This window comes from Geotrypetes seraphini, chromosome 13 (assembly GCF_902459505.1).
Source record: "Geotrypetes seraphini chromosome 13, aGeoSer1.1, whole genome shotgun sequence".
In the NCBI taxonomy this organism is placed as follows: Eukaryota; Metazoa; Chordata; class Amphibia; order Gymnophiona; family Dermophiidae; genus Geotrypetes; species Geotrypetes seraphini.
Window position 1 is genome coordinate 81,099,334 of NC_047096.1, and position 144,179 is coordinate 81,243,512.

A 144,179-nucleotide genomic window follows, 5' to 3' on the forward strand; every position below is an offset into this window, starting at 1 on the left:
CCCTTATCTTGGAACCCTCATCCCCTATGTATAAGAATAACCTTTAGGCCATACAGTGCAGTTGCCCTCAGCCCCGTGGCTTTAGGGCCCCCCCGCAAAGGACGGCATGCTTACCCTTTATCTCCATCCTCATCTGATGACCCCCTGACCTTTCCAGTCTAAGTTTAAAAAGTAATTACTATGTGCAGAGGATCACTGGCGCTGCAGCCATTCTAACAGGCTGCCTGTGCCTCCGCTGCACTTTCCCTCTGCCGCAGTGTTGCCAGATACTTTTTTTATAATCCTGCCCAATTACCTTGAAAGCGCAGCCCAAAAACAGCCAATGTATGAGGGGGTGCTTAAAAGTTCTCAGCCCAACTAACAGTCTCCATTGAGGGCTATATACTTAATCCAGCAAGTTTCTACTTTTTTCATTCAGTACTTTTCCGAAGGAACAAAAAAAGGGGAAACTCGCTGGTCTACTTGTATAGCCCTCAATAAAGACTGCCCCAACTTTGTCACAGTACCTCAACTTTTCCAAGAATGAGTGCGAGTAAAAAAGAACAGGGGTATGAAGAGAACGAGAGAATAAAAGAATATAAGCAGAAGGAAAGAGTTAAAGGGGAGAGAACAAGAAAGCAGGAAAGGGAAGAAAAAGCCAGAGGGGGAAAAAAAGAAAGCACATGGGAAATAGATTAATAATAATAACTTTATTTTTTATATACCGCAATACCACAAACAGTTCAGAGCAGTTTACAGAGGAAGGGACTGTATATAGACAGTGATATTACAAAAAACTTTCAAAATTACATTAACATGGTGATTAATCAATTTTTCCTGGAAGTATTTTAGAAGTACATCATGGTAGAAATGGAGTCAGAGGAATTTGTCAATGAGATAAGTTTTGATTGACTTCCTAAAAGTTTGGTAAGAAAGAGCATTTGAGATAAAGTTGGTTAAACATTTATTCCATATGCCTGCTTGGAATGATAATGTTCTATCGAGGAATCTCTTGTAGATATAGCCCTTCAAGGATGGGAAAGCGAACAAGTAGGCGTTACATGTACAAGTTGTGCCTGGAAAGTCGAAATGATGAGATAGATAGATTGGGGATGAACCTGTTATGGTTTTCAAGCAAAGTTAAAAATAACCCTTCCATGGGCAGTCAGTGTAGTTTTTTGTAATATGGGTTTACATGATCTGATTTCTTGAGACCGTAGATGAGACGGACTGCAGCGTTCTGAACGATTCTCAGTCGTTTGATGGTTTTCTTAAAGAATCCCAAGTATATAATATTGCAATAGTCTAAGATACTTAAGATCAAAGATTGAACCAGCAGTCGAAAAGAGAAGAAGTCAAAATAGTGTTTAATGGTACGAAGTTTCCATAAAGTGAAAAAACATTTTTTAACCTGAGAGTTAGTGTAATCTTCAAAAGTCAAGCTTCGGTCCAAGATGACACCCAGGATTTTGATGGTAAAATGAATTGGGTGGTCTGACCCATTTAATCTCAAAGAGGTATTCGTGATCTTGTTATTCGGACTTGCCAAAAAGAGCTTAGTTTTATCCAAATTCAGTTTTAATTTAAATTGCATAGTCCATTGTTCTACCTTAGTAAGGACAGATGAGATGAATTGTTCTGTCTCTTGAGTCAGTGAGGTTATGGGAATAATAATTGTAATGTCATCCGCATATATATATATGATTTCAGTTTTAAATTGGATAACATATTTCCCAGTAGTGCCATATAGACATTGAAAAGTGAAGGGGAGAGTGGGGAGCCCTGTGGAACTCAGCAAGTTCCTTTGCTGTAAACCTGGTAAATACAGGTTTTTTTTTAAGAAACCCGTAAAACAATTTAGTACCTATCCGGAAATGCCAATAGAATCAAGGCATCTGAGCAAAATGTCATGATAGCTTGAGGAATTGGTTCCAGTCTGGATTTTCAAAATGATTTCAGATCATATCAACAGCCAAACTTTTTTTTCCTAAAAGAATTAAAGTGATTGGTAAATCTAAGCTTGAACCTACAAGAGATTATCTCAAATTATGAATTTTTGTAGCAAAATAGTTGGCTAGATTTGCAGCCAAAGGTGGAAAATCTATATTAGAACGTTTATGTCAATCAGTATCAAACAAAGAGTTGACTATTCTGAAAAGTTCTTTACTATTTAAAGTAGGAGAATTAATTTTTTGAAAGTAATGTTTGCAACGCTTTTCTATGATCATTCTTTTCTATTCTTTAACCTTAAGTCACCAAATAAGTCTGTAAAGGGAGAGAGAGTGGCGGAAGCAAGAGAACTTGAGAGGGTTAAGGAAAAGAAGGAACAGGAGGAGCGGAAGAGCAAAGCTGAGAACTTTGTCTCTTTGTTGTGTTCTCTTTTGCACAATCTGCACATGCTGCCTGTCTCTTTCGTTTGGTCTGTCCCTGCTCTGTCTCAATGTGCAGTTCTTGGGCTTTCTCTCTCAATGCAATAGTGCAGCTCATGTGCTGCCTGGCTGTTGAGTGTTGACAGCATTAGAGATAAGGGACAGCTCAGGAGAAAGCTAGGCTGTGATTCACCAGTCTGCATTTTAAAACTTTTACTCAGATAATTTCTAAAAGTAGTTGTTCTTGAATCAATTTTTTATGTTCATTCTAGAAATTACTTCCATTTTTGCCTACCACGTCAGATTTTTACACAAAATAAGAAGTTATGTTTTCACGATTTTAACTACTTTAAGCACAAATGTATTCAAACACCATTTTACACAAGGTTAATTTTTATTACAAACACATTTTAAAAATACTGTAAAGAACTGCCCTAATTTATTTCTTGACTACCCTGTAACAAAACAAAAAGCAAACAGTGTTCCATTAATTTTCAAACTTTCTCCTCTTTGACTTCCTTGCAGATCTTTATTTATTTTAAAATTTTCTATACCATTTAAAACTAAACGGTTTACATAATTTACAAACATAATTTTAAAACAAAAACATGATAAAATAAACATACAAACAATCCTCAGAAATCATGACTACAAAATAATATCGTAGCTTGCATAGTAAAGATCATGAATAGTTCATCAACTCTGCCAGAGAGGAAAATTATTGGCTAAAGAAAGGCATCTACAAATAACTGCATCTTAAGTAATTTTATAAACATGCCCTTTTCACGGCAATTTCGTATCTGTCTCTCTTCAACATCCAACAGTAGTCGGCCATCATAGTTTCATTCCATCTCCCCTGATACCTCCTCTCCATCTCCTTAATATCTTGGTGAAAACATTCACCTTGCTCTTCACTATAATGTCCCAGATTTTCCGGAAAGTAGTCGATATGGGAATGTAGAAAGGGAACTTTTACACTCATGTTACAACCCAACTTCTTGAAATTTTCCAACATGGTTTCAACAATGGCCATGTAATTAGGATCTTTGTTATTCCCTAGAAAGTTTTCAGTAACAGATCGGAAAGCGGTCCATGCGTCTTTTTCTCTCTCATTCATTGTTTTATCAAAATCTTCATCCTTCATTGGTTTCTTTATTTGAAGACCAACAAAAATTCCAGCTTTCAATTTTTCTTGTATGATGGGAAATTTCTTAGAAAGGTACAGTGGTGCCTCACACAACGAACTTAATTGGTTCCAGGAGCAAGTTTGTTATGCGAAAAGTTCGTTATGTGAAACGCGTTTTCCCATAACAATACATGTTAAAAAAAATTATTCGTTCTGCAGCATAAAATATGCTAAGATGACATAAAAAAAGATAAATTTGTCAAAATGGTGAAAATGGTGGTCTTGCTGAGGCCAAACTCTTTGACGAGGTCACACTGTTTTACCCCACATTCACTCCTTCTAATTATTTCCCGTTTCATTTCAACAGAAATCACCTTCCTGCTTTTTTTAGAAGCCATGATATATAAAAAATATTGAGTTTATCTTAAAAGGACGACTGTATACAGTGAGAGAGGGCAGTTAAGCACAGTGACTAACGACTGCCTGCAGTGCCTGCGCGGAAGGATGCAATACATCGGCAGCTCGGGCGACTTCGTTGTGTGAAACGAAGTTCGTTGTGTGAAACGAAGTTCGTTGTGTGAAACGAAGTTCGTTGTGTGAAGTTCGTTGTGTGAAACGAAGTTCGTTGTGTGAATCAAGACATGAAGTTCGTTGTGTGCAGCGTTCGTTGTGCGAGGCGTTCGTTATGCGAGGCACCACTGTACTTTAAGTAGTGCCCATCCTGTGGTAGAGCCCTTACAAACTGCTTCATCAAGCCCAATTTGATGTGTAGTGGTGGAAGCAGGACTTTTGGGGGGTCTACAAGCGGTTCATGCAGGATGTTTTTAGTTCCAAACACAAATTTTCGTCGCCGCTCTGGCCAAACTCTCACACTCCAATGTCTTTGCTTTGCCCGACTGTCCCATTCACATAGAAAACAAGTCATTTTTGTGAACCCCTAACAGTATTCCTATAACTCTGAAGTCACCGCAGATAAACCATTTGTGTTCCTCATACTGAATACTTGTTAAAAGTAGCTTCATGTTCTCAAATGTCTCATTTGAACTGATTGGGCAACAGGAATGGACCCATACACATTCCCATTATGCAGTAACACGCCTTTGAGGCTCCTCTTTGATGAGTCTATAAAAAGTCTTCACTGAGTAGGATCATGTTTAGTGCCATAGAAGTGCATTAACTTGTTTATGATATTTCAGTAAACCAAGGAATTGTTCTGTGAGAATAAAGGAACTAATTCTTTTTCTCTGTGCCTGAGTAATGTGTTCCTGATTCCAGAAAATTCTTGCTTTTAAGCCGGGAGCCAAGTAGTTCTGTAGATTCCTTAGGCAAATTCAAATCACGTACTATTTATTTATTTATTCAATTTTCTATACCATTCTCCCAAAGGAGCTCAGAACAGTTTACATGAATTTATTCAGGTAGGTATTTTTCCCTGTCTGTCCCAGTAGGCTTACAATCTATCTAATGTACCTGGGGCAATGGGGAGATTAAGTGTCTTGCCCAGGGTCCCAAGGAGCAGCGTGGGTTTGAATCCACAACCCCAGGGTGCTGAGGCTGTAGCTTTAACCACTGCACCACACACTCCCCCATTGTACCTAGATCATTACGTTGGTGAGTAAAGTCGTATTCAGGCTGGTAGACATCATCAGTATCGTCTTTGGTGATTGTGTCAAGTTCACTTACAACAACATCTTCTGCCAGGTTCTCTAAAACAGCTGGAGAAAGACAAGCATGCAGGTCTTCTCCATGAGGAACTGGCTTAATGGCTGAAGGAATGCTTGGATATGCAATCATCTGAGATAAACAACACTTCCAAGGTCACACAGTAAAAACTAGCAGCAACAGTTGTGACAGCCTAAGGCTTACGGGTCTGTATTGAGAAAGGGAAAGAAGGTACCAAGCCTCGAGGCAAAGCAAAACCAACAAAGAGAGGCACTGGAGACGTCAAATCTTTTATTTGCAGTTTGTATCAAAGTTTTATAACAAGTCTTAAAACAAGCAAAGTTCCAAAAGACAAAGTCCCGACCAGGATCCAATTTTCAGGTGACTGTTATGAACTGAAAAACATATGAACATTGAAACAAATAACATCTGAGCAATTATTTGCTTTATTCATATTCTTGTCGTAATAGTTAATTGCTCAGATGTTATTTGCACCACCAAGGAGCCTACCCAGCTTGCTTAGTTGTCTACACAACCGCCATTCCCAGTTGTTATCCATATGGTACCCTAGTATGTGATACTTTTTAGGACCCCTGAGGAAGAAGGGTTTCTTCGAAACACAGAGCATGTTGAGTCCCGGTTCATAAACTTCTTGGACCATATTTTGGTACAAACTGTTTTATGCTTATATTTAAGTTTGTTGATTAAAGTCTTGCAATCTTGTACTCCATTCCTGCATTTCTTTCCTTTTGTTCGCTGTTCAACATATCACTGCAGTTCTGTTGGATTTTTTGAAAGTAAAAAATTAAGTACATTTCTGGGGGGTTTTCTCCGAGTTTACCTTCTTGAAGTTCCCAGTTTAATTTTGGTGATTTGTATTTCTAATTTGTGATACCTTGCTCTATATTTGGTGAAGATCTGTCTGTGTTTTGTGTGTGAAGAACTCATATAAAATTGTTTTATCTGTGGTAGTAGTGGCAAGTCAGGAAATAAGGGGAAGAGCAAGGAGAAGAGGGGATTGGGGGCCCTCTACTTAATTTCTGCCCTGGGCTTCCACATGTCTAACACCGGCCAGAGACCAGGATCCCAAACTCTGCCCCACTGTATTCAATTTCTAGTCTTCTGCTATAAGACCACATCTCCCCTCTACCACTCATTAAACCCAGACAGTCACTTAGGGTGCCAGAATTCTGGGGAACAGCCGGGTGGAGCTGTATGGGTAGTGGGGAAGTGGGAGCCTAGGCAAAATTCCCCACTGCTCTTCCTCATCTTCCTTAAGACTAGAATTATAAACACATTCTAAATACAATTGAAGGGTTGAATTTCCTGAGCTGATCTTGCAATGGGACCTGCTACTTCTGAAGGGCAAGAAACTCAGGATGAGCAAGACAGGATGGGTACATGGCTACCTCATGCCCTTCCTCACCAAAGTCCTTTTTCTACTGCTTTACTGATCAGAGAAGGCCAATCATTTGTTCTGACTCAAAGTGCAAATGACACAAACTGCTACAGACACCAGGAAGCTCCCCCTCCATTCTTCTCTTTTCCAGGGGCAGGAGAGAAGCCCAGCCCAGCACTTAGCAGATGGTCATTTAATTCCTGCAGCCTCACTAATCTCTCAGCCTTTGAATCCATGTCTGGAGTTATGTAGTCTTCTCCACCTGGCCCTCTGCAAGCCACGGGAAGGTGGGCACAGCTTCCCCTCCTCCGCCTTCCCTTTCCCCCATTATAAATCTTGTCCCCAGAGCTACCAAAGCTTGTCAGACAGAAGTGCTCTGACGGAGACTCGCTCTTTAATTCCAGCAGGGTGCATTGAAATGGAAATGGGACTATTATCAAGCCTAACCCAGGGGTTGTCCTTTTCAGGGCACTTCTTTTCTCAAGCAAAGAAGGCAAATGCTGCACCAGGGAGTTTGGATTTTTTTTTTAACAGCTGGGTTTTTTTTTCTTAGCCAGGGCTTAGCCATGATGTCATCTATGAGGAGAAGAAAAGAGTGGGTTACATCATCCCTGCAAAGCTGCATTGAAGCCTGGTGCCCTTTTTGCATTCAGAGGAGACATGAATAGCTCTGGTCAAGTCTCTCTCACCCTGCAAACATCTCCTGTGGCTGGAACTGGAAGATGTAGAGGAATTCAGGTCACAGCCAGCAGGGAAGCTGCCACTGAGCAGCTGGAGGAGCCTAAAGCACAGTTCTGCCTTAAGGACAAATTGTCAAGAAGGGGCTGAACAACAAAAGCATGGGTAGACTTTTCAGCTCCCACAAATCAACAACTACTGATAGGCCGATATTAAATGACTAATCTAGATATTGCATACATGGCTGCATTTTGATTAAAAATTGTAATCGCGATTAATCAAGTGACTAAAATCACACAAACGTATTTTATTTATTTCTCACTGCAGATTCTTGTGACTCTGGGCAAAATAAGTACCTGGATGTTATATGTAAACACAGAAAGGTGGTATATCAAATCACATATGTTCAAGACACATGGAATTGACGTACAGTTAAATGAGAGGTAAGAGGGGTGAACTACAATAAGGTATAGTAAAGAGCACCCCAGCTCTGGAACAACTTACGTAATGAATCCTCACTAGAAAAATTCAAAAGCTCTTTAAAAAGTTTATTTTATAAGGACGCATTTGAGTCATAGATAGGATAACTCATTTAGCATTAATGCTTATGCTCTAATACCTAATTTCAATCAGACCTTATGTATAGGTCGAAATCTTCTATGATCAGTAGCTGTGAGAACGACTTTGACACATGGCTAGAGCCGATTTGGGGAAACCCAAACAGCTGAGTAGCAGAGGAAGCCCCAAAACAGCCTCCTGCCACTCAGCTGCATTTTTCTTTTTTTTTTTTTTAAATGGCACAGATGTTGCATGTGTGTTACACAATATCAGCCCCATTGAAAAAACCCCATGAGCTGCTTCCACCCCCTCCCCCCCCGATAACGGTCCCCCCGCCAACCCCTAGAACTAAAAAATTGGCAGGAGGGATGCCCACTCCCTTCTGCCGTAGCAAACCACCTGCACTGATGACCCCCTCACAAGGACCCCCCCTCCCCCCCGAACCAACATCTTCCCTCCCCTTCCTAAAAAAAAGAAATCAGCAGGAGGGTTGCCCACTCCCTCCTGCCATTGGATACCCTGGTCCCCCGAACCTCCCCCCAAACATCCCCATACCTCAAAACTAGATGACAGCAGGAGGGGCCTTTAGTATCTGAGCCAGTCAGAGCCTTAGGCCCCTCCCTGTTCATCCCAGGATGCACCTGGAAGAGGAAGGCCCACCATTTTGGCGTGGTGAGCCTGTGAGCAGGAGGATCTGGGCATCCCTCCTGCTGTCATCTAGTTTTGAGATACAGGGGAGGTGTAGGGGTTTTGGGGGGCCAAGGGCATCTGGTGGCAGGAGGTAATGGACATTCCTCCTGCCAATTATTTTTTAATTAGGAATTGGAGTGAGGAAGGGGAGGGGAGGAGTTTGTTCATGTGGTCCTTGCGAGGGGGAGGGGCTGTCAGTGCAGGGGGTTTGCAGCAGCAGGAGGGAGTGGGCATCCCTCCTGATTTTTGGGAAAGGGGGGAAGGGGAGGGATCTGTTTGGGGGTCCTTGTGGGGGCACAGTGCGGGAGGGTTTACAGTGGCAGTAGGGAGTAGGCATCCCTCCAGCTGATTTTTTGGTACAGGGGGTCCAGCAAAGCACACTATATCTTTTTTATGGGCACAACATATGTGCCCATAAAAAAAGAAATGAAAAAAACAGACAGACCTGTTGGGTTTTCTGAGTCGGTAATACCAATCTGATTCTGGCATTCAAGGTTATGGCTTTGATTGGGTGGCTGGTATTAATATTAATGACCTTATTTGCATGCCATTATTGGAGAATGTACGACTGCACAGAAAACCACGTGGTGAGCTGTTTTGTGCATAGGGTCAGCAAATTGTTAGATGATTGGAGACTTTAGTGCATGTAGCCCTAAATGACTTGTCCAAGGTCATAAGGAGCAGCCTGGGCTTGAACTCATAACCTCAGGGTGCTGAAGCTGTAGCTTTAACCGCTGCGCTACACTCGCCCCTCCCCATATAGAGAGGCATATCCAGTAGAAGAAATGAGGTGTTAATGCCATTGTACAAGTCATTGGTGAGGGTCCATTTGTTACATTGTGTTCGGTTTTGGAGGCAGTATTTCACTAAGGGCATGAGAAGACTTAAGGTGGTTCAGAGGACAGTGACAAAAAGTTTCCCCAGCTCTCCCCCTCCCATCCTTGATAAACAAAAATGGAGTTTTCTTGTGCAATATAGGGCAAAACTAGAATTGGATCAGTCATTCCTAGATGTAACATTGGACATTGTAATCTCATGACCCTTTTCCAAGGCCTCTGGGGCTCATTAGTAAGTGCAGACTCACAGTTTAGCATCCACTGTGTAGTAAGAGCTGTCATCACACCATCTGCCGCATCTATAGATATAGCCTGTGGATAGACGGATTGTGCAGCTTTTTCTAATGCTAATGAAGAGCGCCTGTTTCTACTTTTAGAATATACGTATGTGGTGGCAGCAGTCTGTGGGATCGGCTATCCTCGGAGCTCGTATGGACAATGAAGTTATTGATGCACATTCTGTTACTCAGTTTGGTTCCACATGATTTTCCAGACAGGGCTGCCATTCACTTTTTAATTTAATTTGCACATTTTAAATATAGCATCAGCTGAACAAATTGAACAATTTGAAGATCTCCAAAGTATTACTTCAACCATCCATATGGCTTTTAGTGTGATCAACAAATTTATGTAAAGTGGATTTTTAACACTATTTCCTGAAGTAACTGAATGGCAATTGTAAAAGCCCATTTCTAAACAGTCTAATGGAACTCCTGGGACAAAACAAAATGATGACCTACTTGTACTTGTAACTATGTATTTGTAACTACAACCTAACTGCATTAAAAGTTGTATTGATCTACTAGTAACAATAGGCATTGGAATGGGGGCAGGGAGCACAGGGGCCATGACCTTCCCCCAAAATTGGTGGTAGGCCCTTTTGTGTGGCTCACAGCTCCCTGCCAGGTTCCAAAGCCCCCCTTACCTCAAAAACTGCAAGGAGGGTGCTGGTGCAACACCAATTCTCCTGCACTGCCGATGTCCTTCTCTGCATTATTTTTCTGCTGTGGTCCACCCCCACAGTGAAGCAACTTCCTGTTTATGGTTGCCGCTACCTACGGCAAAGGAACAGTGCAGAGGAGGCTGCGGGTAACACAAGAGAATCGCTCCTGTGTCAGCGATCTCATTGTAGGAACTGGGTAGGGAGGTTATTTGGTGGAATGCAGGGGATGGGAAGGAGGGAGGAAGAAAGGAGAGATGCCGAATTGGAGGGGCAGAAAGGAGAGGTACGAGAGACACATGGATGCTAGATAGATTGTGAGCCCACCGGGACAGATAGGGAAAATGCTTGAGTACCTGATTGTAAAAACCACTTAGATAACCTTGATAGGCGGTATATAAAACCCTAATAAACTTGAAACTTGAACTTGGATAGAGGGGAGGGCAAGGAGATAGTGGTGCATGGATGAAGAGGAAGGCAAGAGAGGAAGGAAAGGAGATGGTGCACATGGATGGAGGGAAATGGAAGAGAGGGAAAAGATGGTGCACATGGATGGAAGGGAAGAGAGGAGATGAAAGAGATGGTGCACATGGATAGAGGAAAAGGGAAGAGATGGAAAGGTAGATAGATTTGAGATGGAGGAAGAAAAATGGAAGAAAACTGAATATGAAAATCAGTGCCAAAGAAGGATATAGTGCAAAAGATGAAGGAGATAAAAGAAACAGTAAATGCATAAGGAGGCCTTGGAAACAAGAGTTAAGAGCACAGATGGAACAAGATGACCAGAAAAATAAAATTGCCAGATAACAAAGGTATTTTCAATTTAGTGATTGAAATATGCCAACTTTGAAAATTTACATCTGTTGTTTTTATATTTTGCACTGTTCAGGAAGAAATGTGGTGTACTGTGTGCAGAGTCTGACATGTTAGGATTTCATTTGTGTACAATAGTATTTTTGTGGTATTTGAAAAGGTTTTTTTTTCCTGTATTCTGAATGTGTGACTGAGGCCAGGTGTTCTGGTAAGGATGGATGTCCAGAAACTGGTTGGTGTTGTGGCCCCAAGTAGGAAGATATTTGTTGGTTCAAACATTTGGTGATTAAGCCGCTTCTCAAAAAACCCTTGCTGAACCCCTCCTGCCCATTCAACTATTGCCCTGTCTCTCTTCTTCCTTCCTATCCAAGAAACTCGAGCGTGCTATTCTCTATCGCTGCCTGGACTTCCTTTCGACTCTACAGATTCTTGATCCTCTACAATCTGGTTTTTTTCCCCCAACACTCCACAGAGACTGCCCCCACTAAGGTCTGCAGTGACTTGTTCTTGGCCAGATCTAAGGGCCTTTACTCTATCCTTATCCTTCTTGACCTGTCTGCTGCCTTTGATACTGTAAATCACAGCTTACTCCTTGATACGCTATCCTCGTTTGGATTCCGTGAATCTGTCCTCTCCTGGTTTGCCTCCTATCTTTCCCAATGCACCTTTTGTGTATGTGTTGGTGGGTCCTCTTCTGCTGCTACCCCGCTAGTGGTTGGTGTACCCCAGGGTTCTGTCTTAGGACCTCTTCTCTTCTCTCTCTACACCTCATCCCTTTATTTAGCTGACAGATTTTCAATTGCTTCCCACAAGAATACACTTCCCCTTCGTATTCACGGGGGTTAGGGGCAGAGCCGGCCCGCAAATATGGAAAAACTGTGAATAATATTCGGGCCGGTTCTGCCCTTATTCCCCACTTCCCCTGGCTATTTTTAGCCCTGTGAGCCCCCCTTAAGCCTTACCTGGTGGTCTAGCAGGTTTTCAGGCAGGAGTGATCTTCCCACGCTCCTGCCCCGTGCAGATCGCTCACAGGAAATGGCTGCCTTGAGCTCCTGAAGTCTCTTGAGCCATTTCCTTTGAGCAATCTGCACGGAGCAGGAGTGTGGGAAGATCGCTTCTGCCCCGAAAACCCGCTAGACTACCAGGTAAGGCTTAAGGGAGGGCTTACAGGGCTTAAAATAGACTGAAAAATGAAAGTAATTTTTTTCGTTTAAAACCGTGAACAAGCGAATCCGTAGATACGGAATTCGCAAATACGGAGTATTAGAAAATCACATGCTCTGTTTGCATTTCCCTCTGATCATCTGCTTTCATTTTAAGCAGCTTTTCATGACAGACTTTCGTTCACTGTTACTTACTTCTCACTCTCATGAACACTTTAGGAAACAAGTCTTATCTTTTCCCTAAGTACTTGTCTGAGTAGTTATCTATGGCCCTTTTTGTAGATTATGTAATTTTTGTAAACCGCATTGCAGTATAGAAATACGAAGTTATGTTATGTTATGTTTTCCCCTGGTCTGGCATCTTCCCTTCCCTCCCCCATGTCCTGGCATCTATCTCCTCTCCTTCCCTTCCATCGTTCCCTCCCCCTCCATTAAAATGGTATGTGGTCTTCGTCATAAGGCATATGGGGACAAACTTAAAGATCTCAATCTGTATACTTTGGAGGAAAGGCAGGCGAGGGGAGATATGATAGAGATGTTTAAATAAAAAAATTACAAAAAATGTCACTCACCAGCAATGAGTTACCTCTCTAAGATCTAACATTAAGATCTACAACAAGTGGAGAAAAAGCCTCAAAAACTTTTTTCACGCAGCAATCTTTGATGATTTTCAGCTGGCGTTCTTATTGTCATTGGCAAAAAACTCACACCCACAACACAATGTAAAGAGATCTAAAGAGGGAAAACCCACTACTGTGCACAGTAATAAATCGTTTTCATAAACAATTTATAAGTTATAAAGCTTCAAACTACAAAAAAGCTTGTTGTGAAGGCTGCCGCTGTGGGAAAGAAATTCACAGTGCCGGCCATTGGCGTACCACCTTATGGGCTGCACCTGTGGTGGAGCGCCCCACCTCCACCACCGGCAGCACAAAATGCTTTATTAAAGGAGGAAAAGCCTCAGAACCCCATTAGGGAAGGAGCCTTCTATAACTAGAGAGGGTAAGTAACAAGTCGAAAATGATTAGGTGAAGAATTAAGCAAAAAAAAACCAACAGTTCTAATTTTCTTGGGGCCTTTAAGCCTCCAACTAAACAGCATTCTGGTGTGTACATCAGATCTGTCCTATCCCATGATGCAATGGTGACTTCTGCTCATGCTGCATTATTATCGGAGGACTCAGTAGACTTGAATGCTTCTTAGTGAGGGACGCACCCAGAAAATGTCATGATTTACTGCATGTCATTAATCATCAGCTCAGTGGTGCAGGGTACAAATATGGGGGGGGGGGGGGGCTCATAAACTGCTTCCAGTCCCATCTCTCCTCTTAGTGGTGGGGGAGGCCCAGCGTGTAAGTTGCACAGAGTACTCAGTACAGACCACAATCACTTGCTAGAGATTGTGAGACATGATCCACAGTTTAGAACAGATCTTCCTAAACTATGGAGTAGGACCTCAACCAGAGTTAGAACCCCCACATTTGAGGTCATGACCTAGGTGGGGTCTCCATAGCTGCACCCGATTTATTTAGTCACAATTATGGGATTGAAAAATACTGATTTAGGGTTATGAGATATTTTCTGGTCCATGAATGCAAACTCTTCAGCCTCCTCTGTGAACTGGGATCCAGTTACGTCATTGATGCTTTGTAAGCCTTGATGGCGGTGTGCAGATTGAGCAAAAACCAACAGTGAGGCCTTCCACCGTAGATGTGTCTGTATTTATAGTTCTAATCTATTTTAATTATAAAGGACACCAATATCTCATTTGGTTAAAATGTATTACATGAATGACTACCATGACCAGTAAAGAACCAAAGAGCAGGAAAGGTAGATATTATCTCTGCCTTAACTTTTGAAAGAGATATGAACGATTCAACCTGTACTCAAGCACAAAGTACCATATTAGTAACATAAGTCCAAACTAGTTAACTTGGAGGGAGCCATCTTGTTTACTAGCTGACAAGTTGTACTACTGGCAACCAAAATGGCTGGATTGTGTAGTGAAATTTCACAGACGGTGTCAAAATGTCTGCGTATGGTTGCTGTGGTCAAGAAGGCACATGATGACAGCAGACACTTGTGCTTATGAAGCTTTTAAATGGGCCCCAACTCTGGAAGAAGTCTGGGTGCGCCTTCTTAGGTGACCTACATTCCAGTACCGTGGGTGACACACCTGTTTTCTTTTTGTGATGTTATTGTGTTCTTTACGTTTTGTGTTTTTATAATTGCATTGTGGTAGTTAACATAATTAAGCAATAACAATAGCACATTGATACTCCACCAGGATCATATTGGAACAGTGTTGTCAGTATAACTTAGTACATGATGTTATTTTATATATAAACTCTCATATTATCATTTGTTCTGAACGCTGAAGCTCCTGTGGGCTTTGTTCTAAATGTTGATAAAATCATGGCTTTTATACAGGTTCACGGTATCCTTATGAATGGATGGGACAGAAATAGCTACAGCATAAATCATCTTGTGGATAGCAGTTTTATAAGAAGACACTGAGGCTACCAAAGTACATAGGGGGGGTTAATATTCTTGCTGATTGCCACCAGTGTTATGCCAGGTTTGCAGAACCAATTGCAGCATAGATGGTTAAGCAGTGGGCGGTGGCACCCCTCTGCTCCCCCACGCCACGCGCGCGCCCTCCCTTACCTCTTGAAATCTTTGCTGGTGTGAGCAGCTTCTCCGGCCTGGCTCCCCTCTGAAATCAGTTCTTAGTGACATTAGAGGGAAAGCCATCGCCAGTGCGAGCAGCAGGCCGGAGAAATGAATATTTAGTGGTGTGGGGGCAGGAAAGGAGTGGGACGTGGCGGAAAGTGGGGGCGCCTCCTACCCTTGCTACGCCATTGTGGTTAAGGGTGATATTCAGCATAGAGATAGGTCCTATTTATGTGATTACCATGACCAATTCTGTGCTGCTAACCCCGCCATTGAAAACAAGTGATTAGCCCCAAACAAGCAATTTATCTGCTCTGGAGCCATTTCTGGCTAGTTAAATCACGTTGAATTTCAACCCGAAGGTATAATTACGTGCAGAAAGACTAGGCACTTATTTGATCAAGTATGAGCCAAATTCTTTACCTGTCAACTAAAAAAAACGAGTGCTAAAAAGAACAGCACTGCAGTTCTATAAATCGCCTCCAGAGTTAGAAATCATGCAGAGCGCCCATCCACGTGACTAACATTTAGGCGCAGACATTTATGCTAATGAAGACCACACCTAAGTTAGGAATTCTCAGGAAAAGGATGGAAATGTTTTATAAAGCCCTTACACCTCAGATACTGCGTGCAGTTCTGGTCACTAGATCTCAAAAAAGATAGAGCAGAATTAGAAAAGGTACAGAGAAGGACAACAAAAATGCTAAAAGGAATGGGATGACTTCCCTATGAGGAGAGGCAGCTCAGGGGTGATATGATAGAGGGCTATAAAATACTGAGTGGAGTGGAAAGGTAGATGCGAATTGCTTGTTCACTCTTTCAAAAATACTAGGTCTAGGGGACATGCGATGAAGCTACTGAGTAGTAGATTTAATTTTCTTGTATACCGCTATACCGTGAGGTTCTAAGCAGTTTACAGTAAAGATGCATTAAAGATACAAATGAAATAAAAATAGGTACTTGGAAGTTCTCTAACTGTCCCGAAGGCTCACAATCTAGCTAAAGTACCTGAGAAAACAATAATTAAAATGGTAAAGATTGAAAAAAATAAAAACAGAGATAGAGACAAGATATCAACATCCCAACAAGAATTCAGTGAATAAATGAAATTAGGATTAAAAAACGAGTAAAATGTATAAAATTAAAGTAAATTCCAGTCAGACAATAGGATCTGATGTTATAAGGACGACATGCCAAGGAGTGTAAGCTAGTAAGCTCCTTGAGTCCTGAAGTGTAAAGCCCAGCCACCAAACAATATTTCAGTCAAAAGGTTTCCCAGGATGTGGTGATGAGTGTCAAAATGCAGGCTATTTAAAAAGACTGGAGAAAATATTTCTTCATACAACGTGTAATTAAACTCTGGAATTTGTTGCCGGAAAATGTGGTGAAATCAGCTTAGCAGGGTTTAAAAAGGTTTGGATCATTTCCTAAAAGGCTTGGGGAAATCCACTGCTTATTCCTAGGATAAGCAGTGTAGAATCTGTTTTGCTAGTTTTGGGATCTGCTAGATGTTTGGGACCTGGGTTGGCCACTGTTAATATACACATAGCCATTCCTGGAGGCTGAGAACAGGGAGAGAGGGGGTGGGATAGGCACTAATATACCCACTCTCCCTGCTCTCAACCTCCAGGAATGGCTATGTGTATATTATTGTTTGCCTACTTTGTATGCACATATACCCCCACAGGAAATTTTACAAGAGCCCTCTTGAGCGCATAAAATGCCATCCATGCACACAAATGCCTTATAAAATTATTTCCATATTGTGCACACATTCTCATGTACGGATGGAACCAAAGCAAATTGTAGAGGCCTTGGTCTGATGGCAGAGACCTATAGTGGTTCTACTAAAGCAGTATGCTTTGTCCTGTGAATACCCCTGCAGTTTCCTTAAGAAGGGGAGAGCTCTCCTGCCCAGTGAGGAAGCTGGCACTGATATAACTCTGGCCTTTGGCTCCTGTTTCCCTGGCCAATGTTCTGTTCTGTGAGGGATCAAGATCTTGGGCTAGCCCAGCCTTTGCACCAGAAGGTGTGTAGAAATAGTGAGGAGTGATAGGGTTCCTTAGGCTTCTGCTCTTCTTTAAGATCAACAGGGAAGCCTCTGGTCCTGGAACAGAAGTGGAGACATTGGACATCCCTTGAATCTGAACAATAAGGCCAAGCAGCTAAAGAGAACGGCATCTGAGACCATATCTGAGTCTAGTTCAACTCTGAAGGTGCACAAGAGAAAGAGGAATCCCTTGGGATTCAGAGGATGAAAGTAGAAGTGGATTTGGATTTTAGTTCTATTACTCACCTTTTTTAAAATCTCAAGTTACATAAATTATGTCCCTGTCAAAGTGAACTCACCTAGAGAATGACTTGGAGCCAAAGTTTATCCCCATCCCTACACTTCCCCCAAGGGCTCTAACTCCATCTCTGCGAGTTCTCTCCTCATCCCCACCCCATTCCCTATGGACTCTGTCTTCATCTTAACAAGCCTTGAGCACATGATTTTATATTTTTATATTTTATTAAAGTATAAAAACAAACAATATTCTCTACAACTGTTTGTAAATCACAAATAGAGCTTTCCATTTCAATCTGGTTTTGGCACAACCTTCCCAAAGATTTGGTTGCCTGTGTTACATCATCTGGGAAGATAATTGGATTGTCTTTCAGACATGGGCGTAGAAGAGAACCAACACTGTGTAGTGGATAAACAGAAAATAAGTATCTGTTAAATGCTGAAAATGTTCCTTGATGCCAGCAACAACAGTAACAGTAACAGTGAGACGCTTGAGCAACTGGGCACGTGATGGAAGGACATTGCAGATGGCAGACAAGACACAAATTATGTCATTTAACAGTTGCTCATTTAAATCCAAAGGCAGCTTCAGCAGTTTTTTAAATCACTGAATTCAGTTGCTAGTTATCTAAGATGTGCTAAGTAACATAATAACATAGTAGATGACGGCAGATAAAGACCCAATAGTCCATCCAGTCTGCCCAACCTGATACAATTTAAATTTTTTTTTAAATTTTTCTTTTTAGCTATTTCTGGGCCAGAATCCAAAGCTCTACCCGGTACTGTGTTTGGGTTCCAACTGCCAAAATCTCTGTTAAAACCTACTCCAGCCCATCTACACCCTCCCAGCCTTTGAAGCCCTCCCCAGCCCATCCTCCACTAAACGGCCATATACAGACACAGACCATGCAAGTCTGCCCAGAACTGGCCTTAGTTCAATTTTTAATATTATTTTCTGATTCTAGATCCTCTGTGTTCATCCCACTCTTCTTTGAACTCAGTCACAGTTCAAAGATGTAACACAACATAAAGATACTAGCATCTCTATGATCAATGTGGATGCGGCACCCCCTCCAAAACGACGGAGGTGATCAGTGGAGTGCCGCAGGGCTCGGTCTTGGGCCCAATCCTATTCAATATCTTTATAAAAGACTTTGCAGAGGGGCTCCGAGGCACAATAACATTATTCGCCGATGACGCCAAACTAAGCAATGTAGTGGGCAAAAGCACAACAGAAAAAAACTCAATACCGGACAACATGATGCACGACCTACTCCTGCTGGAGCACTGGTCTTGGACCTGGCAACTCAGCTTCAATGCCAAAAAATGCAAAGTCATGCACCTGGGCAGCCAAAATCCATGCATGACTTACACCCTTAATGGTGAGATCCTAACAAGAACGGTAGCAGAACGAGACTTAGGGGTGATCGTCATTGAGGACATGAAGACTGCCAATCAAGTGGAGCAGGTTTCATCCAAGGCTAGACAAATCATAGGTTGCATACGCAGGAGTTTCGTCAGCCATAAGCCTGAAGTCATTATGCCATTGTATAGATCCATGGTGAGACCCCATCTGGAATACTGTGTACAATTCTGGAGGCCACATTACCACAAAGATGTGCTGAGACTAGAGTCAGTCCAGAGAATGGCCACCCGGATGGTCTCGGGACTCAAGGATCTCCCGTACGAGGAAAGGCTAGATAAATTACATCTATACTCACTCGAGGAACGCAGAGAGAGGGGAGACATGATTGAGACGTTCAAGAATCTCACGGGCTGCATCGTAGTGGAAGAAGATATCTTCTTTTTCAAGGGTCCCACGGCAACAAGAGGGCATTCGTGGAAACTCAGGGGCGGGAAACTGCACAATGACACCAGGAAATTCTTTTTCACTGAAAGGGTGGTTGATCGCTGGAATAGTCTTCCACTGCAGGTGATTGAGGCCAGCAGCATGCCTGATTTTAAGGCCAAATGGGATCGTCACGTGGGCTCTATTCACAGAGAAAGGTAGGGGAGGGACATTAGGGTGGGCAGACTAGATGGGCCGTGGCACTTATCTGCCATCTATTTCTATGTTTTTATACTTGCAACTAGGCTACAATGAGTTATTCCACACCTGATTGCCATGGATCAAACTGGATTTATTAATGGCAGGCACTCTTTTAATAATTTCCGTACACTATGATAAAGGGGATGGAACTCCTCTCGTATGAGGAAAGACTAAAATGGTTAGGGCTCTTCAGCTTGGAAAAGAGATGGCTGAGGAGAGATATGATTGAAGTCTACAAAATCCTGAGTAGAGTAGAACAGGTATAAGTGGATCGATTTTTCACTCCGTCAGAAATTACAAAGACTAGGGGACACTCGATGAAGTTACAGGGAAATGCTTTTAAAACCAATTAGAGGACATTTTTTTTTCACTTAGAGAATAGTTAAGCTCTGGAACGCGTTGCCAGAGAATGTGGTAAAAGCGGATAGCGTAGCTGGTTTTAAGAAAGGTTTGCACAAGTTTCTGGAAGATAAGTCCATAGTCTGTTATTGAGAAAGACACAGGGGAAGCCACTGCTTGCCCTTTATCGGTAGCATGGAATATTGCTACTATTTGGGTTTTGACCAGGTACTAGTGACCTGGATTGGCCACCGTGAGAACGGGCTACTTACTGGTCTGACCCAGTAAGGCTATTCTTATGTTCTTATGAATATAATTGCTGCATCCCAACCTTCTGATCATAAACTTGCACTTATAGGACTAGATATCGAAAAGGCGTTTGACAGAGTAGAATGGCCTTTTATCTATGCCACTCTATGCAAATTTGATATACCCCCTCAATTTATTAATATGATAGTGGTACCATACTCTGACCTAAGTACAAGAATATCCATTAATGGCCATCTTTCCGACATCTTTAAACCCACCAGAGGCACTTGTCTAGGATGCCCTGTGTCCCCACTACTTTTTAATCTAGCATTGGAACCGCTATTGGTGGCCATCAAGGCTCAACCGGATATTCATGGGATTAAATATAGTGATGGTGAAATTAAACTCTCTGTTTACGCAGATGACATCATGCTCTACGTAACACCTGAATCTATCTCTCAATTATCAAAGTAATTGAGCAAAATGCACATGTGTCTGGATATAAAATGAACACTTACAAGTTGGAATTAATGCCTCTTAACTGCACTGAAGACAAGTAAATCATTGAATCCTTTGGATTTATCTGGAACACATGTAAATTGAAATATTTAGGTCTTCTCATAGGTCCAACATTTTAGCTTTGATAAAAGACTTAACATATAGATGGTCACCACTAAAAATCACTTGGTGGGGCCGACTCGCTAAGGCTAAAATGATGATTCAACCCAAAATTAAGAACATAAGAAGTTGCCTCCGCTGAGGCAGACCAGAGGTCCATCTCGCCCAGCGGTCCGCTCCCACGGCGGCCCATCAGGCCTATTGCCTGAGCAGTGGTCCCTGACTATTTCTATAACCTACCTCTACTCCTATCCCTATAACCTACCTCTACTCCTAACTGTACCCCTCAATCCCTTTGTCCTCTAGGAACCTATCCAAACCTTCTTTGAAGCCCTGTAACATGCTCCTGCCTACCACAGCCTCCGGAAGCGCATTCCATGTATCCACCACCCTCTGGGTGAAAAAGAACTTCCTGGCGTTTGTTCTAAACCTCTCCCCTTTCAATTTCTCCGAGTGCCCCCTTGTACTTGTGGTTCCCATAATTTGAAAAATCTGTCCCTGTCTACTTTTTCTATGCCCTTCAGGATCTTGAAGGTTTCTATCATGTCTCCTCTAAGTCTCCGCTTCTCCAGGGAGAACAGCCCTAACTTTTTTAGTCTGTCAGTATATGAGAGATTTTCCATACCCTTTATCAGCTTAGTTGCTCTTCTCTGGACTCCCTCAAGTACTGCCATGTCCTTCTTGAGGTACAGTGACCAGTACTGGACACAGTATTCCAGATGCGGGCGCACCATTGCACGATACAGTGGCAGGATGACTTCCTTCGTCCTGGTCGTGATACCCTTTTTAATGATACCCAACATTTTGTTTGCTTTCCTTGAGGCTGTGGCGCACAGTGCTGACGCCTTCAATGTTGTGTCTACCATCACTCCCAGGTCTCTTTCAAGGTTACTTACCCCTAGCAGTGATCCCCCCATTTTGTAAGTAATTATGTGTTAAGCATGCTGCCCTACCTTCTAAATAAGAAAATATACCATTACATTGAACAAGCTTTGAGTAAATTTTTATGGAATAACAAGCAACCACAAATCGCAATCCATAAACTTAAAAATGAAAAGGCAAAAGGTGGTGTCAACTTCCCAGATTTCTTTAAATATCATCAGGCATTTATAATGCGTCAGGGCTCCTTATGGAGTCTTAATAAAACTATACCTAATTCCCCTTCATGGTTTACTTTAGAGAAAAGCTTACTTGGCGCCAACACGCTTGCACTTCCTCTGTCAATATCTTCTCTAAAACAACAAAAACAATCGAATTGCATTCTTTGCTCAACGAAGGCAGTACTACAACATTTCGACAGTGTTATGGAAATTAAATGGAAGGACACCTCGATGATATCATTATGGAACAATGACTCCTTTAAAATCCAAAACACTACTTAACTGGCCTATATGGCAAAAATGTGAGATCTTAATCATAACAGCTGGATGACTTTTGAGGAAATATGCAATAAATATAGTTTACCAGATACCCAATATTTTAGATGGCTCCAACTAAAACATTGTGCTAGGTGCAGCATTTCCAGATCTACCAAAACTAAAGTCTGCACCTGATCTCCTTCTTCAAAGTGTTACTATTGCTCCTCTCAAAGGTGTTTCATCTAAATGGTATGGATTACTGCATCAAGCGCTTCCTGTGTCCATATCACTGCTGAGTGCTTGACATCCCAACTTAGATATATCTGCAGATGATGAGCTATGGCAAGAAATGTGGACCAGAGTATTTAAGTCGATTTGATCGGCTTCATTCCTTTAATCGATATACTTCCTTTTACATCGGGTTCACTGGATTCGCTGAAGCTTGCTAAATTTCCACATAAAGTCTCTAACTTATGTTGATCCTATAGGAAATCAGTGGATACACTGCCTCACATGATATTTCAATGCTCTCATCTCAAGATATACTGGGATAAGGTTTGGAACACCATTTCCTCCATATTAAAGATTCACGAACCGTTACATCTCAAAATCATTGTTCTAGGACAGGGGTGCCCACACTGTTTTGGCTTGCGAGCTACTTTTAAAATGACCAAGTCAAAAGGATCTATCAACAATAAAATTTTTAAAAACACAAAGCACACTGTACACAAAGAAAATATTAATTATCATTTATATTCAGAAGTTTTTTCAAAGAGGTCAAGGCAGATGACTTTAAAATATCCAATGTCACCTCAGTAACAACTATACATAAATATACCCTCTCTCTTTTTACTAAACCGCGATAGCGGTTTTTAGCGCAGGGAGCTGCACCAAATGCCCCATGCTGCTCTCGACGCTCATAGGCTCCTTGCGCTAAAATCCGCTACTGCAGTTTAGTAAAGGGGCCATAGTGCAAAATATAGACAGCAAATATAAATTCTCAAAACGGACACATTTTGATCACTAAATTGAAAATAAAATCATTTTTCCTACCTTTGTTGTCTGGTGATTTCATGAGTCTCTGGTTGCACTTTCTTCTTCTGACTGTACATCCAATATGTCTTCTCTTCTTTCTGCCTCCTGCATACTTCATCTCCTCCAGACCTCATTCCATTCCCCCAACCAACATCTCTGTCCTTCCATGAGTCCAACTTTTTCTTCCTCTCTCCCTGCTTGCCCCCTGCCATCCGACACACTCCATTCTATCCCCCAACTTTTTCTTCCTCTCTCCCTGCCCCCTCCCCTTTCTTTCTTTGTTTCTCTCTCCCTGCCGCCCTTTCTTTCTCTCTGTCTGTCTGTCTTTCTTTCTGTCTCCCTGCCCCCTTTCTTTTTTTCTGTCTCCCTGTCTTTCTTTCTGTCTCCGCTTTCTTTCTCTGTCTGTCCTTTCTTTCTCCCTAAGCCACCGCCGGGACCGTGATCTGGGAACAGGCCCCCAAGTCACTGCTGACATCTGGGAACAGGCCCCCAAGCCACTGCCGATGTCTGGGAACAGGCCTCCAAGCCGCCATTGCCGCAAAGTTCTCCCTTTTCCCTGACGCTGCAACAGGGCAGCAGCGACTGCAGAAGTGCCGGGAACACCAGCCTACCCCCCAACATTGGAAGTTCTCTTACATGCTCGCATGTATATCATATAATAATAATAATAATAATGTGTGTACTGCCCTTGCCATATACATTTGACATGAGATATCTGGTTGTATTATTTCATACATGCTATTGATGATATTTTTTATATTACTCATGATTTGTACAGTTGGATTGTTTCATGTTCTAGTTAATATTTGTGTACTTTGTTTATTTATCTTATAAAATTAATAAAAATATTTGAACTAAAAAAGATATTAGCATTTTATAGATATTGTTCCATCTAGTTGTAACAGCCTATCTAAGCCCCCATCCCTACCTTGTCCCTTCAAGCTCTGCCCCTGCCCCGTCCATGTGGGCTCTGTTCCCATCCCTGCCTGCTGGTACCCATCCCCCATGTCATTCTCTAACTCACACTCAAGGTTGTACCTGAAGAAATGGAGGGTGAAGCAACTTCCCCAAGGTCATAAATGCATTACTGGAACCCTAATTCACAACCCCTTAGGCTGCTCCTCTTTCTTAAAATATGGATGAAACATAAACAGGTTCTATATATCCGTTTCCCATCAAGTGAAAATTTTATTCTCCCTCATTATGTTCATCTTTCCCCTGGTTATCTAAGAATGAGAATCAAATCTTTATCTCATGGACTTCCATTGGACTTGGTTCATGTCTTATGTATTCCAAGTCTCAATGAGATTGTTTTGTATGGTTTTAGTTTGACTATAATTCTCAACGTGCCACTGTGACGTAATTAACCACTGTGAAAACACCTGATTCTCACAGCTGAGGTGGTCTCTTTTCTTCACTGCATTCCAGAGAAAGGTTTGAAGTTCCAAAAACAAAGAGGTTTACATAATGGTTGTTAAAGTAGAGGATGTTAGTGTGGATACTGAACCCACACAAGGAAATAATGTACCATCCAGATACGCCAGGGAGATCTAAATAGTATTCTCATTTACACACAGAGTTTGGGAGGTAGTGGATGATGCTAGTGTACAGAGTCGCGAATGACACGGGGACAAAGTTTGTCCCTGTCTCTGCCCTGCCTCCACAGGCTCCATCTCTGTCTCTGCCCCATCCCCACAGACTCTGTCCTCATTTGCACAAGCCTTGAACACTTAATCTTTTTATTAAAGTAAAAAAGGGACAATATTCTGTACAACTGTCTCATAAATCTCAAATAAAGCCTTCCATTTCTATCTGATTTTGGTACAACCTTCTCAAAGATTCAGTTGCCTATGTTTTTGCAATACATGGGAAGGCAATTGGATTGTCTTTCAGACATAGGTGTAGAAGAGAACCTAAATTGTTGATGAACAGGAAAATACCATATATACTTGAATATAAATCAAGATTTTTGTGGGGATCTTGGTTTATATTTGGATCCACCTTAAAACCTGGTGGTCCAATGGTGTGGTGAGTCAAGCTGGGTTGGAAGCAATCCCTCCCTCTCCTGATGTGAGGTGTTGGGTCCTATCCCATCTTGTCAGCCAACTGTAGAATCATCGTGTTCCCCTTCCTTCCCTCTCTTCTTCCCTGCTGCAGAATCAATGTGCGCCGCTTTCCTCCCTCCCTGCTGTAGAATTACAACAGGTCCCCTCCCTTCTTCCCTCCCTTGAGGAAGTAGTGTAGGACTCCCCCTGGGTTTACCTTAATTACTGGTGGTCCAGTGGGGTGAGTTGGGATAGGAATGATCCTCTTACGCTCCTGCCTGTGCTGTCAGGTAGGGCTAGTCTCAGTTAGGGTGCTGGTCTTTGACCAGAGGGCCGCCACGTGAGGAGACTGCTGGGCATGATGGACCACTGGTCTGACCCAGCGGTGGCAATTCTTATGTTCTTATGTTCCACAGTATTCCATCATGACAAGGTGTTCCTCCATACTCATCCATGGCGGCATCAGTAGCTTTCCTTAGATCTTCTCCTATTGAGGAAATCTGTAAAGCTGCCACTTGGACCTCGGTTCATGCTTTCACCTCTCATTATTGTCTGGAGGCCCAGCAACGTGTAACTAGGGTTACTATCTCCTCCTTTCCCTAAGAGATCCCACGTGCCTGTCCCATGCTTTCTTGAATTCAGACAGTCTTTGTCTCCACCACCTCTACCAGGAGACTATTCCATGCATCTACCACCCTTTCTGAAAAAAAAGTATTTCTTTAGATTATTCTTGAGTCTGTCACCTCTTAACTTCATCCGATGCCCTCTCATTCCGGAGCTTCCTTTCAAATGAAAAAGACTTGCCTCATGCACATTTATGCCATGTATACGTCCCCTGCTATAAGGTGGCTTAATTGCAATATCGGTTAGGGAGTGCTCTTCACCATACCACCCACTCTCTCCCACTGCCTTTGTATGCTGTCAGGAGTTGGCTGGTGCCATGTGGGAAATGGGTTAAGGCCAACCGTGAATGTAGGTGGGAAAAGAAAAGGCCAGAAAATAAACCATTAAGTTTTGAATTAGTCCTGGAGGATGACAGCAAAGGAGCCAGGTGTTCAGTTCACCTCTTATCTTATGAATGTTAATCCTGCCATCTCTTAGGAAAAGCCTTTTAATAAAGTTGTTTCCTACGTCTGCCACATCCTAGGGTTTGGGTCTCAGCATGACTTTATGACATCAGTGGCTTCCTGGTTTACTGGATCCTGGCCTCAGTACCTGTCCTGTCAGCACATGCCGAAAAGCTGACGAGAGCAGCACAGAAATTACAGCTTCTTCAGATCTCCTTCATAAGTAGGTCAGTGACTCAATAGTTTGGGGACACTAAGGTTAGTAGAGCTAAGGTGGGATGGGGTGTGGTAGGTAAGTTCAACTCTTTAGGGCAGTGCTTTTCAACCCAGTCCTTGAGGCATTCCCAATCAGTCAGGTTTTCAGGATAGCCAAAATGAATATGCAAGGAGGCAGTGCATGCAAATCTTTCCTACATATTCATTGTGCATATATTGAAAACCCTACTAAGAAGCATTGCATGGGGGGGGGGGGGTGCAACACCTATGTCAGCAGTATATTGACAGTATGAACACTTTTGAACATAGCAGACAAACTTTTCCAAGCCACGGCACACTAAACTCAGGGCCCTGTCTGGAGGATCGTCACACATGCGCAGATGTTGACATGATGATGTCACGGGCATATGTGATGTCATCACATCAATGTCTGCGCATGGAGGGCCTTGAGCTTGTTAGCCCCTTCCTTGTTTCAAAGCAGACTGAAAACCCACCTTTTTGCTATAGCCTTCAATCCATAACTCTACTCCCCATTGCCCACTGCTCAACACCCTAGCCAGCAGACTAACCATCCCCCCTAACTGTATTCCCTACCCTGGCAACCTGTTTGTTTGTTTAGATCAGGGGTCCCCAAAGTCCCTCCTCGAGAGCCGAATCCAGTTGGGTTTTCAGGTTTTCCCCAATGAATATGCATGAAATCTATGCGCTTGCACTGCTTTCAATGCATATTCATTGGGGAAATCCTGAAAACCCAACTGGATTTGGCCCTCAAGGAGGGACTTTGGGGACCCCTGTTTTAGATTGTAAGCTCTTTCGAGCAGGGACTGTCTTCTTTGTGACTCTGTACAGCGCTGCGTACGTCTAGTAGCGCTATAGAAATAATTAATAGTAGTAGCAGGAACAGTGATTCTGTACTATCCATATTTTCTGCTATGCAACAACCTATTTCTGTCTACTGATTCAGATAATTGATTCAATACCACTTTTTCCAGAATTTTTTGTCAACAAAGATAAATTTGAGACTGGTCTGTACATACTATAATCTACAAATCCAAAATGTGGCCCTGCAAAAGGTTTGAGTTTGAGACCCCTGATCCTTAACTGAATAAGTTGCTTGCAGAATGCTATCAATCATCTTTGAACTCCGCCTCCTGCCCCCTCAGTTTTTTCCTGCAAGCCTTTTTCCTATACTGCCTTGAGTGAACTCCTTCTAAATGGTGGTAAATAAATCCAAATAAATAAATCTCATAAATGCTCCTCCAGATGTCTCTATAAACTGTCACTTTCTTACCATCTTAATGTGGGCAACCTATTACAAAATTCAAGGAGAAACCGGAAGATTTTTAATGATTCCAACTGGGAACAAGAACTAAAATAAGTGTTCCTAGCTGGTTTCATGGCCTTTCCAGTGCTAACCTTTACCCTTCCCTGGCTACTGGCATACTGGAAAGAATGAACAAATGAATGTGGGCGCAGAAAACCCACAGACTTCAAAGGGCTCCAGCCTGTGAAGCAGTGAGAGAAAGCAGAAATGTCAGGTGGAGGGCAGGGAAGCGGAATCTGCCCCATTCCCTAGGCTAATGGCCTGGCCACCTGATTAGGAGACGCTAGCTCCAGAATCTCCTATGATGCTGGCAAGAGGGCAAAGATGGGAAGCAAGTCTGGAAATGGCATCCACAGCACATAAATCTCAGGATGCAGCACCTGTTGCCTGAGAGAAAAGTTCTCTAAATGCTGTTCCCAGCATCCATCAATTCCAGGCCACCTAACCCCCCATGAAGCCGAGGTCCCTCTCATGCATCACCCACACAGTTAGCTCGGGCTGGCAAGGACTTTGAAGTATTTGTGCTCATTCATGTGTCATTGTATCCTGCTGGAAGAAGGGAAGATTTAAGCGCGTTTCTGTTTGACCTAAGATCAAATGGATCGGGGGGGGGGCTTAAAACATAATTTTTATCGTTAAACTACATAAAAACTTGGAATGAATAATCCTGAACCAATGAATAGAAAAAGGACACCTGCCTGATAGCATTTTAAGCCCTGACCCCTTCATTTAATTTATGACGTACAGTTTGTAAATCTCTCTAAAAAGGCAGCAACAGTCACACAAGGACTGTTGAACTAACAATAAAAGCAGAATAGTGTTTGGGACCCCCATCATGCTATACTGGCACCAGTGATCACCAAGAGAAAACAGCTGAAGTCCTGTTTCCCAAAGGAACCATTATAATTAGGGTGTAGCTTATGGCCAGATAGCCATAGTTCTAATTTCCCTCAAGGGCCCAAGAATACATCTCCCCCTTTATAAAATCATAGCTCAGTTTTTAATGCCCGCCATAGCGGTAACAGTTCTGACGCTCATAGGTATTCTTTGAGCGTCAGAGCTGTTACCGCTGCAGCCGGCACTACAATCTATGATTTTATAAAAGAGGGAGGTTAGTGTGAAACCCAGACATGGAGCTTTTTGGTTATACTATATTTCTAGTAAGTGTCAGAGGGACCTTTTCCTCTGACAGACCTTCCGTATTACAAAAGTATTTATTTATATGCCTCTAAGAGCTGACTGAAACCTGGATCTGCCCAGATGACTCTACTTCAGCTGCCGCCCTGTGTCATGGAGGCTACCTGTTCTACCATATGTCTCACCCGATGGTGGTGAAGGTGGTACTGGTCTTCTGCTCTCACCCTCTTCCAGATTTCAACCCCTTCTTCCACCTCAAGGAAGATAAACAAATCGCAGACAAACTAAATTCCTTCTTTGCGTCCGTCTTTACGAAGGAGGACACCTCAACAATACCTGAAGCGGAGAAAGTGTTTGCAGGAGAAATAGAAGACAGCCTCACCACAGTTGAAGTGGACTTAGACCAGATATACTATCAGATCGACAAACTTAAAAGTGACAAATCCCCTGGACCGGATGGAATTCACCCGAGAGTCTTAAAGGAATTGAAGGTTGAAATCGGAGAGTTATTGCAAAAACTTGCAAACCTGACAATCAGAACTGGACAGATACCGGACGACTGGAGGATAGCGAACGTCATGCCAATTTTCAAAAAAGGATCGAGAGGGGAACCGGGCAACTATAGGCCTGTAAGTCTTACGTCTGTCCCCGGCAAGATGGTTGAAGCACTGATCAAGGATAGCATAGTCCGGCACTTGGACGCACACGACTTGATGAAACCCAGTCAACATGGATTCAGGAAAGGGAAATCATGTTTGACGAATTTACTCCAATTTTTTGAGACCGTGAACGAGCAAATTGATAGTGGGAAGCCGGTGGACATAATATACTTGGACTTCCAGAAAGCGTTCGACAAAGTTCCACACGAAAGACTTCTCAGGAAACTACAAAGCCATGGCATAGAGGGAGATATACAAAGATGGATAGGCAAATGGCTGGAAAACCGAAAGCAGAGAGTGGACATAAATGGGAAGTTCTCCGACTGGGAGAAAGTGACTTGTGGTGTACCCCAGGGCTCGGTACTTGGGCCGATCCTTTTTAATATTTATATCAATGGCCTGGAGGAAGGAACATCCAGTGAGATCATCAAGTTTGCAGACGATACAAAACTATGCCGGGCAATCAGATCACAGGAGGATAGAGAGGAACTCCAGAGCGACTTGTGTCGGTTAGAAACATGGGCGGAGAAATGGCAGATGAAGTTCAATGTGGAGAAATGCAAGCTAATGCATTTAGACAATAAGAATAAGGAATACGAGTATACAATGTCAGGTGCAACTCTGGGGAAGAGTGAACAAGAAAAGGACCTGGGTGTACTGATAGATAGGACCCTGAAGCCGTCGGCACAATGCGCGGCAGCGGCAAAGAAGGCAAATAGAATGTTGGGCATGATAAAGAAAGAAATCTCGAGTAGATCGGAGAAAGTTATAATGCCGCTTTATAGGGCAATGGTCAGACCACACTTGGAATACTGCGTCCAACATTGGTCTCCCTACCTAAAGAAGGATATAAAACTGCTGGAGAGGGTGCAGAGACGAGCAACAAAACTGGTGAAGGGTATGGAGAAACTGGAATACAAGGATAGACTTATAACACTAGGATTGTTCTCCCTTGAGAAAAGGAGACTGCGTGGGGATATGATCGAGACCTTCAAAATACTGAAAGGAATCGACAAAATAGAGCAGAGAAGATTATTTACATTGTCCAATTTGACACGGACTAGAGGACATGTAATGAAGCTAAGGGGGGACAGGTTCAGGACTAATGTCAGGAAGTTCTGCTTCACTCAGAGAGTGGTTGACACCTGGAATGCCCTCCCAGAGGAGATTATTGCGGAATCGACCGTCCTAGGCTTCAAGAGCAAACTAGATGCATATCTCCTTAAGAGAGGCATATAAAGATATGGTGGACTATAAATTACGCCAGGTGTACACCTGGCAGGGCCTCCGCGTGTGCGGATTGCCGGACTTGATGGACCGAAGGTCTGATCCGGAGATGGCAGTTCTTATGTTCTTAATTAGTTAAATGTGGGTGCTTTGGTTACGAGGCGAGACAATTGCATGGGGACAATGCCAGGCAGACAGTCGCGTGCAGGACTTCAGCATGCTGGATTAAAACACAATTTTAAAGCACTCTGAGGGTGTGGGGAGGTACCCCCCCCCACTTTACTTAGAACTGTTGGTGCTTCCATTGGGGTAGGGGGAACCCCCTCATTACAGAGATAAAAGAGGGAAAGGCTATTTTCTCTATAAAGGGGGTTCCCCCACACTTCCCCCCACAACAGGAGCGCCAACTGTTCTAAGTAAAATGGCGGGTTCCTCCCCACACACCCCCTTGGAGCGCTTTAAAATTATGTTTTAATCCAGAGAGGAGAGTGTGGTGTAGTGGTTAGAGCTACAGCCTCAGCACCCTGAGATTGTGGGTTCAAATCCCACACTGTTCCTTGTGACTCTGGGCAAGTCACTTAATCCTCCACTACCCCAGGTACATTAGATAGACTGTGAACTCACCGGGACAGAGAGGGAAAAATGCTTGAGTACCTGATTGTAAACTATATAATACACCTTGTCTTAGCGGTATATAAACCCCATTCTCTTAAATTTAAAAAAAAAATCAGATCCACTGGTGGTAGCAAAGGCAAGCTTTGGAGACTACAATCTTGAATAGTCACTGCTGAGTACAGTAAATGTTATGGTCTTCCACATGTGGAGGTTTATCTGACCTATGGCCAATACTGTTTGAGTACTTGTGTTAGCAGTTTGCTTGTATCCCTGATGGGCGTTAATGAGGTCCTTTTCTCCATTTATAATTTGTGTTGGCTTCAATGATCCTATTCCCCCCCCCCCCGAATAACAGAAGAGAGCAGAATAATTTTTGTAGATTATTCACTTCCATATAAAACCCCATTTTCTCTTTGAAAAAAGCATCCACTGTTAGAAGTGACTAATATCTCCTGCTTCATTGAAGAGCTCCAGAACACACATGTTATTTCCGTTAAGCTCCCTCCATCTGTTCACTTACTGTGGTCGGTGCCAAAAAAGCTGCCTGAGTCACTAGTGCATCAGAAGATCACTTTGCACCGGTGATTTCAATCAATGCTGACGGCCTCCTTTTGAATCCTGCCATGTTCACCACTGAAAGAGAAAGTCGTCTGGGTATAAAGATGTTTCTTTTGACGTGAAAATAAGATGGTTTGAAAAGAGTAATGGAGGTGCCTTACCAAGAGGTAAGTAGGCTACGTTGCAGCTTAAGCAAGGCCTCTTAAAGTGAGTATTTACACTTAGGGTGCTCAGTTGATTACCATTAGCAAACCAGATTCTTTGTTTGGTTTACATGAAATGCATGGACAGATTTCTTTTTTATTTATTTCTTTATTAAGTTTCAAATTTTTACATGATCAAAACCAATCATATACAGAAAAAAACCCAGTATGAGCAGAATAATAATATAAAGAGAATTTGCCAAATAAGTAATACAAAGAAACTTTGTTTTGCATATACCGTTAAGTAGTCCTCAATATAGGGGAGAAAGCTTATAAAATAATATAGAGTAATTAGTTTCTAGTAATTATTAAAGGAAAAAAGAAGAATCCTGAAAAGAACCTGATTCATCCATTACGAGCTTCATTCTTATGAAATAACAGGTGTACTAGACAAAATCACCTCCTTACAATGAATCTAGACGGCTGTAAGGATTCAAAAAAGACATATGTGTCCTTGAAAATTAACCAAACACTTACAGGGAAATCTTAAAACAACGGATGCACCCAATTTTAAGACTTAAGGTCGAAGTAATAGGAACTGCTTCCTTTTTTTCTGGACACGGGGGCAAAACATCGATCCAGAACGACGGCCATGGCACTGAACTTCCAAAAAGGAAATTATGAAGCAATGAGACTCATGGTGGGGAAGAAGATTAAGAAGAGGATAAGAACTGTAAAATTGCTAGAGCAAGCATGGTCCCTTTTTAAGGACACAGTTACCGAAGCGCAAAATCTATATACCGCATATCAACAAGGGATCCAAGAGGAAGAAGAACAAGGAACCGATGTGGCTCACTGTAGCAGTGAAGGAAGCGATCAGAGACAAGAAGACTTCGTTTAAGGAATGGAAAAGGTCAAAAACGGATGAAAACTGGAAAAAGCACAAACATCAAAGCAGGTGCCATAAGGCGGTACGAGGGGCCAAAAGAGACTACGAGGAAAAAATAGCCAAGGAGGCAAAAAAACTTCAAGCTGTTTTTTCAATATATTAAGGGGAAACGACCCACGAAGGAAGTGGTGGGGCCGTTGGATGACCATGGAATAAAGGGAGTGCTAAAGGAGGGCAAAGCTATCGCCGACAAACTAAACACATTTTTTGCGTCTCTATTTACTGAAGAGGATATACGCAACATACCGGAAGCCGACAGGCTATACGCAGGAAACAAAGACGAGAAACTGACAGGGTTGACGGTCAGTCTAGTAGAGGTATGCAGGCAGACTAATAGGCTTAAAATCGATAAATCCCCAGGACCGGATGGCATCCATCTGAGGGTAATCAAGGAACTGAAAGGGATAATAGCTGAATTGCTTCAACTAATAGCCAATCTGTCAATCAAATTGGGAAGAATTCCGGAAGACTGGAAAGTGGCAAATGTTACACCGATCTTCAAAAAAGGTTTGAGGGAAGAACCGGGAAACTACAGACTGGTGAGTCTGACCTCGGTACTGGGAAAGATGGTAGAGGCGCTGATAAAGGACCGCACTGTTGATCACCTAGACGGACACAGTCTGATGAGGACCAGCCAGCATGGCTTCAGCTAAGGAAGATCTTGCTTGACGAACATGCTGCACTTCTTTGAGGGAGTAAACAGGCAGATAGACAAGGGTGACCCGGTTGACATTGGATATCTGGATTTTCAGAAGGCATTCGACAAGGTCCCGCATGAACGACTACTTTGAAAAATTGGGAGCCATGGAATCGAGGATGAAATACTCATGTGAATTAAAAATTGGTTGGCGGATAGGAAACAGAGAGTGGGGTAAATGGACAATACTTGGACTGGAAAAGTGTCATGAGTGGAGTGCCTCAGGGTTCAGTGCTTGGACCCGTGCTTTTCAACATATTTATAAATGACCTGGAAATTGGTACAACGAGCGAGGTGATTAAATTTGCAGCTGATACAAAATTATTCAGAGTAGTGAGGACGCAGAAGGATTGCAAAGACCTGCAATGTGACGTAAACACGTTCGAGAAATGGGCCGTGACATGACAAATGAGGTTTAACATGGGTAAGTGTAAGGTGATGCATGTCGGTAAGAAAAATCTTATACACGAATACAGGATGTCTGGTGTAGTACTTGGAGAGACCCCTCGCCCAGAAAAGAGACTTAGGAGAAGTGGTCAACAGGTCAATGAAACTGTCTGTGCAATGTGCGGTGGTGGCGAAAAGGGCGAACAGAATGATAGGAATGATTAAGAAGGGGATCATGCCGCTGTACCAGGCCGTGGTACGCCCCCACCTGGAATACTGCATGCAGCACTGGTCACCTTACATGAAGAAGGGTCCAGAGAAGAGCGACTAAAATGATTAAGGGGCTGGAGGAGTTGCTGTACTGTGAGAGATTAGAGAAACTGGGCCTCTTCTCTCTTGAAAAGAGGAGACTGGGAGGGGACATGATCAAAACATTCAAAGTACTGAAGGGAATAGAATTAGTAGATAAGGACAGGTTGTTCACCTTCTCCAGGGTAGAGAGAACGAGATGGCATTCTCGAAAGTTAAAAGGGGACAGATTCCGTACAAACATAGGGAAGTTTTTCTTCACTCAGAGAGTGCTGGAACGCTCTTCCGGAGTCTGTGGTAGGGGAAACCAACCTCCAGGGATTCAAGACAAAGTTAGACAAGTTCCTGCTGAGACGACCTAAGGGCCACCTGGTGAGCGGACTGTTGGGCACAATGGACCATGGTCTGACCCAGCAGCGGCAATTCTCAGGTTTCCATCTGTAAAGGACAACAACAGCTGGTGCAAACCTTGAATCTCTCTTGACATGCTGCGCTTGCCGGAAGGCCTCTAGGGGGAGCCCTTGGGAAGCTGTCACTCGGCCATTGGCTCCCAGAGGCGTCTGATGTCAGGGGCTGTTATTAAAGAGCCTTAGACGGACGGATTCTCGCCCAGAGGCAGCCTTGGTTTGCCTTCCTTGCCACTGCGAATCGGGTTTGCATTCCCTGGATTACTTTAGCCGTGATGAACAGGAACGGGATGGTGAGCCATATCCAGAGTCGGCTACGGACGGAGCCCTTCAGCAACAACTACAGCCTGGTGGGCAAAGAGCTGGGCAGGTAAGGACTGGCTGGGAGCCGGAGCCGGAGCTTCTTCCAAATACTAGGCATGAAAGTGCCAGGCTAGGGGTAGTGCGATTTGAAGAAGCAGATGCTTTTCGAAATCACGGCTTTAAGGACTTCAGAGGAAAGCTTGCAGGAAGGCAGAGGATTCATTCTGGGAATTCCTCTGCTTATTTTCCGGCTTCCCTTCTAAGTAGAGTTAAGAGTCTTTCTGCAAGTCCCACAGACATGAGAAGGAGATCTGTGGCCTGAATGGGCTCCTAGCCCAATCATGCAGCTGCCATTTGAGCTCCTGATGCTTGAAGGAGTCTCTTCCAGGTTTGCCATAGTTCCAGTGCAAAGTTTTTCCCGAACTTGACACATACTAGGGTGATGGCTCTTGCCAGGTGGAAGGGGACTTTGAGGATCCTTGGTATTAAACCCTAACGGACTCTAAAGGCTATGCTATTGCCCAACCGATTTTGCTGAGCTAAAAGAGAGCTACAATGATATAACCTACTGAAACCCAAGTTTGCCTTTCCCAGACAGTAGTTCACAGGTTGCTGTGAAAATACTCTCTCTACAACCAGGCTTACTGGTCAGGCACTAGGCCAGCTTTCTTCCCATCAAGAAAGTCCTCAGAGTTCAGTCTTTAGGCAAGATTAGGCATCGCCTAGGGGGGCAGCAGACAAAACAAAATCATAGGTCTTGAGAACCACAAAAACTCAAAGAACCATCAGCCAATCCTTTAAGCTGCCTTTTTGGCTGGTGATCATGATTGTCAAATTGAACTATCAAAATCATGGGGATAGTGGTAAGGCTGAAGGTTTGTTTAGGGCACCCAGTACCCTTGCACTGGCTCTGCCCACATCCCAATAGAAGCAGATTCACCCAGGTCTGAATGCTAGTAGCCTGGAATGGTATATTGTTCTGGAAGGGGTCCTGATGCATGACCTCATGTTGGAGGGGATAAAAAATGGGAAGAAAGGGTAGTTAAGATTTATGGTGTTGGACCCAAGCTGGCTAAAGAAGCAGAATAAATTTGATGGATCACAATTAAAGAAACAAAACATTATCCCCCGTCTGAAAGCTGTTATGTAGCTCAGATACTCGACCACTGCTGTACTCTTCATCCCTGAGATGGCTGTATATGCTCATGAAATTCACTAATATCAAAAAGCCTAAAAAAGTATATATATGTATAAGGAGGGGTCAATCTCGTATACAGTTCAATTCCAAAGACCTGCTCCTAGTACTCTGTATTCTATCTTTGCACATACAAATCTACTTTTCAAATGAAGAAAATTAATTAAAGACCAATTTAGTATGGTATACACAGGGTGACCAATCAGTTCATGGGAACGTCCTAAAAATTTCATAAGGCGTTCACCTGGGTATATCCTCAGCGCATGAGCCCAGCAAGCACCCTATAAGGTCTTGCCCACTACAAGCCGCGGAGAGAAGAGCAAGGATATATTTCTATGTAGTGGGATGTGCCCCTGAGGAAGAGAATGAAACAGGGGACTCTGTAGGGCATTCGGCTGAGGCACCCCCAAAGAGAAAGAGCTTGCACTCCTTGTGGACTTAGGAAAGCTAAGTTTTCCTTTACATTTGATTTAGTGGAGGAAACAGCTATCATCAAGAACTGTTTGATTCAAACGTTTTTATTGTTACATCGATGATTTATTTGATTCTAACTTTGTACATGGCACTTTATTATTTATTTTCTTATATATTTAAAGGGCACTTTTGCACTTAAAGATTTCCAGGTTGACGGAAGGTGATGTTTTGTGGGTAAGACCTTGTAGGGCACTTGCTGGGCTCATGCGCTGAGGATATACCCAGGTGAACGCCTTATGAAATTTTTAGGACGTTCCCATGAACTGATTGGTCACCCTGTGTATACCATACTAAATTGGTCTTTAATTAATTTTCTTCATTTGAAAAGTAGATTTGTATGTGCAAAGATAGAATACAGAGTACTAGGAGCAGGTCTTTGGGATTGAACATGAAATTCACTATACATGCCCAAGGTCAGAGTACGCCTGTCAAAATTGGTGTCAATGAAGGGAGAGGATGGGAAGGAGGATATTTATAAGATGCTTCATAATTAAGCAAAAATAAGCTCTGTTAAAGCGAGTGAGCTCTTGCAGAATGAATCGTGCGCTTGTTTTAATAGCTGATGTTCACAAGCTGCTAATGACACCCTGCTCAAAACTAGTTTTTTCTAGCAGCTTTGCTCCCTGGGAGGCTGAAGAAAAGAAGGGGGGGGAGGATGAAAGACGGAAGGCTATTTTCCTTCTGTTCTATGAAACACTGCCATGAAAAGAAATAGAAAGAGACGGATGCAGCTGGAAGGAGAAAAAGGAGAGAGATGATCTAAGCCTAAGATATAATGTAGGTGAGTAAGAAGAAGAAATTTAATTATTATAGTTCAAATCAAAGGGGCCTGTCTGGGCTCCCAATTCTGACTCATCCTTGCGATTTTCAGGCTTTTTAAATTGCTCATCAGGAAGTCAGCTCATTAGGGCAGAGACCACCTAGCTCATCTGTGCTGAAAAAGGCAGATGACAGGTTTCAGTGTGTCTTAACAAATTCAGCTAGTGAGCAGTGAGACCGTGTTCTGGTGTGTTGGGGATCAGAAGTGACGGGTGCCCCAGTTGATGACTCTGTTTTCTCTTTGGCTTTACCTATCCAGGAATGTGGGATTAGTGCAAAATCTTAGGCAGATATTCTTCTTATCTTCCCAACCTCACCATATTCTGTTGACTTGTGACCACCTGGCTAAATGATCATAAGCTAGTTCAGAGCCCTCTACTGGCTCACAGGGCATTTGAGGCCCCCTTCCTCTCCCGTAACTCTCTGGGATTTTCCAGTGCAGCCAGTGAATTCTCTTCAAGTGGTCTTCATACAATCCATTATTAGATTTTCAAACATTTCACTTATAATACTCTTCATTTTTCCTGCCTAGATTACTGTAATGTGGTCTTTGCAGGGGTCCTGCAATATCAAATTAGGTGACTGAAACTTCTACAAAATACAGCAGCTAAATTTCTATGTAATGCCCAAATCTTTGATCACATGTGGACCATTCGGGTCTCATATTTGCCGTTTTCATCTATGTTATGTTACATACTCCTTTTCTCTTAAAACTTAACTGGCTTCCGGTACAGTTTTGCTATCAATTTAAGATTTTTATGCATACCCACCAGGCTCTTCATGAATGAATCCCCTCTTATCTGTCTAACCCAGGGATGGGCAACTCTGGTCCTCGAGGGCCCAAATCCAATCGGGTTTTCAGGATTTCCCCAATGAATATGCATTGAAAGCAGTGCATGCAAATAGATCTCATGCATATTCATTGGGGAAATCCTGAAAACCCGATTGGATTCCGGCCCTGGTCTAACCTGATTTCCTCTACTGTGTCTAGTTATTTTTTGCATTCCACTTTGAAACAATGTCTGTCTCTAGTGGAGGAGTGGCCTAGTGGTTAGAGTAGCTGCCTCGGCACCCTGAAGTTGAGTTCAATTCCTACTTTGGCCTCTTGTGACTCTGGGCAAGTCACTTAACACTTCATTGGCCAAGATACAAAATAAGGACCTGTCTAAAATATGTAAACCATTTTGATTGTACTGTTTATTAGGTTCCACCCTCTTTACCCTGGAAAAGTGGAGACTTAAAGGGGACATGATAGAGACTTATAAAATCATGAAAGGCATAGAGAAGGTGGAGAGGGACAGATTCTTCAGACTAGCGGGGACAACAAAAACAAGAAGGCATTCAGAAAAACTGAAAGGAGACAGATTCAAGACGAATATTAGGAAGTTCTTCTTCACTCAGAGGGTGGTGGACACCTGGAATGCGCTTCCAGGAGAGGTGATAGGACAGAGTACAATAATGGGCTTCAAAAAGGGACTGGGTGACTTCCTGAAGGTGAAGGGGATTGAAGGATACAGATAGAGGGTAACTATACAGGACACTAAATGAATAGGGAATACCCGATTTAGGTAAAGGATCACTTACAGGTCATGGACCTGGGGGGCCGCGGCGGGAGCGGACTGCTGGGCACGATGGACCCCTGGTCTGACCCGGCAGAGGCAATGCTTATGTTCTTACCCCACTCGCCGGAAACATTTGAAATGAGTCTTGCATTCAGCCGTAACTGTCCATAAAGAATTATCTTTGAAAACATTCAAATTTTTCCTAAACACCCATTTCTTTACCCTGGGTAAGTTGACTTTTTTGGGTGAGTTATGATTCTTGAGTAGTATCTCCTCATCAATATGAATGGAATTTGTTTTCATACTGTCGCATACCACTTCAACCTGTAACATAAAGAAAAACGTCTGTCCCGTGTGTCTCCCTGAATGGGTGAGGAAATTCTGGACTTGGTCGGCCTCTTGGTAAAAAAGGATGCAGTAGAGGCGACCCCTTTCCAAGCTAGCCCAGGAGACCTGGAATTGCTTCCGTCCTGACTTGTTGAACTTTAAGCTAAGTGGAAGTGATGGCACTGAAGAGAAAGAGGACATCGCCTCTCCTACACACTGAGTTAGTGCTGCGCTGGGAGAGCAGGAGAACAGAATCCTGAGTGGATCGATTTTTCCTTTTACTGTATCAAGATTTATAAAGACTAGGGAACACTCGAAGTTACAGGGAAATACTTTTAAAACCAATTGGAGGAAATATTTTTTCACTTAGAAAAATAGTTAAGCTCTGGAATGTGTTGCCAGTGGTTAATGTAACTAGTTAAAAAAAAAAAAAAAAGGTTTGGATAAGTTCCTGGAGGAAAAGTTCATACATTGGACATTGGAGAAGCCACTGCATGGAATGCTGCTATTATTTGGGGTTTTGCCAGGTACTTGGGACTTGGATTGGCATCCATGAAGACGGGATACTGGGCTAGATGGACCCAGTAAGGCTATTCTTATGTTCTTATATAAATTGCTGCAGAGTCCTTTATCAGCTGAATTTGTGGTCCCTGCTCAATTGCCAACTTGCTTAGTAGGCGAAGGGCAGAGCCAGTACAAAGGTATTAAAATGCCCTAAACAGACCTTCAGCCTTGTGCCCCTCCCACTGTTCAAGCAATTTTCAGTCCCAAAGTCCCCCCTCCCCATCCTGAATCCTTAAAAATAAACCTGGCAGTCATGATCTTCCCAGCCACTGTACACCACACCTCCCAATCGAGATTAGGGCAGCTCAGCATCATTTGAAGTTCTCTAAATGAGGCTGGTTCCATTTATATTATTGGATTTCTTGTTACTGTAAGTATTGCCGAAAACTGAGAGTTGTTTCGAGAGCCAATCTGTGAGAATGACGTGGATACAAATTGGCACTTCACAAAATCGGCTTTTCAACTGCAGTGGCAAAGTAATGCTCAGAATTGAAGAAGTTGGTTGGGCTGAGAACTTTTCCGCACCCTCTCGTACATTTACATTGTAGGTTTCCTTTCGTTGTAATTCACTTTGAGTCATTATAGAAGAAAAGTACCAAATACCAGAATAGAATTTCTTCAATGTATTAGTAAATCGTCTCCCTCCTCCTTATGTATCTGCATACAAAACTAATTCTAAAATCTATTTGTCTGGGTAAGTGGGTTACATGAAAATTCCTCCCCCTTGGGTTAAAGTGCACAATGAAGGTTCTTTGTGAGTTTATAATATGACTCTCAGGACCTGCTTTGTTTTTTGTTTTTGCTGCCTAATCTGCCCACTGGTTAAGCCAGCCCTGGAAGTGGGCATATGAAATGCCAGTGAACCTATGCACATATTCCTAAATTCAAATGGTCCCAGTCTGATTCTCTGTGTCCTTTCTTGGGTAATATTTTTGTGTTTTAGTGCTGGAAGGCAACAAGTTAATCAGCTGGGGAGGGGATGGGGGGCTTTTTCTGAGCCAGACAGCAGCAGCCCTGTAAGCTGTCATAGCTTTCTTCCACCCTGACCTTGGAAGGGAGCCAAGAAGGTGTTCTCTTCCTGTCTGGAGAATGGAATTTGAAAAGAAGCAAAAGAACCCCCCTTCCCCCAATTCTGGTCTCGAGTCATTCCACAAATTCCAGGCAAATCAATCTCGCATATCCCAGGATCTACTGCACGGTCCTGAAAGACCTCTATGAGAGGTTAGACAGACAGGATTAGAGTCCAAGATTCATGAAATAGCAATGCATTAAACTAACCCTTTGAAAGTCCTTTCCACTATTGCCACTTTGTCATCTTCAAATGTGGGTTGTTTTTTTTCAATTTTATTATTTGTTTGTAAGTTGATTGTAAAATGCTTTGCTATGCAGGGCAGGATAGTCAGTATATTAAGATTCCTAATAAACCATATTATGGTCTCTCTATCGCTGGGTTTTACTAAACAACGGTAGAGGATTTTACTGTGGGCCTGTGAGGTAAATGCTCCAATGCTCATAGAATTCCTATGATCGGAGCATTTACTTCACTGGCCCATGGTAGAAACCTTTACTGCCATGTAGTAAAATGAGCCCCATGTTAGAGAATGACATGGGGAAAAATATTTATCACCATTCCCACCCTGTCCCTGTGAGCTCATTCATGTCCCTGCCCTTCAAGCTCGGTCTCCGTCCCTGCCCTGCAGATTGTCAGATCCCATCCACACAAGGCCTCGAATAGTTATGATTTTATACTGAACTTATTTTATTAAAGTACAATTGTCATTTTATAAACACAAATTAAACAGAGCAAGGATCAACAAAACCCTTGTCTCTCCTCCCTTTCACAAATCCCCTCCACTATTGTGAAAACTGAAGAAACCAAATTACTACAGAATGATACACAGAAAAATCAAGCTAACAGAATACTTCAGTCACACATGGCAGGAATAGTGTTAGGGGAGAGCAACTAGGGCAACTGCCCCCTAGTCAGAGAGAGAGCCCTAAGCCAGCTGGAAGCTAGAGAAGCACAGCCTGGACTTTGCGGACCCCAGTTATGTCTAATACCAGCTCTAGCAGGATACATAATTCAAATCTGAAATATTCTAATCACAAAATATTAAAACCAATTTATTTTTTTCTTTTTGTTGTCTGGTAATTTTATTCTTCAAATCACACTGGTCTCAGGCTTTGGTTTTGGGTTCCTTCTGTCTTCATCGTGGCATGGCTGGTTCCTGAAGGTAAAATAGGGCCAAGAGTAGCTGGGGAGGAGATGCCGAGCCTGACATAGGCGCAATATTTTTACCACAGGAGCAAGACTTTTCACTGCTCCCATGGGGTGGTAAAAGGTCTTGTCCCCATTCCTGCGGTAAACCAGTTGCAAATTTCTCCATTCCTGTGGATTTACTGTGGTGATCACGGTTTACCGCGATAAACGGTCACCGTGTCATTATTTACCCCATATGACTTGCAGGGAATCAGGAGACAGATTCTCAAATACCTCACAGTATTTGTCTCTGGGAAGGAAGCACTAGCAGGCCGATTCTCAGAATTGCGGTAAAACCAACAGCGCAGAAAAATAGCCCTCCAGTGTGCATATGATATGAAACTATATGCGCACTGTAAAAGTGAAAGCAAGGCAGAGGAACATGCTTGGCACATACAGGGAAAGGGGATGGGGACTTGTATACCACCTTTTTGTTGCGTTGGCATTTCAAAGCAGCACCAGGATTTGATCTAAGTGCAGTGCCAGGCAAACCCGACAATGCAGCACATATTAGTGCCACTCTTCTGTGCCTTTTTTTTGTTTCTTTTTGTTTTAAATATTTTTATTTAGAAATTTGTGTACAAGATAAAAGATACAATACTCTGAAAACAAATACAACCATTAACCAAAACTCAGGATAAGAGTCTACCGTGTGGTTTCTTCATGGAGACTAAATGAACCCAACAAGAAAAAACAGATCAATATCTGCCCTATTCCTCCCCCCCCTCCCAAGCACTCCAGTGTCAAAAATTCAAAAGAGCACTTCAGGCTCCATGGGACAAGCTATCCCAATCGGGAGTCCAAATGGACTGGAATTTTCTCCAACGGCCAGGGCCACAATTCTTAACATCCAAATAGTCATACTTTAACAAGGTAAATAGTTCATTTTTCCACATAGTAATGGTAGGCATCTCTGCTTGCCACCATTTCCTAGCCAACAAAGAAGCTTTTTGCAGCAACAATGAATTACCCTTAGACAATCCCAAAGAAGAGATCTGAGAAAAAAGCAGGACATTCGCCCGCAAAGGAACTCTTCTCCGCATGATCGTCTATAGATGAAGACCAACAAATGACCAAAAGGTTTGCACTCTATCACAGGACCAAAACATATGAGATGTAAAGTCATAACAGGAATTTGTAATGCTGTTCTTGCAGAGCAACTGAGCAAGTCAAGCACGGGAGATGCTTCATAAGAATACGCAAGCCATCACCAGTAAGCTGCTCAGAAGAAGCGAGGTCCTGATTCCACACCACCGCCACACCATCATAGTCCCAGGGAAAACTGAAACTACCCAAACTGACCTGGTGAAAGGACAAACTGGTTCTGAACCATATCTGCCATCTCTTCATTTAAAGTACTATGGTCCAAAGAGTGTAGGTAATGGGTGACTTGGCAATAAGAAAGCCAATCTCGAGCCTGCAAGATTCCCTGAGCTTGAAGATCCTGAAAGGAATCCCGCACATAACATAAACCATGGTCAGTCCATCTCCACAAATAGAACTTAGAGCCATCCAGGTTCAAATCTCGTTTTCCCCATAAGGGCAATAGTACAGTAGAGGTAAAAGGCAAATGCATAGATAGATTGTGAGCCCACCGGGACAGACAGGGAAAAATGCTTGAGAACCTGATTGTAAAAACCGCTTAGATAACCTTGATAGGTGGTATATAAAATCCTAATAAACTTGAAACATAACCATTGCCAGCACTGTTGCATAGATTTCAGCAGAGGATGAGAATGAGTAGGAAAAATCCGATGAGGTCTTTTTGCATGAAGATAATATAACAAGTGCGTCGGTGCCATCAACTGCTGTTCAAGAGAAACCGGGGTATAGTATTGAGTGTTCTTTAATCCAATCGACCAGAAGTCGAAGGAGACAAGCGATATTATATCTTCTCAAGTCCGGCAATGCCAAACCACCTCTTCCCACCGGCAGAGAGAGTTGCGCTAGGGTCAATCTGGGTTTTTTATTGTTCCACAGAAATTTATGCAAAACTTTGATATTGACCTACATCTTTATTGGTCATATACATAGGAAAAGTTTGCATCCAGCACTGTTCGCCGTACTTGAAGAAGAACACAGTACTACTCGAAAGGGTCCAGAGAAGAGCGACTAAAATGGCTAAGGGACTGGAGGAGTTGCTGTACAGTAAGAGATTAGAGAAACTGGGCCTCTTCTCCCTTGAAAAGAGGAGACTGAGAGGGGATATGATCGAAACGTTCAAGATAATGAAGGGAATAGACTTATTAGATAATGATAGGGTTGTTCACCCTCTCCAAGGTAGAGAGAACGAGAGGGCACTCTCTGAAGATAAAAGGGGATAGATTCCGTACAAACGTAAGGAAGTTCTTCTTCACCCAGAGAGTGGTAGAAAACTGGAACGCTCTTCTGGAGGCTGTTATAGGGGAAAACACCCTCCAGGGATTCAAGACAAAGTTAGACAAGTTCCTATTGAACCGGAACGTACGCAGATAAGGCTAGATTCAGTCAGGGCATTGTTTTTTGACCTAAGGGCCACCGCGTGAGCAGACTGCTGGGCACGATGGACCACTGGTCTGACCCAGCAGTTGAAATTCTTATGTTCTGGTCAGTGCCTGAGTGCTGATTGGCTCAGCCATTGACAGGAAAATAAAGCTTGACAGCTCAGATATAAGAACATAAGATTTGCTGCTGCTGATTCAGTCCCAGTGGTCCATCGTGCCCAGCAGTCCGCTCATGCGGTGGCCCTTAGATCAAAGATCAGTGCCCTATTTGAGCCAGAAAATTTTGCCCCTCCCCCTGACACACCTGGCAGGGGGATACCCACGCCTCTTGCCACTGCTGTCAAGCAACCCCCTCGTCGCACACCCCCTAGTGGCAGGAAGGATGTCTATTCCTTCCCACCACTGTCATAGGAGGGGCCGTAAGCAATCTGGGCTAATCAGAGCCTTAGACACCTCCCTGGCACATCCCAGGATGCGCTGGGGAGGGGAAGGCCCACCATTTTGAGCAGGCATCCCCTTGTGAACAAGGTGGGTGGGGGGACTTTGAGGGTACGGCAGCGGAAGGTAGTGGATATCCCTCCTGCTGCTGGGGCGGTATGTGTGTCGTGGGGGGGGGGTTTGTTTGAAGGCAGTGGAAGGAGGGAGTGGGCATCCTTCCCGCTGCTGGAGGTGTGTGTCCGAGGGGGGGGGGCTGTTGCTTGACGGTGGCAGCAGGAGGGAGTGGACCTGCTAATCTGCAATTTGGGTTTGTTTTTAAATTTGTGGGTGTATTCTGCACATGTGCCGATTTGATATCACCAGCGATTGGCACATACAAATTTAGCAACCTTCCGCAAACCTCATTTGCATGCGCAGTTTTTTAAGAATGAAATCATTATGAAATCATTACATTAGCAGCCCGTCGGATTTTACTGCAAACTTTAGAGAATCTTCCCCCTAGTCTTTATCTCTAGGCCTTAATTCTTCCAACAAGTGTGACAGGAAAAATATCCAGCTGAGAAACAACAAACTTATCCTGTACTTGAAAACACAAGAGTAAGACTGTTATTCTTCTGAAGTTGCTCAGCTTTCTGGAATGTGACAAGATAGAGGATCTGTGACTAGACAGATGGTAAGGGCAGGGTTCAAGGTAGCCAGAAATATGTGACTGGTCTATGGAGAAATCTAAAGCCTGTCTCATTTCACAGCTATGCTGCCTTTAGAGGTGGAAAGGGGAAGAGTGTCACCCACTTCCTTTAAAATAAAGGAAAGTAGCGGCAGTGTATTTAAGGCAATCTGTCAGAAAATCTTTGTACACTCCCAGCTCCTGCTGATGTCTCGTGTGTTGGAGAAAAACAAGGAGAAGTGACAGACGGGAAAAGGCATACATTGTAGCTCCTTCTGCTTAACTAGGTGTGCAAGGAGTATTCCTGGACTGATAGAACTTCCTTGCGTGCAGAAGGAATACTGTAGTCGTTGAGCAGATCCAGTTTCTGGGCTAAACATGAGAAAAGGATGATAGCTCTTGTGCAACTACAAATCCCCCAAAGCAGTGGATCCCAGAGCAGGCCTGAAGCCATCTGCTAACCCTTCTCCAGCTTCATGGTTGGCTACACAAAAGCAATCTAAGAGGGGATGTGGTTTGGTTTGGGGGAGGAGAGAATGTGAGAGATGAATGAGTGCTGTGTGGTCCCATCCTCCCTACCTCTGGCAGGCTCACACAGCTGGTCCTGTCGTGCTAATTTGTCTTTTAAGTGATTTCCTGACGTGAGAAATAAAAGCCTGAAAGCAGTGAGCAGCTTCCTGCTTGTCACATCTTAGCAGCGTGTGTCCCCCCCCCCCTCCCGCCCACTACTCCATAAGCTACTGCTGCAGAACAGTATGTAGAGCCCAATCACCTGCCTCAACTGGCCCATGCAGCATGCCATTGGTGAACTGATATAATTGTGCATTTCTTGCTCTCCTGCCCAGCCCAGTAGTAGGGGAGATAAGCAGGGTGGACCAATGCAAGACATACTATAGTTGAGTTGAAAATGCTCTGCCAAGCTAGTTCTCCATGTCATAATCTGATGGAGGAATTGAGGAAAGCAGCCTGCATTTGAGTGTCTGTCGCCGAGTTAAAAGTAGGTAGCACTCTCCAGGGGTCTGTGTGGCGTCCAGCTTCAATCTGTGCAGAGAACACACTTCAGCAAACAAGAGAGCTCTCCTTGTCTGAGCACGGTCTTCCATTTCACTGTACAGATACTGAGCATGATAAAACTGACTGTTAACTGGTACACGTGTAGCCACTATGGGGTGGTGGTGGTTGCTGAGCAGAGAAGGCCACACCGCAGGCATTATGGGAAAAGAGAAGAGGGTCACTTTTCCATAGTGAGCTCACTAATCAAAGTTGAATGTGGAAAGTGGTGCTAAATGAGTCTATAAAGGTCACTGAGCTCTAAGCAACCTTTACAGAACTGATACGTAGTTCAAATTTGAACAGCACTTAACTTGGGCAACATCTACTGAATCTGGATCATACACAAAAACTGTTTTTCCTGTTTAGTCTTGTTATTTCCAATATAAGACGTTGTGTTCAAATAATCTATTCCTATTGTTCTCAAACATTTTGGTTGGATTGGTCTTGTGGAAAAGGATTTTTTCTAAGTAAGCCATGTTGTATAGCTGAAAGAGTCGGAGTTAGCAACAGAAATGTACACCTTCATCGCTTTCTTGCTCCTAGAGCTCCCAGACTTCTTTGTATTGTAGTGAGAGATTCAAAGACTTCTCCTCCTGCTTCTTACGATTCAGATTGCTCCTAAACACTCACCTAGAAGACACTCCAATATACCATGCTCCCTGCCCTATAGTTCTTTGTGCTGATGCACCATTGGTTACAGAATCAGGATAGACATAGACATAGGCAGTGGCATAATGTGTGTGTGGGGGGGGACAACGACGACCACCCCAGGTGCCATCTTGGTGGGTGGCACTGGCAGCTCTCCACCCCCCCATGCCAAACTCGCACCTTCCCTTCCTCCTCCTGTACCTCTTTAAATCTTCACCAGCATGAGCAACTTCTCTAGCCTGCTGCTCGTGCCAACCTAGCTCCCCTCTGAAATCATTTCTGGGTTGCAGGGCCAGGAAGTGATGTCAGAGGGAAAGCCAACGCCAGCACCAGCAGCAGGCCAAAGAAGTTGCTCACACTGGCGAAGAATGAGAGGTACAGGGGAAAGGGAGGGTACAAGTGTGGCGTGGGGGCGGAAAGGAGGGTGCAAGGGGCACCACCTACCATCGCTGCACAATTGGAATTGGATAACCTCTTCAGTTTGTTTTGTTTATCTATTTAATTTCTTATACACTGAACATAAGAATTGCCGCTGCTGGGTCAGACCAGAGGTCCATCCTGCCCAGCAGTCCGCTCAGTGCTCTAAATGAGTCCAGCCTCACCTGTGTACATTCCAGTTTAGCAGGAACTTGTCCAACTTTGTCTTGAATCCCTGGAGGGTGTTTTCCCCTATAACAGCCTCCGGAAGAGCGTTCCAGTTTTCTGACACTCTCTGGGTTAAGAAGAACATCCTTACGTTTGTACGGAATCTATCCCCTTTTAACTTTAGAGAGTGCCCTCTCGTTCTCTCTACCTTGGAGAGGGTGAACGACCTGTCCTTATCTACTAAGTCTATTCCCTTCATTTTCTTGAATGTTTCGATCATGTCCCCTCTCAGTCTCCTCTTCAAGGAAGAAGAGGCCTAGTTTCTCCAATCTCTCACTATACGGCCTGCTGTACCTGAGCAGAACAATTGTTTAGTGTCTTCATTGCCATGGGTGTCTCTGCTTCACATTTGTAAGGTGGCTCTCAGTGCTTGGGTACTAACTGTAGGTGGAGCTAGAGAGCAGTCTGAAGTAGAGCAGAGTCACAGAGAAAAAAAAAAATCTGGATTGGATTCCTTCTGCATAAGGCATGCAGCCCTTGGGATACTACCTACAAGTCCTGTGATGTAAACCAGGGATCTCAAAGTCCCTCCTTGAGGGCTGCAATCCAGTCAGGTTTTCATTGCATATTCATTGGGGAAATCTTGAAAACCCGACTGGACTGCGGCCCTCAAGGAGGGACTTTGAGACCCCTGATGTAAACCATTTTAGTTTTTTTGTAAATGGTATAAAAAAAGTTTTAAATAAATGTCTCCCTTATCTACTGGAAAAGAGCATACCAGGGTTAGTACGTAATCTCTTTATTGTAGCTATACTAATAAGAACATAAGAAGTTGCCTCCACCGGGATCAGACCAGAGGTCCATCTCACCCAGCGGTCCGCACCCGCGGCGGCCCATCAGGTCCATGACCTGTCAAGTGTTCCCTGCCCTAAAAAACCTATCCTTACTTCTATCTGTATCCCTCAATCCCCTTTTCCTTCAGGAATTTATCCAAACCTTCTTTGAATCCCTGTAGTGTCTTCTGCCCCACCACAACCTCCGGGAGTGCGTTCCATGTGTCCACCACTCTCTGGGTGAAGAAGAACTTCCTGGCATTGGTTCTAAACCTATCCCCTTTCAGTTTCTCCGAGTGCCCCCTTGTACTTGTTGTTCCCCACAGTCTGAAGAATCTGTCCCTGTCTACCTTATCTATGCCTTTCAGGATCTTGAAAGTTTGTATCATGTCTCCTCTAAGTCTCCTCTTTTCCAGGGAGAACAGCCCCAGCTGTTCTAGCCTGTCGGCATACGAATAAATGTTTATAAATAGAAAATGTAAATAAAGTAATCTTTTTATTGGACTAATTAATACTTTTAAATTATTTTTTTACTAACTTTCGGAGACCAAAACCACCTTCAGGGCAGGGCAGGATACTGTATCAACAGTATACTGTACTGACCTGAGGAAGGAGGTTTTAGCCTCTGAAAGCTTATTGAAAAATGGCATTCTGATTTTCAAATTTTTGTTTTCTTTCTATTTGTTAATTTGTAAAGTGGTGGTAGTGTTTTCAAATTTCCATCTTCTGACAATCTTTATATTTTGCCCAGTATTAGGGGACATGTGTTGCATCATGAAGTTAAACTATTTTTAGTCCGTAGATACTTATCCCATGCTTGGGGAGGGTCTGTTTGTATGAAAGAGGCCAGTTATTCTACATAGACATTGAATGCTATCTGTATCAATCCAGTCTGTAGAATTTTTATTCTTTGGACTGTTTGGTTTCTCATAAGCCTTGTGCTATAGGTTAATGGTAAGAATTGCCTGTATAGGTTTCAAGGTTCCTGGGAATGACAGAGAATAGCACTCTTTTACAAAACTGTGCGGTTGGTGCACTTATTGCAGCAACATCACTAGCGTGGATTTGTAAAAGAAGCCCTGTGTGTAATACTTGATATATCTTCAATTATGTCTTTTTCGCTCACAATTTTTTTTTAAAAAAAAGCTTTTTTTTATGTTCTTATTTTGGGAACTGAATAAGAACTAACATTTTTGGGCGAGCTGGACTAAAATATCGCTAGTATTGAGCTGATGTTTGGGTTTCTGTGCGCAGTGCAGAACTTGGCGTACCTCACAAGTTGTACTTTATTGATCTTTCAATCAAAATAAAAGTTAACACCCCCACCCCCACCAATTCTCTATATAAAGGCATATCCCAAAAGAAAATAAGGCGTTTACAAATAGTCCAAAACACTGTAATAAAAATCATTACAAATTTTGAGACATATGATCATGTCATGCCACTCCTTAAAAAAAAACAAAAAAAAAACTTTTTGGCTACCAGTTCCTCACAGAATTACAAACTAGCCCTCTTAACATTTAAAATCTGACAGACAAAATTGCTGGTATTTTTGGACAGGCTTCTAATTCTGTATGTTACTTCAAGGACTCTTAAGATCCACAAATCAGCAACTCCTTACAATACTTTCTTTAAAGGTCATAAATAACGAGGCGAACCAAAATCTTTTCAGTAACAGCTCCCCAGCAATGGAATCGCTTCGTAACTCATCTTAGAGAAGAAAGGGCATTAGATTTCAAAGTTCCCTCTACTGTAGATGATCATTATTCTGTGACATTTATAAATTAGCCTTTTTAAGCAACCCATTACCCTTCCCTTTAATGTTTTTTCCTTATTCGTTTCTCTTTTCAACCCTTTTACCTGAATTTCAAGTTTTAGTCATGGTCTCTGTCAATTATATGTTTCTATTCGCCTTTTTAAAAAAAAATTTTATAAGCGTTTAATCAAATTTTAAATGAAACTTGGAAACCACCACCACAGGCTTAAAATGTTTATTTGCAATAATAATAATCATAATAACTTTATTTTTATATACCGCAATACTACAAACAGTTCAGAGCAGTTTGACTGTATACAGACAGCAATATTACAAAAAACTTTCAAAATTACATTAACATGGTGATTAAGCAATTTTTCCTGGAAGTGTTTTTAGAAATACAGCATGGTAGAAATGGAGTCAGAGAAATCTGTCAAAGAGATAAGTTTTGATTGACTTCAATGTCTTAGCCCCATAAAATTGCATCAAATAAACTTTGTTTTTGAGCGGGAAGATGCAAGATTGTGGAGATAGTGAGGGGATGGGGATGAAAAATGCCTTTCACTGCTGGGATGGTATGGGACGGGGATGAACCTTTATCCCCACGTCACTCTCGACTTTAAACCCAAGACTGCAGCAGCATCTTTTCTGCATCCTGCTCTCTGTACCAAGTAAAAGAATCCATAAATACAAGGGTACAGTCGTATATGTCAAGCCAAAAAATTCAAAAAGAAAACATACTGTATATTAGTTTAACAGAAAAATCCCATTCATACCAAATCAATATCAATTATCTGTCAGGAATAGAAATAAGCATTCTGGACTATCGGATGAAGAAATTACCTGCTCTGAGAGAAGCATTTTTCAAGATAAGTGTGCCAAAGCCTTCACATGCTTGAATATGAAATTGATATAATCTTTTGGTTCCTGACTGTAGTCATTGCAATTTGTTTTATGCAGAATTAACCCTTTGCTCATACATAGCGATGAATATGACACCAAATGAAAGATTGACTGAATATATATGTATGGAGTTTTTTTTTTTTCAGACCAGTGATGATACGGGTGGCTTAGGGTACTGTGTAGTCCCAGCTGCCCGTGTATGAGGCCTGTTTTTCTCTGTTTTTTGTATTTATTATTTTTCTGTCTATTTTGATATTGATTTGGCATGAATGGGGTTTTTCTGTTAAACTAATATACAGTATGTTTTCTTTATGAATTCCAAGTAAAAAAATACCCAAGCACATTTAAAAGCATAGATAATGTAACCAGTTACTAAACCATACTGGATGTCCAATTTGTTCATCTGAATGTCAGATTACATTCAGAGATCTCAAAGTCCCTCCTTGAGGGCCGCAATCCAGTCGGGTTTTCAGGATTTCCTCAATGAATATGCATTGAAAGCAGTGCATATACATAGATCTCATGCATATTCATTGGGGAAATCCTGAAAACCCGACTGGATTGCGGCCCTCAAGGAGGGACTTTGACACCCCTGGACAACATAGTAATATTTGAGGCGCTTTAAATATCTAGCAAAACAGAGAATTAGCTAAGTTTAAATCACAAGGCCCACCTCTAGACTGCTTCTTTTAACTTTGATGCTTAACTCTCTTTTTTTAAATGTAGCTTATTCTGCTTTAAGGCAATATTATGAAATATAGGCGGTAGGAAAAAAGTTGTCACATATATGCTATATGAACCCATTTATATTTGGGAGTCGAAAAGGGAGGTGCCATTTGATAGTGATATGAATTTTAAGGAAGTTACTAAGATTTTTTTAATTTTTCTATGGATCCTGGGATTTTACCTAAAGATATGCTTAAATATTTCTTGAAAGTTTTGCATTTTTCCTCGGAAATGGCTCCTCCTATGAATAGTGTTCTAGTTGAAAATGCTTATGAGAAATACCCAGGAAGGTGATGTTCCATTGCAATTTTCTGTTAGTCTTGAAAGTCAGAAATTGGACTCGAATAATTTATCTGAGATTTTGGAGCAATCGGTGATGGAAGGTGTTCAGTGAGTTATTCTAGTTGCTGCTTTTGTTTTTGAACAGGATCTGAATAATGTCTAAAATTAATCATGTCCAAGATGGCAGTGAGTCATCAAGGTAGCAGTGTCATACAAGCAGGTTGAAACCTGGGACTGAATGTTATTCAAGATTTCAGGTGTAGTGAGAGAGACCTGTGAGTAATTGACATAGAGGTGATACTGAAAGCCATTGGAGGAGATTAGAGCATCAAGGGAAGAAGTGTAGGTAAAAAACAGACGTGGTCACACGATAGAGCCCTGAGGTACACCAACCAACAGTGGGATGACGGTAGAGGAGGATCCACCAAAATGAATGCTAAAGATGCAATGGGAAGATAGGAAGAAAACCATGAAACAACCGAGCCCTGAAATCCAAGCGAGGACAGCATATCAATGAGTAGGTTGTGATTTACCATGTCAAAAACTGTGGATAGATCAAGGATGAGGATGGGCCTTTGGATTTGGCCAGGAGCAGGTCATTGGAGACTTTCATGAAAGCAGTTTCTGTAGAACAGTGAATTGCAAACTGGGTGCCGCGGTGAGATACGAGCCTGTTGCTGCTGGCACAAGTGCCAGCACCTCTCCTCCTCCTCTCTGTCCCCACCCCCAATGATGAAGGGATTTCCAAAACCTGGCAGTTTGTCTGGATTTTGGAAGGCCCTTGAGCTCAGGGCCACATGGTTTATGGTTTATTAATCTTGTTATACCGCTAGTTCATTTTACTGGTCCAAGTGGTTTACAGAATACAATAAAAGTAAAAATAAAATAAAAAAAGAATAAAAAAGATAGGATAGACCTGTCCCATACAAACAGCAAACATACTAAGAAACTCCATTATTAAGCAGGATAAATCTAATCATACAAAGAACATACATAAAAGCAACATGTGGAGGGCCTCTGAGCATGTGCAGATGTTGACATGATGACAACATTAGTACCGAGGGAAGGGAAGGTGTTCAATGTCTGCTCGTGCTCGGAGGTCCTCTAGATGTGGCCCTGAGTTTAGTGAGCCATGGTGAAAAATGTTTGTGAGACACTGATGTAGAATGAAGAGGGCAAAAGCACGATTGAAGCAGGTCAAGGAGAGCTTGAAGTGAAAGAAAGTCAAGACAATGGTGGTGAAGAAGGGGAAGAATTAGACAGGATGATAGGTAGTGTTCAGCGAGGGTTTTTCTGAGGAGTGGTGTAACAGCATGTTTGAAGGCATCAGACACAGTTGCGGTGGAGAGTGATAGGTTGAGGATGTAGCAGATAGGAGAGAGAGTGCTAAGTAAATGGGGATGGGATCAGAGGAACAGGTGGCGAGTTTGATGATCACTTAAGCACAGTGTCCAGGAAAGGAGGAAGGAGAATCGAGCAGTTCAGTTGGGTTGTTTAGGAGAGGAGAATAAGCAAGTTCTCCTCTGGTTTTTCTTCCAAAGTTAGGATTGCATAGAGTGGCTATTTGGGCTCTAGAATGATAAGACTAAGTGAGCCAACTTGCAATGACCGTTCTGGGCCACTTTCCACACAGAGCCATGGACAGCTATTCTGACTTGTTAGCTGACAGGCTAATTGACTTATCATGTATTGGAAGTGGGAAGGAATGGCTTTCCCTGAGCTGCAGGATTGGTTAAGGATGTAGTGTAGGGGACATTTTTAAAGGTTTGTCTTGCGTTTCTCACCTCCCTCCTAGATCACTGTACAGAGAGCTATTCTGCAGTCAGCAATTTGGACCCACTCGCATTCTGGTCTCCTTTCATCCTAACCAGCTAGTCAATTCTACTCCCTATAAATGGTGCTTAACAGAGGCTAATGACACTAGTTCCAAACTTCCAGTTAAAAGTAAGCACCATCAAGGATGTCTGGGGAGAGACTGGCTGGCTGCCTCCAATGGCTCCTTCACAGGCTGTCTGATAAAATATGATATGAGAATCGCTCATCTCTGTGTCCGCTGTAACAGAAGAGCAAACTAAGCCAGAAGCCTGGGATTCTTGAATGTCTGCCTAGTTTTCCTCCCTCCATCCTTCTTTGGAGGATGAAAAGGAACTTGATTATAGCATATTAAGCCCTGGCTTTGGGTAGCGATTTCCTTCTGTTTGGCTTTCATTTCCTCTCACAATTTGACTATTTACATTTCAGCAGTTCTGGTCTCTCTGGCAACCCACCTGCTCTTGGTTAGTGATTTTGAAATGTTTTATGAAGCTGCTTTTTTTTCTTTAATGGGTTCTAATCAACATTATGTGCTAAACAGGAAATAGCCAAAGTGGGCATTGGAAGTTCCTAGATATGCTGCGATCTTCTGTAAGGCAAGAAAGGAAATGACTGTTCTAGAAAATTCTGTCCCTGTCCCTGCAGATAACTGTGGGAAACCATCCCATGTTATTCTTTAGTGTCTTGGTGGCATACCAAAGGGGGTGCTCCGACAACTCCTCCTAGGGAGGGGTGTCAAGAACTTCTTCCCAGTAGCATTCACAATTTGCTGCTCTTGCCGGCTTCAGGCCTTCCTTTCTGTTGGGTTCTGCCTTTGCAAAAACAGGAAGTAGGCGGGACCCGGTAGAGAGGAAGGCCCGACGTCGGCAAGAACAGAGAGTTCTGAACGCTGCGTTGCCAACTGTACGATGACAGGGGGGGGAAATGTTGCACCTGATCGGGGAGGGGGGGGGAGAAGGAAGACCAGGGAAGGGAGAGGAAGGGGAAGAAAAGATGCCAGAACATGGGGGGGGGAGGGAAGGGTAGGTGATAGATGCCAGACCAGGGAGAAAGGAGGGAGGGAAAGGAAAGAGGAGATACCAGAGCATGGAGGGGGGAGGGAGAGGAGAGAGATGCCAGGGCATGGGGGAAGGAGTGGAGACAAAGATAAAAATGGAAGGGACAGAGAAAGAGGATGGACACTGGATGGAATGGAGAGTGAAGAGAAGATGAGGAAAGCAGAAACCAGTGATAAGTAGAAAAATTTTTCTTTTTGTTGCTTTAGAATAAAGTAGTATTGTGGCTGTATTTATAAATAGAAAATAGAAATCAAGCAATCTTTTTTTTTTTTTTAATTAGCTTTTGGAGACCAAAATCCCCTTCCTCAGGCAGTGGCATACCAAGGAGGGGGGAGGAGCATGGGGGGGAGTTCTGCCCCAGGTGCAGTTCCTAGGGAGTGCTCCGATCCCTTTTTAGATGGGAAAGTTAAAACTGATCATCCCTAGATGTCACATTCCCTGGGTACGCCACTGGCGTCTATCTCATCCTTAGTCCTTCTACACCAGTGTTCTTCAATGCAAGGCTAGAAAGCCGATTAAAGAAGCTTAAAAACTATGAATAAAACACCTGAAAATAATCTGAGATTAATGTAAGCCTTAGAATGTGGTCAAAACACTGAAGGAAACCAATCTCACAGGATATGTCATTTTGCATAATTGGGAGAAACAGTTAACTGTAAGCATAAACCGACACTTGAATGTCTTGTCAGAATGTCCAAGTGGGCATTTTCAAAACTGACTTTTTTAAAAAAAGATGTCTTTCTGGTCTTTTGTCTCCAGTGCATCTAAATCTTAAGGGGTTATAGTGAGAGATGTACCTGGCACCCTTAATGTGAAGTTCACAGCAGTGCCCCTAGGGTGCCCCACTGCTTTGCTGGCATGTCTGTGAGGTCAGCCAATTAAAAATGCTGGCCCTTCTACATGGAAATAGTTCAATTTGGACTTTTTTGATAATGGCAAAAAATTTAGATGTCTAGCTAGACAAAACATCTAGCTGGGCCATTTTTGAAAACAAAAGATGTCTTGCGGGTTCAAAAAATGGCCACTTTTTCCACCTGATATTTGGACATTTTCTCATGCTTGTCATGCCCAAATGTTTTAACGCATTTTGCAGCATGCTAAGCACTTTGGAAGACACTCCCTTGTGTGTCTCTGGATAAGTCTTTGCTAAGAATCTGCCTTGCTGGGACATAGAAAAGTTTGCACTGAATGGCTGAATAGATTTCTTCATTTCTTTTTCCTGCTCATCCTGTTTAACCGCTTTATTCTCCTGCTCTGTCTGCCTTCACTCATACCTGCAGTAGTCACTTGGCACAAAGATAAGTTGTTTTCTGTGAGGAGTAAACTGACTGACATTATTATTTTTTTTACTTCATCAAGATTTACAAAGACTAGGAGCAACTCGGAGTTAGAGTAATACTTTTAAAACCAATAGGAGGAAATATTTTTTCACTCAGAATAGTTAAGCTCTGGAATATGTTGCCAGAGGATGTGGTAAGAGCAGTTAATGTAGCTGGTTTTAAAAAAAGCTTAGGACAAGTTCCTGGAGAAAAAGTCCCTAGTCTGCTGTTGAGCCTGACACGGGGGAAGCCACTTCTTTCCCTGGATCGGTGGCATGGAATGCTGCTACTATTTGGGTTTTTGTGGCCTCCGTTAAGATGGACCATTGGTCTGACCCAGTAGGGCTCTTATCTATATCTTATCTACTCTTGTCTATATTTCCATGGCATTGACACTGCTAGTGCAGTGATCTTTCTTTACTCCCGGTCCTCAATGGTTACCAATGAGTCAGGTTTTGGGGATTTGCGATCAAAACTGTGGAAGAGGTTTGCGGTGCCGGACGGCGTGCTGAATGCCCTGCGCTGCTCCAGTGATCCGAGTTCTAAGAGCGTCGGAGCAACATAAGAGGAGTGAGCACACTAGTTGGCACTAAAAATGTCTTTTGGGGTAGGTTAGAACTTGCTGGTGTCCTATGTTTGGCTTATCAGTAGCCTCAGTTCTGAACTTCATTATTATTTATGGATTTTTGATATATTGCCTTTAGCAATTAAGACCCTAAGCGGTGAATATAATTACAAAACCAAACCATAGAGAGAAAGGAATGCCAATATTTATTTATTTAATTTTCTATACTGTTCTCCCAGGGGAGCTCAGGTACTTAAGCATAATTCTTTGGGCTCCCAATCTATCTACTGTAGGGGAGCAGGTGACTTGCATGGGCCAGATCTCAGGGTGTTTCATGACAATATAGACAAGATGGTAAAACATCATATGACATGACGAATAGCAAAAGAAATTCCAGAGAACGCACATAATCATTCGATCTTGGAATTAATCTCTCAATTTGGGTTTTTTTTAATCTGTGTCTCCAGGGGACCTATCGCTGGGCCCTCAACCAAGTCTATTCAGTTGGGAGACAAAATGTTTATTAACAGAGCCTTGAAATGGGGAAAAGATTGTTCAGCTCTGAAATAGGATGCTGAATTGAGCAGCACTGACTCTCTTTGCAGCGCTCAGCATCCTAATATTTAGGTGCATCATATTTTATGCCAAGGCAGTGTCTCGCAAACTTTACCAAGCCGCAGCACGCGACTCAAAGATGAGAACTCTAATTATAGAAGGAAGCTCATTCCAAACTTTTACGACAAAAATTGGCCATAGTTTTGATTCCTTTAACAGTGGGAAAGCCAAATTTTATATTTCTGAGAGCTCCTAGAATTAGAGATTTGTTGTGGACCAAAGATTGAATAAATTAATTCCCCAGGTTATTCATGACCACGTGAGTTTTTTTTGTTCCAGGATGCTGAGCTTCAATGAACTTGAGTAAAGTTATGATGGCTCTACATGAAAAGAGAGGGAAGGATAACCAGGCAGTCATAGCCAGTTTAGATATCAAAAAAGGATTTGACAAGTGCTCTATGGCCTGTTTTGGGTTTGTAGAGGCTCTCTATGGCCATCTCAGGCCTAATTAAGTACTAATGGAAAACTCTCACAGAGCTCTTTAATTTGTTGTGAGGTACCAGGCAAGGCTGTCCTTTTATCATCACTCTCATTTGTACTTGGCCTCGGAACCTTTAGTAAATCTGTATACATCAGGATTGGAGTTTGCAGGGCATCTACACGGAGGCCTCAGAGGTCCAGGTGGACATGTTTGCTGATGATATGCTTTTGTATGTAAATAGTGCTACTAGAAATTTGCCAAAGTTTTTAGAATTGGTTCATAGAACCTTTTCGGGTATTCATTTGAATTGCAGTAAGTCAGAAGGCCTGGCATTAAAAGGTGGGGGATAGGAACTTAGAAATCGGAGTTTTCCCGTAGACTCGGTATCCCAAACTTTTGAAATATTTGGGCATTTAATTAAATTCATCCATCTCTATCTTGTCCAGCTCTCTTCACTGTAAACCGCCTAGAAGTCGCAAGATTGTGGCAGTATAGAAAAAAAAATAAAGTTATTATTATTATTATTATTACCTTGTACCAATATAATATCGCAGACAGCAATGGAAAAATTAAGATTCTTTATGAGAAATGGAGTGACTTAGCATTGCTGCTTATGGAGCAGGTAGCACTTGTCAGAATGGTTATGAATCCTAAATTGTTGTATCCTCCTCAAGCTTTACCTATACATGGGTACATAAGAAGAAGTTGTCGTCATTTGGAGAAATAAAGCAGCAAGAACTGGAGGGAGGGCTGACTCTTCCAGATCTGAGGATTTTCAGTGGATCCATGAGTTGGTTTCAGGGGAGCAGGATCCAGTGTTCCCAGGCATGTTCAAATGTAAGCCTGGAAGAGATGGAGGGAGCATAAAGTTGCCTAAACTTAATTTGGTGGGGAATTCTGAATTTCCTACTGGTTTTCATCTGTGGACTCAAAGGGGATGTTCTTCCTTTCTTTAGGTTCTGAAAATGGAGGGTTTCCACCTTTTGTTCAATTCCAACATTTTTTCAGGTTATACTTTTTATTTCTATTCCCCTTTTATCTAGAGTGGATTACAGCATTATTAAGATAGTCTTTAAGTGGAGATATGCTGATGTTTGCACCAACCCTGTTTTTGACACTAAGGCATAGATTCTCAAAAAGTTGCGTTAAAAACAGACAGGCCGCTATCGCAGCCGTTATAGTAGCAATTTTAAAAAAGCAAGCCATTCTCCCAAAACCTCTTATGCAAATGAGGTTGGTGGAGAATAGTGAAGATTTGCTTTTGTGCCCATTGCTGCTGATAGCGACAGGCACATTCACGGAATAAATGCAAAAACCCCCAAAAACAACAAATCAAGCTGCCAAAGTCAAGTAGCCCTCCCGCAGCAGAAGAGATGCTTACTCCCTCCTGCTGCCAAGCAACAGACACCCCTGACACCCCACTCTGCCGCCACCAAGCAACACCCCCCCTGCAGTGGGAGAGATGCCTACTCACTCCTGCCACCACACAGCCTCCCCATGTCTCCGACAATCCCCGTCCTTTCCCCCCTACCTTACTTAGATGGCTGGCTGGAGGGATTCCTACTCCCTCTGGCCAGCAGGCCCGCCTCTTCAAAATTGCAAGCCTTCCCCTCCTGGGAGGGGCCTAAGGCTCTGATTGGCCCAGGTTGTTTAAGGACCCTCCTGTGGGACGGACCTTAGGCATCTGGGCCAATCAGGCACTGATCAGAAAGTAAGACAATGACAGCTCAGACCTGTGGTAAATTTTGGATGCAAATGTGGCACAACAAGGTTAGGGAATCGCTCGGTGATTATTTCAATATTAATGACCTGGTTGTACTACATTTGGAGACTGCTAGAAAACTCGGAAAAGATCTCCCTAAGTCGTTTTGATAATCCGCCGCTGAAATATGTGCACGCTAAATCAGCTGGAACCTATTTGGTGAGCATGTTAAAGGCAGATTTTTGTTTTGAGATTCTGGTCCTAAATGTATTGCCCTACCTCTGGAATTTAATAGACTTTCAACCTGGAGTAGGTTGATAAAGAGCACATTGGACAAGGACATGGAGAAATTATTGGAGAATTGGGAAGTTGGACGTAGTGCAGGATATTCAAGAACCCCAATATTTTAAGCAGTTTTTCCAATACTTTTCTGCTATTAAATTCTGTGCGACATTTTCATAGATCTTATATATCTAGAGACCAGGGAGCTAAAGTACATTTGCAAGATACTGCTTGTTTTAAATGTAGAAGTAGCCCAGGAATCTCAATTCTTTCATTTTTTTAGAATGTCCCAAACTTGTTGGTTGGAGGGAAGCCCTGTTGTCACTAGAAGCAGCAGAAGATGTATTCTGGGATTTTAGTATCTTTATTATAGGGGACTTGTGGATCAACATGTCTCTCTGCCCACATGTAGAGTTATAGCTATAGTGTTAATCAAAAAAGTTATTTTACATTATTGGATGACAGAGGAAAACTCTGGAGAGAGGTTGGTTCCCATGAAATTCCGATAAGAGTAAAAAGACAGGTGCATACGCCTGTGGAAGCAATTCCTCCTTCAAGCTAAAGGGTCTGTTTGGGAGTTTTCATAATTATAAAAATTGATTGTATTAATCTTAGGGTTTCAGATATACTACCTCTTATATGTGGTTGTAATTTGGGTTCTGCTTTCAGGGCATGTATGTACCTTTCTCGTGTAATTTGTCTGGTGTATCCTCGTGTTGTGTTGTATGTTTCGCTTGTCACAATTTGAAAATAAAGTAGAAAAAAAAAAAAGAATATCAGCATGAAACATCACTAACAAAGTAGCACATTTAGTAATAAGGCCCTGAAAAGACTCCAGAAATGGAAGAGAGTGTGGCACAGTAGTTAGAGCTACAGCCTCGGCACCCTGAGGTTGTGGGTTCAACACCATCCCCCCTCCATGTGACCCTGGGCAAGCCACTTAATCCTCCACTGCCCACAGGGACATAGAGGGAAAATGCTTTTGAGTGTGGTTGCAATATACAAATCCCTTTCCCCTAATAGAAATGTTGAGACTATCTGCTGATGGATTTAAGGCATTCTTGGCTCCTCAAGAAAACCTAAGGCATTGGCATACAGACCCTATGGTCCTTGCGCTATTTTGTTGTTGGTTTTTAAATGTGGATGCATTCATAATGAAATGGAACAAAGCTTTCTGGTGAGCCCAAATCAATGCGTTCTCTGCAGCGTTCAGCTTCTGCATGTTGTGATGGTTTTTCTCCTCCAGCCGGAAAGTATTACCAATGCAAATACATGAAGATCTAGTTTATTCACTGCACAAGGTTAATGCAATTTTCATGGTGTGTCTTTCTTTCCTCCCAGGGGGAAGTTTGCAGTGGTGAAAAAGTGTGTGGACAAGTCCACAGGCAAAGAATATGCAGCCAAGTTCCTGAGGAAGAGGAGGAAGGGCGAGGACTGCCGTATGGACATCATCAATGAAATTGCCATCCTGGAGATGGCCAAGTTCAGTCCCCATGTTGTGGACCTGCGAGAGGTGTACGAGACCAACAGTGAGCTGATCCTGGTGCTGGAATAGTAAGTGTGTCTCGTTCCCTTGTTAAAAGGTGCTCTTGGAAATTAAGTGCTCATGAATGGTGATGGAACTGGTAACTGGATTCAGACATTTACTGTATAACTTCTCCTCTAGATTCATCCATAGGACAGAACTATAGAAAAATGAGGCTGAAAGAGATTACTAGTCCATTCTTCTGCTTCAGGCAGAAAACCTTGTGCCTAAACCAACCTGGGCAGTATCGATACAATTTTTGTACATTTCTTTTGTTCATTTTTTTTTTTAATAATTGGAGAGAGGCAAACTGATTAGTAATACAGCTTGTTTCCATGCACTACCTTGCCAGTATATCTCATCTTGTATTCCACAGTAGTGGTGTAGTAGGTGCCGTTTTGGTGGGGGTGCTGGCACCTCCCTTCCCCCCACATCTTTAAATCTTCACCAGTGTGAGCAACTTTCCAAGCCTGTTGCTAGCGCCAACCTGGCTCCCCTCTAAATCACTTCCAGGTCATGGGGCCAGGAAGTGACAAAGTGAAAGCCAATGCTGGCATGAGCATTAGGCTGAAGAAGCTTGCATTAGCAAAGATTTAAAAGATGTAAGAGGTATGGGGAGAAGGGAGGGCGTGAGTGTGGTGGGGGTGGGATGGATTGAGTAGGGGCAGAGAGGAGGGTACGAGGGGATGCCACCACCGCAGGAACCTCCCACCCTCGCTACACCACTGGGTCAGAGAACCATTCAACACACATCCACTCACTCTCTACCATTGATGGCCTCATTATGAGAGAAGGTTGTACTGGTGCTCATTGATTGGATGTTCTGTTAGTGATATGCCCAATAGGAACCAAACTAAGATCATGAACTGCGCTGCATTGAAGCTATTGGTGGGGTTTTTGGTGTATTGTAAAAGTTTCTGATGAGAACGAGCCAGAGCCAAATTAGAACCAATGAGTACCCCAGAAGTGAAATGCTTTGTATCCTTGCGTCAGCATCACATTTGTGCTCTCTTTGCCCATTATTAGACACCTCAGACCTTTTAGAAGTTCTCTAAATAATTATGCTGTTCCCCTCCGATGTTCAGTGGTACTTAGCTGGCTATCCCCTGCTGAATATCTGGCTCATTGAATTGGCCAGGACCAGCTATGTGGCTAGATAGACCTAGGTGGTCTTTCCTTGGGTGGCCAGCCGCTGAATATGGGCTTGGCTGGCTAAGTCTGAGGCAGCAAACTTGACCTGGCTATTCAATGCCAGTGGTTGGATATGACCTCAGATAGAATATCTGGGATTGCTGCAGATCGTAGGAAGGAGCCGGGCTACCTCGCGGTCTGAATATCAGGGCCTAATCTCAGGCAGACGTGATCTCGGGTATATGAGAGACAGACATGGGGTGAAGTCAGACTACCAAAGTTTGTTGTCTGAACATATAGCTTCCTGCGAGCAGTAACTACCCCATTCCACGTACACCAAGACTTGGTGGTGGTGTTGAAGGGGAAAATGTGATTTTGACCCAAACCATCTATACAATGGGAGTGGTTGAAATATTGCATTGAGTCTTAGAGATTCATTGCCTCATTTTTATGGCTACTTTTTCATTCATGACCTCTAAAGTTAGCCATTAGGAAAATATACAGAGAACGCTAAGCATTGAGGACAATAGTTAGGCTAGGCATTAATACGTATTATAGAGACATCCTAATTGGAGGTAGTGACACGCTCAACATAGTTCCAGAATAAGGCAACCCAGATCCTTTGTAACACTAACATGATAAGAATATTTCTCATTGGAATACTAGGAAGGTGTACGAGATTAATCTGTCGCTTCCCTAAAGAACATGGACATAAGGAGGTTAAGAATTACTAGGGGGGAAATTAAAGTATGGTGTCACTTTCATATTGGGGGCCAAACTGTTAAATTGCATAGTCAAGACAAAAGAAAAATAAGGTATAGTGGTCCATTAGGTAGGATCCAGGAGGGAGGGGGAAGAAGATTTGCCAAGACAGGCTAGGGATTGAACTGTTCCACATAACCAACTGAAGTGCCCATGGAAATTCTCTGAACTTTAATAAAACATTAAACTTGTTCTTAGTTTCTCATTACTTTCAGGTACTTTTTTAAAATTTATTCAATTTTCTATACCATTCTCCCCAGCTCAGAATTGTTTATATGAATTTATTCAGGTGCTCAAGTGGGCTCACAATCTGTCTAATGGGGGGGATTAAGCGACTTGCGCAGGGTCGCAAGATGGTAGATTTTTATGCCAGGCCCCAATTTGAACCCTTTCTGAATAGTAATAAATTGCTGCCCCTATATCCCTTTTACCCTTTTCAGAAAGTTCACACTTTTGAGATGAACATGTTTATAACCAAGCAAGTACATAAACGTGTCGGTGGAAATTCTGAAGAAATATAAGTGAGCTTCTAGGATACAGGAAGTGGGCCCAGTGAGATGCTGGGTTGGGGTTTTTTTTAGAAACTAGGCCTAGTTTTTGAGAAACGGTCTAGAGGTGTCTTCAGCTACATCTCTACCTGTCAGCACAGAAGGTAGCCACATCCTGCCCCCAGGGCTTAGTCACACAGCAACCAGACTGTTTTGTGTTGGCGGCTGCATCAGGACTTCCTCTTCCTCTTCCCCCCACCCCAAACCCCCAAGATCTTTCATTTTATTTCAGAACCTTATATGGCAATGCAACAGTCAAACCAGAATATTTACTTTTTTTCAAAAACCTAATACCAGTGTTAAAAACCCCTTTAGATAAAACGTGTAGTGTGCATTGGAAATTACCATTATAAGCAAAAACCACTGTGTTAAACGTTAGTCTTTAGATCAGACTCCTTCTTTGAGTTTGCCATTGCTTGAGCTAGTACAACACATAGAATGAGTGGTACAGGGCCTGTGTGTTTCTGTTCTGTGCCTGAACCCAGCATGATCTGGGTTCACCGAGCACATGAACCGATGATGCTGCAGCTGTCTAGCAAGTCGGAGATGGCAGGAGCCCAACAGTAGCGGGATCGTTCATTTTGTTCCCCGTTTGGTAGGCCAGGGATCTCTGCTCTGGAGGAGAATGCTGTATCTGCTCTGAGGTTCCTCCAGAGCAGCTTGTGTGAAGAGTCCTTGCTCCACCATGCCTTTAAGGCAGGGGTGTCAAAGTCCCTCCTCGAGGGCCGCAATCCAGTCGGGTTTTCAGGATTTCCGCAATGAATATGCATGAGATCTATTAGCATACAATGAAAGAAGTGCATGCAAATAGATCTCATGCATATTCATTGCGGAAATCCTGAAAACCCGACTGGATCGCAGCCCTCAAGGAGGGACTTTAACACCCCTGCTTTAAGGTGATCTAGTCCAGGGGTAGGTAATTCCGGTCCTCGAGAGCCACAGGCAGGTCAGGTTTTCAGGATATCCACAGATATGCATGAGGGAGATTGCCATCTCAAGGAGGCAGTGCATGCAAGTCCATCTCATACGTATTCATTGTGGATATCCTGAAAACCTGACCTGCCTGTGGCTCTCGAGGACCGGAATTGCCTAGCCCTGATCTAAACAATAGAAAGCATGAAGGGAGCATGAGATATTATCTATCCTGTGTCTTCAGCAGCGGTCTCAAACTCGAACCCTTTGCAGGGTTTGGATTTGTTGGTACTTGGAGGGCCGCAGAAAAAATAGTTAATGTTTTATTAAAGAGATGCCAACTTATAAGGTAAAACTCATTATAGTTTTACACTTTCTGCTGTGTATAGCTGAAATGATCAGAAGCAATTAAGGAAAGATTTATAAACTATAAAGAGTTTTACTTCATGCAAAACTGTGATTTAGATTCTAAAGTATCAACTGCAAGAGACAAGATTTTGTGTAGACCTCTAGGCTTTTTTTGTAGAGGGGAGAATCAATATCCGACTTGTGCCTGGAAAACTTGTGTCTTAAATGTCTGGTGGTCGTGTCTGCAACCGCCTTCAGCTCTCAACTGCCATCTTACATCAAGCAGTCACTGCCAGGAGAGGTGCCGAAGTTCATGAGATTACGTACACACGCACAAGCTGCACTGCCTCCAGTGGTTACCTTATGTTCTGGAACGTTGCCCACCTCACTGCTGTAACCTCACACGAGTGCTTTCCTGCGTCTGTACGCGATTGTCCTCTTTACTCCACCTCACAATCGCATACAGACGCAGGAAAGCACTTGCGTAAGGTTACAGCAATGAGGCGGGCAACGTTCCAAAACAATGGTAACATACCAAGGGCCTCAAAGTTTGAGACCACTGATCTAAAGCCACTGCTGCATCTTTTGCAAGCTTTGTCTCATTCACTTCCGTGGTCTTTGGCTCACAGCAACTATTCATTCCATCCTTGTCAGACTGTGTCAATCAAATATCAGTTTCCAAAGCCTCAATACTATTCATCTATGGCACAGACCTTGCTGGGATCTGAGTAATGATAGGCGTACTGTGTCCTGCTGATGCACACACTTGGTCATATTAAAGTCTTAGGCTAGCTAGAGTAGAAGGGGGTGATTACATGCCGTTGTGCCCAGACAGCATAAACAAGTGCTGAAATATAGAATGCAGCTTCCTTGAACATGGAAAGATTGAATGGCAGGAGGGCTAGACTGAAAGTGCTCAGCAGTTTAATCTCTTCACACCACTCTCCCTGGCATGCTAGGTTATAAAGGGGCAAAAATTCATTGCATGGGTCATATGCTTGATCCTCTGAAATACATGAGATCAGATTTTCGAGATACAGAACAACCCCTCTGTGAAAGTATGTAGCAAGATGCCAAAATGTGCTTTTCTTGCAGAACCAGGAGGAATTCTACTTCTGGGGGCAGGCATGCTGTTTGACGCTGAGTGGTGGATGCTGAAGATTTAAAACTAAAGTGCTGGGAGGAAGTGGGTGGGGGACTCAGGAGCTCCTGGGCCCTCCCCACTGCCTGCGAGTAGTGCTGATTTCAAATAGCTTCAAGTTATAGTCACTTAAGAGGAGCAGGGAGACGCAGGAGTCTATCGGACATGTCTCCTTACACAGAAGAGAGATGCTAGAGAGCAGAGAATCCAGAAAACCAAGTGAAATCAGAACTGGGATCATGTTTGAAATCTTTGCTATTGTTTTTACTCTATTTCTGGTGGACCATATGGCTAATTGTTTATATTGGCCGCCTTCTTAAGTTCAAGTGAGGAATACTCATTGAATAGGCATTTTAATTCAATCACTACCTGCCTGCTTTGTATTTTCCAGTTTGAGTAACTTGCTGCTGCCCAAGGAAAGCAAGTAGTACGTCCAGGTTGAAGCCTGCCTGATTCCCGCCCATAACACACTTCCCAACACGAGCTTTTGCTCTCTGGTTGCATAGCAGCTTAGAAGTGCTGCTGTACGTCCAGAAAGTTAGTTTTGATTATCAGCGCTTGGATGTCCCTGCTATTAGGATGTCCAAGTGCTGACTTTGGCTGGTTTTTGGACATCTTAAAGTTTTGATTGAGCCCCATAGTGCTCATTTTCTTCAGAGTGACACCTAGTGGCCAGACTCAGGATTCATGCCTGGAGTGTTCCAGAAGGTAGTAGGATGCATTTCACATCGGCTTTCTGTCAAATATTGTTACTGCAGAGATGGGGGAGGAGTAAGATCTAAAATAGGAAGTTTCACGATTGCAGTCCCAGTCCTCGTTCTGATTAAGCTGGAAGTACAGTGGAGCAGGAGGAAACAGCCAGGACCAAAAAGATCCCAGATCCTATACTGCAAGGGATAGATGCTAAAATACCTGGTTAGGGGTGTGGACCTGTGAGTGAGGTACCTATGCCTGTATCTTAACAATCCTCTCTGCTACCCACCATGACACCTGATCTTAACTAAAGTGCTCTGAAGGTCTTCCTCTGGCCCTGCCAATTTATAGGTTTCACTGTATACACTGCTTCTGACTCTTGTGGGTATTGGCTGACCTCCTAGTCTAGCCCTAATGAGCCCTATAGGTCTATAGCAGGGGTTCTCAACCCATTCTTCAGGACATGTAACGATTCAGGTTTTCATGCTGTCCTTAATAAATATGCATGAGCTAAATTTGCATATTGTGAAGGCAGTATAAGCAAGTCTAGCTCATACATATTCATTGGGGGATATTCTGAGTTGAGACCCTTGGTCTAGGGAAATAGACCCCAGCAATCTGGTGATAACTGGCACAACTTCCAAGGTCCAACTTTTTTTTTTTTTTCTTTGTTTTCATGCTGACATAACACCATCCAGTCCTGCCTGGGAAGATTGTGGTGCAATGATTAAAGCTCTAGCCTCAGCATCCTGAGGTTGTGGGTTCAAACCCACATTGCTTCTTGTGACCTTGGGCAAGTCACTTAATCTCCCCCTCCCATTGTCCCGCTGGGACAGACAAGGAAAAATGCTTGAGTACCTGAATAAATTCATGTAAACCATTCGGAGCTCCCTGGGACAATGGTTTAGAAAATTGAATGAATGAATAAATAAATAGGCTGGGCTGAATAGGGCAGTGTTTTTTCATTGAGGAAAGGTGTTGCCTGTACCAGGTTTAATGTTCACACGGGGTTCATAAATAAGCCCTCTGAATTCAGCATCTGCAGTTCAAATGAGTGATTGCATTTGAAATAGCTGATGTAACTCAGGCTGTTTGTGTTCACTTGCCAGCTGGCTGCCAGCCGTGTTTGCCCACCCTCCCATTGAGGTTTAAGGCACAGCATGTTGACTGCTTGAAGAGAGGACAAAGCACTGTAGTTTAGTGGTAAATAAATAACCCTAAATGCTACCAGTGGCCAGAGCTTTTCATGAATCAGATTTCCTTGTTTGAGTGGTATGAATGGTATTGGGATGGTGGTAGATGCCAGCTACCTGGCGCCCTTTTCAAGCTTTGTGTTAAAGTCAGCATTGCCCCTGGATCTTGGGAGCCATGCCAAATTCAAGACCAGACTGAGAGCGCTGCTCAAACAAGCGCCCCACAAACTGGATGAACCTGCCCTCCTGCTAAAGTTACCCCTCTTCTACCATTGCTCTAGGAGCAAAAATGGGTTCTCGGAACGCTTTGTACTTTAGCAGCACAGAGCTGATGTCCTCGGGGCCTCTTGAAGCATCAGCACAGGCCTTGTTGAATACAGTAGGTATTAAAGAAGTAGGGTTCAGATCCCAGTTCTGCCACTGACCCTCCTTGTGACATAAGGGCATAAGAGTTGCTATGGTGGAACAGACCAACCGAGGTCACAAGCCTCTGGCATGATCTCAGAAGAACAAAATAGATTTTTATGCTGCTTATCCTAGAAATAAGCAATATATTTTTCCCAAGTCCATCTTAATAATGGCTTATGGACTTCTTTTAGGAAATTATCCAAACCTTTTTCATACAATGCTAAGCTAACTGCTTTTACCACATTGTCTGGCAATAAATTACACATTGAGTGAAAATATTTTCTCCGGTTTTGTTTTAAATCTACTATTCCTTGCAGGCCCCCTAGTCTTAGGTCAGATAATTTTAGGTCCCGGCGCCTCAGGTATCCACTTACATTATGTCCCTGCCCGAAAGAACTTGAATCTATCTGGATAATTAGCACCATTTGTATAGTGCTGCATATGTCCAGTAGCACTATAAAACTAAATAGATATATCCTGTTGGGCTCATGTGTCTGCAGGCTCCAACTGACTCCAAAGGGCAGCTTAATATCTAGGGTTGTGTCATTCTCCATCTGATTCGCCTTTACCAGTTAATGGGGATGTCTTTAAAGGCCTTTCGAAGAAGGCAGGGAAGAGACCCTAGTGGTATATAATTGACTCTGTCTATTATGATTTTGTTTTTAAATTATGTCTGTAATTCTGTAAACTGTTTAGTTTAACGGTATAGACATTTTTAAAATAAATAAATTTCTCAGGCTATTATCCCAGATTTGCACAAGCAGGTTCAAGAAGGTGGTAGACCTGAGTCACTTTAATTACTGCTGGAGCTGAGACTTCATCTTCCAAATCTCCTCTAAGCCCCAGTTTGAGCCCTAATGATTGTAAGGGACAAAATGGATAAGAGGGACCATTCCTCCTATTTGTACGTGGAAGGACTACAGTCGTTAAGAATTAGAGAATGACATGGTGACAAAATTCATCACCATTCCCGTCCCCGCAGATAACCGCGGGAAATAATCCCATGTCATTTTCTAGTGTCTATTTCAACCTCAGTCCTTCTACACCAGCATTAAGAGATGTTACTGTTTTTATAAAAAGGAGGGTATATCGAGAAAATTGTCAAAAAAAAAAAAAAAGGAACATGACAACCCTAACAGCACAAGAAAATCAATCTACAGTAAGAGAGATCATACAGTGAAACAGTCAAGCCACAAGTTGTTCTGGAATCCAGTGGCACATTTCCAGTATAATCATAACTCCTAAAAATTCATCAGTCTGTTACCAAGAGGCCATATTTATCATTGTCACAAAAAATACCTCAAATGCTCATGGGAAAAAAGAAAACACAGGTGACTTGCAGAACAAACTTCAAAAATAACAACTTGCACGTCAATGGTGGTTTTCTTTTCTGAGCTCAAGTAGAAGTAGGACACTGTATTTTTCTACTTTGGTGTCATTTTCCTTTGAAATATTGTAAAGCACTCGTTCAGGCCTTTGCCAAAATACTCCCCCCCCCCCCTACTCATAGGCTTAACTTCGTTATCTTGTTTTGTTTGCTGTATTTTAAGAGAGGGGTTTGTTAAGGATGACTGGCATCAAAGCAAAGAGCCTGAGAATTTCTGAACAGCCTCATCACTAATAAAATTGGGCATCTTTATTGGAGTCTGGAGACCCTCATCCCTCCTGCCTGTGTCTTGATCTGAGTAGTGATATCAAAATCTGGCCTTCAAGTCCATGCAGGCAATATGGTAAAAGCAGGACTGGACTAGCCGATTCCTCATTGACAGTGGAGCCAGGTGATAACTCCTGCTTGCCATAATGACATGCTTCCTCCGTAGTGAGAAAACTTGCCTTTCCACCCACATCTAGAAACTTCTGCCCAAAAAGTGACTTGTCTCTGCCAAAGAAATAAGGCATTCTAGGGCCTGATGTTTGGCAAATGCAGATGTTGAGCCTATCTTGAGGTATCCCAGCCTGCAGTGATAAAGCACAGTGACTTATTTCTCCAAGAATGTCGAAATGTTTTCTTATCCTGAAATGGAGGATCCTCCTGCACTGAGGTGCTGCGGCTGCTGGAGAAGCAAATAGAATAAGGCTTTTCAAGAGGAATTAGGCAGTAGAACTGGACGCTGGAGTCATTGTAAGGAGCACATCCTCTTTTACAGATAGATGCACACATGCCTTTTTAGCGTCTCCTCATTCCCATGTCTCATAAACTCACAGGAGTGTCTGAGGTGTACCTGGTGAATGTAAACTTGCGATCAGATCTTTAAGAGTGTTCTGTTTATTGTTCTATTTATTTAACCCCAACTCCCCCCAACAACATGTACATGGAGTAAGAGTGTGTTGAGTGCCGGCAGGAAGCCACTGCTAGTGATTCCAGCACCTGGAAAAGGGGAGGAGTGGTGGTGGAGGTGGACTGCCTGAGACACCGAGTTGGTCCAATTATTGCTAAAAATCCACTTGATAGTTGGGATTTAGAATGGAGCTGCTTTGATGTACTCAAGGACAAATCTTGAATGGTCTTTCTGGGCCAAAGGAACTGCTTTCAGTTCCTGCCTTGGAAGAGATGAGCCCATTAGGGATGGAGAAAGCATCTGCATATAATGTGTACAGGGCTGTGTAGGTCTTCAAGGGATATAGAAATGATTAGTAGAACTAGTAGAGTAAGGTACGATTGTCTTCCTGGAAACCTCTCTTGTGATCTGAGACTGGAAGGAAAAAGTCAGAAAGTGGAGGGTGGTGATAGGGGGATTGCTGTATGGGCAGATTCTGTTAAAAGGGATTGAGAGCTTGCAAGCAGGAGTGGATTTTATGTCATTTAGGATGATTTTATACTGTAGTATTATAAACTTGTGTTAAAAATTGCTAACTGCCTTCCTGTTCACTGAGAAATGTGGGATGATCTAAAACAATGTTAAATTAAAAAATAAAATGAAAACTTCCCTGAGCAACTCATCATGGGGCTGAGAAGGTCACCCGATTCATAGCTCAATGCCAGTAAACCACACCCCAGGCCCTTTGGTTTCTTGTGAATTTTCCAAGAATAAAGTCATACCCGAACCATACCATATGGGACACAGGGAGAACTGGGTCAGACCAAAGGTCCATCAAGCCCAGTAGCCCATTCTCACGGTGGCCAATCCAGGTCCCTAGTACCTGGCCAAAACCCAAGGAGTAGCAACATTCCATGCTACTTATCCAGGGCAACCAATGGCTTCCCCCATGACTTTCTTAATAAAACTATGCACTTTTCCTCCAGGAAATTGTCCAAACCCTTCTTAAAACCAGCTATACTATCTGCTCTTACCACAACCTCTGGCAATGTGTTCCAGAGCTTAACTATTGTCTTAGAGTGAAAAAATTTTCTCTTATTGGTTTTAAAAGTATTTCCCTATAATTTCATAGATTGTCACCTAGTCTTTGTAATTTTTGATGGAGTGAAAAATCAATTCACTACTCCACTCAGGATTTTGTTGACTTCATTCAAATCTACCCTCAGCCATCTCTTTTCCAAGCTGAAGAGCCCTAACCTTTTTAGCCTTTCCTCATATGAGAGCAGTTCCATCTCCTTTTATCATCTTGGTCATTCTTCTTTGAACATTTTCTAGTGCAGCTATATCTTTCTTGAGATAAGCAGACCAGAATTGATCACAACACTCCAAAAATACAAAGAAATCATAGTCCACATCAATTTGTCAACAGTCTGCTGAGAGAAACTACAAAGTTGTGGAATAGTAGCTTTTGTGAACTCTTCAGTCCTCACCACCGCTTGCTAAATATTTTTCAAAGTAATATCCTGAGGTTGATGAATCGTTTTAATCAGGTTAGGACAAACCACTGCTGTCGGAACCTTTCAAACCTCATGAGACTGCAATGAATAGCATACTGAAATCTATAGATATCTTGTCAGAAGGGCAACGCTATCTTGGGAAGATGCTCTGATAGGGACCAACAGGAGTAAAAGCCTTTGACAAGGTACTCCATGAACTCATACTACGGAAACTGAAGAACCATGGGGTGGAAGGAGACAAACATAGATGGATCAAAAATTGGTTGGCAGGTAGGAAGCAAAGGGTAGGAGTGAAGGGCCACGAGTGGTGTTCCGCAGGGGTCAGTACTCGGACCTCTGCTGTTCAATGTATTTATAAATAATCTAGAAACAGGGATGAAGTTCGAAGTAATAAAATTTGCAGACGACACCAAACTATTTAGTGGAGTTAGGACTAAAGAAGACTATGAAGATTTACAAAGGGACCTGAACAAACTAGGAGAGTGGGTGACGAGATGGCAAATGAAGTTTAATGTAGAGAAATGTAAAGTCTTGCATGTAGGAAACAGAAACCCGAAGTACAGCTATACGATGGGAGGACTGGTAATGGGTGAAAGTACCCTAGAAAAGGACTTGGGGGTAATAGTGGACAGGACAATGAAGCCATCGGCACAGTGCGCAGCGGCCTCTAAGAAGGTGAATAGAATGCTAGGTATTATCAAGAAAGATATTACAACCAGAACGAAGGAAGCTATCCTGCCGTTGTATCGGGCGATGGTGCGCCAGCATCTGGAATACTGCGTCCAGTATTGGTCGCTGTACCTTAAGAAGGATATGGCGATACTCGAGAGGGTCCAGAAAAGAGCGACACGATTGATAAAAGGTATGGAAAACCTTTCATATGCTGAAAGATTAGAGAAACTGGGGCTCTTTTCCCTGGAAAAGTAGAGACTTAGAGGGGACATGATAGAGACTTACAAGATCATGAAGGGCATAGAGAAAGTTGAGAGGGACAGATTCTTTAAACTTCAAAAACTACAAGAACAAGAGAGCATTCGGAAAAATTAAGAGGGGACAGATTCAGAACCAATGCTAGGAAGTTCTTCTTTACCCAAAAGGTGGTGGATACCTAGAATGCGCTTCCAGAGGGTGTGATAGGACAGAGTACGGTATTGGGGTTCAAGAAGGGATTAGATAATTTCCTGAAGGAAAAGGGGATAGATAGAGGATTACTATACAGGTCCTGGACCTGATGGGCCACTGCGTGAGCGGATTGCTGGGCATGATGGACCTCTGGTCTGACTCAGCAAAGGCACTGCTTATGTTCTTATGGATCTTCCTTCCTCACTTAAAGAAGCACCTGAAACAGACAATTCACTTTGAGATACAGAAGCTAACTTCAGCTGAATATGTTTATCCACAGAAGCTAACTTCAGCTGAATATGTTTATCCATAGAGCCTGTTGACTTAGGGGTACTTGTACCTTTCATCTTCTTGATCATTTCAAATAAAAAAAAGCAGTACCTCATAGAAGATAACAGATCAGAGATTCCGGCTTCTTCAGGCTTTTGTGGCCATGACACCATGATAGCAACCAGATCAAATTGTGTGATCCCCCCCCCCCTCCAATGCATTTATGGAGAGCCTGCCCAGATTGTAACCCCAAATGTGGGTTGACCTTTGCTCTAGAACTTCTTAGAAGCCTAAAATTGAATTGGAGGAAAATGAAGACTTGTACCAAATTCACCTCTCAGTGAGTTTTGCACAAAAGTTTTGTTTCCCTTTTTGTTAGGGGGAGGAGGGGAATGTTGTGCGTGATTTTTGACCTATGCAAGTTTTCCCCTTTATAAAGTTGTAAGAATTTGACACATCTGTTGCTAATATGGGTTTCAAACTAAAGGTAAACTGGCCTTTGGGCTTTTTCTGCCTCTTCTGCCCAAAACTTTCATCCGGCCCCGCAAATCTGCAAACTGTGATTGTGGCAAAGCTTAGATTTAGAGCGTCTTTTAGCAGCCAGGGAAAGACAGGTTTTGTGGTGAGACTTTGGCAAGCTGATTTTGCCTGGCTTTCCACAGATGCACACTTGGCACAGCAGCTGCACACAGTATTTTGTTAAGAGCCCTGTTTCATCCGAGCTACTTAACCTATCACAGGAATAATATTTATAACCCTAACCAAACCACTGTGAGCTTTCTAAGGAACAGCTGCAGGCAACTTGGTTCTAAGTGGTGTTATCTAACACTACCAGATGGCTCCAGGTCACGTGGAACAGACTCCCTGGTTTGTCCCCGTTGCATACATAGGCTAACATTCTAGAAGCTCATAAATCATAGCTCATGTATCGTAAGTAACACTGCTCTAGAAGTCATTAGTAGCGGTATAGAAGCTTTCGATAACCAATTTCTTTTAGATTTCCAAGCCCATGCTTGCAGTGGGACAGAGCAGACATTAGAGAATGGCAACTCATGCAAATACCTGCCTGATGCTGAAGGCGGCACAGTGTACAAGTTCATCTTAACTCTAGCCCTACAATGGGAACAAAACCAGGGCTGGCCCCTTAAGACATGGAGCCTCTGGTAATTCTAGCATATTGGATGACTTTAAGATTCCATAAAGTTCCACTTTTGGCTTTTTATCTGGTCTAGGATTTGGGGTTTAATTGCACACACAAAGATTTGGGGAATAGTTGAACAAACTTCTAAAAACTTTTTTATTCGCTAAACATTTTGAAAACTAACTCTTGTATTTTTTTTTTTTAATTTATTGTTAACCCCGTCGAGCTGCCTTTGTTTGAAGGCCCGGTATACAAGGTTAAGTTTTAGTTTACTTTAGAATTACCTCTTTGTATCGCCCATCAGAGAATGCTGGCATAATCAGCAAGTGAGCATTTTAGAAGCTTTCCTGATCTCTTTCCTAAAAACTCACAAGGACCTACAGTATACTACACCCGACAGCTGACTGGATCCTGGCAGGCCAAATGAAAGCCACGGGTTCTTAAAACGAGCCCCTTGGCATAGAGAGGAGAAGTTAGAACCTAGGCTTCCTGTGGGTTGAGAGAAAGCTATAATAACAAAGGGATATTTAACAGAAAAGAGACCTCTGACGCATGCACATACTTTTTAACAACTAATCATAGAATGCTAGGGTTTTTCTTTTTTGTTTCTTTTTAAGGGGGAGGATATAGAAGATAAAAATTAAACGTTCCTTGTAATTTTCTTTCAGGAAGCAGGTAATGAAAAGGCACTGCTGGGAAAAATAGACAGGAAACTGGGATAGAGTCCAGTAGGTTTCATGGCAGCAAGATTTAGACAGCCTCAGTCTGGTAGCCCTGCTTTACCTTCGTGAATTCTCAGTGAATAAGTTACATAGTAAATGACAGCAGATAAGAAGCAATGGGCCCAATATCGCCCAACTTTTAATGATACAAGCTTGCAGATCTCCCTTTGTCCATGTCACTTTATTTGTTCTCTGTTCAATTTGGACCTCTACAATTTTGGATAGATAAGTAAAAAACAACAACCCCATGTCCGAAGTACCTAGCTAAAGTAAAACAGATTTTATGCTGCTTATCCTAGGAATAAGCAGTGGATTTCCCCAAGCCATCTCAATAAAGGCCTATGGACTTCTGTTTTAGGAAATTATCTAAGCCTTTTTTAAACCCTGCTATGCTATGTAGTAGCTCCAAGTAGTACCATTACTGTCCTTTAATGCCCTGTTTCTAGTAGAGCTGCACATTTATCCCACAAAGCGTTAATGACAGGAAAATCACATCTTCAGTTCAAAAGCTGACATACCTTACTAGTTTTTCAGGTATTTTTCAAGATATGCTTATCACCTAAAGAGCAGATAATGTAGTTTGGACAAGTTCCTGCAAGGAAAAGTCCATAGTCTGTTTGTTATTAAGAAAGACATGAGGGAAGCCACTGCTTGCCCTGGATCGGTAGCATGGAATGTTGCTGCTTCTTGGATTTTGGCCAGGTACTAGGGACCTGGATTGGCCACTGTGAGAATGGGCTACTGGGCTTGATGGACCATTGGTCTGACCCAGGAAGGCTATTCTTATGTTCTTAAACAACTACAGGCTCTTTTATTGAAGCTTGACAATACTCGAAGAGGACCTTTTGGTATTTGCCTATGATAATGGAACTGTTCCTCTTGTGAGTCCAGTGTGGAGTTCCAGCTTGTTGACATCCCAATTAAACAGACTCTTACATATAAGTGGCTCCAAACCTGATCTAATGTTTACAGTCCTCAGATTTCATCAGACACTGGAGAAAATATTCCTTGCACAGGAGACTTCTCTTGTGTAGTGGAGCTTGTCCAGTGATCACCTGATACTCTGACAGAGGTTGAGATAAATCTCACTAGTTGGCTGATCTGTCAGTGCTTCAGATAATCTGTGTCATTTTTTTCTGTTGTAGTGGACCTTTCAGATGGTGGGGCTGAAGGTTATCCCTGAGGCAAAATATGGTCTGTGACTAAAAACACATCATTTCTCCCAAAACCTTCTCTCAATACACACAGACTATTAAGGGATCCCCTAATGGCAAGCTTAAATGTTTATAACTAATATTCATATATAGATCTTAGTATGTTGCTTCTTGTAGGATTAGAGAGACCGCTAGTGATTATGTGGCTTTCCTGCTACTGGCTGAAAATGGTAGGAAGAGACCCTGCTTGGAAGGAAACTGCTGATATATACCCTCTAGAGCGGTGTATCGCAAACAGTGTGCCTCCTGAGATTCCTCCGTGTGCTTTTTAATTTGGTCATACAGCTGCCACTAGGATTAATTTAGATGCGGTTTCATCTGGGAGCCTCGGGGCCTTTGCTAGGCTGGCCGGCATCATCAAAATGGGCTGGCCTAGCAAAGGCCCTGAGGCTCCCGGTTGAAACCGCGTTTAAATTAATCCTAGCGGCAGCAGTGTGACCAAGTTAAAAAGCACACAGTGAGCTGCCGCTAGAGACAGGAGAAATACTGCTGGACAAGGGAAAGGGAAGGGAGAAGGGGTATTGCTGGACGGGGGAAGGGGGAGGATGGAAGGGAGAAGGGGTACTGCTGGACATGGGGAGAGAAAGAGTTGCTGCTGGACAGGGGGCAGGGAAAGGGAAGGGAGAAGAGGTGCTGCTGGACCTGGTAGAAGGAGAGGGAAAGGAAAGATGCTACACACTGGAGGGGAGCGTGAGATGGTGGATGGGGAGAGAACATATTAGCTGTGAGTAGGGAAGGGAGGGAGGAGGGAAGGAAAATTGTTACAGGAGGAGAGTGATGAGAGGGAGAAATGGACATGGGGTAGAGGAGAGGGAAAAATGATGCATGGAGAAAGAACATGGGTTGGGGAGTGGGAAGGATGTCACTTGAGGGAAGAGGCAAGGAGAGGGAGAAAAAGTGTGCAGGAGGCAGAGAAAGTGTGCAGGAGGCAGAAAGGGTTGGAGAGGGTGAGATGGATGGGGAGGACAGAAAGAAGGGAAGGAGAAATGTCACACTTGGGGGGGAAGGAGGAGGTGGCAGAGAGTGAAAAGTTGGATTCATGGAGGGAGAGAGAGAAATGTTGGTTAGGGGAGGGAAGGACTGGAGAAGAAGCATGCAGGAGGAAGAGAAAGAAATGTTGGACTGGTGGAAAAGAGGGAGAAATGTTGGACTGGGAGTGGGGCCAGAAAGGAGGAAGAGAAAAATGTTACACTTGGGGGGGGGGGGGGGGGGAAGGAAACGATGACTAAAGGAAGGGAGAGATACCAGACCAGGGAATAGAAGGGAAGGAGGAAAGTCTGGTAGCACAATAGAAATAATAGTAGTAGTAATAATAATCTTTATTTTTGTATACCGCCATACCCTTGAGTTTTAGGCAGTTCACAGCAAGAAAAGCTGAACAGTCAGTGAATCATATAAATACCTAGCATATATATGTCATAAATATAGTACTAAATGATCAAGATATGAATTTATCAAACAATTCCTCAAGCTCAATCTTATCATTCTTTTAGAAAGTATTGAAAACCTATTTAAGAGTACTCCACCAGGTGTGCATTTTACTAACCAGATTATGCGGAGATGCCAGATTATGGGAAGGAGAGGAGAGAGATGCCAGACTGGGAAGGGGGAAAGGAAGGAGAGAGATGTCGGACCACTGGGAGGAGGGAGGGAAGGAGAGAGATGTCAGACCATGGAAATGGTGAGGGAAGGAGAGAGAGAGAAAGGGAAGGTAAGACATGGGAAAGTAAATTTTGAGAAGCAGAAAAATGACATGTTAAGTTAATGCCAAAGATGGATGCAAACTTCAGTCAAAAAAGATTCAGGGTGAAGGAGTAAAGATACCTCAAGAAGAAAACAGGCAGTGAAAAAATTTGTATATAGTAATATCGGAGCACTGCCCAAAAAATTACCTAAATAAAGCTATACATATGTAAAGATCAGCTCAGAGATATGGGGGCGGTTTTCAGAAGATAAACCCCCCCCCCTATTTTGCCACCTCACCACTTGTGAGTGCGTCTGATTGAAGATTTGAGCTGCTTTAAAGTTTTAGAGTATTCCCTGCCGCCCAGTATGTTCAGTTGAGTGCGGCTGTATTCTAATGCTGTTTGGTTTCCTGAAGCAGGAGCACGAAACATGTGCACGTTGAAACCAAGAAACCAAGCTTTAAGTTAAGCAAATTTTTTGTTTTCTAATATTTATTTGTTAGGAATTTGGCACAAATTTGGCACTATTTATTGCTTTAAAGTATGAAAGATTCAGCAATGATTGGGTGGTGAGGTGGCAAAATAGGGGGGGGGGGTATCTTCTGAAAAGCCCCTCCATGTCTCTGAGCTGATCTTTACATATGCATAGCTTTATTTAGGTATTTTTTTGGGCAGTGCTCCAATATTACTATATACAAAGATGGATGCAAGGCAGAAAGTGAAGAAGGAGAAAACAACAGTCAATGGCTAAGAAGGCACTGGAAACATAGTTAAAAAGCACAGAAAAATAAAGTCACCAGACAACAAAGGTAGGGAAAATGATTTTATTTTCAATATAGTGATAGTGATAGAAATATGTCAGTTTTGAGAATTTATATCTGCTGTGTATATGAAAAATGAATGGAAAAAAGTGCATTACAATTAGTAAAGGGGGCGGGATGTGGGGAAGAGCTTGGGTTGGTGTAGGGTGGAGCTTGGGAGGTCTATGATTGGGGTACTCATTTGATATTTGTTAAACTTCCCTGCTGGCACGCCATATTGGCATTTCAGGGCCTGTCTGGAGGGCCTCTGCGCATGCGTGATGATTGTCATCATGGTGATATCCGCACACTTCCAAGTGCTGCGAGCTGTGGCCACCATCTTTAGTGTGCTCTGGCTCAAGAAAGTTTGATACACTGCTCTAGAGAATAACATTGAAAAATTATTTTATCAGGAACCTCCATCTAGGAGGGTCCAAAAGGAAACCTACTGGAGAAGTCCAAGGCAAAGTTACACCCCAAATGTACTGCAGAAAATAGTGGATCTAACGGAGCAGTAGACATGTTTGTTAATTAAGTCTGTATTGGATTGCATGACACGAATACCCAACATAACTGTAACCTTCACTCAGATAGCCTAGTGTGTTTCCATCTCCCTCTGCAAGGAATGGAATTGACTTTCCTCTTTGGGATCTGATAGGTAGTCTAGCTATCTGCTCCTGGACTTGATGGACCATTAGACTGACCAAACATAGTCTGCTTTGTTCTTGTATCCCTGCTTTCCTTTAAAAACTCCAGGCATGTGTGTCTGGTTTGGGGGTATTACCCCAAGACCTTTGCTGGAAGGATAGGAAGCATTCTTCCACACCAAGTTCTGGTAAGTCGGAAGAAAGCAGTGGCGTACCAAGGGGCGGGGGGGGAGGTCCGCCCCGGGTACCAAGCCCTGAGGGGGTGCTCCCGGTCCGGTCCAGTTACCCCCCCCCCCTGCGCCGGGTGTCGCGTCTGGAAACAGCCTGCAGCAAGATCGCGATGCCAGAGATCTTTGCCTGCTTCGACTGTTTCCTCCGCCACGGTCCTGCCCCTCCTCTGATGTCAGAGGAGGGGCGGGACCGCGGCGGAGGAAACAGCCGAAGCAGGCAAAGATCTCTGGCATCGCGCGATCTTGTTGCAGGCTGTTTCCCCAGGGCAGTAGCGTACCAAGGGGGGCGAGGGGGAGGTCCATCCCGGGTGCCGCCTTAGGGGGGGGTGCACAGCTGGCCCGGTCCCTATCGCGCTCCTACCCTCCCAGCGAAAGCAGCATCGGCGCCATTATCGAAAAAGGTAATGGCGCCAGGCCTTGGAGCACCAAGGCAGACCGCTTCTCCCCCCTCCCAGCCGAAACCCCGCTGACCATCCTATCTCTCTCCCCCCCCAAGTGAACCTTTCTGACCCTCCCAGCGAAAGCAGCAAACCTCCCTCCAGTAGCGTCGGCTTTATCCTCCCTCTGCCGCATCACTGATGACGTCATCAGTAACGCGGCAGAGGGAGGAGAAAGCCGCGAAGGAGGTTTGCTGCTCTCGCTGGGAAGGTCGGAAAGGTTCACGGGGGGGGGGGGGGAGATAGGAGGGTCAGCGGGGGTTCGGCTGGGAGGGGGGAGAAGCGGACTGCCTCGGTGCTCCATTACCTTCTTCGGGCAGCAGCAGCGTTTACAATTCGCTGCTGTTGCCGGCTTCAGGCCTTGTTCTCTGCCGGGTCCTGCCTACTTCCAGTTTTCATGAAGACAGGACCCGACAGAGAGGAAGGCCTGAAGCGGGCAACATCAGTGAATTGTGAATGCTGCTGCTGCCCGATGAAGTTCAGGACATCAGGACATCGGGGAAGGAGCAGGGAGAAATCGGCTGCTGGCTTGGGGGTGAGGGTAGGGAAAGAATCGTGGAAGTGGAGAAATCGGCACGATGGCTTTGTGCAGGCTAGGGGGAGAGAGAAAGAAAGGAAAAAATAAAGAGGGGGGGCCAGGGGGAGAGAGAAAGAAAGGCAGAAAGAAAGAGGGGGACCAAGGGGAGAGAAAGAAAGGCAGAAATAAAGAGGGGGACAAAGGGGAGAGAAAGAAAGGCAGAAATAAAGAGGGGGTCAAGGGGGAGAGAAAGAAAGGCAGAAAGAAAGAGGAGGGCCAGGGGGAGAGAGAAAGAAAGGCAGAAAGAAAGAGGGGGACCAAGGGGAGAGAAAGAAAGGCAGAAATAAAGAGGGGGGTCAAGGGGGAGAGAAAGAAAGGCAGAAAGAAAGAGGGGGGCCAGGAGGAGAGAGAAAGAAAGGCAGAAAGAAAGGGGGGAGCCAGGGGGAGAGAGAAAGAAGAAGGATCAGAAGAAGGACCAGAGACTCATGAAATCACCAGACAAAAAAGTAGGAAAAATGATTTTATTTTCAACTTAGTGATCAAAATGTGTCCGTTTTGAAAATTTATATCTGCTGTCTATATTTTGCACTATGGCCCCCTTTTACTAAACCGCAATAGAGTTTTTTAGCGCAGGGAGCCTATGAGCGTCGAGAGCAGCGTGGGGCATTCAGCGCAGCTCCCTACGCTAAAAACCGCTATCGCAGTTTAGTAAAAAGGGAGGGGGAATATTTGTCTATTTTTGTATAGTTGTTACTGAGGTGACATTGCATAAAGTCATCTGCCTTGACCTCTTTGAAAACCCGCGGAATATAAATGATAATTAACATTTTCTCTGCGTACAGCGTGCTTTGTGTTTTTAAAATTTTATTGTTGGTAGATCATTTTGACTTGGCCACAAAGGTAAGGGGGAGGGAGGGAGGGGAACTGCTGAAAGACATCTAATAATCCTTGCAGGCTTGACTGCAGGGAATTATTTTTGTAAAATCATGTTTTGTTATGTGACTGGCATTATCTAGACTTTAATTTCTATGAATGAATAGAATGAAAATGATATAAAATTACTTGCTTGTTTTTATGTGCGTGCGCTGAAGGAAAGTGGAGAGAGAGTGGGCTGAGGATGCTGAAGGGAAATGGGGAAGAGAGTGGGGAGAAGACGCTGATTTATAAATTGACAATTGTACAGAATATTGTTTCTTTTTATACTTTAATATAAACAATTCAAGGCTTGTGTGGATGGAATCAGGTGGTTTGCGGGGATGGGGACCGAGCTTACGGGGATTAGTCCAATAAAATTGTATTTTTTTATATCTCATTATTTGTTTTATTTTTATTTGTTAATTTATAAAGTGGTGATTGTTATGTATCAGTTTTTTCAAATTTACATCTACTGTCTTTATATTTTGCACTGTATTAGAGGACATGTGTTACTGTTTTTTGTGGTGTTGCATTGTATCCAGGGTCTGGTTTCTTGGCGGATCAGTTTAACTTTTGTCTACATATTTCTATATTTAGTTTGTGATTATTCCATTTTGGGCGAGGGTGTATCTCTGTTCTGTGTGTATGAAAAAGACATAGTTTTCAGTTGGCATTGACTACAGGACCAATTGACTGTGCGGGATCTGGCTTGTTTAGTTTTACAATGTATGTGTTGGTGTTCTAGTGCTCACTGCAATGTTTAAGATGCAGCCTTTTCCTAGGTACACTCTTGTGGTGCGATATGTAGATTGGTACTAAAAATCATATTTTTCATATAGATGGGGGGGGTGTCAAAAAATGATGGGCCCTGGGTGCCACATACCCTAAGTACACCACTGGAAGAAAGAATACATTCCAAGCTCACACTGGTTTGGCTGTTCAAACAAAAGTGTTATAGTGCTACACAAATCTGTAGGAAATGAAACACAAACGATCCAAGATCTGATGATTTTGATAGGTCTCTGTTTCTGCATGCAAGCAGATGCAAGGCTTTTTCAGGTCAAATTTAGGTATGCAACCGAGGTTCCAGTATTTCTGTAGCTCCTGTTCTTACCTGTACGTGGGAGAGACAGTTGGCTGGTAGTCATCCTCTTAGATGGAATTATTGTGAAACAGCTCTATTATATGACGTTTATACTGCCTTTGAAAACCAAAATAAACTCTGTGGACTGACGATGTTCCTAAATGGACTTTATTTGAAAGTGTCAAAGTTCCAAAGGTACACTGAAATCATCCACATAAAAATAAATCATCCACATAAGAGCCTTAAAGGACCTAGTCCGCTAGGGATACAGGACCTAACACGGTTCGCGTTTCGACAAAAAGTCACTCCACAGAGGTTTTTTTTGTTTTCTCTGGATTTTCTTCTTTGTGGATATTTTGGGGTCAATTCCTTTTGTTTTTTGTTTATACTGCCTTTACCAATTAAGAACCTAAGCAGTGAACATAAAATCAAACCACAGAAAGAAAAGAAAATCGTGGATCAAATGGGCTAAAGGCTCAGAAAAGCTCTTAGCCTCTTTTGCAAAGCCCCAATAATCAACTCTTAGTGCTTGGGCATACCCACTAGCCCCAAACCTATCTCAGAAAGGGAGAAGGCAATGCCTAAACGTAACGCTAGAGTTGTTGTTGTTTTTGTGATTGTATAATAATAATAATAACAATTGTGACAATAGAAAAAAAGAAACTATTATCTACAGCTTCTGGTTGACTCCCTTACATATGCAATAGAGTAAAACCAGGATCAGAGTTGGTTATTCCTCATGATTTGGAACAAGTTAGCACCCCAGCTTTATGTACTTCACTAGGGAGACTGGGTATATATTATAGGTTAAGCAGCAAATAATGATTTCAAACCGTGACTAAGCCCTTACAATGGAAAGCAGATCTCTCCAAAAGTCTTGGAGTCAATGGTGCAAATCCTGTACCTTCATTCACCTAACATTAATCATTTACCTGATGCAAATTAGAGAAGGCTGCTATGGAGACGGCATTAAAGATTTCAGAAACTATGCTGACCCTTTCCTACAGGAGAGGAGATCATTTTTCAAAATGGAACCTGTGCTAGTAAGAGTCAACTTTTTTTTTTCTTTAAACAAAAACAATATCTCCAATTGTCCATAGTTACTGTTTGGAAAACAAGACCATTGAGTCGGAGATGAGCTTCATCTGTTCCCAAGTGGGGAGATGGTCATAATGTCCGAAGCAGCACAAATGTGTTCCGAGCAATGTATTCCATTGTCTTTGAGCAGTAACTGGGAACATTATGGCCCCAAGGAATGGGTTGACATAATGAGCTGAGATCCAAGATGGTTGCCGGATCGTTTAACTGAGCAATATGCCTCTGAGTATTTGCTCTAATTTTGCTTTCTTGGCATTTCTTTCAATAATAAATACCTGAAAATGCCGAAGAGGAGGGGAAAAAGTACCGCTGGAGCCTCATGGTGCTCCTGTACAGCCACCTTCGGCAATATTGAGGAACTAATGAGGTGCATGCAAAGCATCCTGGTTTTGTCGGTGACTCCCCCACTAGAGACGCTCCAGAGAAGCGGGATGGAGGTGATCTCTCAGGGCTTAGAAACACCTCCCCTACATCCTCAAGCCATTAGCTTCCCGCAGGTGGAGAAGCTTCTGGAAGTCAGAGTTCAACCTTCCCTGGAGGCTAAGAAGAATGGTGAGATGAGCGTGGATTCAAGCTCTCAGATGTTACAAGGGGGCTTGAATATGGATGAGGGAGGATGTGACAACATCAGGGATTGGACTTACCCAGGAGAAAGAACGAAGAGAAGCAGTGCTAGTTGGTGAGCAAGTTATTTCAAATTTAAATTTGCAATGTCCTACAATTGAAAACCCCCGAGAAGTTACATTAGACGCTTTGTGGGAACTAGTTGCTATAAAGACTATAAATCCTCAGCTTCTACAGATTGATGGGAAAATAAAAGAACAAGATAAAGAAATAAATCACTTTAAAATATGAAATTTGTGATTCTAAATCCTCTTTAGAGAATATACAACAAGAATTAAAATCATCGAAACAAATACAAGAGACACTAAAGACAACACTAATCTAAGAAAAAAATTAGAGACATCTGAAAATTTCTCACGGAATAACAACCTTCGATTAATCTCCCTAGGGTCACATTGGTAATTCCTAGGGAAATATTAAAATGATATTTGCAGGAAATATTGGAAGTCTCTGAGGTCTCATTGCCTCCATTTATGCAAGTCTATTACCTTCCTAGTAAGACTCAGAATCAACAGGAAACCCCCCCCCAAGAACCAATTAATATTTCAACCCTATTGTAATGTAATGTAATGTAATGTAATTTATTTCTTATATACCGCTACATCCGTTAGGTTCTAAGCGGTTTACAGAAAATATACATTAAGATTAGAAATAAGAAAGGTACTTGAAAAATTCCCTTACTGTCCCGAAGGCTCACAATCTAACTAAAGTACCTGGAGGGTAATAGAGAAGTGAAAAGTAGAGTTAGAGGAAAAATAAAAATAAAATAAACATTTTAACAAGACAGCATTGATCTAAATACTTTGGAAGGTAGAAGAGAGGAGAGAAAGGAATAGAAGCATGATGAAGTGATGAAGTGGAGCAAGTAAGTGTAGGAGGAGCGATTGACGTTTCCAGAAAGGGCTTCTTCAGGGAAGAGACTTGGCCGACAGTCCCAGGATGCCTATGTCTCCTCCCCTGAGATGTTCTCCCATCCATGCATTCCCTCCCAGACACACTGCCCGTGCCCCAGCCGCTCCAAGGAGGCTGCCCCAGATGAGGCCCACGGTGAATGCAGGATTCTCTCCTCTGCGGGAAAGCCGCCCGGAGCCGACAGTCGATCTTCTTAGCGGATTGCAGGGGGGGAAGAGTTCACACTCTTGGTAGTATCGGGTCTGTGTGCTCTCGGTGGTTGTGGTTGGTCTCGTTGCTGCTTAGGTGTAAAAGCAGTTGATCTCCACTGCTGCTGATATTTAAAAGCAGGCAGATTGATCTCTCCAATGGACTGCAGGGGGAGGAGTTAATACTCCTGGCAGGATCGGGTCTGTGGGCTCTTGGTGGTTGCGGTAGGTCTCGCTGCTGCTTGTATGTAAAAGCAGTTGTTTTTCTACTGCTGCTGATATTTAAAGCAGGTAGATTGATCTCTTAAACGGGATATAGGGGGAGGAGCTCACATGCCTGGCTGGATCGGGGCAAGGGCTCCTATTATAGGCAGCTGGTCTTGCTGCTACTTAGGTGTTAAAGCAGTTGATCTTCCTAGCGGACTGCAGGAGGTGTGGAGCTCACACTCCTGTCATGATCTGGTCTATGGGCTATTGGAATCATCTGATAAGGAAGTAGCCATTCCTTCAACGTTATTGACTGTAGCCCTTGGTGACAGGTCAAAAGCGCGCAAGACAATCGCTCACGGACAAAAACGCGCAGACAACTCAGCGCAATGACAATGGCGCTCACAGACAATTGCGCGCAACTATATCTCCGCGCAAGACAATTGAGTGCAGCGATAACTGAGCGCAATGACAATTCAGCGCGCCCCTAGATGCTGCTTGGCAAACGAAGGACACGCGCACGTAGAGCACGTTAACACGTGATCACGTCAACGCGTTTTCGCTTTTTCAGTATGATTCCCTTGACTCTTTGCGTTTTCAATATAAGTCACGTGAATGCATTTTTGCGCAATTGTCTATGAACCGTAGCCCTTACACTGGATTAAAAATTGGTTGCTGAGACTCTTTTTGAAAAATAAGCAAAAAGAATGTCTAGTCTTCAAGATACAAATGTTTCCTGACTTAAGCACAAGATACACAGAGATGTAGACGAGAATTTCTTCTGCTAAAACCTGGTGTTCTAGCTTTAGAGGCAGCCTTTTATCTTTGTCATCCTTGCAAATGTATAATACCCTATAATTCACAAAAATATGTTTTCTTCGAGCCATTCCAACTGACAACATATTCCTATTGTTATCGCGACTGGATAAGGAAAAAGCATGAGGGCTATGTAATGTTTGATGCCTTTAATTCAGTTATTTGACCACTTGTTCTTTGAAAATTGAATTTTCTTTTTATTTCCGCTAAATCTACATTTTAGATCCTATTGAGGACTTGAGCTGATTTAAGCAAATACCTATTTCTCTTTGTATTTTCTTATTCCTTTGCATGTTTTAAATTGCTTTCTGTACAAGTTTAATTTTGATAATTTTTTTTAAAAAAAGGAATGGGCTGACATGGCCTGAAAGTCATATCCTAGAGAGAATTAATATTCTGTACCAGAACGGTGGTACCAGCCTGGCTGGATTAAGCCTGCAAGCCTCTCCTGCCTGGTTACATTATTCTGAATATCAACCTCCTTTATAAACTGTCATGTTGATTGGCTTGCTGTTGGGATATAACCTTAGCTAGGGTTATAAAAACGAGGGCGGATTGAGACATTGACTGAAAGCAATGGAAGTAAAACCCGGATGTCTCAATCCGTCCTCATTTTTCTGGACCAATATGGTAACCCTTACCTTAGCCGTGTGAATAAACTGGGAGTATTCTGCCATTATCTCATCCAATTTATTATGTTACTCTTGAGAGAAGAGAGAGACTTTTTAGACTGATCAAAAGACAAGGTAGCTCCCCTGTGTATTCTTTGACTATGAACCTGCTAAATCTAGCAGGTGGTGTCTTTGTGAGTATGTGTACCTCGTACCACTGCTCACAATAAATTATAAAACCCCTTTTATAGCCTTTCACCACCATCTCTGTGATTTGAAAAATGGCATTTCATTCTCCTCTGGAATCGCCTTAACATGGAATCGAGCTTAGAAAAGTTTGCCCTCAAAGTCAAGCTAACCTTGTTAATTAATGTTTGATTAAGGAGGCTCCTCGATTGGAGCCATACATCAAACAGGCGGTGCAGCATTGCAAAGGAGTTCACTGGAAGGGGTGATGTGTGAATGGAAGCCTGGCTAAATATGGGACTTGCATATTTGCAAAGAGGAAAACAACAAGGAAATAAAGGGGGGAGGGTATGTGAGAGTGTACAAAAATAAAAGGTTAATAAATAGACAGAAGAATAAAAAAGTGAACTAACACTGCAAGCACACTATTTTATTCAAGGCTTAGAATGGAATACTAGTAAAATTGATGAGGCCAGCACTGGAACTGAAATGAGCTTGGAATGGGGATGAAGGAGGCATGTGAAAGGATGCCAAATTTTATGAGCTTATCTACTCAGCGGTGGCCCTATAATGAAGCCAAGTGAGGCGGCGGAGTAGAGTGAAATTTGAATGGACAGGGGCAAAAAAAAAAAGGAAGGAAAGAGCTAAAAAGAAAAAATCAGTATGTCGGAACAAGGCAGAAGAGAGGAAAATTGAAAAAGAGACAGACAACAGCCACTGGAAACAGAAGAAAGACAGGAAAGCACACAAGTAACTGAAACCAGCATAATAGAACGATACAGTCCAGAAACAAAGGTAGAATAAAGTGTTTTATTTGGAATGAATTAGCTTTGGGAAATATTAATTGCAGGTGTCTTTGGACTGTATTCAGTACAAAATTATGGAGCCCCTTTTCAGGTTTTGTATTTCAAAATGTGCCTGGTAGTGGAGAGCTTTGTGCTGCTATTGCTCAGATAATATGAAAATCAGGATTATTTTTTGGTATGGTGACTTCCATGGAGAAATGGTCTAGTTCTGATCTGCACACTGCGAGGAGGTAGAATATTAACTCCCATATAACTAATTTTATTATGAGGTGTTAAACTGAGCTTTTCTTTTACTTTCTTTCTTAATTTGCTCCTTGTTTGAGCATCATCTATCTCCTTTGTGTTTTGGCTGAAAAGCAGGTTAAAGTGAGAAACATGATTCTTGAGTTTGTCTTGCAGGATCTATTGTTTTGCTTTAAACATGGGTGACCTGGATCTAAAAGGAGTGGTGCGCGAGGCTCTGCTGAAGCTACTGCCTCTAAGAAGTTGCTGCCATAGGCAGCTGGCCAGTCTTGCCTAATAGTTGGGGCAGCCCTTGCCCCACCCCCATTTTGGATGCTTGAGTTGGGGGAGCAGGCAGCTCATCCCTCGCCTCAGGAAGCAGATTGCCTTGAGTCATGTTTCATGCTTATTAAATCTGATATACCACTTTATCAAAATGAGAGCAAATCAATCAGAACAACTAAACAAGTTCAGTAGGCCAACTGGTCCTGATCCGTCATGCTCTGTAGCTGATTATTTAATAACCATCACATCAAGGTTCTGGTGACCCATCTCTTCCTCTGCCCTAGGTTACTGATGTCAGGAATGTGAAATCATGACTTGTTCTGCTAAATCTCTTCTTTGCCATCATAACTTGATGCGTCGGTCCTGACTCTCCACACTATGCCCTTGTCTGTGCCTTGTTAATGGCTGAATGCCCCTCAAGCCTCTGCTGGACAGAGTTGCAAAGATTTTTGCTGTTTTAGTGCTTCTGAAATGTGAGAAAAAATGAACACACAGCATTGCAGATTTTCCAATAAAAACTCATTCAGTATTTGCTTTGCTCAGTGTTGAGTTGAATTCATCCTGGAATTATTGACCTTCTAGAGGAGTTAAAGGAAAGCTTTTTATCTTTAGAGGCTAGGAGAGTTGGGCCAGGGTCTTCTTCAAGGCTCAATAGCAAGAGGAGAGGAGTGGCTGTTCTGTCTGAGACCGTACATACTCGTATTTCAGATTGGCTGGGGGGGGGGGAGAGAGGTTCTGTGCCGAGGCTCTTGAGATTTGTGTAGTGCTGGGCCACTTCATCATTTATGTGCCTAGTATATTTATACAGAGAAGCATAATCAACCCTTTATATATTCTCACATGGCCCACTATAGGGAGCAACATAGCCCAAACATAACATTGTATAAGTGTTGTGGTGGTATAGGATCCATTGCATATGATGGGAGTTGGAGGCAGGGAGGTCTTTAGGGTCATGCTTTTTTTTTTTCTCTCTCTCTTCTCCAGACCTGGTTTTGCCCCCTTTCATGCTAGATTTATAGGTTTGATCTTCCCATTGACTTTCCTAAGTTAAAACGGAGCTGGAAATCCATGCATGCATGCAGAGGGCAAGAGTCCTGTGTCACTCTAAAACAGGAGAGTGGGAATGACTACCGAGAAAAGGACCAGGATGATGGTGACAAATCCTTTATTATTTACCACCTTGGAGAAGCAACTTGTAGACTCAATATGGGCTGTGTTATGGCTATAAAGCCTTCCTCGGGGTCCTATTATGTGGAAGCCAAAAGCATATGCAGACAGATGGTACAAAGGACAATGACACTAAAAAAGACCTCGGGTAAAGACTTCCTGCTGCTCCAACTGTAAATCTTCACATCATTCACATTGGAAATCTGCATCTCTAGTTCTGGTCCTGCATTCACACCAGTTACCATAAGAACCTGACCACTGAGAAGTATCCTCATGGTTCTAAACATTTCCAAATACACAACTGAAATGGTAATTGCTAGTGCTGATTTAGAGAAAAAAAATTCGATTCGATTCACCCTGTTGAATCAATTTTTTGATTCGATTCGATTCACTGTTAATGACACAGCTTTTTAAGTTTAAACAAAGTACAATAAATTTCACAATAACAATAAATTTCACAAAGTACTTCAAAAAAATCACATTTTTCCATTAAAGCAATTTTGGAGACATTTGCTTGAACAGTCTTTTTTCCCAGTCCATAAGCAAGCAATATGAAAAAGCATTTCCTTAATTATCTACTCAAACATTTTTGCTATTTACTTTCATTGTACCTAGACTATTATTCAGTAGAAAAAATTTAATTTGTTCAATCAAATCCTGTCTGGACATTGGACTTCTATGAGTGAATGTTCTGCTTGATTGGACAAACTACATTTTTTCTACTGAATAATAGTTTAGGTATAATGAATAGCAAAAATGTTAAAGCCACACAGAAAAGCAGTAAAAGTCAATAGGTTCTCCGAGGGGGAACAACCTGATGTCTCAACTCTTGAGGAAAAGACCACGTAATAATGTTTATAAGATAAATCATATAAATTATTACACTGAAGCAGGGTGTCCTCAGCGTGAGAGGTAAGCGAGGGGAGAGAATTCTCCAGCGCTTTACACAATAAGGCACAGGATAATCACACCATCATAGGACACCTCACATGTGCTCAAATTAATCAATGTGATAAATTAAACAGCGATATACAATTGGTCAATCACACGAGTGCAAGATCAAACAGGTTGTTCCCACTCAGAGAGCCTATTGACTTTTACTGCTTTTCTGTGTGAGTAGATAATTAAGCAAATTTCTGATAGCCTACAGAAATGATTCTCAGCTTCCATCCCCAGCCCCCAAGGCTCACCAGCCCCCCTGCCGATTCCCAGCTTCCATCCCCAGCCCCCAAGACTCACCAGCCCCCCTACTGATTCTCAGCCTTCAGCCCCCCCTGCCAATTCTCAGTCTCCCCCCCCCCCCGCCGATTCTAAGTCACCCCTGCCGATTCTCAGCCCCCCTGGCGGTTCAGTTACTTACTCGACTGGATATGGAATTGCGGGGAAGAGAGGAGAAATGGCAGAGACAGAGCCGGCAAAAAATACCCTTTGCTTCCAAGGTCCGCTGCATGAGGTCTGCTCGCTCCCCCCTCGATGCTCCCACGTCCTTTGTTTCTTCTGATGTAACTTCTGGTTTTGCAAAACTGGAAGTTACAGTAGATGGGAACGAGTTCGGTGGCCGGCGGTGAAAAAAGAATGAACTTGAATCAGGGCTGAATCGGTGAGTCCAGTTTTTTACAAAAACGAACTGATTCGAATCGATTCACCTGATTCGAATCGGTGAACCAATTTGAATCGTGAATCGGGCAACACTAGTAATTGCAAAAGCCCATTTCTAAACTGGAACATAACGATGAACCACTGATTACCTACTTGAACTTGTACAGTAACTAAGTATCTGTACTATTAACTCTATTGAATGTCTGTGTGAAACTAAACTGTCTATTGTAACTTCCTGGGTAACTGACCCAACATCTTGTAATCTGACCTTGAACTGAACAAGTAAAGGTGGAACAGAAAGCTTGATTAACATAACATTCTGCTTTGTCTGTTGAGAAATGCCTTGTCGTTCAAGCCTGTAGCTCTTCTTCCCACCCACTTTTCCACTTTCAGTCCTGAGCCTAGTCAGATAGGCAGAGTAGCAGGAATTAAAAACCCCAGAAGACAATGACAGTTGCCCCAGAAGTCTCTTGGGGCCTCTCGTTGGCCCTTGCATTGAACACTGTTCTATTCCATTCTCTTTCTAAATACTGTATGATCTTGTGTATTGGAGCTGTAAAATCTGTTTAGGGCTCTGTTTGGAATGGGATGCTTTCTCTCCTTCCTGGCTTCATGCGCAAGCAAAGCCATCAACCTTGTGAAAAGACAGTAAAATTATTAGTTTTTCTTTTGAAAAAGAAAAGCATTATTTTTGGAAGGATGTTGACAATATCATGACCCAGCCAAAATATTTGTAAAGTCCACGACTGCTTAGGTAAAGATATGGTAACCCTTCTAAACAGTATCAGATGTGTAAGGTTCATACACCTAAGTAAATCAGAGGAAATGCTCTCACTAAAATCAAAATTTCTGGTGCTTTTTTTTCTCTTTGCTAAATTTGAGAAATTCGTAGGGTTTTTGTCTCCCATTCTCCTCTTCTTTAATTGGTAGCCAAAAATGTCCTTTAACTGTTTTCAAAATTCCATTTTTAATTATTGATATATTTTGTTTTCTATCCCGTCTTCCCCAAAGAACCCAGGACAGGTTAACATACAGTTAACAGGTTACAATTTGCCATAGTTAAGTACAAGCTTTTTCGATACAAATTTATATCTTAATGTGACACATACTGAGAATCTAGTACCAATATCCATCGGTCGTGGGCAGGGGGTGAAGAGGTATGTTTTTAAATTAAATTGGAGAAATCATGTCACCCATTTTTAGGCTAACTTATTTTAGGGAAAGTAGTACCAATGAGAGCTGAGATGATCTCCCGTTTTCATGGCATTGTCCCTGAGGAGCCCTTTTACTAAATGCTAAGTATTCTGTTTTATACCTATGGAGTTCCAGTAAGAGGTAAGCTATTGAGTTGTGGCTTCCTCTAGAGCAGGGGTTCTTAACCCAGCCCTTAAGACACACCAAGCCAGTGAAGTTTTCAGGTTACCCAAAATGAACTCTGCAGACAATGGAGGCAGTGCTTGTTCACTGCGCATATCTTAAAAGCCAAACCAGCTTGGTGTGTTAAGAACATAAGAATTGCCATACTGGGACAGATAGGCCCAGTATCCTGTTTCCAACTGTGGCCAACCCAGGACCCAAGTACCTAGCTAGATCCCAAGTAATAAAACAGATTTTATGCTGCTTATCCTAGGAATAAGCAGTAGATTTCCCCAAGCCATCTCAATAATGGCCTATGGTCTTCTCTTTTAGGAAATTATCCAAACCTTTTTTAAACCCTGCTAAGCTAACTGATTTCTCCACATTCTCCAGCAACAAATTCCAGAGTTTAATTACATATTGTGTGAAGAAATATTTTCTCTGGTTTTAAATCTACTTAGTAGCTGCTTCGTATACCCCTGGTCCTAGTATTTTTGGAAAGAATGAACTTAGCGATTCATATCTACCCTTTCCATTCCACTCAGTGTTCCAAGAATTGAGCTGAAAACCCCTTCTTCTGTTGGAAGTGGCATTGCTGGATCTAGTTAAAGTAAAATTCTTTGCATTAATAATACAGATTTCCAGTCTTGGCACTATCCTAGCCTTTTCTGTAGAGGGTCTAAGTGAATTACAACAAGCTAAAGATTGCCACAAAAGAACTCCCTAGCAGTAAACTCTATAAGATATACAGGGCGAACACTGGGGCTTTTGTGGCTCTTCTCAAAATATTCCAGGGTACCGTTTACTTTTAATCTAAGAACTATCCAGGGTTTACCACACCAGCCACGCTCTGCTCTTCTGAAAGTTCCCTTCATGGCAGTGGTAATTAAGTTTCAGAAAGCTTCTGGCATGCCTTGAGCTCCTGAAAAAATACTGCACCGAAGATTTTTCCTTTCCACCCTTCACATCCCCACAATAGGCCTGACAGCAAAGATCAAAACTTTCCAAGAAACTACTCTTCTGTATTTAAGGCCAAAAAAAGTGACGCCGATACTGGTCTACCACAATCCTGTGCAAACGCCCTTGGTTACAGGGCGCAAGGGCAATTAAAGGACAGGAGGAAAAAGCCCAGAGAACTGGCTTTGTTTTCTCTCGCTAGAAACAAATGCAGCCACTTCTGTGGTGGAACTTTTGATTACTGGTGGTGGTGCCTGGTGTGTATTTTAGTTCTCACCTTGGAGAAGCAGCAACTTTTATCACCGGACACCTCGTGTTTTAATAAAGTATATACCTTGGCTAAAGTACAGAGCCAGCAACAGCTGAAATCAGGTCTCTTAAATCTCAGGAGTTTTGGTTTGGTATTCAAACTCTAGGATTTTACTTTATGGACTGAATAGATTTCTCCAAATTTAGTATTTAGTCATTGGTATCTGAGCAGTGTACAATAATTCCTAAAATGCAAAAGCAAAGAAGGAAAATGAAAAAAGACAAGCAAATGACATGCTTTAAAACAGAACATGAGAGAAAAGCATAGCTGTGTCTTCACGGCCTGTGGGTACCCAAAGCAGCATGCCTTGCAAGTAAAGCCTGAAGATGTAATAGTAAATGGCTGTTATAGCCTGGAGGTGAGCTGAGGAAGTTCCCCTCTGTTGCAGATGGATTTTGCAGACTGGTTGTTGCTTTTTTGTTTGTTTTCTAATCTGGCCATTAACTTAAAGATCAGTCAAAATGACTTTAGCATCTCAGGCTCTTGCAGCGCTTTCAGCTACAGGAAGTGATGGACACATTTTGCGCTGAAGTTGTAGGCTGTTTAAACTTGTAAGAACAAACAAGCCTTCCAGTTATGTTTGGTGGGTTTTTTTTTAATTCTTTATTTGATAATTTCTTAATATACAATATTAAAAATCAGGAAAAAAGGCACATAGGAAAACATAACCAATCATTATAATTATTAAATGTCTTTACAAGTCCACATTACGGGGAGAGAAGATGCAGAAAACACAATAAGAAAAACAACTTACTACATTAGCTGGAAATTTTAAATAAACCCTTTTACCTCTTGGAGTGGATTTAAACTGATTTATTCTCAGGTTTGTTCAAAAGAAACAATTCTAACTGGCTTAGTTCCAAAAAAGTATATGAATTATTTTCCCACATAACCAGGCATTTAGAAGGAAATTTAAGGAAAAAGAAACCTCCCATTGTCAGGACTTTAGGTCTCAGCAAGAAAAAGAAAGGACCTTGCATCTAATTTGAGTTTGCCTGGAAACATCTGAGAAAATTGAAATAAATTGACCATAAAATAATACTGACTTTTTTTTGGAAAAAAAGGCCTTCAAAACAATTCTTTTTCTCCAAAGAAGATAATATAATTAACAAAGTAGACCTTTTGTCGATACATTCTTGTGTATTTTCTAGGAACCTGGTAAGGTCTAAACCAGGGGTATCCAACCTTTTGGCTTCCCTGGGCCGCATTGGCCGAAAAAAATGTTTCTGGGGCCGCAAAGTGCAAATGCTGCAGCAAGACAGAGGAGGGAGCCGGCAAGACGATAAAAACACCCGGGGACAGCAGAGGACAACACTGCATCGCCCTCGACTGGGGCCACACAAAATACTTCATGGGGCCGCAGGTTGCACACCCCTGGTCTAAACTATCAGGAGAGGAAACATTGTCCATATCTCCCTCAGGATTTACCTCTCTAACACCCACAGGAATATAATAAGCATTTGTAATATCTCTATCTTCTAGTACAATCTGCAAAATCTCCTTAAGGTAAATGAGAGACCTTGGAAAGCTCAGAAGCCTCAAATTAAGTGTTCTCATTGAGTTTTCCATAGTTTCTAATTTAGAATGGATCATTAAATTATCCTTAATTGCAGATGATTGTACTGACTAACATAGTTTAACTTGAGCATCAATTTTTTCAAGTTGTTCCTCCACTAGATTTAATTTAGAATGCTGTTCTTTAAATTCAGAAAATTAGGTAAAACTCTGCAAATTACTATCCATTTTAACAATTGCTGACATAATATCTTTCAAAGTAACCTCACTTCCCTATGATATTGAAGTACTTATTGGTTGATATTTAAAAGAGATAGGAGTCATCATCAGTGACGTGGCAGAGGGAATCACTTGCAGAAGGCTGCGAATTGCAAAGCAGCCTTTTTAGAGTGCTGCGGCTGCCGACGAGTGCTGGAGGGAGTTTTGTCGGTCGTTTCGCAGTGGGTCGGTGGGGTTCTCATTGGAGGGAGAGCTGGGGCCCTGGGGAGGGAAGCGGTCTACCCTGGGTGTTCCAAGACCTGGTATCTTTAACTTCTTCGGGCAGTAACAGTGTTTACAATTAGTTGCTGTGGCCAGCTTTGGGCCTTCTTCTCTGCCGAGTCCTGCCTACTTCCTGTTTCCATGAAGGCAGGACCCAACAGAGAAGAAGGCCCGAAGCCGGTAACAGCAGCAAATTGTGAATGCTGCTGCTGCCTGAAGAAGTTCATGACGCCAAGCCTTGGAGAACCTGCTTAGGGGCTGCACTGCTGACCGGAGATGGGGTGACAGAAGAAGGAAAGGGAGCAGAGGGGGAGAGAATGGCTACACCCAACTGGAGGGAAAGGAATGAATGAAAGGGCTTGGAGGGAAGGAGGAAGAAATGCCAGGGCATGGAGGGAAGAGAGGGAGGGAGGGAGGGAGGAAGAGATGCCAGGGGGAAGAGAGGGAGGGAGATATGCCAAGACATGGAGAGAAGGAGGAAGGTATGCCAGACCAAGGGAAAAGGAAGGAGATGTCGGAGCATGTATGGGGAGGGAGAAATGAAAGGAAAGGAGAGAGATATCAGGGAAGGAGATAGATGCCAGACCATTGGGTGGGAAGGAAAGGAGAAGATACATGCTAGACCTTAGGGGAGGGGGTGGTGACAGAGAAAAATGGAGAGGTGGCAGAGCTGAAACGAATCATGTACAAAGGAGAGAAGGGGCACAAGATAGTTTATGGAAGGAGCATAGAAAGAAGGAAGATGCCATATGGAACAGGGAGAGGGCAGACAGTGGATGGCAGGGGTAGAGAGAGAGGGCAGATATGGAAGGGGCTGATGCTGCATGGAAGAAAGAGAGAGGAGAGATGCTGCCTAGAAATAGGTGATTGAAGACAAAATGATTAAAGCAGAAATGACAAAAGATAGAAAAATATTTTTTTGTCAATAAATAAGATTATTATTATGATGATATCTGGTTTTATTTAATGTTAGTAGCTAGTTTAAACCAAGGCCTAAAAACATGGTTGTACTGCTGATCTTTGGCTCTTTTGACTGAGTTTGCCTACCACTGTACTAGACTAACTATTAGAGTCCTGAGATATATCAGTAACATCCTGATCTTCTTTAGGCTCATGTCCTACAACCAACCTGGATTGTCCAGCCTCTGGTGACGACTTGAGTCTCCCTCCTGTCGGTTGTGGGGGAGGGGTAGTGCCCCCAGTTAATAGGGAGAAATCTAAAAGGGAGGGTGGACCAGCAGTAATCGTTGGAGTCATCGGGGATTAGATGTTTATCCATAGGGCCTTGAGTCTCCGTAGAGACAAAATGCCCCTTCACACCTCCCTTCCTTTTCCCCATCTCTATGGACAGAAACCTGTCCAAAGCTCCAAAAGTGCTCTAAAGGTGCGTGCTCCTTTGGATATGCTCCTTAGGAGCACATGCCCTACGAGCATGGGGCTGCGTTCCGTGGAGCGGACACTGATGTACCATCCTGCGGGAGGACTCTGCGGTCATAGGACTAGCACAACTGACCAAATGCCTGAATCTCACTGGCTCCACACTCCCCTTCCAGTTATGTTTTTGAAACATGCCTACATTTTCAGATATTTTTGGAAAAAGAAATTGAGCAAAGGGGCTATTGTAGGATGAGGATTGGAGCTCACTAAAGTTACATATTAGAGAATGAGATTGTCTCCAACCCTGCTCCATCCTCATGGGAGTCTGAGCCTTGTGCAAATGAGGACAAACACTCATGATTTTAAATTTAAATCTTATAAAGTATAAAAAGGGACAAATAGAGCCTTCCATTTCAATCTGGTTTTGGTACAACCTTTTCAAAGATTCAATTGCCTGTGGTTTTACATCATCTTTCAGACATGGGCGTAGAAGAGAACCAACACTGTGTAATGGATGTCTTTTAAATGTTGGAAATATTCCTTGATGCCAGCAATGATAGCAACAGTAACATTGAGATGCTTGAGAAGCTGGGCACACGATGGAAGGACATTGCAGATAAGATACAAATGATGTCATTTAACTGTAGTTCATTGAAAACCAAAAGCAGTTTCTGCATGTTTTTGGCTTTTTTATTATCACTGAATTCAGTTGCTAATGGTCTATGATGTGTTAAGTTTTTACATATTGATACTAGTCTCAAGTTTTTAGACAATGTTTGCCCCTTCCAGGTGGGCTCTCTGTCTGTTTCCCACCCCATGGTCTCTGTCCGTGCCCTTGTCATTCTCCAATACATATGTCCCTTCATGATTATGAGTTTAATATGTCATACTGTGTTGTGCAAAAATTTATATCTGTGTGTTGGCAGAGGAATAGAGTAGGCATGCTTGAACAAGTACAAAAGGGAATTTAGTTGTTTTGGAGGGTTGGTTTTTGTTTTGAATGAGGTGAATGTTCAAGGTTAGGGGGTAGCAACCAGGGAAGGGGCCCCAAGTTGAAGGACACATATCTTGAAGGTGGATTTTGGGGCCGTCTCCCCAATTTCTGCCCTAATGGGGTGCCCATTTACTTCTGCTTTTTTATGGCAAAGTTGAATCTGAATCTGCCTTTGTTTAAATCCATAAGCACCTGGGATTTAACTTTTTCTTCTTTTATTTTTATCCTCCTCTCCACTAACTTGACCTAGCCATTCCTGACCCTTTTTTATTCATGGTAGCTGCCAAATCGTGACCTACCCTTCTGGTGGGCACATGATATGGGGGTTTGATGGGAGCTGTTGGTGTGAGGGCTTACTGCAGACTCACAGCCGATGATGACATAGAAGTCTGGCAGTGAGACAGGCAATGCAAAATGGCTGATTTTCTTATTAGGGAATTGGATTTGCTACTGTGTCAGCTTTATTATCATTCACACTGCTAATCAGAAAAGATCAAGCCAAGGTATTTAAGAGGGATAAAGAGTTTTGTCTTGCACACAAAGGGACCAAAATGCTTAGCGTGTGTCCTCTCTATATATCTCAGTTTTTCCATGTCCTCCGCTCCCTCTTTTTTACATTGGTTCACAATTCAAAGTAAAACCTGAATATATTACAAAATGTGTTTTGTCACTCTGTTCCATTCAAATAGAAGATTTTGCTGGAGGATGCATGATCACATCAGATCTTAGCAAAATCTGGTATTGGGTTTGAGAAGTAACACAGTCTTAGGGTCAATAGATAATAAGGATGAAACTTCAGTGGCCAATGCAATGGAGACCATAAGAGCACAGGAATGAAACTTGAGTATCCACCACTCACAGCCTGAGCAACTCAGTTGATTGACCTGCACAGTAAACTGTTTTGGCCTTCTGTTAGCACGTGAGCTCTCTTGTATTAAATGTCACTGTTCTGCTCCATGTGCTATTGAAGTGTTGAGAACCTTGGGTGGCAGGAGTCCCAGCCTGTTGTACAACAGTGACACCAAGTGGCCAGACTTGTGGTGCATGCCTACCAGATTCCAAAAGGAGCCCTGTAGTCTGTGACCCCTGGTTGAGGACAATTCTTGCAATGGTAGGACTACAAAGAGAATATTAAAAGGATAACAAATGGCTTTTTTTTTTCCTCTCACCTGCTTTACTCTGTAGCATGTAGCCTATTCAGGCTGGTTCTGATTCAGTTAGATGCCCAAACCGCTGGAGCACAAACAAATCTGAAAACAATAACTAACCCATTGCTTTTTCCTCACAGTGCTGCAGGCGGTGAAATCTTCAATCAGTGTCTGGCTGACCATGGGGAGGCTTTCACAGAGAAAGATGTTGTCCGATTGATCAGGCAAATCCTCAACGGGGTGGCTTACTTACATAGGAACAATGTGGTCCATCTGGACCTAAAGGTATGAGCACCAGTTCAACACCTCTCAATGCTTTCTGTTTTCCTTTTCTCTCTCTCTCTCTGTTCTGCTACTCCTTATAGTAGGGTGCTTTTAAAATAATTATTCTCCTTTCCTTGATTTTAAGGCTTTAGGTCATTCTCGCATAAAATCACTTCCCTTCTCTCCTTTCCTTCAAGAGTGCTTGTGGATCAGTCTTTGATTGCAGCTTCCTATCCCTTTCTAATGTTTTTTGAAATTATCCACAAAAACATATGTATGAGATGCTCTAGACCAGGGGTGTCAAAGTCCCTCCTCGAGGGCCGCAATCCAGTCGGGTTTTCAGGATTTCCCCAAGGAATATGCATGAGATCTATTAGCATACAATGAAAGCAGTGCATGCAAATAGATCTCCTGCATATTCATTGGGGAAATCCTGAAAACCCGACTGGATTACGGCCCTCGAGGAGGGACTTTGACACCCCTGCTCTAGACACATCTTTGAAGATTAGATTAAGCTGCATCTCTTGATTAGTGTAGAACCAAAATGCAGCAGACAACCAAGGGGGAAAAGCAATTTTGACCTAATAATTGAATACAAGTAAATTAATAGAAATACTTTAATTATAATAAACTACAGAAGGATAAAACTAAAACGCAATCAATATGTGTAAAATTAGAACAAAAGTCACTGCTGCAAGTCAATGTACCTTTGATACAGGGAAAAGTACTTAAAGACTGAAAGAAAATTAGCCAAATCCAACATGGGAGAACTGAAGTCAGTGCCGACAGACTTCTATGGTGCGGCCCCACAAATGACAAGATGCAGGTGAAGTTTCAACACTTCATTTTATTGTCACTTACTGCAAGTGGAGGTACTGTGCAGCTTGGGGGGAGGGGAAGGAAACTTGACTGGTAAGTCAGCAATATTTGGTTATAACCATGTATCACCCCATCTTGTTTGTATGCCGGTATGGTTGGTATGGTGGTGACTTTACAACCAGCATTTAAACATGGGTTACCACACAGTGGTGGCCTTGGCTCGGGCCCCAATCTTGGGCAGAGTGGACAGACTGTGAGGGTCATTTTATGTCATTTACTGTGGTGCCTTTTGATATACTCTATAGCAGGCATTACTTGGTCATTGGGGTAGTTCTGGAGCTCTGTATTTACCCCTGATTTAGGCTCAGCCAATAATGGTCATAGTTTTTATTCTTCTACAACTTATTATAATTAGTTTATATATCTATCTCTATCTAGTTATTAATTTATTCATTTGTACTCAATTGTTGGATCAGAATTGCTTTTCTCCTTGGTGTTACATTTTTGGCTTGCTCTTTATCTGTGTGGACTTTGTTTTCTGTCCTACATTGATTATGTTCACAGACCAACTTTCGTCCATCTGTCCCCAGCTGTTCAGTGTTGCACTAACCCAGTGTTTCCCAAGTCGGTTCTGGAGTACCCCTTGCCAGTCAAGTTTTCAGGATATTCACAATGTACTATTTCGGTTTCTGCCAGGTACTTGTCACCTGGATTAGCCACTATTACGCACTCCTCATCCTATCTAAGTTTTAGAAAACTAATAAAAACAAACTTGTACAACAAATTTGTAACCTAAGATCTCATAAAGCCCTATCTCTTTATACTCTAACCGATTTGTAACCAAGAACTCTCAAGCCTTCTCAGTACTCTGCTTACATGTATTCAATGTCTTTACATTGTGCCTATCATCGCTGATTGTCCAGCTCTTCTTATTATAAAGCGCCTCAAACTATTACGGCTTTGGCGGTATATAAGAATAAAATTATTATTATTAGTTGTTTGAAAAAGGATACTGGGATTGATGGCTTTTCTTGTGTCTTATGAATATGCATGAAAGAGGCAGTGAATACAAAGAAATCTCATGAATATTTATTGTGGATATCCTGAAAACTCAACTGGCAAGGGGGTATTCCAGGACTGATTTAAGGAAGCACTGCACTAGACAACTCTTTAAGATCATTCAAAATAATTTATTCATGATACAAGTCAATCCCCTGTACTGGCTGTCCTTTTCCTGGGTCCCCCATCTTTATATATTTCCTGCTTTTATTTATTCTACTTAAAAAATGCTTCTCTTTCTTAGAGGTAAATGCCATCACAGGTTCCATCCTTCCCCCAGCAACATTTTCTTTCTGAAATCACAAGCCATACAGTTTTGGGATATGTGCTTTTGACTTTCAGCCTCAGAACATCCTTCTTACAAACAGTGATCCCCTTGGGGACATCCGAATTGTTGACTTTGGCCTGTCTAGGTGTGTGGATTCTGTGAAGGAAGTCCGAGAGATACTGGGCACACCCGAGTATGTAGGTACGTGAAAACATCTTCTGCTTATTCATTCTTTGGCTCTGCTCATTTTATTGGTGTGACGCACAGGAAGACAAACACATTCCCCCTGTCCACACCAGATACTTTGTAGGCTGTGATAACCTTTTGATTAAACCAGACTTAGAAATTAAATGTATGAAGCAGTTGAACCTTTCCTTAAGTTTCAGTGGTCATTGACTTTTTCCAGGCCGAATTTCAAAGTGATTTAACCAACCAGAAATGATTTAACCAGGCTGGTTAAAATTGTTTGTTTGGGGCTAACCAGTCATATTCAGTGGCATTTAACTGGTTAGTGCCCAACTCAAAACCAGCTATTTTGGGGGCATTCCAGTGCTGATATTCAGCATTTAACTAACCAGGGTTATTGAATAAATAGAACCACATAAAACACAGCCCTATCTATATGCAGTTTGCCTTAGCCAGTAAGTGTTGAGTAGTGCTGCCCGATTCAGGAAAAATAATTTCGATTCGATTCAGCCTATTGAATCGATTTTCCTGCCCAATTGGGTGTTTTTTTCAAACATCCTGGTGGGTTTATTTTATAACATTTTCACCCCTTTTATAGACTCTTCACCCCCTTTGTCTTCTCCTAACCACACTGGTGTTGTAGTGTAAACAAAATAAACAAACAAAAAAGACTTTTCCTCTCTCTGTTAAATCCTAGCTCCCTTTTGCGGTCTAACACCAGCTCTTGCAAGATACACGTTTCAAATCTGACATATTGTAATCACAAAACAGAAAATAAAATTATTTTTTCTACCTTTTGTTGTCTGGTCATTATTCAAATCTTGTTGGTCCCAGGCTCTGGTTGTCTTCTGATAACTTGCTTGCCAGGATCTCCTTCTTTCTTCATGCTAACCATCCATCTTCTATCTCTGTCCTCCCCTTCCGTTTCCCTTCCCCGGAGGTCTGGCATCTTTCCTTTTTTTTGTCTCCATCCACAGATCCACCTTTTCTCAACTACCCTTTTATCCAGCATCTCCAAACCATCCCTTGTGTCCAACTTCTCTCCCTTTCTGTTCCTTCCCTCCCTAAATCCCTTTGTCCACCATCTCTCTCCCTCTCCTCTGTTTTTAGACCCATTATTTCTTTCCCCCCAAGTCCGGCATATGCACGTCTCTTTGAACCCCCCTACCCTCCCTCTCTGTACTTCTACACCAGAGCTCCCCTCCCCTGAAGGTCAGTCCTTCCCCTCCCCGAAGGCCCATGCCACCATCCCCAAAGGCCTGTGCCCCACCCCTGAAGGCCTGTACCAGCACCCCCGGTCACCTTGTGCCCCCTGACCTCCCACGCATCCATTTACCGCATTTCAGCAACCTGCAGAGAGGATCGCTTGTGCTAGCGATCTCTGCAAGCTGCTATAGGCCTTGGGAGCTGTCTTTCCTCTGCCGCGGTCCTGCCCCTCCTTTGACATCAGAGGCAGGATCGCAGCAGAGGAAACAGCTCCAAAGGCCTATAGCAGCTTGCAGAGATTGCTAGCACAATCGATCCTCTCTGCAGGCTGCTGAAATTAGGTAAATGGATGCATGGGAGGCCAGGAGGGAAGACAGACACCAGAACTTTCCGACTGCCCCTCCCCCTCTAAAGCAGGAGCAGCAGCGGCTGGCCAGCAAGAGGCAGCGCTGCCGCTTCTGCTTTGGGGGGGGGAGGGTCAGTCACCGAATTGGAAAGCCGATTTTTTTGTTTTTAAATCGATTCGAATCGGGCAGCACTAGTGTTGAGTATTGCACTTAATTGGCTATGGTTTCACTGGCTCCATAAACCCGGAAATTCCATGCCAGAATTATTTTCAAGCTTGCTTCAGTTATTCAAGCTTGCTTGTATACGTTTCAAAACTTTAACTTTGGGCTAGATGGTCATTTCCTTCAGTGAAGATCAAGAGGCAAAGAGCCAAAGACAAAGAATTGAACTGAGCAAAAGAAAAGATCTTCCAAACCTAATCCCTTTAAACGGAAACCTTCCTTTCTGGAACCTGCAAGGTGAAAAAAGTCAAAAGTATATTGCATAGTAGCAGTCTTAAAGCAGTGGCTTGAGTCTCTCCATTCACAAACATGTGCTTGATTTGGATTTTTTTCATTTTCCCTTTTCCAGCTCCTGAAATACTGAATTATGAACCCATCAGTACAGCAACAGATATGTGGTAAGTCCTTATTTGTTGCTTAACAATTTATAACTACAGTGGCATTGCCTATAAGGTTATAGGAAGGTGAGGAGTGCAAGAATCATTTTGTAATTCCAGAAAGTGTGAGGTGAGCAAGGAAGGTCACAAGCATCACTGACCATTTGTTCTTTCCAAAGGCACAGAGCTAGGATTTGCACAGGATGTGCTTTTAGCAGTTCTGAACCTGTAAAAGTCCTGGGAAATGGAATGAGATGGGTTTCTGGAGCCAGGGCTTGGTCAATATTTTCCTGAATCTGGCATCAGAAATTAGAGAACTTTATAAGGGCAGGAGGTCAGCGATTGGTTTGGCGCTTCCAACCAAAATGGTATTCTGCTGTGCCTGCCTCTTGTAGCAGTGGCTTTCGGTCCCTACAGAAATACTTAAGCCATCTGGCTTTCAGAATATCCATGTTGAACACACACGAGAGCTTGAATCCACAGGGGCCCAATAAAGCAAAGCAAAGGCTGATGGCAATGAATCCCATCTCTGATTCCAATTATGCTCCCTGCACAAAGAGACAGGAGGAAACTGGCCAAGAAACGCTACAATTTTAATTTCAAATCAAAAGATTTGGGGGCCATTGATAACTTATTGTAATGATTAGACGCCTTTTTACAGTGTAAGTATAATTATAATTAAGGGAAGGGGGTGGTATATAGTTATATTATAGGTTCAATCAATATTTATGAATATAATACATGTATGATATTTTTGATTACAATATTTGTGAAAAGGGTGGGTGGGGGAGAAATAATTTATGTATTTAAGATGATATATAGAAAGAATTTCAAGTGATGTATATGATTCAATTGATGTAATATTGTGTTCTTGATGTAAGATGAAAAAATGAATAAAGAATTGGAAAAAAAAAATCACACCATAGGTCAGGAAGGATGGTATATGGAGGGTTCTGCCTTCAGTGGTGATATACTCAGAAGTGCTTTTAGTTTTTCTGAATCAGCCTTTTAAAGAAAATCAGATGCATCGATAGGCTTCACAACTTACCCAGGGGCTCAGTAATAACTGAGGAACAACTCAGTACAGTTTTCAACCCATTCTAATAATCTTTCTCTGTACTTCCTTCAGGAGCATTGGGGTCCTGACCTATGTGATGCTAACAGGTGAATCCCCCTTTCTTGGAGACAACAAACAGGAAACCTTCCTGAATATTTCACAGATGAACATCCAGTATTCTCAGGATGTGTTTGAGGGCATCACAGACTTAGCTATTGACTTCATCAAGGCTCTGCTTATCAAAAATCCAAGGTACAGGTGCTCAAACTGCTATATGGTCATGGGGGCAATAGTTTTGTACAAAATGATTGTGATACTCAAATCAAAGGCTAAACAAGTTGGTGACTTTTAGCTAAGAAGAGACGTAGCCCAAGGGTTACCAGGAAAGTCAGGGTTTGAATCCCACTGACGCTCTCGTGACACTGAGCAAGTCACTTAAGTTCTTATTGCCTCCATTATGTAGGGTTACCGGATGTCGGGAAAACCCGGACATGTCCCCTTTTTAGAGGACTATCTGGGTTCCTAGACGGATTTTCTAAAACCCGACAGTTTGTCTAGGTTTTGGAAAGCCCCAAGCTCTGGCTACATCTGAAGGGCCTTCAACAAGGATGCGCAGATGAGATCGCACACATCTGCACATGCTGGAGGCCCTCCAGATGCGGCCTGGAGGTGGGCAAAACACAGACGAGGCTTTTAGGGGGTGGGGCTGAAGATGTAATGGGGCGGGGCAATGTGTCCGGGTTTTTCTGTCCTTAAATATGGTAACCTTACTATCATGTGTCCTTCAGGGACAGAAAAAATGTCCACAGTATATAAATGTAACTTACCTTTATGATCTTAAGGTGGCCAAACAGGTTGGAAAGGTGACAGCAAAAGCTAGAAGGATGCTAGGGTGCTTAGGTATGGCCAGTAGGATAAAGGAGGTATTGATGCCCCTGTATATACTCTGGTAAGACCTCATTTAGAAAATTGTGGAGGCTGCACCTTTAAAAAGATATAAAAAGGATGGAGTCTGTCCAGAGGAAGACTACTAAAATGGTGCGTGGTCTTCGTGATAAGGCGTATGGGGGGACAGACTTAAAGATCTCAATCTGTATACTTTGGAGGAAAGGCGGGAGAGGGGAGATATGATATAGTGTAAATGCACATGAGTCGAGTCTCTTTCATTTAAAGGAAGCTCTGGAATGAGGATGAAGTTAAGAGGTGATAGGTTCCAGAATAATCAAAGGAAATACTTTTTTACAGAAAGGGTGGTAGATCCGTGGAACAGTCTCCCAGAAGAGGTGGTGGAGGCAGACACTGTCTGAATTCAAAAGGGCCTGGGATAGACACGTGGGATCTCTCAGAGAGAGGAAGAGATAATGGTTACTGTGGATGGGCAGACTGGATGGGCCATTTAGCATTTATCTGCCATCATGTTTTTACAGAATCAGCATGAACTAAATTAAAAATAGAAAAAAAAAAGACGACTACTAAGAAGAGATACAGAAAATTGTAAATATCATGTTTGGAGTGGAACGTGTTTGAGAATTTAAGCTGTTAGATATTATTAAGACCAGGGCTTAATTTGTAAACAACAAAGGAAGTGGACGCATGGAGGGGGTGGGGCAGCAGCAACAGGAAAAGAGACTGAATTAGGGAGTACTGTGGAGTGACTGTTCTCTGCTGTTCTAGCTTCACTCCATCCCCTCCTGCTCCCTGTAGCCTTCTTGGAAGGGAGGTACTGGAGCGGAACATTCCTGTTGTTCTGGAGTCTGAAAAGAAGTGGTGGAACTGCATTCCAGGCAGTCCTCCCCCCCCAAAAAAAAAAAAATTAAGCCTGGCTAAGACTAGGAAACACTTCATGATACTAACTAGTAGATAAAAAATACATTCAAGAATGTATTGTCTCAGTCAACACACAAACTATGGACTTTGTTTAAAAATGTATATAGCTCAGTTTAAAACAAACATTTAGGCTTATTGTACAATTGCTTATTTTGTCCAGAACTGACTATTGCAATTTAATCTTTTCTAGTTATACAAAAGCCTCTCTCAGTCATTTACAGATTGTGCAGAATGCAGCAGCTGGATGAATTTTCTCACTCATTCAATCTGAATCAGTGACTCCATTTATGAAGAAACTTCATTGGTTGCTAGTTGAGGCAAGGGGACAGTTTAAAATATGTGACCAAGTTTTGTTGTTTCCCCACTGTGAATAGGTTAGGTTTTCTAAATTACCCCCTCCTTACCGCTGCGGCCAGCGCTAAATACAAAGCTGTGCTAGCGTTAACAGCTTGGATGCTCATAGGAATTCTGAGCGTCAGAACTTACTGTGGCGGCCAATGCAAAAACGTGAGCTCGGCTTTGTAAAGGCAGTGTCCTTTTGGAGTTCTTTACCATTAGATGTTAGGAAAATTGATTATTAATAGGCTTTTAGAAAGCCACTTAAACTTTTTGTTTTCTGTAAGTTTACTGCCATGTAGAGACTGATTAGTGGCTAAGTTTTTGGTAACTTTTTTTTGAATGAACGATTCTTTTTTTCTTTTCTTTTTGTAACTCTCGGTGAACTATCTAGGTATCTATGGGGATATAAGTCTTGTAATGTGATGTTTTTGAAAGAGTGAGCCATAGTAAATAATTGTTACTCATATTTGGATGTTGCTACTTCTGGAAAGCAACACTATGAATCAGGTCTTCTAAGTGACCTGGACTGACTATTGTAGAGAGAATATGCTGGTCTCGATGGCCCTTTGATTTGATAGCATGGAACTTAACCATTGAACTGATCAACTTCTTATCCACCACAGGGTGACATCCTGTTTTGTACTGCAAATCAACTATATATAGGTCTGTTTTGAAAATGAACAAATGGCATGGTAAGTCATCACAATTTTTTTTTCCTTTCTCCAGGAAAAGGGCAAAAGCTGAACAGTGTCTGCAGCATCCTTGGCTCTCCTCCTGCCCTGATATACCAGAACCCCTGAAGGAACAAGACCTCAGTCAGTCAGAGCATGAACTAGATACACCACAGGATGATGAAGAGCTGGTCCTCATGGCGTCTTACACCATGCACTGCCCATGCCGACAACTGGAGAACATGGACAATAGAGAAAGTGACCTAAAAGTGGTCCGGCAGCAGTTCACAGCCCTGCAGGAGATTCAGCAAGAGATTGTGTGTTGAGCAACACTGCAGAGGGCAAATTGGTACCTCACAAACTCAACGTTGATCGGACTTCAGATTTTAAGAGCACTGTATCTGTCTAAGAGAGACAAACAAGTGCCTAATTTGCAAGGTTCACCTCCATGCTCAAGGGGACTGTTGATAAGGTTATTCAGCAGTACAGAGTTGGACTTGGAGCTCGAGATGTTTGGCCAAAGGTGTTGGGACTCTTAGGTAGTCCACAAAGGCATGAGAGAGGCCACTCTGAAGACCAAAAATGCTAAACAGACTGGTCATTAGGAGACAGTCAACAAGATCACATTTTACTTATATGTAGAGCTGTTACATCAGATCTTTAAGAGCCAGTTTTCATTGTTCTAAAAAAGAGAAAAAAAACAACCATCCTCAATATTTTTATGTTGTTTTTTTTAAAAAAATAAGTTAAATTGTATATTTGCAAAGATGCCACTTGGGCGAAGGGCATTCAAGATGTGGCTTAAGTGAGAAGCTGCCAAGAGTAGACATCCTTAAAGAGTCCTGACCACAGTTTATGGGTAGTTCCAGCCACAAACCTACAGTAATCATTAGTCTATGGCTTAAATGATGTTGGCTTTTGGGTGCATCTGCAGTTATTGCCAATATTCTTTTTTCTTTCTCTCTTTTTATAGTTGCAAAGTAATGCTGTCAGAACTGGAGATGTCTTGAAAAAGAGAATTCATTTTTACGGAGGGCCATTTCTCTCTTTGTTTTTATGCATAGCCACTAATTTGCTAAACCTGCTTTATCGGTAGGTCCCCATAGATAAGCCAATGAGGTTTTTCTAGAGCCAAGGCAGAGAGGATTTGGCTCCAGAAATCAAGTTATCATATTGCTAGAGTCAAGGAAACTAGCAACTTCAGTGGGTGGTATGGATTTGATTTGGTTTGCAAGGTGGCATCTGATCATAGCAAGCAAGCTGAGAGATGCTGTACAGTATGTTGAGATGCATTCTGAGATTTCTGCACTTGATGCAGGAAGATTTGGGAAATGTCTGCTCTTCAGTAGTTCAAGACCTCTCCAGCGCCATAGAAAATGTAAGGGATTGGATTTGTGGCGATTCACACACTGTACAATTTGTACTCTGATCATAGAAACATAGAAATAGACGGCAGATAAGGGCCCACGGCCCATCTAGTCTGCCCACCTTAATGCCCCTCCCCTACCTTTGCCCTGTGAATAGATCCCATGTGCCGATCCCATTTGGCCTTAAAATCAGGCCATAGTTTACGCTCTTCAAAAGCTTAAGATGTGGTAGCTCAGACTACTGTTTCCTAGTTCCAGAATCTCTAAGAAAAAGGGATAAGACATCCCCAAATAAATTAAACACAGGACTGTCTCAGTATCTAAAGCTATGAAGACATCTTGTCCTTTCCCTATCTCAGAGCTTCCCAACCAGGGTTGCGAGTAGGGTAGACGCTCTGTAGGATGTCACGGAACTGCCCAGGGCTTAAGCACTTTCTGCAGGACCATGTAAATTGGGGTCATGGCTGCATAAAGATTAGTGAGGGCTGCCCCAGGTGTTGTATTTGCATTATGCTTGAGGTGAGTAGTGGTTGCTACTCAGTATTTTCTTGGCTGGAGCTTTTCTTTATAAGGGCTATCATCAGCTCCCATTTCTCTTTCAGGTTAGACTTTGCTTTGTGTTCTTAGAGAATCAGAGCTATGAATGCATGCGGAGTGCCAAAGAGAATTGAACAAAACACACGCAAACTACTTAAAATACACCTAAGTGATGTTTCAGCCAGTCATCACCCTTGGCCAGATGCCACTTTTAGATTAACTGAAGGGCCTTTTTCAAATTGATCAACAGCTTCCAAAAACAAATGTAGTATACCACTAACATAGCATACAGTGCACAATTCTATACTTTCACTTTATTTGGAACACTCATGTAATCAATGAATCTCTCACTATACAAGCAAATCCCTAATCAAACTTTTATTTGAAATTTGGCTCATCAGAGGTTGCCAGGGTGAGCCTCATGTACAAGTCTGACGAGGGCTAATTCGCCCTCACATCTTCATTCCATCCACTAATATGCCATGTGTATTTTAGTATAACTGACTCTTGGCATATTTCTGAATGTCTTCCTAAAGGAAGGTGATTGGTGAATGAATGTTTTCCTGAATGAATAGTGTTTTCCTCTATTATAACGGAACGAGGCTCAGGCCTGAAACAAGTCTGGTTGTTATCAGCACTTTCTGTCTCTGTGACAACCCAAAGTTACCAAGCACAAGATGAAATTGAAACAATGGGGTTTTTTTGCTGTTTTATAATGTATGTATTGAGGACTATTAAGATGCACAAAGATTACTGCATAATTGATCCCTGATATGGCTGAGATCTACAGCAGATGTTTGGCATGACAGGAGCTTCACTGGTTTTGGCACAGCACAGTGACCAATGATGGATGCCACATCTTAGACTATACATAGCACTCAAAAATAGTCACAGGAAAAGATTGGTACTAAGGGCCTGATTTTACATCGGATGCCGATATCAGTGGCCACCTAAGAAGCGGCCAAAGATCGCATGTCAGTCGTATACTGGCATCCTTTACATAATCATGCCTACACTCCCAGACCGACGCCTGAAATGTAGACCAGCATTTTGCAGGCCTACATTTCAAGTGTCTATCTTCAGTCTATGGAGATGGGTGCTGGCACTTAAGCCTGCCCAAGGCCACTTCCGGGCAAAGCCACTCCCACACCTTACCATCTCTGTAGATTTGCTTTGGAGGCCTACAATGTGGATGTCCTGCCTCCAGGAGGTTTGCTTTCCTAAAACATGCATCCCGAATGGCTGTCTGACGGCAGTAGGCTGTCTAACACTGCCTGGCATCAGGATGCACGTTTTCAAGACTCAGGCCCCAAGTGCTTAGTGCCAGTTTCCACACCCAATTCTGGATGCCAGACTTAATGCCTGCTGAAACCTGGTATAAATCCGGCACCCAAGTTGGGCATGAAGACCCATTATTCTATAACGCTGCACTTAACTTTTTGGCCACCCTCTCTATTGGGTTGCACACTAAAAGAATTAGGTGCCCAGCATAGGTGTGCAAATCCTAATTGATAATGTCAATAATTAGTGGTTAGCAGCCAATAATTGCTCCTTAATGGGTCATCAGCCAATTAAGTTGCACCCACATCTCTGAAGCATGTCATCTATAGAATCTAGGATATTATGGCCAGGGAAAATGTTATATAATTTTTTTTTAATTTTTATTTATTGATTTTTCATTCTTACAGCAATTGAATTATACATATTATAAGTAATTATTACAAAAACATTTGTAACTACAATCAATACATCATGTCATAAGTAATAAATTCCTCCCCTTTTTTCATTCCCTACTTCCATAAAATATATAATTCCCAACCCATCCCTATATACCTACTACCAATGTGCTATGAAATCTGATCATTAGAATAATTAGTCAATGGTTCCCAAATTTTCTTGAAATTGTGAAGATTCCCTTGTTGTAGCGTTAACACTTTTTCCATTTTATATATATGACAGACAGAGTTCCACCAGAATGTATATTTTAATTTGGTATAATCCTTCCTAATTTGTTGCATGGCGACCCCGGTCAAAATTAATAATAGTTTGTTATTATTTGCTGAAATCGGACTCTGAGTTCTCATTGCTGTACCAAATAATATAGTATCATATGAGAGTCCTACATGATTTTCTAGTAATTTATTAATTTGGGGCCAAATTAATTTCCAAAAGGCATTTACACAGGGACAAAAAAAAATTAAATGATCTAACATCCCAACTTCTATTCTACAATGCCAGCATCTATTGAATCTAGTGCTATCTATCTTTTGTAGGCGCGTCGGGCTACACTGCATCTTTAGGATGATATTGGTCATTGAAGGGACAAACAATTGAGAACCTCCATGACCTGAAGTACTCATAACATCTGGTAACAGCAGGCTGATGGACTTCATCTTTCATAGGTCTTATTTGAGCCTCTTGAATGCCAGCCTTTAACACCTGTATACTCCTGGGTTCATCACTCCTAAATCTCAGATTGCCTTCTGAAATTGATCTACTTGGCTACACAAAAAAAGGCACCGCCACCTTTTCCCCATGCTACCTTAAAAAAATGCTAAAGCCCAGCCCCTTGCATGTGTTTCTCATCCAACCAATCAATTCATGCACCTTTACTTCTGAAAAGCCTGAAAAAAGAGGGATGTCACTGGTGGGTGGTTGTAAATTTGTAGGAAATTATATTTTTTTCTTGAGCAATTTTATTGGTAAAATGTGTTGTTCTGAAACAAGTAGATTATTAATTGCTACTCTTGTTATGCCATATTTTTTTAAATAATAAAAAAAATATATGTATATACATAAATGGGTTTGTGCTCAGTATCTCATGTTTTCATGTTGATTGAAAGGGTCATATTGAATAAATGCCACCAGACATTAAGAGAAGGAAAATAGAACAATTTACTGACAGGGTGGAATCTCCTTTCCTGAATGAAGAGAGTGGACACTTGAATAATGCTTTAGGTACACTAGACTCTGTCTTGAGATGAGGGAGGATATATTGGCTGATTTCTGAGCACTCTTCTGGCTGGCTTTCAATGAGAATATACAGAGAACCATATGAGCAAGAAGCAGAGCGTGACAAATACCCCAGTAGTACCCAACGTGCTCAATCACTGTCCTGTAGGATTTCCTCCGCCAGTGTTGTCCCTGGAATACCCCTTACCATAGGCAGCGGAACACTTTTTTGTTGGGGGGAGGCATGAAAGCTTCACCCCAGTCCCCGCCCCCTAATTGTAATACAATTTTTTCCATTCATTTTTCATATATACAGTACATACAATATAATCTTATTAACACCACTTAATGGTTAACCACAAAATTAAACTACAGAAAGCACACTGTATGCTTCTCAACATTCATTCCTACCAGAGCACAGATAACCCCTAAGCAAATACAGGACCACAAACAAAGTACTAATATATAAAAATGAAACCTTAAGATGCAAGACTGCTTACAATGCAACACCACAGAAACAGTGACAAATGTCCTCTAATACTGTGCAAAATATGAAGACAGCAGATGTAAATAGTAGTAGTAAATTTGAAAAAACTGATACAAAACAATCACCACTTTACAAATTAACAAATAGAAATAAAACAAATAACGAGAAATAAGAAAATACCATTTTATTGGACTAATCCATTTTTCAATTAGCATTCAGTATACTGCTGTTATGGTATCCTGTCCTGACCTGAGGAAAGGGGTTTAGTCCTCCAAAAATGGGCTTATTTCCATTTCCTATTTATAAACTTTTATCAATACGTAAAGCAACAAAAAACATTTTTCTAGCTCTCGTTGTTTCTGCTTTAATCTTCTCTTCGCTCTCTTCTTTCTATGCAGCGTTTGTCCACTTTCCCTTCCATGCAACATCTGCTCTCTCTTTGCCCCTTCCACCCAGCCTCTGCCCTCTCTCTCTACCCCTTCCATCCACTGTCCACCTTCTCTCTCTTCCATATAGCATCTTCCCTCTTTCTATGTCCCCTTTTCTCCTTTGTACATGATTCATTTCAGTTTCATCCCCTCTCAATTTTTCAGTCTCCACCCCCTTCCCTATGCTCTGGCATCTCTCTCTTCTCCTTTCCTTCCTTCCCACTCCATCCCATGGTCTGGTATCTCCTCTCTCCCTCCATGCTCTGGCACCTCCTCTTCTTCCTTTCCCTCTGGTCTGGCATTTGTCTCCTTAATTTTCCTTCCCTCCCCCAATGTCCTGTCATCTCTTTCCTCTCCTTCCATCTCCCCTCCATTATCTGGCATCTCCTCTCCATCCTTTCCTCTCCCTCCCTCCTTCCTTTCTTTCCCTTGGTCTGACATCCATCTCCTTCCCTCCCCCTCCATGGTCTGGTATATCCTTTCCTTTCCTTCCCATGGACTTGGCATCTCTCGTTCCTCTCCTCTCTCTGGTCTTCCTTCCCCCCTCATTCCTCTAATCTAATCTAATCTAAACCTTAAGTTTATATACTGCATCATCTCCATGAGAATGGAGCTCGACACGGTTTACAAGAACTTAAAATAGTGGGTAGAGAAGAAGAAAAAGGATTACATGAACTTATGTGTAGAAGGGGGGAGAGAAAGGGGGGAAGGATAGAGCTACAATTTGCTGAAAAGCCAGGTTTTCAGTTGTTTGCGGAATAACTGAAGGGAGCTCAGGTTCCTCTCCTCTCCCTTCCCTGGTCTTCCGTCTCCCTCTTTCCCTCTCTCTTCCCAATTGGGTACTGCTGCAGGAGCATTCCCCCCTCTCTCCACAAAGCCATCACAACTCGCTGCTCCTGCTTGCTTCAGGCTTTCCTCGCTGCCGGGTCCCACCTACTTTCTGTTTCTGCGAAGGAAGGACCCGGCAGCGAGGAAAGCCCAAAGCAAGCAGGAGCAGCGAGTTGAATAATCAGGGAACATATATAAATGACTGGAGATAGGAAACAGTATACTTTTAAGAATCCCAATATATAAATAAAGTATACCTCACAGGTTTTCTGCTTCTGATGTACCTAAAAAAATTGTTATCAAATCTACCCACTGGGGAAAAAAAAATGATATTGTCTGCATCAATTCAATATTCAATTCCTAGGGAGTTGTTACTCCACACTGTCCTGCACTTTCTCTGCACTCTGCTATTGTGTGTGAACTCTATTCCCTTCTGTCTTTCAATCTTTTTTACCTTTTACCTCCCCATCATTATGGAATGCAATACCAGCTGAATTACATAAGGAGCTTTCTTTTTTCCTGCTTTATTATAAATTTTATAGAGAAATACAAGTAGCTAACAATATTAAAACAATAAAACCACACATGGGGTACTGTAGTTCTTCACACAAACATAGTGAAGATGACCAATAACAATGCGATGCTTTATTCACTGTATACTTTACGGAAACTCCGCAGCTCCTCTCATCCAGCTCTTCTCCAAGGCATGGTCTACTTCCCGCAGAATCCTCAACAGAATACTTCTAAATCTCCCTTCCACAAAAAATCTGCAATACAAATGTGTTTTCCACTCCATGCTCACCTTTCTAGGCGTAAAAACTTGGAATGACGTTACTGAAATGACCAGGACGGAACCTAACCACACCAAATTCCGGAAGAAACTGAAAACTCATTTATTTGGCACCTAATCACTTCTATCCTCTTCTCCTCCTGTATCTTCCTGCCCTCCACTGTCCTCCCTACCCTCTTCTAACACCTTCCTCTGTAATGTCGCCAAGAGCTTATACCTCTCTACATGGTATTTGCTATGAAGGCAAACTGGGAAAATCCCTTCTCTTCAGAGTCACAGGTCTTTGGAACGACCTTACTACCCTGCTGCGGAACCTGGGCTCCCTCCAATTATTCCGCAAGCAACTGAAAACCTGGCTTTTCACTAAAATGCAATTCTATCCCCCCTTACTCTTCTCTTCTATATATAAGTTCATGTAAACCTTTTTTTTTCCCCTCTCTTCCTATATTTTAAGTTCTTGTAAACCGTGCCGAGCTCCACATCCGTGGAGATGATGCGGTATATTTAGTTTAGCTTGTCTAGGTATGTGCGACGCACAAATGGAAGAAATAAAATAAAAATAAATATAAACATGCACATAGTTTTCCCAGGCTAAGAGATAATGGGTGCCTCTAATTAGTGAGGCCATGTACAAAATAAACCAGGTTTCTGCAGGTGTGAGACCCATGGTTCATGACCTAATTTACTTCGATTCATGGGAAAGGATGCATAGACTAGGTTGTGGGAGAAAGCCACAGGAAGACAGGGCCTGATCAGAGGGCAAATGGCCTATGCCAGGGGTGTCCAATGTCGGTCCTCGAGGGCCGCAATCCAGTTGGGTTTTCAGGATTTCCCCAATGAATATGCATGAGATCTATTAGCATACAATGAAAGCAGTGCATGCAAATAGACCTCATGTATATTCATTGGGGAAATCCTGAAAATCCGACTGGACTGCGGCCCTCGAGGACCGACATTGGACACCCCTGGCCTATGCTAAGAAACACATAGAGAAACTAAGTAGAAGGCAGTCACAGGACAGATCAAAGCACAGATTCAGGCCTTTTGTATCCTTTTGTCTTGTAAAACTAAGCACAATATTCTCTGAAAACCTGGCTCATGAAATCAAAGCAATTAGTCCCATAAGTCACAAAGCAACAAGAAGGAAATTTCAAAATAATGACCCTGCACCATATGCCTGGAACAAACTGCCCGACTTAGTAAGTCAAGCTCCGTCTCTGGCGATATTCAATTCCATCTTCTAAATGCCAATATCTGTCTCATCGTTCCTTCTCTAATTCCCCCACTTGTCCAGTTTGTTTGTCTTGACTAGATTGTAAGTTCTTTTGAGCAGGAACTGTCTCTGCTGTGTTTTGATGTACAGCGCTGCGTATGTCTAGTAGCACTATAGAAATGATTAGTAGTAGAAGGTACTGCTAGAACTCTCGGCTTTACAGCCAAAAAGCTCCTCCTTGCTTGGGTAATACATGACAAGTTAGGAAATATTTAGATAAAAGAGCCAAAAACCAACTCATTAATATGTCTGAAAAACTGTTTTAGAACCAAATTGGGGTCAGGCTCCAGCACAAAGGTGACCAACCATGTTGATTTCCCAGAAATGAGCGCCACTAATGTTTCAAGGAACTCGGTCAAATGTATATCTACTTGAGGAGACAGCCTGGTTATTAATTCCCCAATTCTCTGTCCCATAAATGAAGATAATAAACAGTTCTCGCAATCAGGGACACACTGTCAAATGGCAAACCAAATACTTCCCTCTTATAATGCTTAAGCATTTCTGCTGCAAAGATTAATGATGACTTGGGGAAATCTAGGTTGTTCCTCCTTGTTTGATTATCCAAATGCTCCAGGCAGTGCTGTTTTAAGTTCTTGTCTTTTATCTGAGCTGCATCACATTCCTTTCATTCAGCAACTTAAGTTTCCAACTACTCTAACCTGGAGACATGCAAACTGAGTCTGCAATGCAAATCGAGAAGAAAAATCTTCATTATATTTTGGAAAATGAAAAGAAAGTACCTATAGGCCAGGACTTATCCAGGCCATGTAGAGCTTTCCAGACTGAATTTATATTGATAACCCCTGGTTTGATCAAACCCCAGATTTCTCCTAAATTCCTTCCTCAGCAAAAGCAGAGACTATGTTTGAAGCCCCTTCAACAGTAAAAGCAGACTTCAAGCTGTCCCGTGCTTCCTCCTGCAGAAACCTTCTGAATCCTGGGGGAGGTAGCCGAAGTACAGGACTTAGTGAAGCCCCTTTCAAGCTAAGCTCTAGGGATACCACGAAGCTGCCCATAGTTCCAGCTGCTGTAGCTAGCAGTCCAAGGCCACAATCCTTGAGCTTTGACTGCAGCAACTGGGGGAGGGGGGTGGGTAAAAGCCCACACTGAAGTAAGCATGAATCTTCCTATTGCTTTTCATGTGCTAATGTTGCCATTTGCACGCTGCCATTTTAAAAAGTTGCCACAGGAACACTTATCGTTACCTATTTTGTAGGTAGTAAGGGCACCCTCATTATTTGTGCACTAACCAGTTAACTCATGGAACCACTTGTGAATTTTGCATTCTTTTAACTTTCTGACCTTTTATTTTAATTTCTTTGTTGACCCAATAGATTTGGCTTTTAGAATCAACTTTTTGGATGTGAGGGCGCTCTGGCTGATCTGGCGGGTTTTCCCTCCCTCCCTCACTGCTCTATGCTTGTCCCTCCCGAAGCTGCACACTCAGTCGAAGAGCATGATCTTCTGATAGAAGTATTGTTTAAAGGTCAAGGGAAGCTGTAGCTGTGTTCCCCTGCTAGATAGGGTTACCAGATGTCCAGATTTCTCTGGACATATTCTTCTTTATGAGGACTCTGCCACTTTTGTCCGGTTTTCGCCATTTCGGGGGGCATCGGTGGCAGCAGCCTGAAAAAGAAATAATCCTGGCTGGAGTAAGCGTCATGCTCCCGAGCTCCTACCTCTTCCAGCAGCCTTCCCATCTGACCCTCTTCCTTCCACCTGCACCCCCTGCCCAGCGGCCCTCTTCAGTGACTTGTCAGCGGCAGTGATCAAGACAGGCTACTGACATCGAGGCTTTCCCTCTGTGAGTCCCACCTACTTTGTTTCAACTTCCTGTATCTACAAAGGCAGGATTTGCAGAGGGAAAGCCCCGACGTCAGCAGCTTGTATTGATCGCCGCCACTGACAAGTCGCCGAAGAGAGCTGCGGGCCAGGGGGTGCAGCCGGGTGTAGGCAGAAGGGAGAAAGCCAGATCCAGGGCTTCTGGGTGAGGGAGGACGCAAGAGAGAGAAGTAGAGAGAGGGGAGGGAAACAAAAGGAAATATGTCATACCAGGCTGGGCCAGAGTGGAGGAAGAGTGGAAAGATGTGGCTACAGGGTGCAGGGACAAAGGAAGAGGGGGGGATAAGCTGAAAATGGAGACATAAAGAAGCAGGAACTATAAGGATAGGAACACAGAGGGAGCCTTACTGAAAGGGGGGATAGATGCCGAAAGAGGCTAGTTTGGCACACAGAGGGGATAATACTGAAATAGAGGGTTGATGGGGATACAGATGGGGCAGTGCTAAAAAGCGGGAGAGGAGATAGGGACACAGAAGGAGCAATGCTGAAAGGGGGTAGTGCTGAAAAAAGGGAGGTGAAATAAGACATAGAGAAGCAATGCTGAAAAAAGGGTGGGTGGGAAATAAGGACATTGAGAGGGCAGATGGTGAACATGGGAAGAAGATAAGGATGGGTATTCTGAAAAAGAGGTGAGATAGGAACATTGGTGAGATGGGCACACAGAAGGGTGATGCTGGAAAAGAGGTGGAATGGTAACTCTGACAGACACAGAAGGGAAATGCTGGATCAAGGAAAGATGGGGGGCTCAGGCTGGATGGAGTGGGGAGAAAAAGGACAGACATTGGAAAGAATGAGAGAGTGAAGAGATGATGAGGAAAGCTGAAACCCAGAGACAACCAAGGTAGCTAAAAGTTTTTTTTTTTAAGGCTGTGTTAATAAATGTTTATAATTAGATTAATTTTAATATATTTTTGTCTAGCTTTAAGAGACCAAAACTCCTTCTTTAGTTCAGGAAAGGGTACCATGAAGGAGGTTATGGCCTCTGAAAGCCATTAGAAAAATGGATTTATCCAATAACAAGGTATCTTGTTTTCCATTTTGGGGGTTTTCTATGTGGTGATTGGTATTTGTCAGTCTTTATATTTTGCATAGTACTAGGGACATTCATCACTGTTTAAGTGGTGCTGCATTTGATGTCAAATCTGGCTTCTTAAGGATGCAGTTTCGTTTCAGTGCTGTCTACATATTCTATTTTTAGTTTGTGGTTACTTATTCTATACTGGATGAGAGTACATCTGTGTTCTGTGCGTGCAAAAAAAGACATGCTTTTCTGTTGGCATTGACTGTGCAGAATTGATCTGTTCTAATCTGGCTTGTTTAGTTTTACAGTGGGTGAATTGATGTTCTAGTGCTCACTGCAAAGGTTAAGATGCTGTTTTTTTCCTAGGTGTGACTCATGGATTATTATTAAAAATATTTTTTTTCATATAGAGGAGAGGGCGATTAAAAATGATTGATCCTGGGTGTCAAATATGCTAGATATGCTTAGATTACTGCAATCTACTCCTAACTGGTATCCCTCAGTGTTGCCTCTCCCCCTTGCAATCTGTGCAAAACTCTACCAACCTCGCTACGTTCATGTCACCCCTCTCCTTAAGTCACTTCACTGGCTCCCTATCTTCTATCGCATACAGTTCAAGATCTTATTGTTGCCCCTCAATATCTCTCCTCGCTTCTCTCTCCTTATACACCTCCCAGAGAACTCTGTTCCTCAGATAAGTCACTATTAATGTTACCCTTTTCCTCCACTGCTAATTCCAGACTTTGTTCCTTTCATCTAACTGCCCTCATGCCTGGAATAAATTACCCGAGTTTGTCCGTCAAGCCCCTTCCCTTGTTTAAAAGCAGACTGGAAACCCACCTTTTTATATAGCTTTCAATCCTTAACCTACTCCTCTGCCCTCCAGCCGTTCCCCTTAACTGTATCCATGACATCCTGTTTGTCTGTCTTGCATGTTTAAATTGTAAGCTCTTTGGAGCAGGGACTATTTTCTTACTCTTTGTGACTCTGTACAGTGCTGCATGCATCTGGTAGCGCTATAGAAATAATTAATAGTAGTAATAATATTATCCCAGGACAAGCAGGCAGCATATTCTCAACATATGGGTGACGTCAACCACGGAGCCCCGTTGCGGACAGCTTCACAAGCAGACTTGCTTGAAGAACTTTCAGAAAGTTCGTGAAGTCGCACCATATATGCGCAAGTGCCTTTCCGCCCAATGTAGGGTGCGTGTCTCCTCAGTTCTAAGTTTGCCGCGGAGCTGAGAAGCACTCGTTTCAAGGCTCTGCGCAAGAGTTAGTTCTACTTGTGCCTTCTCTCACCACGGCTCATGTATTTTCTTTACAGGGTCGCTGTGTTTATCTGCGCGTTTGTTTAAAAAAAAAAAAGTTTTGTTTGTTTTTTTGATCGGGTCACGCCGGGGCCTACTCCGTGGCCTCAGCCTGCGGGCTTCGATTTAGCCATGGCCGTGTTTCATTCCATGTCCCGGCCGGTCACAGGATTCAAGAAGTGTAGCTGGTGTCAATGCGTGATCTCCATCACTGACCCACACAAGTGGTGTGTACATTGTTTAGGACCTGATCATCGTCCGGAGTCGTGCACCCGCTGTGCTACACTTTAAACTCGAGCTCTTAAACCGATCCACGGCAGGCAGTGGCTTGCCTCATGTCTTTCTCAATAACAGACTATGGGCTTTACCTCCAGGGAATTGTCCAGACCCTTCTTAAAACCAGCTATGCTATCCGCTCTTACCACAACCTCTGGCAATGCGTTCCAGAGCTCAACTATTCACTTGAGTGAAAAAATATTTCCTCCTTTTGGTTTTAAAAGTATTTCCCTGTAACTTCATCGAGTGTCCCTAGTCTTTGTAATTTTTGATGGAGTGAAAAATTGATCCACTTGTACTCATTCTACTCCACTCAGGATTTTGTAGACTTCAATCATATCTCCCCTCAGCCATCATCCCCCACATTGATTTTACAGTTGTACTTTTTAAGGAATATCTATCTATTTTTGCGAATGCATTTTATTCAATTATTGTATAATTTTAGTTGTTTTTAGATTTCTTACTTTTATTCACTGTTTGTATATTTTTAGTACCGTATGTGAACCGCCTAGAACTATGAGGTAGGGCGGTATATAAAAATAAAATTATCATCATCTCTTTTTGAAGCTCAAGAGCCTTAACCACTTTAGTCTTTCCTCATACGAGAGGAGTTCCATCTCATTTACCATCTTGGTCGCTCTTCTTTGAACCTTTTCTAGCATCACTATATCTTTCTTGAGATAATGAGATCAGAATTGAACACAATACTGCAGATGAGGTCGCACCAAGGAGCGATACAGGGGCATTATAACATTCTTAGTCTTGTTAACCATCCCTTTTTTAATAATTCCTAGCATCCTGTTTGCTTTGAATTATTAAAAATAGGGATGGTTAACAAGACTAAGAATGTTATAATGCCCCTGTATTGCTCCAAAGAAAAGAAAAGAAAAAAAGACTAAAAAAAGGTTGAATATCATCCATATGTAACAAACTGCTCTGAATTTATTTTCTGTCTAGATACAGCAGACAATCAGAGACTGATTCCAGCTTCAAAAATCCACTCTACTGAAGCACCTCCAGAATTTAAACCAGCCCTGTTGGTTTGATTTCTCCCCCTTCCCCTCAATTCCTTGATAGACAGTAACAGCTGGATCCAGAAAACACCAAAACCACAGGATTGTGTGGAATTTCTGGTCCGGCGGCACTGTCATGGTTAAGTTGGGGGAAGGTCATGAATTAGTCAGAGTAACAAAGTCAAAAAGCCATGGAAGGCCTGGTAACAATTGTTTTGATGTATGATCTGCTTTAATTTTATAAGACTTGCATGCCAGAATTGCTTTTAAGTAGTTGGAAAGGGGCACACTTTAAAAAGAATGCCGTTTCAATTAGGATTTATTTTTCTATTAAGATAAAAGATCTTATTTGAACTAAAAACAAAAATAAAAGCCTTGTTTAAAAAAATCTAGAGTAGTTTGTTTTGAGGTTTTATTTTAGATGCTGATCTTTTCAATTTCAGAAAAGTTGCCGAGAATAGTAACTGAATTCCAAGAAAAACAGAAAGCACAAAGCTTCCAGAATTAAAATATAAATAGAAAGATAAGTAGATCAAAGAAAAGTGAAACGTGAAATACATTTCAGCCCAAATTACCCAGTTCCAGGCTGGAGACTTTTGGCCTGTCCTGGTTTTAAGCTTACATCTCAAAGCAGTGTGGGGTTTGTAGTGCCTGATCCTGATCCCATAATGCACTGGGGTGTCCCAAAATCTCCAGCTCGGAACTGGCACAGGGGCTTCCGAACCTGGGTTTCATGCAGCTCCTTAAAGAGGTGACCCAGAATGAATAGATCCTGCCCTTCAAACATATGGGTTTTGGGAAGGGGTGGGTAGGAAGAAAGCTAGTGGAGGGTTTCAAGAGGAAGCTGGTTATTTTGGAGCCAAATTAATTGAACAATCCAAAGATCCTGCTTCCAACAGTGGCCAATCCAGGTCACAAGCGACTGTCAGAATCCCAAAAAGTAGCAACATTCCATGCTACCGATCCCAGGGCAAGCAGTGGCTTTCCCGTGTGTTTCCAAAACTTTTTAAACCCAGCTACACTAACCGCTATTACCACATCTTCTGGTAACAAGTTCCAAAGCTTAACTATTTGTTCAGTGAAAAAATATTTCCTCTCATTACTTTTTGAAGTATTTTCCTGTAACTTCATCGGGGGTTCCCTAGTTTGTGTTATTTTTGAAAGAGTAAATAATTGATTCACTTTTCCCTGCTCTGTACCACTCAGGGTTTTGTAGACTTCAGTCATATCTGCCCCTCAGCCTTCTCTTTTCCAAGCTGAAGAGCCCTAAACGTTTTAGTCTTTCCTCATACAAGAGGACTTCCATCATCCCTTCATAAACTTGGTTGCCCTTCTTTGAACGTTTTCTAATTCCGCTATATCTTTTTTGAGATGCGGCAATCAGAATTCCACACAATCTTCTTCCCAATATGCATCATTTTGATTTCTCCACATTAAATTTCATCTGCTATTATCACTACTTATCATTTCTATAGCACTACTGGAAGTACGCAGTGCTGTACACTAAAACATAAATAAATGTAAGAGATAGTCCCTGCTCAGCAGAGCTTACTATCTAATCAAGACAGACAAACAGGACAAATAAGGGATTATGGAATTACTTATGGTGGGAATAATTAAAGCAGACACAAATACTGAACAAGTGGTCCTTTTACTAAGGTGCACTAACCTAGTGGTTCCCATCCCTGTCCTGGAGGGCCACCAGGCCAGTTGGGTTTTCAGGATAGCCCTAATGAATCTGCATGAAGGAGATTTGCATGCCTGTCACTTCCATGATACGCAAATCTCTCTCATGCAGATTCATTAGGGCTAGCCTGAAAACCCAACTGGCCTGGTGGCCCTCCAGGACAGGGATGGGAACCACTGCACTAACCAATTTAGCACATGCTAAAGATTAGGGCACACTAAATGCTAAGATGCCCATAGGAATGTCATAATGGATGTCTTAGTATTTAGCACGAGCTAAATCGGATAACGCACCTTAATAAAAGGACCCCCAAGTGAATAAGAGTGAGGAGTTAAAAGCAGCCTCAAAAAAGATGGGCCTTTATCTTACATTTGAATATGGCCAGAGACGGAGCTTGACGTATTGACTTAGGGAGCCTGATTCTAGAAACCCAGGGTTACTAGATATTCAGGGAAACCCAAACATGTCCTCTTTTTAGAGGACTTTCTGGGTGCCCAGACAGACTTTCCAATATCTGGCAGTTTGTCCAAGGTTTAGAAAGCCCTGAGTTCTAGCCACGTCTGGAGGACCTCCGGGCATGTGCTGATCATGTCATACACATCCATGTATGCTTGGAGGCGAAGAAGAGACGAAGCTTTGTGGGGGTGGATCAAGGTGGGACCATGTGTCTGGGTTTTTACGTCACTAAATATGGTAACCATAAACAGTGCTTAACTTGGTAGGCGCCTAGGAAAACAACACCTACTGCATATCATTCAACATTAGTCAGCTGAATAAGAAAAGGAGTCTGTACTTAAGAAATTCCTGTATTCAATATCCCCCCCACAAAAAAAGTATACAAGAAAAATATTCCAAAATAAAAATGAATCAAACCAGGAAAATTATCTTAATATACAAATACATAAATATGTAGGTGAAAGTTCGCAGTACCCAAGTCTCCTGCAAAAGAGCCCCAAAGATTTCAAGAAGGGACCATCATAGCTACTCACCATGTCCCTAGTAAATCATTTTAAGAGTGGTCTCCTAAACCGACACAAGTGCCACTTAGACCAGGGGTGCCCAATGGTCAATTGCAATCAACCAGTAGATCGCAAAGGCAACGCGAGTCGATCGTGTTACCTTTGCAATCTTTTTCTTCCTGCCTCCCCGAGCCAGGCCAGGCTTGCACAAGCGCCGAACCCACAAGACTTCACCTCCGAAGTCAATTCTGACATCGGAGAGGAAGTTCTGAGCCAGCCAATCACTGCCTGACTGGCCTGGAACTTCCTCTCTAATGTTAGAATTAACGTCGGAGGTGAAGGCTTGTGGGCCCAGTGCCAGGCCTGGCTTGGGGAAGCAGGGAGAAATCAGCGCAATGGCTTGGGGGGGGTTAGGGAAAAAATTGGGGAAGTGGAGAAATCGGCGCAATGGCTTGGGGGGGGCAGGGGGGAGAGAGAAAGAAAGAGAGACAGAAAGAAAAGGGGAGGGGGCAGAAAGAAAGAAATATTGAATTTACAGAAGGAAATGCAACAAGACTCATGAAATCACCAGACAAAAAGGTAGGAAAATGATTTTATTTTCAATTTAGTGATCAAAATGTGTCCGTTTTCAGAATTTATATCTGCTGTCTATATTTTGCATCATGGCCCCCTTTTACTAAACCACGATAGTGGTTTTTAGTGCAGAGAGTCTATGAGCGTCAGGAGCTGCGAGGGGCAGTCAGCGCAGCTCAATGTGCTAAAAACCGCTATTGCGGTTTAGTAAAAGGGGAAGGGATATATTTGTCTATTTTTGTATAGTTGTTACTGAGGTGACATTGCATATTTTAAAGTCATCTGCCTTGACCTCTGAACCACCCCCCACCCCCACCCCCCGAATATAAATGATAATTAACATTTTCTCTGCGGACAGTGTGCTTTGTGTTTTTTTTTATTTTTTATTTTACTGTTGATAGATCATTTTGACTTGGTCATTTTAAAAGTAGCTCGCAAGCCAAAAAAGTCTGGGTACCCCTGACTTAGACCATAATCATTGCACTCACTATAACCACTCAATCATATGCATATACTGTACATATGTAATTAAATCACTTATCTGTTGCTCTGGTTGGGTCCCACTTCAGTTCATTTCCAAGTTGAAGTTCCCAAACTCTGTGCCATTCAATGAACAGACTGTGCTCGATATCCCCCAATATCTTTAATATTCTTCTACCCAGAGCTGAGTTTCGCCAAAACGGCTTCTTCAGGAAGAGTATAAACTAAAACAAAACAAAAATACAAACGGACATAATGAAGCCTAAAAAAGCCCATTCACTCAATTAAAACATTCAACCAAACCCCACACCTACTAAATAACATTCAAGGAATGTTGCTACTCTTTGGCTTTTGGCCAGATACTAGTGACCTGGATTAGCCACCGTGAGAACGGGCAACTGGGCTTGATGGACCGTTGGTAAGACCCAGTAAGGCGTATGTTCTTATTCTACACATACCCCACCTATTATACAAAAAGAATAACATTTACAATAAAGATTACTGCTAACACCAGAATTAGGTAGAAAACGCTGAATCCCAAAACACTAAACAGATTTACAGACCAATTTTGCAAATACCATTCAATGCAGTGGCACACGTTGATAAATCAGCAGGAAACCATGCCAAACAACGCAGCATACTGTGACGGGGCTGAGGAATTTGGTTAGCGCTCCCGCATCCCAGCTCCCGTCGCAGGCGTAAAGCTTAATACTGGCATCAGAGAAATAAAAGAAAATCATGTAGTGGCAGGAAAAAAAATATTTTATTAGCAGACATGGCATAGTTCCACCTAGGTCTGTCACCATTCAGTCTTCTGATAAGCATTTCTCAGAAGTCCAGCATAAACAAAAGAAGACCCCCCCCCCCCCCCAGGTTCAAACTGGCTTCCAGCCACTCAAAGTTCAGCTGCCCCTTATATCTCAGTTCTTGCAGCTTTTAAGTTTTAAAGTTTCTTAAGTCCAGGAATCCCTGGACCGCCTGGGTAGGCACATTTAAAGGCACTCCAGGAAGTAATAGCACCTGACTCCCTGAATAAGGTATTTCCCCAAGTTAACCAACTGGGTTCTGGCAGGGGAAATAAGGAACCTACACCATCTGCTAATAATGATGGTTCACAATTCCTCCCCGGTTCCTACAACTGTCAGGGCTCTGGGCTCCCTTTAAAGTCTGAAACAAGGTTAGACATATGATATAAGCATGTTAAACCCGACAATGTCACTGTTAGGACGTGTCACAAAACTCAGGAAAACTATATAGGTATCCTATAGTACATTGACCTTTGTCTGTGCAAAAAAAAATTTAGCCACTAATTAAATCCATTGGCCACCCAGAGCAACAGTGCCCCACAAGTAAATAAAATGCTGTTCCTTCTGTTGTCAAATCAGTGAATCGTCTCCACCGTGGGTAAGATTAACCTGCAGTAAAATCACAAATTTTAAATCACGTTCGTGGTGGCCCATTTCCATCCAGTGTGCAGTTAATGGGGTTTGCAGCAGTTTAAATGTTCCGCAATCCGTAGCTTGATAATTCTTTTAGTTTGAGCAATGTAATACAAACCACATGGGCAAATTATACAATAGACCAGTGATTCCCAACCCTGTCCTGGAGGAACACCAGGCCAATTGGGTTTTCAGGCTAGCCCTAATGAATATGCATGAGAGAGATTTGCATATGATGGAAGTGATAGGCATGCAAATTTGCTTCATGCATATTCATTAGGGCTAGCCTGAAAACCCAATTGGCCTGGTGTTCCTCCAGGACAGGGTTGGGAACCACTGCAATAGACCACCTGTGCTGAATTACAATCCGTATGATGCTGTAATGTGAATAATCAGCCTGTGTTTGGAATTACCACCGATTTAGTTGCATCACCCACAAGTGAAATGTCCCAGATTTTCCACATTCAAGCGTAATCTCCCTGAATTGACAGACAAGAGTTCACCTATGTTGTATTCTCTAGTGTTTGCAAATTTTGGTCATCTTTGTAATTGAGGGTGAACCCGTAAAAATGGCCAATACTTACATACAATGTCTCTTATCCCACGAGATTCCCAGGAATGAGACAGGACACAAACTAACGGTGTTTCTGACTTATTAGTTTTGATGTAAATAACCAGTCACGATGACAATAAGCTGCCCTTTTAAACGCTGATTTGACTACTTTCAATTAATATTCCCTTTTCAGAAACAAGAAACCTAAAACTAGTCTAAAAGACATTTGGAGCATTGTGATTAAAGAGCAGATTTCTGCTACTCAATGGCCACGGATTTGGTCTTGGAGATTGCGATGTACAGCGTCAGCATCTATGAGACAGACTTGGTTTTTTCTGTTATATACAATTTTCTGGACCCCTATTCGTTTGCAAAAGTTAGATAGTTCTAAGTCTAATAGATGCTGGTGCTGTCATCTTGATTTAGGGACACTGGATCATCTGCTGTTCTATTGTCCCATGATACTTAAATTTTGGAGATCCATATGGGGGTCAAATCAATATGATACTGGAAGTTCCATTGTCATATGATGTGGTGGTGTTTGGAACATTATTAATGCCCAAGAGTCCAATCAATGCAAATTAGAATAGATTACTTCTTATCATGGCAGGAGTTGCTATGCAGCTAATTGGAAAAATTGGGATAACATAAATTATAGTTTTTGGTGGGAAACCTTATGTCTGAATAGCTTCATTTATTCACATGCCACTCAGTATTTTATAAACCTCTATCATATCACCCCGAGCCATCTCTCCTTTTAGCCGCTTTAGCCTCTCCTCATAGGAAAGTTGTCCCATCCCTTTTATCATTTTCATTGCTCTTCTCTGTACCTTTTCTAATTCTGCTACAGCTTTTTTGAGATACGGCAACCAGAATTGCACACAGTATTCGAGGTGCAGCCATACCATACATACAAGGGCATTATAACATTTTCATCTTTGTTTTTCATAATTCCTAACATTTGCTTTCTTATCTGCCATCGCACATTGAGCTGAGGGTTTCAACGTATCCTCAACAATGACACCTAGATCCTTTTCTTGGGCAGTGAATCCTAACACAGAACCCAGCATCATGTAGCTATAGTTTGGGTTCCTCTTTCCCACATGCATCACTTTGCACTTACTCACATTAAATGTCATCTACCATTTTGATGCCCAGATAATTTTCCCCATGTCCACGGGATCTCTCTATCCCTGACCTATCCCAGTGAGCTCTGTCTCTGCACAAGCCTCGAACACTTTAAAATCATAAGTATTCGAGATTTGTGGAGTTAAGGCAGAGCTTGCAGGAATGGGAAAGGGACAGGGACAGAACTCACAGGGACGAGAAGGGAATATTGAGATCCCGTGGGGATGGGGACAAATTTGTCTCCGTGTCATTCTCTGTTGATCCCATTGACCCTTATCAGCTCTGAGTCCCAAAAGGATGTGAGAAAAAAGGGTACAGAAGGCCCACAATACACTTCTCTGATCTGCAGCACTTCTAAACCCAAGTCCAAGAAAATAATCACGCATTTGTTCGTATGTGGGCTATTTGTCCATAAGCAGCATCAACATAAAAGAATTATCAATTACTGTTCTAAATGTTAGCCTAGTTCTTCATGATTTGTTTTACAGGAAATACCTATCAGCTGTACAAACAAGGACAGGTCCTTATATGCTACAATTACTGGGAAGGTTTGGCAAGAAGAAGAAAAATAATAGACATAAAAATATGATGAGCAGCTTCAGAGCAGACTGAAAGATGCAAAAAAGAACCCATTTGTCCAGTGATGTTTCCTAAAATAAACAGCAATCTTGCCTTAGAAGAGAGTCTAAACAAAATCGGAAGAGATGGTTTCTAATGCACACAGGGGCTAAGAAATTAATGAGCTTAGAGGGAGAGTTGCATTTATATTTATAAGATACAATGATAAGATGTTGAAGTGATCTAATTAATAGTGTTTATTATGATTTCTGTACACTTGATGAAAGTTTGAAAACGAATAAAGAATTTTAAAAAAAAAAAAAGAAATTAATTCTAAATTAAAGTCCCAGCATTAAATAAATTCTGAGTCTAGCTTTAACATGACAAACAGCATGAGAAGAAGCAAAGCCCAGCTCAAGTCTTGTATCATGTGGTGCTATCACCAAGTCGTGAATTCATGAATGTGTTTTCTAATTTAACTCGAAGCCTAATGTGCTCAAGGACATAAAAATACATTATCAGATGCTGCTGGAATTTACTTGGAAAGATATATTGTGCCGACAGCCTTTCTGGTAACCAGCAGCCTGTTTCACTGTTAGTCTTTGGAAGTACCCCGAGAGCAAAAGGAGATGGGCTGAGAGCCTGGAAATCGTTCTGTCTCTGCATCTGGAAAGGATTCCTGCAGGAATCTGCAAAAATTCTGGGCTTAGGTTTCCTGAGGTTGCTGGCATTCTTTGAGACACAAGAAAATGTCCAGTCCTATATTTATCAAAAGCTATGAAAAGATGGAGCTCATTTTTTTTACAAAAAAAAAAAAAAAAAGAGGAATGCTTACTGGTAAGCAAGTGAACCAACACACGGGGATTTAGTTACACTTAAATATTTTGGAAGACTGACATTTCCATGTATTCAAACTTTGAATGTCAAAACAAAGATGTGGATAAAGCCAGCTAACATTGATGATAGAGGCAGAGTTGCTAAATCATCAGCTCCTAAGCAGCCATCTTGGATTTCCTTTGACTTCCTGCAGAAAAGAAAAAAGCTACGAAAGGACCAAAAGCTAAATTTCCTCTTCTCTCCTGGTTCCCTCAGTCACTACATTGCCCCAGAACAAAATAAGTACCTGAACGTGCAAACTGCTTTGAGTTTAGCAGATCAAGTCCCTTTTCCTTTTGTTTCACATTAGAGAATGACTAGTACATTTTCAATTAGCTTTCTGATGCCAAAACCACCTTCTTCAGGTCAGAACAGTATACTGCAGTTATGTATCCTGTCCTGACCTGAGGAAGGGGGGTTTTGGTCTCCGAAACTTAGTCAAAAATAGATTTAAATTAGTCTAATAAAAAGATAACCTTATTTCCATTTTCTATCTAGAAATGTTTATCAACACAGCAGTGGCATAGTAAGAGTAGGAGGTGCCCAGAGCGGTGGAACCCCCTGTGCCCTCCTCTTCTCCTCCTGCTTCTTCCCTGCCCCCCCCCCTACACCACAATCACACTCTCCCTCCTCGTACCTTTTTAAATCTTTGCCAGCGCAAGTAGTTTCTTCAGTCTGCATTGGCTTTCCCTCTGATATCATTTCCTAGCCCCGTGACCTGGAAGTAATTTCAAAGAGAAGCCAAGCCAGTGTGAGTAGCAGGCCATAGAAGTTGGTTGTGCTGGTGAAGATTTAAAGAAGTATAAGGGAAAAGGGAGGGTACAAGCATGGAATGAGGGGGGGGGGTAGAGAGGTGCTGGCGCCCCCACCAAGACGGTGACCAGCCAGTCTGCCCCCCTCCCCCTTACTAAGCCACTGCAACACAGCTACAATACTACTTTATACTCAAGCAATAAAAAATAAAAATTATTTTTTCAAGTTTCAAAATTTTTCAAAATTTGATAAAATCGCTTATCTTGGTTTACTAAGCAAATTACAATATAAAAGAAGGGTACAATTAAAAACAATAATTGACAGTTTAGACAACACAGAAACATTGACTAACTGGTACAAAAGGGGAGAAAAAAGGAGAAATACAATCTTTATGAAGAAAAGAACAATAAAGGTAAATACGACAGGGAATGGGTAAAATGCGGTAGTTGTGAAATTGAGCTAAGGAAAAATTTAGCAGTTGTAAGCATCCTTAAATAGGAAACACTTCAGGCTCCTTTTGAAGTGGTCCATGTTCTTGTCTTCCCTTAGATATAATGGTAAGGCATTCCAGATCTTTGGAGCAAATACCGACAAAATGTCTTGACAATATGTGCTTATAATCTTTAGAGATGGGACAGTCAATAAATGTTGGTCCACTGAACGAAGTGCACGTGACGGGATATAGGGAATGAGTAGACTATTTATAAATTGGGGCTCTTTAGATAGTTGAGTTTTGAACAATAATAATATGTTCTTAAAGGAAATTCTATGGGTGATCGGAAGTCAACGTGCTTTTTGTAGAAGGGGAGTTACATGGTCATACTTTTTTGCATTTTGTGTTTTTCTACCTTTGTCATCTCTGGTTTCTGCTTTCCTCATTTTCACTTCACTCTCTTTCTTTCATATGGCATCTGCCCTCTTTCACTGCCCCTTCCATAAACTGTCTACCTTCTCCCCCTTCCATCCAGCCTGTGCACCCTCTCTCCTTTTTACATGATTCATTCTAGCTTTACCCATGTCCCTTTTTCTCTCTCCTTTCCCTGTCTTTCCCCCCATCCTTTGGCATGTCTCTTCTCTCCTTCCTTCCTTCCTCAACCCCACCCCACCTCACTCTACCCCACAGTCTGGCATCTGTTTCCTTCCCTTCCATCTCTCCTTCCCTTCTTCCTCCCTACAATGGTCTGGCATCTCTCTCCTCTCCTTTCCTCCCCCCAGGTCTGGTATCTCAATCTTCCCTTCTATCTCTCTCCCTCCCACCACACCCTACCATATGGTCTCTCATCTGTCTTTCCCTCCCATTCCCCCCCATGGTTGCACCTCTGTCTCCTTCTCTTCCATATCTCCCCCTACCCCCAAGCATTGGTATCTCTCTCCTCTCTCTCCCTCCCTTCCCATGGTCTGGCATCTCTCTCCTCACCCTTCTTTTCTTTCTCTTTCCTGCCCCTACTCCATGGTCTGCCATCCTATCTCCATCTCTCCCTCCCTTCTTCCTCCCCCTCCATGCTCTGGCATCTCTCACCTCTGCTTCCCTTATCTTCCCACCCTCCCCTGTGGTCTGCCATCTCTTTTTCCTCACTGTTCCCTTTTCCGTCTCAGCCCTCACCCCATGGTGTTGCGTCTCTGTATCCTTCCCTTCCATATGTCTCCTTTTCTCTGCTTCCCTTCCCTTCCTTTCCCTGGTGGTCCTTCTTTCTTCCTTTCTAATTCCCTTCAAATTTGGTGACTTTCTCCTTTATCCCTCCTTCTCTCCCTTCCACCCTCTAACCAGCTGCAACATTTCTTGTACCTCTGCAACTTGTAAGCTTCGTGTCACCCCAGAAGCTTTCCCTCTGCTTCAGCTTCCTATCCCCACAGAGACAGGACATTGCAGCAGAGCAAAAGCTTCCGGGGACCATCAAAGGCAGTGTGTTCAGATCATTAACACTGCCAGTGGCCCAAAGCAGCATGGAGAAACCGGACTCTGGACTGGAACACCCCCGATGAGCTATACCAGGGACAGTGGTCAGGTGAGGTGTTCAACAGCTGGTACCTATACTCATGGCCCAAGGGTTACAGAGGCAGGTCTAGGTATTATGTGACCATTTTGAATTGGGAGAAGAGGATTTCTGCATTTTTCATTACGTTTCCAAGGGAGAAAGAGACCAACTGGAAACTACTGGAAGCCTAGCTTTTCCTGTAAGATTTAGTAAAATGGCACTGGAAGCTTTTCTTCTTTTGAACACTTGAACTATGTACTTGTTGTGCTTTTGGTCTGTTGCATTCTACCAACTGTCTCGGTTGATTTTTGTACTGCTGAAACCTCCAATTTTTATCTGTGGTGACTTGTACTAAAACAACTGTGTACGATCTCCTTGGGCCCTGCAGAATGTGCAGCTGTCCCCAGACCCCTCCTTAACAGCATAAGGATACAAGCTATCAGTCAGTATACAATCTTTGCGCTTTCATGCAACTTTAGAATCATAGACTGGGTTCAGAAAGACCTTGAAAATTTGGAAGTAAGAGTGGGAAAACTTTCATGCTGATGAAGAGATTTATATGAATCAGCATATGTGAAGACTGTACATTCCAAGGATAAAAGGGTCTTTATAGAAACAAATTATACATACAGGGCCACAATTGCAGACCTCCAGACATCCAAAGCTTTATCTTTATTGAGGAATTTCCTACACTGCTTTTACTGAAAAGCAGGTTAAAGTGAAGAAGGGACTGAATTTTGAATGTAAACATGCACTATCAGTTTCTATCACTGTAGAAGGAATAAGGGAGAATCCTCAAGCACCTACTGGGAAGGAACATCACAGAATTTGCAAAACAAGAAAACCTCTTTAAGGCAGGGGTAGACAGGGGTGATCAACAATGACTATTCATGGTAGTGATTTGCATACACTACCTCCACTGCATGCAAATCTCTCTCATGACTGTCTGGGGTGCCTCCAGGACTAGGTATGAGCAACTATGGTCCATGAGGGTCACAACCCAATCAGGTTTTCAAGATTTCCACAATGAATAGGCATGAGATCTATTTGCATACAATGGAAGCAGTACTTAACCAACTTCTCTCCTATATCAACAAAAAGGAAGCCCTATCCACCTAATCAGTCAGTATTTAGGAAATTTCATAGCACTGAAACCGTCCTATATGCCATCATCGATGAGTGCTGGAAACTCATGAATAAAGAAAATGATGTTCTACTGGTGCTACTTGATCTCAGCACAGCCTTTGACACCATTGACCATCTCCTCCTCATTAAGCAACTTACTGAGTTTGGCATCTGAGATGTTGCATTATGCTAGCTCACTTCTTTCTTGAATAACAGAACCCAAAATGTATTGCTAGACTATGAGTTTTGGAGCTAATATCACCATGGCTAGCGATAAAAAAAAGCCTAATGCGTCTTCATAAAAGAGAGGGGGGAGGGAATATAACAAAAATGGAAAACAGAATAACATTTTATTGGACTAATACATATTTCAATTAGCTTTCAGAGGCCAAAACCTCTTTTCTCAGGTCAGTAAAGTTACTGTTACAGTATCCTGTCCTGACCTGAGGAAGGTGGTTTTAGTCTCTGAACTAGACAAAAATGTATTACAATTAGTCCAATAAAAGGATCACCTTATTTCCATTTTCTATTTATAAATATTTATCAACACAGCTATAATACTACTTTATTTTAAAGCAAATAAAAACAAGATTTTTTTTCTACCTTTGTTTTCTCTGGTTTCTGCCTTCCTCGTCTTCTCATCACTCTCTTCCTTCTTTCCACTGTCTTCCATCTCTCTGCCCCATCTATATGGCATCTTCGTCATAAGGCGTATGGGGACAGCCTCAAAGATCTCAATCTGTATACTTTGGAGGAAAGGTGGGAGAGGGGAGATATGATAGAGACGTTTAAATACCTACGTGATGCAAATGCTCATGAGTAGAGTCTCTTTCATTTGAAAGGAAGCTCTGGAATGAGAGGGAATAGGATGAAGTTTTTACAGAAAGGATGGTAGATGTGTGGAACAGTCTCCCGGTAGAGGGGGTGGAGACAGAGACTGTGTCTGATTTCAAGAAAGTGTGCGATAGGCATGTGGAATCTCTTACAGAGAGGAAGAGATAATGGTTACTGCAGATGGGCAGACTGGATGGGCTATTTGGCCTTTATCTGCCATCATGTTTCTATGCTTCTCTTCTTCTATGCACCTTCCAGAAACTGTCTGCCTCCCCCTTTCATCTGTCCCTCCACTCCCATTGGTCTGACATCCACCTTCTTTCCTTCTCTCCCCTGCTCCAATAGCCTGGCATCTCTCTCCTCTCTTTTCCTTCCCTCTCCCACACCCCCATGGTCTGGCATTTCACTCTCCCTTCTCCTCTCCATTCTCTTTCCTTTCCTTCCCTTGTCTTCCTTCTCATAGAAACATGACAGCAGATAAAGGCCAAATGGCCCATCTAGTCTGCCCATCCACAGTAACCATTATCTCTTTCTCTCTTTGAGAGATCCCACAAGCCTATCCCAGGCCCTCTTGAATTCAAACACAGTCTTTGTTTTCACCACCTCTTCCAGGAGACTGTTCCACGCATCTACCACCCTTTCTGTAAAAAAGTATTTCCTCAGATTACTCCGGAGCATAACACCTCTTAACGTCATCCTCTGTCCTCTCATTGCAGAGTTTCCTTATCATGAAGACCGCATACCATTATAGTAGCCTTCCTCTGGACCGACTCCATCCTTTTTTTTTAAATTTGACTTTAAGTCTATTAAGCTGAAATGCTTTGTTTGACTCACCTAAGAATGTAAGATTTTCTGTGTTCCAAACACAGAAAACCACAAACCCAGCCTCACTGGGCAGTCAGTAGTTTGAGGCCAAAGCAAACATTTGTCTGTGCTGCCATCTAGTGGGTCAATCACCAAATGTACATAACTCAAGAAATGTAATGAAAACAAATATAGCAACCAGAGTACAATTATGAAAACATATTTTTCTCCCCCCCCCCCCATGTGCAGCATCATTCCTCCCCTCTCACCCATCCTCTTGTGCAGCAGAACCCCACTGACCCTCCCACTGTGAGACTGACATACCTCTGCTCCAAGGCCTCCTAAAGTAGCAGGGGTGGGAGTTGCTGAATCGACAAGTCCAATTTTTTCAGCAAATCAGGCAGCACTAGTGTCAGGGATGGAATCAGGGAGTGTCAGGGACATTTATTGGGGGGCACTTATATTAGGAGCATCTTTAAAAATCATGCTAGGGCTTATTTTCGGGGAAACTAGATAGATAGATAAACAGCATAGCTAACCTAGAATGACATGACAGTACGGCACTTAACATGGTAGAACCTAGCACAAAGGACATGGAATAGCAAATATTGTATAATGGATATAGCATGTGAATTTGTAGCATGGTAGACCTGGTATGGCATATATAGTAAGAAAGATACAAAGTACAGTAAGGATTTCCAGGTCCACAGAGAGCTCAGAGTCTAAGGCCTCCATTTACAAAGCTCAACAGAATGGGCCAGTGCATTAAATGCTCCAATGCCCATAAGAACTGAATGAGCATTTGCCGTGCAGCACTCGCCTACGCAGCTTTTAAAAGGGGACCTTCATTGTACCCGAGACAATGGTAAGTTGAGTATCTTTACCAAAATCACAATTTGCTCTAATGGGATTTAATCTCTAGAACTCCTGCTTATCAGTCTTCTGCTTTAATCATTAGGCTACACTTCCATTCCAGATCTGAACTTGCCAGTTCCTTGTGATGTGGAGCCAGCTGGTAGCCTTACACATGCTCAGAGGACTGTAAGCATCACTGATGTATCAACACCCTTCTTTATTTCTGGAGAACATAATATCAAAGTCACTCGTGCTATTGGTTAAACACATGATCAAAAGCAGACATATTAGCTGCTGGAACTTTTTCAGATGTTTAGCCACGCCTTCATCTTGTTATCTTTTGGTCTTCCCCCTAGGTCTTCTTTCAAATGTCCTTCCCTCCTTGCCCGGAGGGGTACTAGCATATGTTCTGGAACTGCTTGCTTTTTTCAGAGTGGATTCTACCAAATGTGATTGACGCTGTAGTTGAGTCTTGTCAAAACCTGTAGAGAGAATCCAACTTTCATGGAGCGACTGGGAACAATAGTGGTGTTTCCCTATTTTTTAACAAATCCAAGCTAAAGGCCCACTTTTTTGAAACTGCTTTCAACTCCTAACCCCCCCTCACTGCTGTCAAATACCTATACCCACTATAATCTCCCCAAACCTGCAGCTGTCAGATACTTATACCCACTACAACCTCCGAACCCTGAAATGTCCTGTCTAAATTAAATTGTAAGCTCTTCTGAGCAGGGACTATCTATTATATGTTAAAATGTACAGCGCTGCATATGCTTTTCAGCGCTATAGAAATAATAAATAGCAGTAGTAATGGGAGTTTGAGACAGTCCTTTGGTATCTTCTTATAGTCAGAGCATTAAAGAGTTCAGCTCTTGGCTCAGATTCCAACTCCCAGCTTAATTGGGAGGGCTTGACTCATTTGCCTTAAAAATGAGAAATGGAGATCTCATGTGAGGTGGAAGAGGAGATGGATCTGATGATTCTGCAGAAGAATGATTGGATAGGTCTGAACCAATCTTCAATATCATGCCTTAGAGATAAGGATCTATGTGGTACCTGACATGGAGGTGGTTGAAGCAGGGACAAATATCTACTGTAGCGTCGAGGGAAATGTTGAGAAATATTCCTAGATATTCTGTGACGTCGATCCAATGTAGAATGTGAGGATCTTCAATGTCGAGATGATGTTGTTTTACTAGACCTCAAACATTGTCGGTAGAGAGTATGAGACCTTGCTCTCAAGTGATTGCTTAGAGCACTGCTCGGGCTGAGCTGGTAGTGGTTGTGCCATAGCTGGGGCTATAGACACCTCTGTGTTCATCATGGAAGCCAACTACTTCTGTAATATGTCTCATATCTGGTCCTGAAGAGGCAATGGTACCGTGAATGTCATTGGTACAGATGATGCTGTAGGGTGTTGAAGCATTGGTTATCTTGATTGATGAGGCACACCTCAGAAAAGGCAACGCTTGAAGAGATGATTGAACTTCAGTACATTGATTGTGATTGTGGGAAAATAAAGCAGGGAGAGAAGACAGACAAACAGAACGCTGGAGACTATTAAAACAGTCCTTGTACTGAAGCGATGCTGTATAGAAAAGCTTCTGTGAAACAAAAGGACAACAGTTACAGAAGACGATCTGAAAAGGGAAGTACTGAAAGAACTACCAAAAGTATTGGAAAAAGGCCATAACAGAGAACCAGAGATCTCTTACCTTGAACAGTGAAACCGTGTTGTGCAAAATGCTGTGAAAGTAAAAGTAAAATTGGCGAGAATGACATGATGGCTTAAAACAAGCCCTGGAGGAGGTCACATGACTGTGCCAATTGGAATGGGAAAAATATATACAGAGGGAAAAGTATAGAAGGGGGAGGATATTTTATTTATATATTCATTCATTCAATTTTCTATACCCTTCTCCCAGGGGAGCTCAGAACAGGTCTCACAATCTATCTAACGTACCTGGGGCAATGGGGGGATTAAGTGACTTGCCCAGGGTCACTAGGAGCAGCCACAACCTCAGGGTGCTGAGGCTGTAGCTTTTAACCACTGTGACACACTCTCCCCTACCTGCTAACACTACCCTCTGTTTTCTATCTGATAACCCAAACTTTGCCACCTATCCCATGACACTTTAATTTTCTCAGGAGCCTCTCATGAAGAACTTTATCAAAAGCTTTCTGAAAATCTAGATATACTACATCAACTGGCTCACCTTTATCCACATGTTTATTCACACCTTCAAAGAAGTCAAGCAAATTGGTGAGGCAAGATCTCCCTTGGCTGAACCCTTGATGACTCTGTCTCATTAAATCATGTTTGTCTACGTGTTTTACAATTTTATTTTTTATAATTGTTTCCACCATTTTGCCCGGCACTGAAGTAAGGCTTATTGGTCTGTAATTTCATGGATCTCCCCCAAGAGCCCTTTTAAAAATCGGTGTAACATTGGCCACCCTCCAATCTACAGGTTACAGATCACTAACAGCAGGTCAGCAATTTCATGTTTGAGTTCTTTTAGTACCCTGGGATGTATACCATCTGGTCCAGGCGATTTATCACTTTTTAACATGTCGATTTGGCTTAGTACAACTTCCAGATTCACCGAGATTTCTTTTAGTTCCTTCGCATCATTACCCTTGAAAACCATTTCAGGTAGATCTCTCACATCTTCTTCCGTAAAGACCGAAGCAAAGAATTAATTCAGTCTTTCCGTTATGGCCTTATCCTCCCTGAGTGCCTCTTTTGCTCCTTGATCATCCAACTGCCCTGTTTGCACCGCCTAATGCCAGCCCTGCTTCTTTCTTCAGCGGACCCCCCTAACAAATTCAGGCCTTAGGCATGTGCCTCCTGGGCTTACCCGTTAATCCAGCCCTGACTGTCCCCATACCTGTTAAAAGCCGCCAGCACTAGATTCTGCACCAACCTCATGTGGTGGATTAGTTACATGCTCATAGAGGGCCAATTTCCACAAGAACTCGCCGAAAATCATCATAATCCCTATTCTGAAAGACCCAAAGGGAGCAACAGATCAGCTATCCAATTACAGACCTATAGCCTCAATACCGCTATACATCAAACTAATGGAAGGCCTTGTAGCAAAACTTCTCACTGAATACTTAGAAACCCACAACATACTCCACCCCCCACAATCAGGCTTCAGAGGCAACTACAGTACAGAAACACTACTAGCCTCTCTCCTAGACACAGCCAAACAACAAAAGCAAAGGCAAAAAAAATGCTACTCATACAACTCGATCTCACAGTGGCATTCAACCTAGTAGATCATGACACCCAACTACAAACACTGGAGGCAATAGGAATCACAGGCAAAGTCTACAATTGGTTTCTAAGGATTCCTCCGCTCAAGAAGATACAGAGTAAAATCAAACAATGAACAATCAGAATCCTGGAACAACCCCTGCGGAGTCCCCCAAGGCTCCCCACTATCGCCAACACTCTTCAACCTTTACATAGCCACATTTGGCACATGCTTAGACAAACTAGGCATAACGTCATACAGCTATGCAGATGATATCACCATCCTCCTGCTTTTCAACCAAACCACCCCCAACACAACAAACAAACTACACATTGCACTAGAAACAGTGTCATAATGGATGAGAGACCACAAATTAAAGCTGAACCAAGACAAAACCAAATTTTTACTTATAGAAAGAAACAAAACCCCAACCATAACAAACTTAGAAATAAACTCAATCACATATCCCTTACAACCCAACCTAAAACTGCTGGGAATAATGATAGACAAAGGCTGCACCTTGCAATTTCAAATCAGCAAAATGGTTCAGAAGTGCAACTTAAGGCAAATTTGAAAATACTTCAACAGCGAACAATTCAAACTCATAGAACAAGCGCTAATCCTAGGACTCCTGGACTATTGTAACATAATTTACCTGTCATACCCCGTCAACATGCTAAAACAACTACAAACAGTCCAAAATAAAGCCTAACACTAATATACTCGCTGAAAAAATACAACCACATTACCTGTTTTCCAAGACTCACACTGGCTCCCAGTACAAGCACACATACAACACAAATTCTATTGCACCCTATTCAAAGCCCTAAATGGAAATGGACCAAGCTATCTGAACAACCACCTAATCAGGAAAAACACATCCAGACCAAGGAGAATTCAAGCACACTTTACTCACCCCCAATCAAAGGCATGCAAAGCAAAAAAATATATGAAGGACTACTAGCCACCAGAACAGCGAAAATAGACCGCCACCTCTCAAATCTGCTGACGACACCCAACTACAAAACATTTAGGAAAGAACTGAAAACTATATTATTCAAGAAATTTGTCAAGTGATCTAACCAAACCGTATTGACCCTTCCCAGATCCCGACACATACTATAGCTATTAACCTTGTAATCTCCCTGGGAATGCCCAGGCTAATTTCTTGTTGTAAACTGCCTAAAACTGAAAGATATTGGCGGGATAGAAGACACTAATGTAATGTAATGTAACCTGAAAAATAGTTGATGCTCCTTGCCTGAAAATAGACTCAGAATGACCCAAAGGCCCAAAAATTGAAGATGGAAAAAATGAAAAACGTTTTAAGAAAATAAAAGAAAAGTGAAATAAAATACAAAACTGAGTAAAAGGAAGTCTGGAAGGCACTGAAAAATCAAGGTTTTCACGAGTTTAGACTGACTCTAAATTAACACAGCTCTTCAGTTCTGCAGAAAACTGAGAACTGATTATCTTGTGAGTTGATGTTGGGCAGAAAGGCACCGATGCATGCGCAGTAAGGGCAATCTCGAGACCTTCAAAAACTTTAAAGTACACTTTTGCACTGTCTGTACTGGACTCTGTGGATGACGTCACCCATATGTGAGAATATGCTACCTGCTTGTCCTGGGATAGGGCAGATTTTTGAAAGAATATCAAGGAATCCACAAAAATGAAATTTATCATCTCCCAGCAGAGGGCAGCACCGCACTGTAAATTATTCCCTTAAGTCTTGTGATATTATTTTCTACTTAAAATCTTTTATTAAGTCTGCTGTAGAGAACAGGGTCAGAATCATGTGGATCAGTGGCCTACATATTAAGAAAGAACCAGGTGGCTTTCTGAATTCCCTCACTGCAGTTCTCCAGGAAAAACCAAGACAGATCATTCATTCTATTCATTATCCACAGTGCAAAATAGAATTCAGATTTTTCTAGGAAAAAATTTAAACCAAACCTTTTACAATAGACCAATTGTTGTTCAAAGTGTGATGGGTTGTTTTGAAATGACCCTGCAAAACCCACAGAGCTGATCACGAAAACATTTAAGAGCCATTTATACGGTGAGTGGTGGCAGGCTACTGCATAAGTATGCTTTCAGGCGGACTTCCTGGGTCACCAGGCTGCCAGTGGTATAAATTGTTAACTGGATTTATTAAAAAGAAACTAAACAATGGTTTGAGAGACATTTGGAGCATTGAGATTAAGCATCAAATTTCTGCGTCTCAATGGACACAAATTTGGACTTGGAGGACGAGATGTACAGTGTCGGCATCTATGAGACAAACATGTTTTTTTCTGTTACATAGAGCATTATGGACCCCTGTTCGGTTACAAAAATTGGATAGCTGTAAGTCTAATAGACGTTGACACTGTCATCTCGAAGCAGGAACTTTAGATCATTTATTATTCTACTAGTTTCATAGCCCATTACATTAACGGGTGCTAGAATATATGTGTGTGTTCTGTATTTGTTTTTCTTCCTTTCTGTCTTTCTTTTGGCTGTCCACCACCACCCCTTGCGTGCTCCCCCTGTCCATTCTCCCTTCCTTTAACCTCCCCTGTGTCCACCACCACCCCTTCATTGCTCCCCTTATCCAGCAGCAGCCCTCCCTTTGTTTTACCTCCCCCTGTCCATCATCACCTCTTTCCTGCTCCCCTTGTCCAGTAGTAGGCCTCCCTTCCTTTCCCCCCCCTGTCCTATATAATACCTGAGTGCTTTAGCTGTGCTGCCTTAAAGGAGGGCCAAGGCAGGCGCCGCCAGCGCCGCTCTGTGAAGGCCTCCTCCTGGCAGCTGCTGCTCCGCACCGCCGTGCACGCCTGAAACCAACTCCTCCTGTCAGCCGACACCAACACCACGGCCTGCAGCTGCTCTCCGTCCTGGCCCTGCGTCTGGCAACCGCCGCTCCGCGCATCCTGGAGTCCTGGTGTAACGCATGCGCACTCTTGCCGCCACAGCCCGACAGATCAGGGAAGTACGCGGTGAGAGTGCGCATGCGCGCTTAGCATTTTATTATATAGATTGTCCATTTATTATGACTTTTTGGAAATCAATTTGAGACCAAATTAATTGTTTATTAGATATCCCAGTGGCATTATCATATGATACTGGGCTGCTTGGTATGGCAATGAGAGCAAAAAGTCAGATTTCTTCAAATAATAACAAATTATTACTTATAATGACTGGGGTTGCCATTCAACAAATTACGTATAATTGGAAAAACTGGAGTAGATTAAATTATAGTTTTTGGTGGAAT

General features: G+C 42.5%; 1 protein-coding gene across 2 annotated transcripts; it reads left to right on the forward strand.

The window, feature by feature from the left end:
* The first annotated feature begins 34,725 nt into the window (after window positions 1-34,725).
* LOC117347701 (serine/threonine-protein kinase 17A-like) lies at window positions 34,726-112,806 on the forward strand. Of its 2 annotated transcripts, none has more exons than XM_033918957.1 (7): window positions 34,726-34,931; window positions 61,555-61,767; window positions 100,432-100,576; window positions 102,776-102,902; window positions 105,012-105,060; window positions 106,169-106,348; window positions 108,989-112,806. In XM_033918957.1, the coding sequence occupies exons 1-7, from the start codon at window positions 34,837-34,839 to the stop codon at window positions 109,257-109,259; spliced, it is 1,080 nt and encodes a 359-aa protein (XP_033774848.1). In that variant the 5' UTR covers window positions 34,726-34,836; the 3' UTR covers window positions 109,260-112,806. The 2 variants fall into 2 exon arrangements, with proteins under 2 accessions (XP_033774848.1, XP_033774850.1); XM_033918959.1 differs by lacking the exon at window positions 34,726-34,931 and adding an exon at window positions 37,200-37,314.
* Window positions 112,807-144,179: the final 31,373 nt, after the last annotated feature.

Bases quoted from the DNA above. Each gene is read 5' to 3' on its own strand.
- LOC117347701 (XM_033918957.1), top strand. From the start codon at position 34,837: ATGAACAGGAACGGGATGGTGAGCCATATCCAGAGTCGGCTACGGACG. The intron at 34,932-61,554 runs GTAAGGACTGGC...CTTTCCTCCCAG, and splicing joins GTGGGCAAAGAGCTGGGCAG to GGGGAAGTTTGCAGTGGTGA. The intron at 102,903-105,011 runs GTACGTGAAAAC...TCCCTTTTCCAG, and splicing joins GGGCACACCCGAGTATGTAG to CTCCTGAAATACTGAATTAT.